Source organism: Tachyglossus aculeatus, chromosome 3 (assembly GCF_015852505.1).
Source record: "Tachyglossus aculeatus isolate mTacAcu1 chromosome 3, mTacAcu1.pri, whole genome shotgun sequence".
NCBI lineage: Eukaryota > Metazoa > Chordata > Mammalia > Monotremata > Tachyglossidae > Tachyglossus > Tachyglossus aculeatus.
In genome coordinates, this window is record NC_052068.1 from 71,161,425 (window position 1) to 71,305,603 (window position 144,179).

At 44.3% G+C, this 144,179-nt stretch overlaps 1 protein-coding gene across 2 annotated transcripts; it reads left to right on the top strand.

Moving 5' to 3' along the window:
- The first annotated feature begins 1,500 nt into the window (after window positions 1-1,500).
- On the top strand, window positions 1,501-78,630 carry SH2D4B (SH2 domain containing 4B). 2 transcript variants are annotated; one of them, XM_038744233.1, is made up of 8 exons: window positions 1,501-1,684; window positions 17,398-17,557; window positions 18,649-18,796; window positions 32,757-32,901; window positions 43,856-44,069; window positions 47,863-47,990; window positions 75,976-76,196; window positions 78,202-78,630. In XM_038744233.1, exons 1-8 carry the CDS (start codon window positions 1,501-1,503, stop codon window positions 78,292-78,294), a joined length of 1,293 nt encoding a protein of 430 aa, XP_038600161.1. In that variant the 3' UTR covers window positions 78,295-78,630. The 2 variants fall into 2 exon arrangements, with proteins under 2 accessions (XP_038600161.1, XP_038600162.1); XM_038744234.1 differs by having other exon boundaries at window positions 47,866-47,990.
- The last annotated feature ends 65,549 nt before the right edge of the window (window positions 78,631-144,179 follow it).

Sequence of the window (144,179 nt, forward strand, 5' to 3'; positions counted from 1 at the left end):
GTGGGAAGGTCTTAGATTCTCCCTGGGGCCTAGCAAGGCATCCTGGCTTCTTTGTCCCACCCACACATTCAGACACTTTAAGGCAGAGTCAGGAGCTTTGAAGCTCTCCTTTTTTATGGTATTTGTTCAGCCCTGACTATGTGCCAGACACACTAAGCACCGAGTTAGATGCGAGCTAATCAGATTGGACACAGTCCCTGTCCCACATGGGGCTCACAGTCTTCATCTCCACTTTACAGATTAGGTAGCTGAGCCCCTTCCGTCCTCTCCCCCTCGTCCCCCTCTCCATCTCCCCCATCTTACCTCCTTCCCTTCCCCACAGCACCTGTATATATGTGTATATGTTTGTACATATTTATTACTCTATTTATTTTACTTGTACATATCTATTCTACTTATTTTATTTTGTTAGTATGTTGGTTTTGTTCTCTGTCCCCCTTTTAGACTGTGAGCCCACCGTTGGGTAGGGACTGTCTCTATATGTTGCCAATTTGTACTTCCCAAGCGCTTAGTACAGTGCTCTGCACACAGTAAGCGCTCAATAAATACGATTGATTGATTGATTAGAGAGACTAAGCGACTCTCCTACGGTCATACCGCAGACAAATAGTAGAGCTGGGATTGGAACCCAGGTCTTTCTGACTCCCCAGGCCCGTTGTCTATCCACCGGGCCATGCTGCTTCTTGAGGCATTAAAATTCAACATTTCTTCCTGCTGAGCTGAGGGAAATACCACTGACCAGCAAACCATCACCACTGGCATTAGCAGAAAGCTCATCTGTTTCCAAGTCAGCGAGAGGAACTCGAACAAACCACACCAAGGCTATCACATCATGTCCGGGCGCCATAGAGAGCCAATTATCACCTGGCGATTGTCGCCTCCTTTCTGAACCTTCTCCTCGCTCTCCCTAGTTTCACGGGGAGGATGAGGCCAAGTGTCTTGTGCGGGTGGGGGGTAGGGGTGGCAGAGGGCCTTCTGTGTGAACCTGACTCCTGCTAACTAGAAAAAGCTGGCAGAGCTGCTGCCTCAGGCCGAGGAGAGATAGGCTCCCCTGAGCAGATGGAGTGACACGGATATTGCCAGGATGCCGTTACCTGGCTATTATCTGTTGGGGCCAGGGGGCCGGGGAGCTCCCGGCCACAAATGGGAATGGCTAAGAGAAGGTCACCAGCCAAGGGCCCTCTGCCCCCAGCTCACACAAGGAGTGGCCGGGGTTGAGGCGCGTGCTGTGCTCTCTGCTCGACGAGGGCCCTGCCTCCTCTTCTCCCCATATCGCCTGCCTGCTCTTCATCCTCCTCCTCTTCTCTACTTCTGGAAGACCTGGGGTATCGGGGAGCTGAGCGGACAAAGAGCGGATAAAGGAAGCTTTTGGAGCTGGCAGAGGGGTCCTGTTGCCCAGCAGCCTCTCCCTGACCCGGTCCCGGCTTGGCAGTGTGGAAGAGGGTGGGCCGGAGCCGAGGAGGCTGAGGCTGGTGCCAACTGCCTGAGGGCCCGGCCACCATGCTGCAGCAGATCCTCCGAGACATGTACATCGATCCGGACCTCCTGGCCGAGCTGAGCGACCAGCAGAAGCACATCCTCTTCTACAAGATGAGGGAGGAACAGCTGCGGCGGTGGAACAAGAGGGAGGAGGAAGCGCAAAGGGAGGAGGCTCAATTAGGCATGAGCCGGAAGCTCAAGCAAGGTAACTCACCCCTGTGGGCATGTGTGTGTGGGTGTGTGTGCACGCTAATGTGAGCATGTGCATCCTATGCAGGTGTGTTCATTTTGTTGTGGGCAGGGAACGCATCCATTTATTGTTGCATCGTACTCTCCCAAGCGTTTTGTGCAGTGCTTTGTACACTGTAAGCACTCAGGAAATATGAGATGAATACATGAATGTTGCACACAGTAAGTGCTCAATAAATACGATTGATTGATTTTATTTGTTGCCAATTTGTACTTCCCAAGCGCTTAGTACAGTGCTCTGCACATAGTAAGCGCTCAATAAATACGATTGATGATGATGAATGTCTGAATGTGTGTACAGGGGTGCCAGTTCCTAGGGGGAAGGCGCCCTTAGGATCGGGATCATGGGAACAAAGTCGTTAGCGAAACTGGAGCCGTGACTGGACTCCTTGCCAAGCCTCCGATCACCTGCCTCAGTGGGAAAGGAGCTCCATCGGAGACGCCGCTAACAATACGAGTTGGACCATGTCTGTGTGTGTCCATCTCCCTGACAATGTCTGTGTGTAAGAGAAAGTGCCCCATTCTGGGTCGCACCTGAGAGTTTCCAGTACTCATTCATTCACTCATTCATTCAATTGTATTTATTGAGCACTCTCTGTGTGCAGAGTACTGTACTAAGCACTTGGAAAGTACAGTTCAGCAACAAATAAAATCAATCAATCAATCGTATTTATTGAGCGCTTACTGTGTGCAGAGCACTGTACGAAGCGCTTGGGAAGTACAAGTCGGCAACATACAGAGACAGTCCCTACCCAACAGTGGGCTCACAGTCTAGAAGGGGGGAGACAAGCATCAAAACAAGTAAACAGGCATCAGTAGCATCAATAAAAATAAATAGAATTATAGATATATGTACATCATTAATATAAATGAATAGAATTATAAATATGTACATATATATACAAATATATTTATACACAAGTGCTGTGGGGGGAAGGGGGATAGAGGAAAGGGATCGAGTCCCGACGATGGGGAGGGGAGGAGGAGCAGAGGACAAGGGGGGCTTAGTGTGGGAAGTCCTCTTGGAGGAGGTGAGCCTTCAGCAGGACTTTGAAGTGGGGAAGTGTGATTGTTTGGCGGATTTGAGGAGGGAGGGTATTCTAGGCCAGAGGTCAGACGTTGGCCAGGTGTTAATGGCGGGACAGGTGAGAACGAGGCACAGTGAGAAGGTTAGCACCGGAGGAGTGGAGTGTGTGGGCTGGGATGGAGAAGGAGAGAAAGGAGGTGAGGTAAGAAGGGGCAAGGTAGTTTCACTATGGGAGGGAGAGTCAAGCAGAGGCATACCCGTTCCATTCCTAGCTTGGACAGTGGCTAGCGAGTGGAAAAACAGAGGAACAACACCCTCTTAACAAGGGCAGGGAAAGATGGATAATGAATATTGAACAGAGTCGATAGATCAATATGTGCATAAGTAGTACCAGTGGATGTAAATACTTAAGTGCTGAGGTGGTGGCTGGGGTAATGTGACCTGAGGAGGAGGAGGAAATTAAACAGGAAATACTTTGTGGAGGAGGTAGAATAGCAGGAGTGCTTGAGGCCAGGCAAGATGTGTTCTGGTGGGTTTGAAGAGGAAGGAGATTCCAGCCAGAGAAAACAGTACAAGCCGGGAGTCAGAGGCGGGAGAGGCAAGAACAATATCATAATTATTATTATGAACCAGGCCAATTCAGAAGCCGACCTTGGGAGGAAGGAAGAGTGTGAGCTGGGGAGAGACGGGCAAAGAGAGCTGATATACCAATCAATCAATCAATCGTATTTATTGAGCACTTACTGTGTGCAGAGCACTGTACTAAGCGCTTGGGAAGTACAAGTTGGCAACATATAGAGACAGTCCCTACCCAACAGTGGGCTCACAGTCTAGAAGGGGGAGACAGAGAACAAAACCAAACGTACTAACAAAATAAAATAAATAGAATAGATATGTACAAGTAAAATAAATAAACAAATAAATGGAGTAATAAATATGTACAAGCATATATACATATATACAGGTGCTATGGGGAAGGGAAGGAAGTATGATGGGGGAATGGAGAGGGGGACGAGGGGGAGAGGAAGGAAGGGGCTCAGTCTGGGAAGGCCTCCTGGAGGAGGTGAGCTCTCAGTAGGGCCTTGAAGGGAGGAAGAGAGCGAGCTTGGCGGATGGGCAGAGGGAGGGTATTCCAGGCCCAGGGGATGACGTGGGCCGGGGGTCGATGGCGGGACAGGCAAGAACGAGGTACGGTGAGGAGATTAGCGGCAGAGGAGCGGAGGGTGCGGGCTGGGCTGGAGAAGGAGAGAAGGGAGGTGAGGTAGGAGGGGGGCGAGATGATGGAGAGCCTTGAAGCCCAGGGTGAGGAGTTTCTGCCCGATGCACAGATTGATTGGTAGCCACAGGAGATTTTTGAGGAGGGGAGTAACGTGCCCAGAGTGCTTCTGGACAAAGAATCAATTCATGGCATTTATTAAGTGCTTACTGTGGGCAGAGCACGGTAATACTAATAATGATGGCATTTGTTAAGCGCTTACTATGTGCCAGGCACTGAACTAAGTGCTGGGGTGGATAAAAGCAAATCTAGTTGAACACAGTCCCTGTCCCATGTGGCTCACAATCTCATCCCCGATTTTACAGGTGAGAAGGTAACTGAGGCACAGAGAAGTGAAGTGACTTGCCCAAGGTCACACAGAAGACATGTGGTGGATCTTGGATTAGAACCTATGACCTTTTGACCCCCAGGCCCATGCGCTATCCACTACGCCATGCTGCTTCTCCACTGTACTGAGCTGCTCATGAGAGAGTACAGAGGAGCCTTGGAGCCGAAGCATATTATAAAATTCTGGTTTGTTCCTTAAATGCCAAAGAGCATTTTTGGCTGATCGGAATGCTTTGTCATTCCTGCCTTCTTCTTATGTTCCATGACCTTCACTGTAGAGGGCTGTGGGGAACCTAAAACGAACTGAAAGATAGTGTGGGCTCAGAAGTGACTTGGTTAAAGCACTAAAGGGGCTTTTCTTGGCAGAAGGAAGGATTGAAATTCTAGTCTAATTAAATTGATGCCCATTTCCCCCAGGACTGACCACTAAGGCCCCAGTACTCACCATGTGAAGTAGTGATAGAGTGTCCAGTTAGAGGAGAACTGAGCAAGGGCTTCCTCGACAGAAATGAAATAATCTCCTTTTTGCTTCTAAAGTATTTCATTGTCTCCTGCTGAGAAGAGGCAGCAGAGGAAGATAGTCCTTCATGTGGTGACGAACACTCTTTGTTCATTTTCCGTTGCCTGATGAGGGGATGTCCTAGGCAGAAGATGACCATTCCCCCTCCGAGAAAATGGCAAACAGTCAGGCTGGTCCAATAAAGACCAGGTTAGGCAGGAAAAATGGAGGTAACAAAAATACAGCAATTAGTCCCTGCACTCAATTTAGAAGGCTTCATGGGGGAGGTAGACCCTGAGCCGCTCCGATTGGTTTCTCCCTGCTTGTTAGAATTTTAAATAGTCTTCTGAATTTCCTCCAGGCTTAGTCTCTGGTTTAGAAATAGGCTCTTCACCAGAAAGGATCACATCTACCAACTCTAGTGCGTTGGACTCCCTCAAGTGCTTAGTACAGTGTTCTGCACACAGTAAGCAGTCAGTAAGAAGCAGCTTGGCTTAATGGATAGAGCACAGACTGAGGAGTCAGAAAATCCTGGGTTCTACTCCTGGTTCTGTCACTTGTCTGCTGTGTGACCTTGGGTAAGTCATTTAACTTCTCTGCATCTCAGGTACCTCATCTGAGAAATGGGGATTTAGACTGTGAGCCCGGCCAACGTCCTTCCCCTGGCCTGGAATAATAATAATAATAATAATAATAATAATAATAATGGCATTTGTTAAGCGCTTACTATGTGCAAAGTACTGTTCTAAGTGCTGGGAAGGTTACAAGGTAATCAGGTTGTCCCAAAGGGGGCTCACAGTCTTCATCCTCATTTTACAGATGAGGTAATTGAGGCACAGAGAAGTTAGGTGACTTGCCTAAAGTCACACAGCTGACAATTGGCAGAGCTGGGATTTGAACCCATGACCTCTGACTCCAAAGCCCAGGCTCTTTCCACTGAGCCACGCTGCTTCTCTGCACATCCCTCCCTCCGCACATCCACCAAGCCAGCTCTCTTCCTCCCTTCAAAGCCCTACTGAGAGCTCACCTCCTCCAGGAGGCCTTCCCAGCCTTAGCCCCCTTTTTCCTCTCCTTCTCCCCATCCCCCCCGCCCTACCTCCTTCCCCTCCCCACAGCACCTTTATATATGTCTGTACAGATTTATTACTCTATTTATTTTACTTGTCCATATTTACTATTCTATTTATTTTGTTAATGATGTGCATCCAGCTTTACTTCTATTTATTCTGATGACTTGACACCTGTCCACATGTTTTGTTTTGTTGTCTGTCTCCCCCTTCTAGACTGTGAGCCCGTTGTTGGGTAGGGACCATCTCTATATGTTGCCAACTTGTACTTCCCAAGCGCTTAGTACAGTGCTCTGCACACAGTAAGCGCTCAATAAATATGATTGAATGAATGAATGACAGGGACTGTGTCCAAACCGATTAGCTTCCATCTACCCCAGCACTTAGTACAGGGCCTAGCACGTAGTGAGTGCTTAACAAATGCCATAAAAAAAAGTACCACTGATGGATATTACAACCTCATGGCCCTCAACTACACCCACTACTAGAGAGAATAAGATGCAGAAAAATGTAGGTACAAAAATATTTGTGTGAGACTTAGTCACACTTTTGACATCTAAATTTCTATCTATAAATTATACATTATACTCATTCAGCTTTCCTGTATGGGAAAATGCCTTTCTGGGTAATTAATATTCTGATTTATAAAAAATGAGAAAAACGGGGAAGGAGCCAGCCCAGTGATCTAGGTGTCATTTGCACACATCTCAGATTCACTCATTCATTCAAACCAGACAACAAAACAAAACATGGGGTCAGGTGTCAAGTCATCAGAATAAATAGAAGTAAAGCTAGATGCACATCATTGACAAAATAAATAGAATAGTAAATATGTACAAGTAAAATAAATAGAGTAATAAATCTGTACCAACATATATACAGGTGCTGTGGGGAGGGGAAGGAGGTAGGGTGGGGGGGATGGGGAGGGGGAGAGGAAAAAGGGGGCTCAGTCTGGGAAGGCCTCCTGGAGGAGGTGAGCTCTCAGTAGGGCTTTGAAGGGAGGAAGAGAGCTAGCTTGGCGGATGGGCAGAGGGAGGGCATTCCAGTCCAGGGGGAGGATGTGGGCCGGGGGTCGACGGCGGGACAGGCGAGAACGAGGCACAGATGTTTCTCAAGACTTCTTTTTCTATAGAAATATCACAGCAGGAGCTTTCTTTACCCTGCTTTAAAGAAGGACCATACGGTAAAGAAGGTATTAAGATTTGTGGTTTTGACTTGCCCTTCTTACCCAGTGAAACATCCAAATTCTACAAGTATCCACGTCTCTGATTCGGATTTTAATTCTTCCCTTGCTTCAGAGCTGGCCTTGGCTTTTCAGCTTGATAATAATAATAATAATAATGATAATAATGACATAATTGAAAGAGCCCGGGCTTTGGAGTCAGAAGTCATGGTTTCAAATCCCAGCTCCGCCAATTGTCGGCTGTGTGACCTTGGGCAAGTCACTTGGCTTCTTGGTGACTCAGTTACCTCATCTGGTAACTGAGGGGGGGAGGGGGGAGATACAAGGTGATTAGGTTGTCCCACGTGGGGCTCACAGTCTTAATCCCCATTTTACAGATGAGGGAACTGGGGCTCAGAGAAATGAAGTGACTTGCCCAAAGTCACCCAGCAGACAAGTGGTGGAGCTGGGATTAGAACCCAGGTCCTTTTGATTCCCAAGTCTGTGCTCTCTTTCAAACCAGGTGAGATTTCTGCCGGAGAAGTGGCTGTGTTGAGTCGTGGGCGTGGAATTTCTTCAAGTCTCCAAAAGCCTTGAGGATTCTATTGAGAGAAAGGTGCTGTTGAAGGGTGATTAGGAGCATAATCCCCCATGATTATTATTTTGGTGATTATCATCATTAGTCCATTTGTTGCTTGCTAAGCAATTTAGAAATGAAAGCCTACAGCACCAAACAGGAACTCAAATATCTCAGGTTTAATATGGCTGATTCAAATACCAGGGAAAATGTAATTGCTATTTCTTTTTAAAAGAAACTAAACATGCTTAGCTTAGAAAAAGTAAGGGGTGAATTATAGGAGAGATCATTTTTAGGGAGAGAGAATGGGAAGCTCACTTTGGCCATTCAGTTCATCCACATGCCTCAGGTAGTCTATGTAAAGCCAAGCAACTGCCCAGAAAGGCAATTTAATTTGTTGGAAAAGCCCAATGTGGATGTCTTGGGGTGTTGGGGCCCAGGCAGCCTGAAACGTCTGGTCACTGTCTGGGTCAATGGAGAAGGGGCAGTGGGATTTCCTTTGATGAGTCTACAATCCTCCTTTCATTTTCCATTGATGATCTTGGGCCATTCAGCTGTTCAAGCAATCCCATTGCCAAGGTATTTTAGGGGACTTATATCAAAGAATAGAGAGGACCTTTTCCAGTCACAGACAATCGAGTCATTTAAGCCCTGTGGATGTAACAGTACGTGTTCTTATCTCTGACCTAGATACCAGATATGCAGGTAGTGTTTCTCTTTGCTTGAGATCAGTGGGGTAAAACCTGGGACTCAACTTCCTCACCGTCTGGGTTGCTTGGCCATTGCTAGATTTCTCTCCCAATAAGGAAGTCACTTTGTAGTTGAGGAGGAGGTGGGGAGAGAGGAAGGGTGATGACTGTGGATTTAGGCCTCAGCCATTTGTTTATGGATGTTGGAAATGAACACAAGCCTTCCTCAGGCTTATGTTTTGTTTGGTTCTGGCAACAGGTTGATTGTAGACTGTCAGCTCATTGTGGGCAGGGAATGTGTCTGTTTATTGTTGTACTCTCCCAAGGGTTTTGCACACAGTAAGTGCTCCAAAAATATGATTGAATGGATGAATGAAATTCTTCACTCCCAGGAGTTGGGCTTGGAGAGCTTAGGAAAGATCTTCGTATCCTTGCCTACCATGATGGGTGTACTTGTTCAAGTCATCTAACTCCCCTGTCCCCAGCTTTTCTGCTCAGAAAAAAGTCAGGTGACTCCCTTCTGGATCTTGGTGGAATGGGACACTTACTTTGTCAGAGACCCCGGGGTTTCAGTGTGGAGGAGAGCTGGACGTCCCCAGGGAGACTTCTCGAACTCACTGTGGTTGAGTACCCTGACTGTGTTCAACCCCACGGCAGCTGGTCAGAAGCTGCGCAGTGGGGAGATGGTGTCCAGTGGTTCGGGAAAGCCGCATCACGCCCTCCTCACTATTAAGAGCATTTTCTCAGCTATGTGGGAAAATCCGGTGCTTCGAGAGTCACCCATGAATTTCTGGTAAAGCAGGATTGGTACAATCTATAGCTTCGGGGATCTCACTCCAGGGGCTGTGTGGTTTTATGTATTAAGTCAATCAATCAATCAGTGGTATTTATTGAGCACTTACTATGTGCAGAGCACTGTACTAAGTGCTTGGGAGAGTATGATACAATAGAATTAGTGGACACGTTCCCTGCCCATAATAAGCTTAGAGTCTTGAGGGAGAGACAAACATTAGTATGAATAAATAATTTATTATGAATTATAAGTCGTAAGAGAGAGGGCAATCAGCCTCGCACCTTTATACACATACAAATGCACACCTTTCACACCTTGTTTACTCAGCCGTTGTGATCTCGGGTCTTATGGAGAGGAGCCTGGGAGCCATTGAGAAGAAGACAGTAGTTGGGAAAGGAAATGGCTTTAGGAGAGAAGCAGGCTCTGAAGGGAAGAGAGATGGTAACTGCTGGGGAGTCGGAGGAGACCTCTGGGAGAGAATCAATCAATCAATCAATCAATCATATTTATTGAGCGCTTACTGTGTGCAGAGCACTGTACTAAGCACTTGGGAAGTACAATTTGGCAACATATAGAGACAGTCTTACCCAACAGTGAGCTCACAGTCTAAAAGAGAACTAGCCCAGTAGATGTTGGGGTCTCTAAGGAGAGGGTGGGCAGGGAATGGGTCTACCATTTCTGGTTTATTGTACTCTCCCAAGTGTTTAGTATGGTGCTTTGCACACAGAAAGCACTCAGTAAATACCATTGATTGATTGGGGAGGCACTAGAAGTTAGACTGGTTGGAGGAAGGAACTTTGAGGAATATCTGCAAAGAAAGAAGAGAGAGAATATGTGTATAAAAATGAGAAGAAGGAGATTAGAAGCAGCATAGGCTAGTGGATAGAGCATGGACCTGGGGCTCAGAAGGACCTGAGTTCTAATCGCAGCTCCACCATTTGCTGTATGATTTTGGGCAAGTCACTTAACTTTTCTGTGCCTCAGTTGCCTTGTTTGGGGGACATGGACTATGTCCAGCCTGATTACCTTGTATCTACCCCAGGGCTTAGTACAGTGCCTGACACACAGTGAGCAGTTAATAAATACCATAAAAAAGGAGAGCTGAGGAATTGTAAAAGGAAAGGAGAAAGATACCAAGGGCAGGTAAAGAGATAGGTGAAGTGGGCCTAGGGAAGAGTGAGGAGATAAGGTAGGTAGATAAGGTATTCATTCATTCATTCATTCAATCATATTTATTGAGCGCTTACTGTGTGCAGAGTACTGTACTAAGCACTTGGGAAGTACAAGTTGGCAACATATAGAGACAGTCCCTACCCAACACCGGGCTCACAGTCTAGAAGGGGGAGACAGACAACAAAACAAAACATATAAACCAAATAAAATAAATAGAATAAATATGTACAAGTAAAATAAATAAATAAATAGAGTAATAAATATGTACAAACATATATACATATATACAGGTAGGTGGCAAGGGGAATGCAGTATAGGTACCAACTTACTAGCTCTTACCTGCTGGGGCTCTTTGGGTTCTTAGTATGAAAGGGGTCAAATAAATGATCTGGAAACTGGATGTCTGTAACACTTTCCCTTGGATTGGATTTGCTTTAGCAATTTGGGACTGGAATTCTGCAGCCCAGATCATTCAGTCATTTTTGATTCCTCCCATCGCTCATTCATTCCAAGACATCTATTTCACCTCCTGACAATCTGACCCACAACTTACCATGATCTGTGGGTGGAAAGAGCCACAAATAGGAGAATGCATCCTGGGGCATAGGTGGTAAAAGTTTCAGACCAAAGCACCAGCAAGGACATCTTGCTTGGTGGACTGACTCAATCAGTCCCTCATTGGTATTGATTGAGAGCAGACTGTGTGTTGAGTACTGTACTAAGGACTTGGGAGAATACGATGCAACAGAGTTGGTAGGCATGTTCCCTGCCCACAAGGAACTTACAGTCTATTGGGGGAGAGACAGACATTAAAATATATTACAAATATTATAGTAAGTGCTGAGGGACTGAAGGTGGGATGAATGTCAAGTGCTTCAAGGGTAGAGATCCAACGGCATAGGCTACACAGAGGGGAGAGGGAGCAGGAGAAAAGAGGGCTTAATCAGGGAAGGCCCTTTGGAGGAGAAGCAGCATGGCTTAGTGGAAAGAATCAGAGGGTTGGGAGTCAGAGGTCATGGGTTCTAATTCTACTCCATTTGTCAGCTGTGTGACTTTGGGCAAGTCACTTAATTCCTCTGTGCTTCAGTGACCTCATCTGTAAAATGGGGATTAAGACTGTGAGCCCCACATGGGACCACCTGATTACCTTGTATCTCGTGGCTCAGAGGAAAGAGCATGGATTTGGGAGTCAGACACACACACACACACACACACACACACACACACACACTCTCTCTCTCTCTCTCTCTCTCTCTCTCTCCACAGAATGAGCTTACAGTCTAGAGGATTGGACTCTGATGGATGGTGGCCAAAGGTCTACTGGTTTTCACCTGTTCAATCAGTCAGTCAATCAAAGATATTCATTGGGCATTTACTTAGTGCAAAACACTGTGGTAAGCACTTGGAAGAGTAATAATAACAATAATGATGACATTTATTAAGTACTTACTATGTGCAATGCACTGTTCTAAACATTGAAAGCACTGTTCTAAGCATTGAAAGCACATAGCAGAGTTGGTAGACATGTTCCCTGTCCACAAGGAACTTACAGACTAAACTACCTGTTACCTTACAGACTACCTATCCTTCTTATGGGGTTTCTCAAATATGAATTCCTCCTCAGCTAGAAGAGAATAGCTTTGAGGGAACGATCGATTTCAGATTTCATTTATTCGCTTCATGTGAAAACTTATTACCTATATATTTATTAAGTGCTTAATATGTCCTAAATATTGGGGTAGATATAATCAGATCCTTCAAGGATCTCACAGGCTCGGAGGTAGGGAAAGTAAGTATCTTATTCCCATTTTACAGTTGACAAAACAGGATCAGAACGGTTAAGTGACTTTCCCGAGGTCACATAGCAGGCCGGTGGTAGAACTGAGTCTCCTGACTCCCAGCCTGATTTGCCTTCCATTAGGTTATAATGTCCTCTTCATCAACCAATGATATTTACTGAGTGTTTACTAGGTGCAGAGCACTGTACTAACTGCTTGTGAGAGTACAACAGAGTTGGTAGACACATTCCCTTCCCACAAGGAGTTTACAGCCTATTGAGTGGGAACAAAAATTAAATAACCTACAGATTTGTAAATAAATGCTGTGGAGTTGAGGGTGTGCTGACTATCAAGGGCTTTAAAGGGTAGAGATCCAAGTGCTTAGGTGACACAGAAGGGAAAGGGGGCAGGGGAAAAGAGGGCTCAATCAGGTAAGACCACCTGGAGGAGGTGTGAATCAACTAAGGCCTTGGAGTTTGGGAGAGTGGTGATCTGCATTCTATGGATGGCAGGGAGTTCTAGGTCAGAGGGAGGACATGGGCAAGGGTTGGTGGCAAGATAGATGAGACTGAGGTAAGTTGGCATTAGAGGATCAAAGGGAGAGGGCAGGGTTGTATTAGGAAATCAATGAGGTAAGATAGGAGGGATGAGTGTCTTAAAACCTGTGGTAAGGAGTTTATCATCTTTCCTTTCTTGCATTGGGCTCCTCGGCAAACTATAAAGTCCACTATAAACTAACTTTACCGGGAAACCTTCCTCTGATCAGCCAGTGAATTGTAGAATAGCCTCATTCATGGCTGGTTCCAGCCCCATGCCAGTGTTGATCGGTTCTTGAGGGACACTGTCTGGGGCTTGCTGGAGGACCGTTTACGGCATTTGGCAGAGGTCGCAGAAGCGTTCATTCCAGTCAGCCAAGGATACCTTTGGCTTTCAGCCGTTTTGTACTGAACTCTGGCTTTAGGGAGGCTGTACCGCTGTTTTAAGATCATTTGCCCAGATCAATGCCGTGGGAAATTGCTCTCACAGATGTGGCTTCGGTAGAGGATTACATCTCATCTGCAAGGTGATCCTGCAGAGGTTCTGCAGGGCTCTCATTTTCACCTGAGCCCCCTTCTCTAGCTTTATGAAATTACAATGATTTGCTTCTACTGGATGATTGAGCCATTTTCTGAAAGCTGTGTTTTTCTGGTAGAGGAGGGCTGCTACTTCATCATTATTTTCATCAAATCAGTCTCTGTTCTTCTGCTTTTCAAAACCGAGGGTCTCTTCCGGTGCTGCGGAATAGCATCTGGCAACTGCCTCCAGCCTGCTTCTGTGTCCACATAAGTGACTGGCAGGTGTAATGCAGCTTTGTCAATGCTCGACATCAATCTGGTTATTACCATAAATCGTTTTGCTTTGCAACATCTGGTTTTCTTGTAGATTTTGGAACATCTTTTGACAATGCCTCATTTAAGGGTAAAGTTGAACAGGGTTGAACCCTTGCAGGATCATTTTTAGATCTCTCAGGTTACTTCCCCATCTGCAATTGCTGTCTACAAAGTGCCAGTACTTTAAGTCCAGCTGCACTGTCTTTTGAATTTGTTTTTGAGTAAAAAAAAAAATGGGCTTGTAATTGAATACTATTGAAGTCCATTACTGTTTGGAACGACTGACTTTCTGAGTTGTGTCATGCCGTGTTCTTTCTAAGGGCCCCTCCTGCTTAGTGAATGATGATTATGGTGACAGAACTGAATCTTATGGTTTCCTAAATGTCTTTAGCATCTGAGGATTAGGGGCTCTCCTTGTTTGAAGATTTCTTCAGTAATGCCATCAGAGTGCACACCTGGGAGTCAGAGGCCCTGGGTTTGAATCCTGCCTCTGCCACTTGCCTGCTGTGTGATCTTGGGAAATTCACTTAATTTCTCTGTGCCTGTTTCCTTGTCTGTAAAATGGGAATGAAATGGGTTCTCCCACGCCGTGCAGAAGAAGGACTGTATCACTCCTGATTATCTTCTATTACCACACTACTTCCCCTCTCGAGGTCACATCTTGAGAGTTTCCAGTACTCTACCAGTCTTGACTATGGGAGGGAGAGTCAAGCAGAAGCCTATCCATTCCTAGCTTGGGCAGTGGGTAGCGAGTGGAAGGCAATCTGCTACAAGTCAAAACTCCCCTGTGCTGGACAGCAGCAGCACGGGAGAGAGTCGAGGGCAGAGACTCCAGTTTACTGTGCCCAAGGAGGCAATGGTAAACCGCTTTCAGATTTTGACCAAGAAAACTACTCTATGGATACATTACCAGAATGATTGCAGATGGAGGTGGGGCATTCTGGGAGAGATGTGTCCATGAAGTTGCTAGGGGTTGGAGACAACGCGACGGCATAAGACAGGAGAAGACCCCACTACTTAAAAAAGTTTTTGAAACATCATCATCAATCGTATTTATTGAGCGCTTACTATGTGCAGAGCACTGTACTAAGCGCTTGGGAAGTACAAATTGGCAACATATAGAGACAGTCCCTACCCAACAGTCTAAAAGTGAGATTCAAACTCACGACCCCTGGTTTACAAGACCAGTGCTCTAACCCCTGAGCTACAGAGCCTCACCTGCCTAACAAATATTATCATTATTTTTATTATCTGGGTGCTTTTCCAATTTCATGGTTTGATGGTGGAGTTTGTCTCTTCAAAAGTTGAGGGTTAAGGTCATGTCTCTTCACTCTGGCTGTTTTTTCTATGCCTTGAAGGACTTTCTTCTTAGTGGTGGATGGCATGCTCAAGAGTTCACTGTAGCATTCTCATTGGCTGTGTAGTATTTAATAAGTGCTTACTGTGTGCAGAGCACTGATCTAAGAGCTTGGGAGAGTACAATATAAAAATGAAGACACATTCCCTGCCCACAACGAGCTTACAGTCTAGAGGGGGAACATTCCCTGTAGAATTTCCTCACCGTCTATAATGAGGGTGGTTCATCCATATCGTGCCATTGTGGTATGAGTGGTGCCAAAGACCTTCTTTAGTGATGAGCAAAAGACCTCAATTTTGTGGTCATCAACATATGCCTGCATCCCTTTAACTTTCACACTGCTCCATCGGTTACACATTGGGTAGGGACCGTCTCTATATGTTGCCAACTTGTACTTAGTACACTGCTCTGTACACAGTAAGTGCTCAATAAATATGATTGAATGAAAATGAATGAATATCTCTACTGAAAATGAAATGACTACATATAGGATGCACATCAATATATATATATATATATATATATATATATATATGCCAGGTGTGGTTGTTGGGAAGACACATGAGGGGTTGTAGAAATGAAGAGGGGAGAGATATGTTGGAGGCCAGCAGCATGATTCTCAAAGCAGTTGGCTGTCTTAGGAGACAGTGACCAGGAAAGCCAAGGTCGATTGCCTTCATCATAACTGATAATTTGAGCTACCTGTTTCAGGTTTCTCACTGGGCCTGTCGACCTCACAGAGGTCCCCAAAGTTTTTGCTCCTACAAAGTATCCCCGACAATCACTCTCCCCACCTTCAAAGCCGTATTGAAAGCACATCTCCAAGTCGCCTCTCCTGACTCAGCCTTCATTTCCTCTTCTCCCACTTCCTTCTGCGTCACGCTTGCACTTGGATTTGCTCCCTTTATCCACCCCTCCCTCGGCCCCACAGAACCTATGTACATATCCATAATTTATTTATTTATATTAATATCTGTCTCCACCTCTAGACTGAAAACTCGTTGTGGGCAGGAAACCTACCTACCAATTCTGTTATGTTGTACTCTCACAAGCACTAAGCACAGAACTCTGCACACAGTAAGTGCTCAGTAAATATGATTGAGAGATCAATTGAGAGTAGTGCCTTATTAAGCATTTCCCTGATTTACTCCCTCCCAACATGGGGTAGCCAGGGATAAACAGTTTAGAGATAGAGTGAAATACAGTATCGTATTATCTCCCAAGCGCTTAGTACACTGTTCTGCACACAGTAAGGACTCTGTCAATACCATTGACTGATTGCTATAATGCACAGGACAGTGGATTTATGGGAGATGAGTAGAGAGGAGCTATCTTGCTATGATACCCTGAATAAGTAGCATTAATAATAACCCTTCCCCATTTTTGCATTCAAAATGGATGAAAGAGACGGAATCTGGCCTGAATCCAAAAGGGAACTTGGCCTGAGTACTTTGAAGACCTATAAAACTCTGCTTACTCACCTCTGCTAATAAACAAAACGTTAATCAAAGATGCAATTGAAAAGAACTCAATAAAGTAACTTAAAATTCAAATAGAGATTGAAAACCGCAAACCAAGATTTACGCAGAAAAACCTTCTCTGGCCTCTCTTTCCATCATCCAGGGGGAAAAAGAGGAAGAAATCTTTCTCCACCTTTACCAAGAGAACTCAGGAGGGCTTAGCTCTGCCCAGAGCACTCCTTGCTGGGTTGTAAACCATCACAAATCAGCCCCTTCGCTTCCTGGGAAATGTAATTCCTCCTTTCCTTCTCCGTAGTTCCCTGGCCAACCTCTGACAGGATCTTTTGGGTGTTTTGAACACACACGGACCAAAATACAACTTAGTTGAACTGAGATCACTGCAGCAAACAGAACAGCTTGGCAGGAAGCTCTCAGGAGAGGGTTGCAATCGGGAGTAGAGGCTTCACAAATATCAGGATTCCAAGAGGCAGGATTGTAAACAGAGATCGGTCCTAGGTAATAAGAAAAAAAATGATAATAATGGTGGTATTTGTTAAGCCTTACTATCTGGCAAGAACTGTTTCAAGTGCTGGAGTATAATACAATAAATACAATCAGATGAGGCGGAGTTCCTGTCCTACATGGGGCTCGCACTCTAAGGGGAAGAGATGAAGGGTATTTAATCCCTATTTTACAGATGAGGAAACTAACACATGGAGAACTCAAGTGGCTAGTCCAAGGTCTCCCAGCAGGGACCATCCGTGCAGCAAAGATCTTTCTTTCCACGTACACCATGCAGGAGAAAATGTCAGTCAAACATCAGTCTTTTTAGCCACATTTATGTGCATGGATAGGATCTCTTTATCCACAGCTATGAAGTTATATCATTATTGAGTTTTTCCTTAAAAGTACTTCTAGGGTCAGAGTCTTGGGTCAATTTATGCTTTCCCTGAGCTGTTTCTCAGCACAGAAGTAGTTCATTGAGCATTCATTTTTTCTCTGAAAAATTTGTTGGATCCTTTGAGGTAAGTGCTAAGCTCCTTTCCACTATTTTCCAGGTACGTTTCCTGTTAGGTTCCTAATTTCTTTTCTTCGTTTATTTCTGTGTTTTCAGATCAGAATAAACATGTTCAGTGGCTTCATGGGACTGATGGAGAAGTCTGGGTCTGGATTATGGGAGAAGCTGCAGGAGACACGCCATACGAAGAGATTTCAGAGGCACTAATAGCAGAAAGGGCCAGGAAGCAAGCCCGGAAGGAGGCAGAGGAACTCTGGTGAGAGTCTCCCCCTCTACACTGTAAGCTCAATATGGGCAGGGAACCTGACTGCTTATTCTGTTGTATTGTACACTCCCAAGTGCTTAGAACAGTGCTCTGCATGTAGAAAGAGCTCAAAAATACCACTGATTGATTGATTGAGATAATGCCATTGCTCTTGGGAATAATGATAATAATAATAATAATAATAATAGTATTTGTTAAGTGCTTACTATGTGCCTAGCACTGTTCTAAGCACTGAGGTAGATACGGGGTAATCAAGTTGTCCCATGTGGGGCTCACAGTTTTCATCTCTATTTTACTGAAGCGGTAACTGAGGCACAGAGAAGTGAAGTGACTTGCCCAAGGCCACACAGCAGACAGTTGGCGGAGCCAGGATTAGAACCCACGTCCTCCGACTCCCAAGCCCATGCTCATTCAATTAAGCCATGTATTTGATATAGTAGCAGTAGTAATAGCATTGATTAAGCACTTCAATGTGCAGAGCATTGTACTAAGCACTGGAAGAGAATACACAGGTCAGAATTAGACATGGCCTCCGTCCCACTCAGGGCTCACAGTCCAAGGAAAAGCATCATTCCAAACAGGGAAGAATGCTAACAAGGCCTCGTTTCTGCTTTCAAAAGTCTGTATGTAACTCTATTGGCTTATTGGCAGGTGAAGTCATGCACATCATTGACTATTTGAATGGCAATTAAACTTAGACATTTGCTTCCAGAAAGAATTACCTGCTTTCCCTCCTGAAGAGTAATTTGGGATAACGGAACTGGGATAAAGTGTTTTCTCCATAGCTACTGGTTTCAGATTCTGATATCAATGCTTAGGTAAATTAGAGTTTCTCTCTTTCTTAGGTTCTCTTAGGGACAGGGACTGTGATTTATCTGGTCATCTTGAATCTACCCCTTCAGCTTAGCACAGTGCTTTAGCATATAGTAAGCACTTAATAAATTCCATTTTTACTGTTTTTGTACTCAGGTTGTACACAGGAAGCATGATTGAGGGCTTTCTCTTTATATTGAATAGCCAGGTGGTCATTGACTCTGCATTTAAAAATAAACGCAAATATATTCATTTCTTTTATTTTGAAGGAAGCAAAAGGAGGCTGAAATCACCAAGAAGTTCCGGGATGCTATGGCGAATGAGAGAGCCCGGATTCTGGCCGAAAAGTGGAAAGTTGAAATGGAAGACCGGAAGGCAGCCAAAGTGATAGAAGAGAAGATCCAAGAGGAACTAAAGGTTGGTTAACAACCTTTTTCTCCCCTGCAGCAGTGGAATCAGAGTTTGGAAAATGGCACTGTGCTTGGCTTGTCTCATTTTTGCCTGCAGTGTCTAGTGGTGGTTTCACCAGGAAGGATATTTTTTTATGCTACTTGTTAAGTGCTTACTGATCTAAGCATTGGCGTAGATCATCATCATCATCAATCGTATTTATTGAGCGCTTACTATGTGCAGAGCACTGTACTAAGCGCTTGGGAAGTACAAATTGGCAACATATAGAGACAGTCCCTACCCAACAGTGGGCTCACAGTAGATGCAAGTTAATCAGGCTTAATACAGTCCCTCCCCCACATGGGGCTCACAATCTAAGTAGGAGGGAGAGTATGAATTGAATCTCCCTTTTGCAGTTGATAAAACAGGCACAGAGAAGTTAAGTGACCTGTCCAAGGTCACACAGCAAGCAAGTGGTGGGGCTGGGATTAGAATCCACGTCTTCTGATTCCCAGGCCCATACTTTATCCACTGGACCACGAAGCTTTCGATCTTACAGTAGTTTACAGTGGCTGTCCCCCTTTTTTGGACTGACATGACTGAGCCAGAAGGAGGATTCTGAGCTTTCTAGATCCTTCCTTAACTCCTCTGAGCCCCCCAACCCCTCCATTACCAAATTGGGGTTCAGAGGAATGGGTATCCATTGAAGCAGTACTGAACGATCTTCTTCCAGCTGGTACCACCAAATGCCAGTCTGTGCTAGGATTCCTGTGCTGGGTTAAAGGATCTTAATACAGGTGCAAACTGGTACTTGTCTTCTAGCTGGAACAGCTGATGGAGAAGGAGGCCTCTGACCTGTGGCTCACATGTTTGTTGCTTGCTGCGACTGTTGAGCAGTTTTATTACAGAGTGCCTCTCAGTTCGATGATGATTGTATTTTAGGTCTCAACTCTTTAGTTCCTGGGCAGGCCGTGCCTCTTGGAATTAACACAGAAACTCAAGTCTGGCTCACGCTGCAGCAAAGACTTCTGGAATTGAATCCTTCAATTTTGGGGTCTCTCCTCAAGTGCAGAGAGACCCATTACTAAATTATATGGCTGCTCACATTTTCTAGCCTTTTTAGGAGTTCTTCTTTTAGGACTGTTGAAACTCCGGACAATTCCTTGCCAAGCTCAGATCAATCATTGGCTGAAATGCTTTTGGAGAGGCTGCAAATCAAGATTCTCTAAATGAATTTCATAGATATCTTATAATAATAATAATGGCATTTGTTAAGCACTTACTATGTGCAAAGCACTGTTCTAAGTGCTGGGGAGGATACAAGGTGATCAGGTTGTTCCACGTGGGGCTCACAGTCTTAATCCCCATTTTACAGATGAGGCAACTGAGGCACAGGGAAGTTAAGTGACTTGCCCAAAGTCACACAGCTGACAATTGGCGGAGCTGGAATTTGAACCCATGACCTCTGACTCCCAAGCCTGTGTTCTTTCCTCTGAGCCACGCTGAAATTGCTTTAGGGTTCTGAACCCAGTTGGTGTCCTGAATGTGGTGGACAAGGTTGAAAGTAATTTGATAACATAGCTGTAGACTGTTTTAAGTGGTCTGCCTCAGAAAACATTTTGTATATATTTTTTAGATTGATTGAGTTGAATTTCTGATGGGATGGCAGGTAACTGTTAGCAAAGTGATACGGCCTACCGTGGAAAGGGCACAGACTTGGTAGTCAGGGGGCCCGGGTTCCAATCCTAGCTTTGCCACTTTTCTGCTGTGCGACCTTGGGCAAGTCATTTCTCTGTGCTTCGGTTCCCTTATTTGTAAAGTTCGGATTAAATCTACTCCCTCTGATTTAGCCAGAACTGAGACTGTCAGACCTGATCGAATTTGTATCTACTCCAAGTCTTAGAACGGGGCTTGACACATAGTAAGTGCTAAACAAATGCTATTAGAAAAAAAGTGTAGGAGGCCAGTTTGTATGATGGACATTTTCCCCCTTGTTGCTTGTGTCCATTTATCCTGATGACCTGGAGGAGGAAGGCTAAGAGCGAGCCTCTCAATGATGATGAATGGTTTCTGTCTTGGAACCATTTAGTCTATCACTTTGCACTGCGAGAGGTCTCTGTTACTGAGCCATTGGGTCCTATTCAGAGTGCACTCCATTGCTGCGTTTCTTTGGAAATGGCCTGTTTGCTGCAGAAATCACTCCTTAAATGGTGCTTTACCCTCTGCCAGTTTGCTGCTAAAGGATGCTCAGAGGTATTTACCACTAGTCTAGCCTGGCTTTGTCGCCCCATCGCCCCCAACCCCAGTGACAACCTGGGTGGCCTCGGGACAGTTTCCAGAATCCACACAAAACTGCGGATAGTACAACCAGATGCCTCGTCTTCACAGGCCCAAGTGGATAATGTCAAGTGAACACACCCGAACGGGGAGGAAAATGACCAGTTACCAAAGCCTTCCTTATGAGATAGAGAATATGCCCGCAAGCACATGGGAGGAACTGCCTCAATTGGCAAGCCATTTACCATCTTAATGTCTGTATCCCTTTCTAGACTGTAAGCTCATTGTGGGCAGGGGATGTATCTGTATATTATATTGCACTCTCTCAAGCATTTAGTACAGTGCTGTGCGCACAGTAAGTGCTCAATAAATACAATTGATTTACTGACCTTGTGTAGAGAGCGTGGCTGTGTTCTGGCAAACATCTTAGTTGGGTTGTTGGATCCATTTTTCATTCCTGAGGCTATCCCTGTGTTCTCAGACACCAAATTCAATGCTACTCTTGAACTGGTCACAGTTCGGAGTGGCGAGGGAGGGAGTGTTGCTTTTGATCTTTCTGTCATTTGCTCTTCTTCCCTCAAACAGTTAGAAACCTCGGAGGGGGTTAATCCCTGACTATAGAGGCAGGGAGACAGGGTTAAAAATCCCTGCAGGTTCTTCTCTGTGATAATCATTGAAGTCTCCGTGAAATGGGGATTTCATGAATGATTCAGCAGTAGAATGAGATTCAGATCAGTTAACTTGCCCATTTTAACACATTTAAAATATTTAGCACATCATTAATCATCCTTCTGAGATACTGACTAGACCAAATTTAAAACAGCCTCAGAAAAGGGGAGAGTGAACTCCATTAAAGTTTTATCATCCTGAAGCATTTTGATTTGAAAAATTAAACAAATCTGTCCAATCTTATGATACCTTAATTTTTAACAAAAAGCTTCACACCCACCTAGGTAGCCTATGAACTTTTCTTACTTTTGATAGGCTCTGGGATTTTAAAGTTGACTAGACCAGACAAATTATAATCTGAAAGATAATGGCAGTTTTTCCTGTTGCCAATTCTAATAGCTTCATCCTTGGAGTTTCTTATAGTTGGCAATATTTAATCAATCAATAGAGCAGGTTATCTTGAGAGAAGGGAAGACTTTGAGCTGCAGTGTAGTAGGAGAAATATTAATCTGTGCTGAATTAGTCTTTGAGTGATGTGTTTATAAAACAGCCAATCACACATCTCATTAGAAGTTGGCAAGGGAATTGCAGAGGAGGAAGGGAAAAACTTCATTTCCTGGACTCAACCCCTCCCCTCTCCAGTCCATACCTTTTTTTCATAGTATTTGTTAAGTGCTTTCTATGTGCTAGGCACTGTACTAAGCACTGGGGTGGACACAAGACACAATCCATGTCCCACATGGGGCTCACAGTCTTCATCCCCATTTTACAGATGAGGTCACTGAGGCACAGAGAAGTGAAGTGACTTGCCCAGAGTCGCACAACCAACAGGTGACAGAGCCAGGATTAGAATCCAGGTCCTTCTGACTCTCAAGCCAATGCTCTGTCTTCTAGGTCACATTGCTTCTCACTTCACTCTGCTGCTTCCAAAATCTGATTCTCCCCACTTCCCAGGTGCCTCCAATGGCTGCCCATCCATCTCCACATTAAGCTGAAACTTCTCACTATGGGATTTAAGGTCTTCTTACCTCATCAATCAATCAATCAATCATATTTATTGAGCGCTTACTGTGTGCAGAGCACTGTACTAAGCGCTTGGGAAGTACAAGTTGGCAACATATAGAGACAGTCTCTACCCAACAGTGGGCTCACAGTCTAAAAGGGGGGATACAGAGAACAAAACCAAACATACTAACAAAATAAAATAAATAGAATAGATATGTACAAGTAAAATAAATAGAGTAATAAATATGTACAAGCATATATACATATATACAGGTGCTGTGGGGAAGGGAAGGAGGTAAGATGGGGGGGATGGAGAGGGGGACGAGGGGGAGAGGAGGGAAGGGGCTCAGTCTGGGAAGGCCTCCTGGAGGAGGTGAGCTCTCAGTAGGGCCTTGAAGGGAGGAAGGTCATGGGTTCAAATCCCAGTTCTGCCAATTGTCAGCTGTGTGACTTTGGGCAAGTCACTTAACTTCTCTGGGCCTCAGTTACCTCATCTGTAAAATGGGGATGAAGACTGTGAGCCCCCTGTGGGACAACCTGATCACCTTGTAACCGCCCCAGCCTTTAGCACAGTCCTTTGTACATAGAGTAAGAGCTTAATAAATGCCATCATTATTATTCCCTCTTATTAAAACATTTGCCCCATCTTCTTCTTTCCTTGACTGCCATCTTCAACCGTTCAGTCTCCAACAGCTCCTTCCCCACTTACAAACACAGCCATGTATCCCCTCTCCTGGTAAGAAGCAGTGTGGCTCAGTGGAAACAGCCCGGGCTTGGGAGTCAGAGGACGTAGGTTCCAATCCTGGCTCCATCACTCGCCTGCTGTGTGACCTCGGGCAAGCCACTTAACTTCTCTGTGCCTCAGTTACATCATCCTGTCATCTCCTAACACCTGTCCCACTACAACTGAGCCTGCACACATCACTCCTCTAATGCCAAGCTACTCAGTGTCCCTTGCTACTGCTTCATCTGTCATCAACCCCTTGCTCCTGTCCTCCCTCCTACCTCGAACTCCCTCCTGCGTTACATTTGACAAACCACCACTCTCCCTCCCAGCAAAGCCCTACTAAAATCACATCTTCTCCAGGAAGGTTTCCTTGACTAAGCTGTCCTCCCTCAACTTTATTTTCCCTCTCTCTTGCTTCAACTATGTACTTAGCCCCACTCCTTAAGCACCTTGTTTTTTTTGTAATGGCATTTATTAAGCCCTTACTATGTGCAAAGCACTGTTCTAAGCGCTGGGGAGGTTACAAGGTGATCAGATTGTCCCACAGGGGGCTCATAGTCTTAATCCCCATTTTACAGATGAGGTAACTGAGCCACAGAGAAGTTAAGTGACTTGCCCAAAGTCACACAGCTGACAACTGGTGGAGCCGGGGCTTGAACCCATGACCTCTGACTCCAAAGCCTGGGCTCTTTCCACTGAGCCACGCTGCTTCTCAGCGTGTTATTCACCCTACTTCCAACAGGACAAATGTACATATTTTTATACTCAGTTTCTTCCCTCAGAATTTATTTTCACGTGTCTCTTTCGTTTGACTCTAAGCTCCATTAAGGCAGGGCTTGTGGCTACCAACTGTATTATACTCTCTCCAAAGTGCTTACTACAGTGGTCTGCACAAAGTAAGCACTCGAATATCACCGATTGACGAAAGCGCTTACAAAATACTGTAGAGATCTCAGCAAGGTAGCCATTGTCTCACAAACTATTTAAGTCTAACAAGAAGAGAGCAGTTTAATAGGAGGGAGAGAACTGATTGAGTATCTTAGAACTAGTCATAAATTTCTGCTTGGTACAGAGAGGATTGGGTTAAAATGTGCAAAACAACATTTCAGGAAAATGATCGGGGCAGCAGAGTGAAACCTGGACTTCTCTAGGGTGGAGAGATTGGAAGAAGTGAGATTGGCGAGAAAGCTGATGCAGTAATAGTAGAGCTGGGATATGTGTCTGGACCAGCGTGGTGGCTGATTGGATGGAGAGCGAGGGGAAGATTCTAGAAATGTCATGAAGGAAAAGCGTTCATCTTCATGTTCTCTTTCACGTCCATGAATAAGAGGGAGAAGTTAAAGATGATTCCAAGGTTACAAACGTGAGAGATGGAGAGGTTGGGGGCATTGCCAACCGGGATGGGAAAGTTAGATTACGTATCTACACATCCCTGGTTAGAAATTGCCATTCATTTTATTATTTTATGCTTCTCTCTGTCAGCCTGAGATTAACAAGCGTTTTCCAATTTATGGACATTAAATATCTCTGAACCAACAGAGGCAGAATTTTTCTTCTGGGGGATATGGTAGTAGGGAAAGCAGACGATGTGGTAGAAGGGAAAGCAGCATGTGGTAGAAGGGAAAGCGGCATTGCTGAACCAAGGGAGAGCAAACAAGTGGTAAGGTACAGAACAGCTGGCTTTCCACCCCCACTGGGGTTTTGCCCACCTTCACTGGTCACATGTGCCTTCATCACCACTTTTTTTTTAATGGTATTTGTTAAGCATTTACTATGTGCCACATACTGTACTGAGTACTGGGGTAGATACAAAGTTGGACCCAATCCCTGTCCCACATGGGGCTCCCAGTCTTCACCCCATTTTACAAATGTGGAAACTGAGGCACAGAGAAGTTCTGACCCACCTAAGGTTACACAGCAGAGAAGTGGTGGAGCCGGGATTAGAACCCACATCCTCTGGCTCCCAGGCCTGTGCTCTATCCACTAAGCCACACTGCTTCTTGGCCACGGTCCCTGGCCCTAGGTCATAATAATAGTAATAATGATGGTATTTGTTAAGAGCTTACTATGTGCCAAGCACTGTTCTAAGCACTGGGGTAGATATAAGGTAATCAGGTTGCCCCACGTGGTGCTTACAGTCTTAATCTCCATTTTACAGATGAGGTAACTGAGACACAGAGAAGTGAAGTGACTTGCCCAAAGTCGCACAGCCAATAAGTGGCGGAGCCGGGATTAGAATCCACAACCTCTGACTCCCAAGCCTATGCTCTTTCCACTAAGCCACGTTGCTTCTCAACAGTGAAGATACTTGAGTATTGCTTTCCATTTCTGTCATAGGAATGGCATTTTGGCACTAGAGTGACCAATTGGGAAATTCTAGCTCTCAGACACTAAAATGCCTTTTGTTTTTGCTTTGGTATTATGGTGCTTGCCATGTGCCAAGCATTGTGCTAAGTGGTGGGGGAGATACAGGGTAATAAGACAGGATAAATCAATCAATCAATCAATCAATCGTATTTATTGAGCGCTTACTATGTGCAGAGCACTGTACTAAGCGCTTGGGAAGTACAAATTGGCATCACATAGAGACAGTCCCTACCCGATAGTGGGCTCACAGTCTAAAAGGGGGAGACAGAGAACAGAACCAAACATACCAACAAAATAAAATAAGTAGGATAGAAATGTACAAGTAAAATAAATAAATAAATAAATAAACAGAGTAATAAATATGTACAACCATATATACATATATACAGGTGCTGTGGGGAGGGGAAGGCGGTAAGGCGGGGGGATGGAGAGGGGGACGAGGGGGAGAGGAAAGAAGGGGCTCAATCTGGGAAGGCCTCCTGGAGGAGGTGAGCTCTCAGCAGGGCCTTGAAGGGAGGAAGAGAGCTAGCTTGGCGGATGGGCAGAGGGAGGGCATTCCAGGCCCGGGGGATGGCGTGGGCCGGGGGTCGATGGCGGGACAGGCGAGAGCGAGGTACAGTGAGGAGATTAGTGGTGGAGGAGCGGAGGGTGCGGGCTGGGCAGTAGAAGGAGAGAAGGGAGGTGAGGTAGGAGGGGGCGAGGTGATGGACAGCCTTGAAGCCCAGGGTGAGGAGTTTCTGCCTGATGCGCAGATTGATCGGTAGCCATTGGAGGTTTTTGAGGAGGGGAGTGATATGTCCAGAGCGTTTCTGGACAAAGATAATCCGGGCAGCAGCATGAAGTATGGATTGAAGTGGAGAGAGACACGAGGATGGGAGATCAGAGAGAAGGCTAGTGCAGTAGTCCAGACGGGATAGGATGAGAGCTTGAATTAGCAGGGTAGCGGTTTGGATGGAGAGGAAAGGGCGGATCTTGGCAATGTTGCGGAGCTGAGACCGGCAGGTTTTGGTGACGGCTTGGATGTGAGGGGTGAATGAGAGAGCGGAGTCGAGGATGACACCAAGGTTGCGGGCTTGTGAGACGGGAAGGATGGTAGTGCCGTCAACAGAGATGGGAAAGTCAGGGAGAGGACAAGGTTTGGGAGGGAAGACAAGGAGCTCAGTCTTCGACATGTTGAGCTTTAGGTGGCGGGCGGACATCCAGATGGAGATGTCCTGAAGGCAGGAGGAGATGCGAGCCTGGAGGGAGGGGGAGAGAGCAAGGGCAGAGATGTAGATCTGGGTGTCATCAGCGTAGAGGTGATAGTTGAAGCCGTGGGAGCAAATGAGGTCAGGATAAAGACCCTGTCCCAAGTGGGACTTACAATTCAAGAGGTAGGAAGTACAGTTATCTGATATCCACAAGATACCTCAAGGGAGAAAACTGAAGCTCAAACAGGTTGCCAAGTTTACACTGTGGCAGAGCTTGGATATAATAATAATAATAATGATGGCATTTATTAAGCACTTACTATGTGCAAAGCACTGTTCTAAGCGCTGGGGAGTTTACAAGGTGATCAGGTTGTCCCACGGGGGGTTCACAGTCTTCATCCCCATTTTACAGATGAGGGAACTGAGGCCCAGAGAAGTGAAGTGACTTGCCCAAAGTCACACAGCTGGCAAGTGGCGGAGCCGGGATTTGAACCCATGACCTCTGACTCCAAAGCCCGGGCTCTTTCCACTGAGCCACACTGCTTCAAAATAATCTACTAACGACGAAGATGGGACTCGAACCCACGCGTTCAGAGCACAGTGAATTGGCAGTCCAGCGCCTTAACCACTGGCCCACCTCGTCACAACATTTGAGAATTTGGTTCTCCTGACTCCCATTCACATGCTCTTCCCAGCAGTGTGGTCTAGTGGAATGAATGTGGGTCTAGAAGTCCAGAGACCTGAGTTCTAAACCTGACTCCCCCACTTGCCTGCTGTGTGCCATCGGGTAAGACATTTAACTTCTCTAGGCCTCAGTTTCCTCATCTTTGTTGACCCCAGCACTTTGTACAGTGTTTTGTACATAAGAAGCACTTAATAAATACCGCAATCACTAGGCCAAGGCTGTCTCTAGTGAGGATTAGTCACTTCACCAGGTGGCAGAACAATTTAAAGTCTTGGAGTTTTGCCACTTGGCAGAGCCTGTTAACAATAAGTTTTTGTGCACACAATGTTGTTCGAACTGGGGGTTCTGCATAGCTCTTTTCAGTCACACACAGACACGCACACAGAGTAATTGGTGAACTTCACTGTCCTTGGAGTCTTTTTGTTGAATAAGAAGCACAAACACAGGGTAGAGAGTCTGCAAACCTACCAAAGACCATGGTGGAGAATGGGCACAGCCTTTTCCCCCCCCAGTAACTTTTTAAAATCTGTCTTACTGAGAATTAGCTGGAGCAAAAGTACATCAACGAGGGCAGCTGGGAAATCACCGCTGTGTCTGCCATCGGCCGGCGTGGGATAGAAAGGAGCAGATGGACCAGTGAACCAATGACTGTCCATCATCAGGCCCAAAGGCTGAGATACACTCTGGACTGTAGAGTCCTCTAGACTTTAATCAATCAATCAATCGTATTTATTGAGCGCTTACTGTGTGCAGAGCACTGTACTAAGCGCTTGGGAAGTACAAGTTGGCAACATATAGAGACAGTCCCTACCCAACAGTGGGCTCACAGTCTAGAAGGGGGAGGCAGAGAACAAAACCAAACATATTAACAAAAGAAAATAAATAGAACAGATATGTACAAGTAAAATAAATAAATAGAGTAATAAATATGTACAAACCTATATACATATATACGGGTGCTGTGGGGAAGGGAAGGAGGTAAGATGTGGGGGATGGAGACGGGGACTTTAAGATCAATGTGGCCGGGAACCAATCTATCAGACAATCAGTGGTATTTATTGAGAGCTTACTCTGTGCAGAGCACTGTACTAAGCACTTGGGAGAGTACAATACAACAGAATGAGCCGATACTTTCCGTGCCCACAATGAGCTTACAGTCTAGATGGGGAAACAGACATTAATATGAATAAAAAAGTAATTTATAATATATGATTTGAAGATATCACCATAAATCGTATTTATTGAGCGCTTACTGTGTGCAGAGCACTGTACTAAGCGCTTGGGAAGTACAAGTTGGCAACATATAGAGACAGTCCCTACCCAACAGTGGTCTCACAGTCTAAAGATATGTAGATATGAAGATATGAAGATATGTACATAAGCATGGTGGGGTTGGGGGTAGGGAGAATATCAAGTGTCCCAAGGTCACAGAGTGAGAAGCACAGATGATTCAGAAGGGAGAGTGAACAGGGGAAAAAAGAGATTAATCAGAGAAGGCCTCTTGGAGGAGATCTGACCTTAGTAATGCTTTGAAAATGTGTCTACCAACTCTTATTATATTGTACTCTCCCAAGCACTGAGTACAGTGTTCTGCACACAGTAAGCACTCAATAAATATGATTTATTCATGTATTAAGTGTCCAACTATCCAGGAGGATTGGAGAAACCAGTCCTCGTGGGCAGTCAGAGACTAGCTGAGGTTTGGCTGTGCCATTCTGCTATCTATGCTGGAAAACACACAATCAGTAGTGTTTTCTTTCTTATTTTATGGTATTTGTTAAGCACTTACTATGCTCCAGGGACTGTACTGAGCACTAGGGAAGATATAAGTTAATCAAGTTAGACACAGTCTGTGTCTCACTTGGAGCTCACAGTCTTAACCCCCGTTTTACAGGTGAAGTAACTGAGGCACAGAGAAGTTCACTGAGCCCAAGATCACACAGCAGACAAGTCAGGTTTAGAGCCCAGGTCCTTCTGACTCCCAGGACCATGCTCTATCCACCTGGCCACCCTATTTCTTTATTCCAAGACAATTGATTATTCCCATCCTCCAGGAGGCCTTCCCAGACTGAGCCCCCTCCTTCCTCCTCCCCCTCCCCATCCCCCCCACCTTACCTCCTTCCCCTCCCCACAGCACCTGTATATATGTTTGTACGTATTTATTACTCTATTTATTTATTTTATTTGTACACATTTATTCTATTTATTTTATTTTGTTAATACGTTTTGTTTTGTTGTCTGTCTCCCCCTTCTAGACTGTGAGCCCGCTGTTGGGTAGGGACCGTCTCTATATGTTGCCAACTTATATTTCCTAAGCGCTTACACAGTAAGCGCTCAATAAATACGATTGAATGAATGAATGAATGAGTTTAGTAATGACCCCATAAGCGGAGAGCAACTGACCACCCGCTGGACCTTGCCTTGATCTAACATTGCTGGCCACAAGCCCTTTAATTCTTCCTTTGATTCAATGGACCCATTAGAGAAGCAGCATGGCTCAGTGGAAAGAGCCCGGGCTTTGGAGTCAGAGGTCATGGGTTCAAATCCCGGCTCCGCCAATTCTCAGCTGTGTGACTTTGGGCAAGTCATTTCACTTCTCTGGGCCTCAGTTATGTCATCTGTAAAATGGGGATTAAGACTGTGAGCCCCACCCACATGGGGCAACCTCATCACCTTGTAACCTCCCCAGTGCTTAGAACAGTGCTTGGCACATAGTAAGCACTTAATAGAGGCCATTATTATTATTATTATTATTAGGCTAATATACCTAGGGTTTTGGTTGTAGAACAACCACTTGTACATTCTAATTTTTTCTTCTGTAAGTTTCCAAATGAGAATGTCCGCAGCTGCGTGTCATGGTTTTGAAAATTCTGCCGTAAAATTTGGGATTGGGTCAAGGGGTCAAGGCAGGGGTCAAGACAGAGTCAATTGATCAGATGACCGGAGACTTCCTTAGTGCATCTCTCCTGTGACCTTCTGCCTTTCTGAACATTAAACCTTTGGCTGGTGCCTAGCCTTGACTTTTCCTGCACACACGATGCCTCTGGCAACTGCTGGGAGCAAGATATCCCCAGATTATCTCTCAAGTAGTAGTATGTCTCACCGACATTTTCCACGAGCATGGGGGCTGGCAGGTGACTTTGTGGAGTGAGGTTACCTGGACAGATTAGTTTCTCAGGACTTCAGACTCTGGCAATACAATTCATCTTTCAATTAGGCCAATTCTTCCCCCTTCTGTCTAATAGAGAGCTATATCCATACTCCCTAAATCATTCTTTTATTATTCTATCTATGTTTCACACCATATTCAGGATTCCTTCTCTGAGCATTACTTGGAGTGAACGAATGAAAAATCAAAGTTGATGGAATAATATTTTCAAAAAGATTCTTGTAGAACCTTCTGACGAGTCTAATGCTTCTCATACAGTTTTCATGATCATCCAGAAGCTTCTTTAATTACAATCTCTCATCCTATGGAAGGGTTTGCCCCTCTCTGGAGTACTGGGATCAGTGAGCCTATTCAAAGTTTGTTTCACAACTGCTTGCTATGGCTAAAGCCTCCTAATCATTGGCTTTAGCACACTCATTCACCTTGCCCCCAGCATCTTACCTGGCTGATTTCTTACTGCAACTCAGCCCGCACACTTCGCTCCTCTAATGCCAATCTATTTACTGTGCCTCAATCTCATTTTTCTCATCTGACTGTGTAGTCAGTCAGTTGTATTTACTGAGCACTTTGTGCAGAGCACTGTACTAAGCGCTTAGGAGAGTACAGTATAACAATAAACAGACACATTCCCTGCCCACAATGAATTTACGGTCTAGAGGGGGAGACTGACCTCTAAGACCTCTTGTCCACACATTCTCTATGGCCTGGAACTCCCTCTTCTGTCATATAATAATAATAAATACTAATAATGATGGCATTTGTTAAGCACTTACTATGTGCAAGGCATTGTTCTAAGCGCTGGGGGGGGGATACAAGGTGATCAGGTTGTTCCATGGGGGGGGGCTCACAGTCTTAATCCCCATTTTGCAGATGAGGTAACTGAGGCACAGAGAAGTTAAGTGACTTGCCCAAAGTCACACAGCTGACAAGTGGCAGAGCTGGGATTAGAACCCATGACCTCTGACTCCCAAGCCCAGGCTCTTTCCACTGAGTCACGCTCCTTCTGACAGACCATCACTCTCCCCACCTTCAAAGCCTTATTAATATCATATCTCCTCCAAGAAGCCGTCCCCAACTAAGTCCTCATTTCCCCTACTCCCTCACTCTTCTGCATCAACCCTGGACTTGGCTTTGTACCCTTTATTCTCCCCACCCTCCACCCCACAAAACTTCTGTACATATCTGAAATTTAGTTTAATGATTGCATCACCTAATAATAGTGATGATGGCGATAATAAGAACAATAATAACAACAGTTATAATAATGACGATGGTACGTGCCAAGCACTGTTCTAAATACCGGGATAGAGGCAATGTTATCTTTGGACACAGTCCCTGTCCTGCATGGTAGGAGAGGGTAGGACTTAATCCCCATTTTACAGTTGAGGAAAATGAGGCCTAGAGAAGTTGTGACTTACCCAAGGTCACACAGAAGACAAATGTCAGAGCGGGAATTAGAATCCAGGTCTTCTGAGTCCCAGGCCTGCGCTCTTTCCACTGGGCCATGCTGCTTCGCTAGACTGTAAGCATCTTGTGGGCAGGGAACATGTCCAGCCACTCTATTGTAATCTTCCAAGTGCTAAATACAGTGCTCTGCCCACAGTAAGCACTCAATAAATACAATTGATTGATTGATATGGTTAGGCTGAATCTCTTGTCTACTTGTTTTGTTTTGCTGTCTGTCTTCCCCTTCTAGACTGTGAGCCTGTTGTTGGGTAGGGACTGTCTCTATGTGTTGCCGAACTGTACTTTCCAAGGGCTTAGTACAGTCCTTTGCACACAGTAAGCACTCAATAAATAAGATCGAATGAATGAATCTTGCACCCATAGAGTTTGTTTTTTTCCATGAAAATACCATGTCCTTCTCACCCACTCTTTTTCCCTTTGGTTTTTCTTAGAGAATCGAAGAAGAAGAGAGACAGCGAGGAGAGGAACAGATTTGCCTTCAGGAAGAACAAAGAGCAAAGGAGTTATACTGGAGCCTGAAACAAGCTCAAGAGACCCAAGCCAGCGAAAAAGAGGAGCTGGAGTGGGAGGAACAGTGTGAGTAAACAACTGTCGAGGAGCTGAGAAACGGACAAAGATCGGAAGAATCTGAACATAGGCAACCCCCAGTAGGGCCTGAAGCTCCCCCAGGCAGAATGGGACTCTCATAACACCTCTGGAGCTGCTTAATTCATGATTAATGTGATTGCAGACAGAGGATACTTTAAAGCCCTTCAGTGTGACACAGGAGGGTTGTGACCTCTCTAAGGGGTCACAGTCACCCAAGCAAAACCCATCTCTCAACTGGATAGGATTTATCATGAGAAGGACATCTCAGCCCCTGTGAACATCCTGCCGGCATCTATGGCTCAGGCTATGTTAGCAGTGTTGCAGTATTCTGGACGTAGTGCCCATATTTTCTCAGTGGTATGGAATTACAGGATCTGAGAAAAAACTTCCTGGTATTACACCGTTACAGTTGTTGAGAAAATGTTGAGAAAAACTCCAAGGGACACTCAACTAGGGAATACTAGTGGGTTCAATGAGGGAAATTTTGAGTGGATTTTTGTAATGGTACTTGTTAAGTGCTTACTATGCACCAGATGCTGTACTAAGTGTTGTGATAAAAAAGTGTTGTGTCCTCAAAAATCTCCAGTGGCTACCAATCAATCTGCGCATCAGGCAGAAACTCCTCACCCTGGGCTTCCAGGCTGTCCATCCCCTCGCCCCCTCCTACCTCACCTCCCTTCTCTCCTTCTGCAGCCCACCCTGCACCCTCTGCTCCTCTGTCGCCGTTAACCTCCTCACTAGGCCTCGTTCTCGCCCATCCCGCCATCGACCCCCAGCCCACGTCCTCCGCCTGGCCTGGAATGCCCTCCTTCTGCATATCTGCCAAGCTAGCTCTCTTCCTCCCTTCAAGGCCCTGCTGAGAGCTCACCTCCTCCAGGAGGCCTTCCCAGACTGAGCCCCTTCCCTCCTCTCCCCCTCGTCCCCCTCTCCATCCCCCCGTCTTACCTCCTTCCCTTCCCCACAGCACCTGTATATATGTATATATGGTTGTACATATTTATTACTCTATTTATTTATTTATTTATTTATTTATTTATTTTACTTGTACATTTCTATCCTATTTATTTTATTTTGTTGGTATGTTTGGTTCTGTTCTCTGTCTTCCCCTTTTAGACTGTGAGCCCACTGTTGGGTAGGGACTGTCTCTATGTGTTGCCAATTTGTACTTCCCAAGCGCTTAGTACAGTGCTCTGCACATAGTAAGCACTCAATAAATACGATTGATTGATTGATTGATTGATTGATAAATACAAGCTAATCAGGTTGGACACAGTCCATGTCCCACATGGGGCTCAGAGTATTAATCCCCATTTTACAGGCGAGACACAGAGAAGTTAAGTGACTTCCCCAAGGTCACACAACAGACAAGTGATGGCACCAGGATTAGAACCAAGGGCCTTCTGGCTCCTAGGCCCCTGCTCTATTTTATTGTACAGAGACGCTTGGCCATGCTGCTTCTTAGTGTGAAATGTTAATGGGAATCAGTATGGTCTAGTGGAAAAAATGTCTACCAACTAGTATATTGTACCCTCCCAAGAGCTTAGTACGGTGCTCTGAACACAATAAGCACTCAATAAATACAGTTGATTGACCTGGGTTCTAATTCTGACTCTGCCACTTGTGTGCTGTGTGACCTTGGGCAAGTCATCTGATTTCTTTGTGCTTCAGCTACCTCAACTGTAAAATGGGGATTCAAAACCTGTTCTTCCTCCCTTTAGACTGTGAACCCCAGGTGCAACAGGGAGTACATCAGACCTGATTATCTTATATTCATTCGTTCATTCATTCAATCAATCATATTTATTGAGTGCTTACTGTGTGCAGAACACTGTACTAATCGCTTGGGAAGTGCAAGTTGGTAACATATAGAGACGGTCCCTACCCAACAGCGGGCTCACAGTCTAGAAGGGGGAGACAGACAACAAAACAAAACACATTAACAAAATAAAATAAATATAATAGTAAATATGTATAGGTAAAATAAATAGAGTAATAAATATGTACAAACATATACAGGTGCTGTGGGGAGGGGAAGGAGGTAAGGCGGGGGGGATGGGGAGGGGGAGAGGAAAAAAGGGGCTCAATCTGAGAAGGCCTCCTGGAGGAGGTGAACTCTCAGTCGGGCTTTGAAGGGAGGAAGAGAGCGAGATTGGCGGATGTGCGGAGGGAGGGCATTCCAGGCCAGGGGGAGGACGTGGGCAGGTGGTCGATGGCGGGACAGGTGAGAACGAGGCACAGTGAGGAGGTTAGCGGCGGCAGAGGAGTGGAGGGTGGGGGCTGGGCTGGAGAAGGAGAGAAGGGATGTGAGGTAGGAGGGGAGTGCTTAGTATAGTGGTTAGTGCTAAGCGCTCAGTACAGTGCTCTGCACACAGTAAGCTCTGCACACAATAAGGCTCAATAAATACTATCAAATGAATGGTTGGCACAAAGTAAGCACTTAATGAGTATTATTATTAGTATTAGTATCTTAAAGCCACTGACTAACCCTTGGTGGTTGCTTAAAAAATGATTGCTGGACTGAAATTCTTACACCTAGAATAGAAAAGTGGTTGTATCCATAGAGGTTTATTTCGGTGGTTAGCAAGTGCTAATTTTGTTCTTGGGAGAGCAAATCAAACTTGGAAACAAAATGTTTCAAATAGGAGCTCTTGGTAAACTACTAGGGCAACTCCTGATACGACATCATTCTAGGGCAGTATTATTCCTCCTCAAGGACTCTTTCTCCTGGAGAGATACTAGTTGCTAACAGAGGAAATGGGCCTTGAAGCCTGTGTTGGCAGCAGCCACAGAGTATTTTTTCTCCAGGGGTGGTCCTATAGGGGAAAAGACAGCAAGAGGAAAGAAGAGGCTCCCAGAACCACTCAGCCACCCTGAAGTCATGGGGGTGGAGACAAAGACCCTCCTCAATAGGAGTCAGCCTAGGGAAGGCAAGAAGAACAAATTTCACCTGGGTTAAATCTGACCTGGGCTAATACGACCCAGAAAACTTATCCTGGGCTAACACGACCTGGGTTAAGTCTAACCTGAGCTGATCTGACCTAGGCTTCATTGGACCCGGGACTATTACTCTACTCATTTATTTATTTATTTTATTTGTACATATCTATTCTATTTATTTTATTTTGTTAGTATGTTTGGTCTTGTTCTCTGTCTCCCCCTTTTAGACTGTGAGCCCACTGTTGGGTAGGGACTGTCTCTATATGTTGCCAATTTGTACTTCCCAAGCGCTTAGTACAGTGCTCTGCACATAGTAAGCGCTCAATAAATACGATTGATGATGATGATGATGATGATGACTAATTTGAGCCAGGTTTACTCTGACCCAAGGTAAATCTGATCTGGACTGATCTGATTGAGACTGATCTGACCCATGCTAAATTTGACCAGGGACTAATCTAACCCATGGTAAATCTAACCTGGGCAAAAATGTCTCAGGTTAAATCCAACCCGGGCTAGTATGCCCTAGGTAAACTATCCTGTGCTGCTATGTCCCAATTTAACCTGAGCTAATCTGGCAAGGACTTAATCTGATCTGGGTTGAATGTAACCAGATTAATCTGACGTGGGTTAAATCCAACATGGGTAAATCTAACTGAGACTAATTTGACCTGGGCTAATTAGACTGAGACTACTCCGAATCAGGCTAAATCTGACCTGGGCTAAATCTGTCCAGGTAGGGAAACATGGACTGAAAGATTTTGTAGAAAAATGATCTGGTCTGCAAAGTGACGTATGGACTCGAGTGGGGAGAGACAGGAGGCAGGGCGGTCAGCAAGGAGGCTGATATAGTAATCGAGGCAGGATAGGATTAATGCTTGGATTAATGTGGTAGCAGTTTGGATGGAGAGGAAAGGATGGATTTTAGAGATGTTGTGAAGGTTGAACTGACAGGAATTGGTGATAGATTGAAAGTGTGGGTTGAATGAGAGAGAGAGGAGAGAGGAATATCTTTGTTATACTGGGGTACCTCCAGTTGTGTTTTCCTCAGAGAGCTCATGAACCTCTTAATAATAATAACAACTGTGGTAAGGCGCTCACTATGTGCCAGACACTGTTCAAAGTGCCGAGGTAGATACAAGATAATCAGGTTGGACACAGTCCCTGCCCCACAATAGGGCTCACAGTCTTAATCCCCGTTTTACAGATGAATGAACGGAGGCACAGAGAAGTTAAGTGACTTGCCCAAGGTCACACAGCAGACAAGTGGCGGATCCAGAATTAGAACTCAGGTCTTATTCCCCTTAGCTGAGATACTTGAATAAACGGGGAAGAATGAACTATACAGACTCTTATCACAGTTGATTTGGTTACACAGAGATAAAGGGAAGAAAGGAAATAACTTTGAAAAGCCTTCCTCTCCCGAAGAAGTAGGTGCATAGCCATGAATTTTGTAAAGGTTATAGAAGTAACTGTTAAAATGGAATTTACATGCCCCGATAGAAAGATATGTGGTGATTTGGGGCCTTGTCAGGTATAAAGAAATGGAATTCATTCAACTTATGTGCTGCAGTATTGCTAATTAATGTACTGTGCAATAATAGAAGCGGAAGAAAAAAAAACCCAAACAGAAAAATACATGGTGATTCTAGTTTTACGATTTCCTTCATTCAATTTCATGTTTCTTGAAGATAGATTAACAAAACCCTGTAATCTAACATTCACCCCAAACTGAGCCATTCTGCACAAAATTAATTTAATACAAAAGATACAGTGGTACATTAATCCAATATGATGCCTACCTAGTATTTTTTGATAAGCCCTAAATTAAATTCTCTAAGAAGAATAAAGATTTGTGCCTATGGGATCATTTGACTCTGGGCTATCTATTCATTTGAAAAAAGAGGAATTTATTTCAGGTCTCCAAGGATCTGAGAAAGAGTCAAACACATAATATTGCATTATGTAGCTGCTGATTGAGAACTGTTTGGCAAGGCAGGACTCTGAGTTCAGGAACCCATCCAAGTAACAGGAGAAGAACCTGAAAATCAAACAATTCAGAAAGATCTCTCCAAAACCCCGAGGCTGGGGAGAGGAAATTCTCTCAAAGATCTGTGTTATCTGCTTTTTCATATTGAGAGATCCGTTTCTGAATTCATAGTCTTAAGTTGCTGCTCCGAATGGGGGTGCTGGAAATTTGTAAATGGGCATTTGAGGAAGGATTTGTGGCCAGGCAATGATGGACACAGAAGGAAAAGAAATGGGGAGAAATACCAGAGGCTTGGGGAATGGAAGACTAGAACGAAGGCAAATTATTGCTTCATGTCCAGTTTTTCCCAAGTCCTTGCTGTCAGGGCTGGCTGTGGATGGTAGGCATCTCGAGGCCTCTTTGGCCACACCCCTTCATTCATTCAATTGTATTTATTGAGTGCTTACTATGTGCAAAGCATTCTACTGAGCACTTGGGAGGGTACAATATAAAAATAAACAGACCAATTCCCTGCCCACAACGAGCTGCACATAAGTGCTATGGGGCTGAGGGTGGGGTGAATAGGGAATGCCCAAAGGGCATCCAAGTGCATTGATGACAATCAATCAATCGTATTTATTGAGCGCTTACTGTGTGCAAAGCACTGTACTAAGCGCTTGGGAAGTACAAGTTGGCAACATATAGAGACAGTCCCTACCCAACAGTGGGCTCACAGTCTACAAGACAGTGGGCTCACAGTCTAAAAGACACAGAAGGGAGAGCAGGGGAGAGGGAGAGGGGGAGAAGAGGGCTTATTCTGGCAGGTCCCTTGGAGATGTGGCTTCTCAACGACTCCCTTGAATTTGCATTTTCCTCTGAAAAAGACCCTATCATGTGAACTGATGACCTCATACAGAGTAGGCTGTGTGGCTTCAGCACATTGTGTTAACCACATGGAGGGCAGGGGAATGGCAATGCTGATCTGCTGGATCGAGGCTCTCAGCTCCCTGGCTCAGCCTGCAGGATGCCTATGAGTTGCCGAGCTGTGAGCTCGGGCCTGGCACTTACCGTGTGCGGAGCACAGTACTCAGCTCTTGGGAGCGAACAATATCACAATAAAATGGACACACTCCCTGCCTACAGTGAGCTTACAGTCTAGAAGAGGAGGTAGACATTAATATAAACTACCCTTTTTCCTCCCCATCCCCCCCGCCCCACCTCCTTCCCCTCCCCACAGCACCTGTATATATGTTTTTACAGATTTATTACTCTATTTATTGTACTTGTACACATTTGCTATTCCATTTATTTTGTTAATGTGGTGCATCTAGCTTCATTTCATTCCTTTTAGACTGTGAGCCCACTGTTGGGTAGGGACTGTCTCTATATGTTGCCAATTTGTACTTCCCAAGCGCTTAGTACAGTGCTCTGCACATAGTAAGCACTCAATAAATACGATTGATGATGATGATGATTTCTATTTGTTCTGATGACTTGACACCTGTCCACATGTTTTGTTTTATTGTCTGTCTCCCCCTTCTAGACTGTGAGCCCGCTGTTGGGTAGGGACCATCTCTATATGTTGCCAACTTGTACTTCCCAAAGCTCTTAGTACAGTGCTCTGCACACAGTAAGCGCTCAGTAAATACAATTGAATGAATGAATGAAGTGCTGTGGGGATGGGGGGATGAATAAAGGGAGCAGGTCAGAGGAACGCAGAAGGGAATTGGAGGAAAGGAAAAGAGGGCTTAGTCAGGGAAGGCCTCTTGCAGGAGGTGTGGGCACCAGATATCCCCTTTCCAGAAAACCCCAGTGGGCAGTAGGATCTAAGTGGAGCTTCTCCCAAACTGAGGGAAGGACAAGAATAAAGCAGAAAGTGGCACAAGTGCATCAGGCCAGAGGACTGAGAAAATAACTAATGAATGAATCAATCAATCATATTTATTGAGCACTTACTATGTGCAGAGCCCACTGTACTAAGTGCTTAGGAGAATACAATATAGCAATTAGTAGACACGTTGTCTACCCACAACAAGCTTACCATCTAGAGGGGAAGGCAGACTTTAAAATAAATAAATAAATTATGAATATGTGCATAAATGCTGCGGGGCTGAGGGAGGGGTGAATGAAAGGTACAAATCCACGTGCAAGGGCAATGTAATAACAATAATACTAATAATAATGATGGCATGTATTAAGCACTTACTATGTGCAAAGCACTGTTCTAAATGCTGGGGAGGTTACAAGGTGATCAGGTTGTCCCATGGGGGGCTCACAATCTTAATCCCCATTTTACAGATGAGGTAACTGAGGCACAGAGAAGTTAAGTGACTTGCCCACAGTCACACAGCTGACAATTTGCAGAGCTGGGATTTGAACCCATGACCTCTGACTCCAAAGCCCGTGCTCTTTCCACTGAGCAATGCTGCTTCTCCTAGAAGGGAGTGGGAGAAAAGGAAATGAGGACTTAGGGAAGGCCTCTTGGAGATGTGCTCTTAAAAAGCTTTTGAAGATGGAGAGAGTAATCTGTCTGAGAGTCTGTTGGATATGAAGGGGGAGGGTGTGCCGGGCCAGAGGCAGGAGATAGGCAAGAGTTCTGTGGAGAGATAGATGAGAGTGAGGTACAGTGAGTACGGTGGCATTAACTAAATGTACAGATAGCTAGATGAATAAAATTTATTTAAAAAAGTGCATAGGCCTTTGAGTGGTGAGGATAGGAATGCACAAGTGTTTTGCACATAGTAAGCACTTAATAAATGCCATCATTATTATTAAAAGTGGTTCTTGGGAATAATCAGTGAAGTCTCCCTGGAGGTAATGGAATTGTAGGAGAACTTCAAAAGTATGAAGAGCTTTGTCCAGCAGATTGGGGTGAGGCAGGAAATTTCAGGCTTAGGGAACAGCCTAGGCAAGGAGCCAAAGGCAGGAAAATCCAGACGAGCTGTGTTTCTGCGTTTAGAAAGTAACCTTGGGAGGAGTGAAGGTTATTTGTTGGGGATTATTAGGTGAAATGTAAGATGGAGAAAGCTGATCAAAAACCAGCGCTTAGGTCAGTGTTTGTCACATTGTCACATAGGATGTACATCACAAATACCGCTATTATTGTTATGGAGAAAGTACCCATGTGGTTACCTGATTAATAGGGGAGGCGGCACTTAGTTTGGGGCAATGATTCATCTCTCTGCTCCATGTCCTCTCATGACTGTTCACTCAGTCATATGACAGAGACATGGCAAAACAAGTTCTGATTTTCTTCTGTCCCATATTTCCTAGACCCTTTCAAGTGGTTCTGCTCAAGGCTCCACTGCCTGGGGCTCTGTGGAGCTAACTCACTTTGGGGCCGTTGGTGAAATCATCCTCAGTGGTATTTATGGAGTGTTTACTGTGTGCAGAGCACTGTACTAAGTGCTTAGGGGAGTACAATTCAAAGCAACAGAGTTGATAGACACATTCCCTGCCCATGATGAGCAAACAGTCTTAGAGGGGAAATACCTGAACAAAGGTATTTGCTAATGTTAATGTTAATGAACAAATTAACAAAGCTACTAGGCAGTGAAAGTGTAATTTCAAAGGAGAAAATAGTTAATTTTGAGAGATCATAGCCTAATTTTTGGATAGAAGGAGTTATTCTGTGATTGGCTCCCAGGGAAGGGGCATTTTCTTTTTAGGGTATTTGTTAAGCTCTTAGTATGTACCAGGCACGGTACTGAGCACTGGGGTAAATACAAAGTGTCAGGTTGGACAGGGTCCGTGCTCCACATGGGGCTCACAGCTTTCAACTCCATTTTACAGATGAGGTACCTGAGGCACAGAGAAGTTAAATGACATGACCCAGGTCACCCAGCAGACAAGTGGTAGAGCCAGGGTTAGAATCCAGATGCTCTTGAATCCCAGGCCCATGGTCTATCCACTAGACCATGCCACTTCTCAATTCAATTTATAGATCTGAGCTCTCTCTCTCTCTCTCTCTCTCTCTCTCTCTCTCTCTCTCTCACTCACTCTCCTCTCTCTCTCTTTCTCTCTCAGGATTTGAACCTGAATAATCCAGACAGGGGCTTTGGGTCATTCCTGCTTGTCCCCAAGCCTCTGGAGCTCCAAGGGATCAAACGGAAGTCCCCTAGAATCAGGCAGGATGTCAGGAGAATGGGTGTTTTTATTTTGCGGGGGTGGGCATTTGACCAAAAATACACTGAAGGTCTTGCATACAAAAACAAACATTTCCTCTGGGGACTCCAGAGACAAGCAGTGAGAAGCAAACCTTAGTCCTGTAATAATATTGGTTCTGACCAGCAATGGAAAATTACCTTACATTTGTTTGTTCATTCATTCATTCAATCATATTTATTGAGCGCTTACTGTATGCAGAGCACTATACTTTAGTAAGTACTTGGGAGAGTACATTACAGGAATAAACATCACATTTACTGACTACAACGACCTTACAGTCTAGAGGTGGGGAGGCAGACATCAGTACAATAAATAAAATAAAATTACAGATATGTACATAAGACCTGTGGGACTGGGAGAGGGGAAGAGTGAAGGGGGATGCAGAAGGTAGTGGAAGATTAGGAAAAGTGGGACTTAGTCTGTGAAGGCCTCTTGGAGGAGATGTGTCTTCATTGAGGCTTTGAAGCAGGCGAGAGTCATTATCTGTCGGATCTGAGGAGGGAGGACGTTCAGGGGCAGAGTCAGGACATTGGCCAGGGGTTAGTGGTGAGACAGGTGAGACTGAGGCACTGTGAGACAAAGCTATCAAGTTGCACCCAGTATGACTGCACCTCAAGTGCCTGTTTTCTTTCCACTCTTACCCTTTGTGTCTGAATAGTGCTTCTCTGAATGACAAGAGTCCAGAAAAGGGCATTATTGTGCTTTCATGGACAAGGTTTTGTCTTTTTTGTTTTGTTTTGTTTTCATGGACAAGTGCTTAGTACAGTGCTCTACACACAGTAAGCACTCAAAAAATGCGATTGAAGGTGCACATAGGTGCATAAGTTTCTCAGTGGGATCCTCTAACCCATGGAATAAACACTTGGTCTCTAGACTGTAAGCTCATTGTGGTTAGGGAACATGTCTACCAACCCTGTTGTATTGTACTTTCCTAAGCACTTAGTACAGAGCTCTGCACACAGCAAGCTTGCAGTAAATATGATTGATTGATTGATTGACCAACATCACCATCTTTGAAGAAAAAGACCACTCTAGTAGTAGTAGTAACATTATGAAGCACTTGGGCACGGAGCATTGTACTAAGTGCCGAGAGAGAATACAGAGGTGGAATTAGATATTGCCCCTGAAATTTAAGGGAATGCGTTGCTGAAAAGGATTTATAATAATAATAATAATGGCATTTATTAAGCACTTACTATGTGCAAAGCACTGTTCTAAGATCTGGGGAGCTTACAAGGTGATCAGGTTGTCCCACGGAAGGCTCACAGTCTTAATCCCCATTTTACAGATGAGATAACTGAGGCACAGAGAAGTGAAGTGCCTTGCCCAAAGTCACACAGCTGACAATTGGTGGAGCCAGGATTTGAACCCGTGACCTCTGACTTCAAAGCCCGTGCTCTTTCCACTGAGCCACGCTGCTTCTCCATGGATGGAAAGGAGACGGAGAGGCAGAGGTGGGGCAAGGTGGAAGTGGGAGGAAGGGGCTAAGTGTAGAGAAGGAAGGAGTTGGGGGAGAAGGAGGTGGAGGAAAGAGGCAGGGGGAGATGTGGAGGAGATGGGGAGGTAGAGGAAGGGGGTAGGGGTAGCTGGGAGGAGGAGATTAGGGAGAAAGAGGTGGTGGAATGTGGGGCGGGGCGGGGAGGGCTCTCCGTCTAAGAAGGAAGTTACAGGTATAGAATCCACATTTTACAGATGAGGAAATTGAAAAGTTAAGTGATTTGCCTGAAGTCAAATAAGCATCCATGAGCCACAGTTGGAATTAGAACCCCAGTGGAGGTGGGCCATTTTTAGGGAAAGCTTTCATAATTGGTCCCCATTCAGGCGAGAAGTGAATTCCTCCAGTAGCCCCTCTCTCTTTCTGTCTTTCAGTGCGCCGTTCCAAAGCTGCAGACGAAGAGAGGCGGCACCAAGCCTGGTGGGCCCGGGCTGAGCACCAGAGACATTCCTTCCGAGCCATTGAGAAGGGCAAAGTTGCCGGTCTGAGCAGTATGTTCCAGGGAATTGGCTTGGATAACGCACAGGGAGAAAATGTGCACCACCAGTCCTCCCCTGGCCTGTCAACATCTCTCCCTGGGCCATCCAGGTGTGTGCCCATTTGGTCCTTGTGGGAAGGGATCTCCTCTAATAGCTCTGTTAGGTAGCATTTAGTATGGTGTTCTGCACACAATAGGTACTCAGTAAATGCCACTGATTGTTTGACTGATTGATTTCTACAGAGGCCTATTAGAGCTCAAGATCTGGTTTTACAATCTAGAAAGGTGGCAACTATAGTGTTGGCAACGATTTCCTTGAATGTGTTGGGCACCCAGGTGTGAGTTTGGTTTGAGTGTCTTCTGCAAAGATTGATAAATCTAGTGATCTTCATCTGTCTCTTCAATCCATATGTAGTGCCTGAATGGAAACTAGTTTAGTCAACCCTCAGGGTAATTATTGTGTGTATAATTCTCAATAATTTTGCTTGAGACTAAAGAATATAAGCGCTTAGTGCAGTGCTCTGAACACAGTAAGCGCTCAATAAATACGATTGATTGATTGATTGAATATGATTTCGATGGTAAGATTGGATCAAGCACTCAAGGCGAGCGTTTTTTTTAAATGGTACTTATTAAGTGCTTACTCTACCAAGCACTGTACTAAGTGCTGGGGTTGGTCCAAGATAATAAGGTTGGACTCAGTCCCTGTCCGACAGTGGAGCTCACAGCCTAAGAAGGAGCGAGTGGGATTTAACTCCCATTTTACAGGTGAGGAAACTGAGTCAAAGAGAAGTGAAGTGACTTAAGGTCACACAAAGAACAAGTGGTGGAATTGAGATTAGAACCCAGGTCCTCTGCCTCTCAGATCTGTGTGCTCGTTCCGCTAGGCCATGCTGCTTCTAGGCCAGAGGAGGGATTGGAGATCGTGCTATTGGGCCTGCAGGGTTCCAGCTCCTCCATTACATTGTAAGCTCCTTGAGGATAGGGATTATGTCTGTTTTCCCTTAGGAGAAGAAGCTTAGCTAAACCAGAGTCGAGAGCTGTTGCCATTCATTCATTCATTCAATCGTATTTATTGAGCGCTTACTGTGTGCAGACCACTGTACTAAGCGCTTGGGAAGTACAAGTTAGCAACATATAGAGACGGTCCCTACCCAACAGCGGGCTCACAGCCTAGAATCTCCAACTGCTGGCAAGAAAAGGGAGCCCTGAGGTCCTTGCAAGCCACTGTGGCTGTCCTGAGTGCTAGTCTGTCTGAAACAACGAGATTCCTGTCTCTCCCAATCTATGAGGATTCTGACTGGACAAGCTCTCCTTTTTTATAGCAGTTGTTAAGAGCCTACTATGTGTCAAACGCTGTTCCAAGAGCTGGAGTAGATTTGTCTCTCTGGGCTGAGTGGCTCGAGCCCACCGCAGATAGCCACCCCAGATCTGCCAATCCTGAAGCTTCAGTTTAAGCCATCCTATTGATGGGGGAGACCTCTAAGCTCACCAGGCACTGGTCAGACAGAACCATCTTTCTCATTAGTTTTAACTCGGTGAGATGCTCACATGAAATGGCCTTCTTTAAGCAAAGCGATGAACGCACTAATAAAGGAGCAGTAAATTTGGAAGGGAAATGACTCTAAAACCGAGTGCTGATATTCCAGATTTTACTGAACGAGACATCTGGCTGTAGAACTCGGTTTTATTGAGCACTACTTCCCAGTGGTGGCACTAACCCTTGTGTCCCACAACAGGGCTTCAACAAGAGCCACATTTCTGGATTTGCAGCCGTTGCACAGACTTTTCGGATCCAGGAAGGGAGTAAACTCGTTGTGGGCAGGGAATGTGTCAGTTTATTGTTATGGTGTACCTGTCTGAGCGCTTAGTACAGTGCCCTGCACATAGTAACTGCCCAATAAATACCACTGAATGAGTGAATGGGAGTGTAAAGTGCCAGTGCAGGATGGCAGCAACAGTCAGCGTAGGCGCAGCACTCTTGGCTCTTGCAGCGAGCCCTGCGTGAGGCCTCTCGGCAGGGTGAAAGCGATCTGGTACCGAGCCGATGGCGAGATGCAGCTGAACTCAATCATGTTGGAGAGGTGCCAATCAATGGCATTTATTGAGCACTTACTGCATGTAGAGTAATATACTAAGCACTGGGGAGCATACAAAATTCATTTCATTCATTCATTCAATCGTATTTACTGAGCACTTACTGCATGCAGAGCACTGTACTAAGTGCTTAGGAAGTACAAGTTGGCAATATATAGAGATGGTCCCTGCCGAACAATGGGCTCACAGTCTAGAAGGGAGAGACAGGCAACAAAACAAAACATATGGACAGGTGTCAAGTTATCAGAATAAATAGAAATAAGGCTAGATGCACATCATTAACGAAATAAATAGAATAGTAAATATGTACAAGTACAATATAAGAAGCAGTGTGTCTTAGTGGCTGGGGCACAGACCTGGGAATCAGAAGGACCAGGGTTCTAATTCCAGCTCCACCACATGCCTGCTGTGTGGCCTTGGGCAAGTCACTTCACTTCTCTGTACCTCAGTTACCTCACCTGTGAAATGGGGTTAAGAGTGTGAGCCCCATGTGGGATGGGGACTGTGTCTGACCTGATTAACTTGTATCTACCCCAGTGCTTAGAACAGTACCTGGCTCATAGTAATTGCTTAGCAAGTATTATCATTATTATTATTATTATTATTATTATTACAAGAGGTTGAGGAGCAGCATGGCCTATTGGATAGCCCTTAGGCCCGGGAGTCAAAAGGACCTGGGTTTTAATCCCATTCTACCTGGTGTCTGCTGCGTGACTTTGGGCAATCCTCTTTACTTTTCTGTTCCTCAGTTACCTCATCTGCAAAATGAGGAGTAAAACTGTGCCCCATGCAGGTTATGGACTGTCTAATCTGATTATCTTGTATCTACCCTAGTGCTTAGTACAGTGCTTGGCACAAGGTGAGCACTGAACAAATACAATAAAAAAAATGCAATAGAGTTGATAGACACAGTCCCAGACCTCAAGGAGTTTAAAATGCAATGGAGGAGCTGGAACTCTGCAGGCCCAATAGTGAGCTCTCCAATCCCGTCACATGATGATACTGACTCCCTGCAAGTCCCCACCATCATCATCAATCGTATTTATTGAGCGCTTACTGTGTGCAGAGCACTGTACTAAGCGCTTGGGAAGTACAAGTTGGCAACATATAGAGACAGTCCCTACCCAAAAGTGGGCTCACAGTCTAAAAGACTCACCAGCACCCGTCCAGTTCAGCCAGCCCAGACCCTCAGCCCCCGCCTTGCCATCTGTCCAGGAACTTGTAGCCACTTTCTGACCCCTCCCTGAATCCAGTTCCTGAATCCCTAGCTCTGAGTCTGTCTAGTATAGAGCTAAGCACTTAGTACTGTGCTCTGCACACAGCAAGTGCTCAATAAACAGCACTGGTTAATAATAATGGCACTTGTTAAGTGCTTACTATGGGCCGAGCATTGTTCCAAGCACTGGGGTAGATACAAGCTAATTCATTCATTCCATTCAATCATATTTATTGAGCACTAACTTTGCAGAGCACTGTTCAAAGCACTTGGAAAGTACAATTCAGCAGTAAAGAGAGACAATACCTGCCCTCACCGGGCTTACAAGTGACTCAGGTTGGCCACAGTCCCTGTCCCACATTGGGCTCACGGTCTCAATCCCCGTTTTACAGATGAGGTAACTGAGGCAAAGAGAAGTGAAATGACTTGCCCAGCGTCACACAGCAGACAGGTGGCAGAGCCAGCATTAGAACCCATGAAGTTCTTACTCCCAGGCCTAAGCTCTATCCACTATGCCATTCTGCTAGCTTCTTGATTGAGTCTGTACTATCATGGGTTGTAAACACTGCCGTGTTCCTGTTTCTTCCCAGCAGGACCAAGGCCCGGCCCCCTCGGCCCGTCTCCAGGGACACTGTCACCCGCTGGTTCAGAGAAGAGCAGTTACCTCGCCGGGCCTGCTTTGAGAGGAACACCAAATCCATCGCCCCTTGGTTCCACGGTACGTGTGCCTCCTATGAAACCAGAGAATAAAAGTGACAGGCTGCCAGTTTACATAGTGGAGGGAGCGTATGGAATAACTTTCTCTTCCGTGCAAGGGTCGAAACTGTGATTCCCTGAATGCAAGAAGGCAGGCTGTTCTGGTCAGCTCTGGATTCGGAAATCAGAAGCATATTTTCTCATCTTTCCAGCTGAGCCTTAGTTGAACCTGTCAAGTCTTTCTCTAGGCATTTAATCAATCCATACAACCATCATTAACCTGAAACCTGAAGCTTAGGGATTGAGGCTTAGTAAATGCTGGCTATTTCCCCCTTTTAGACTGTGAGCCCACTGTTGGGTAGGGACTGTCTCTATATGTTGCCAACTTGTACTTCCCAAGCGCTTAGTACAGTGCTCTGCACACAGTAAGCGCTCAATAAATACGATTGATGATGATGATGATATTTCCAAGTGAAAGATCTCTGGCCTCAGTCAAATTCCCATTTAAAAGCTTCTGACCCAAATAAATGCTGAGGACTGAGGTTATTCCTGGAAGAGCAGGAACCTTCTAGGTTTTCTGGAGTTGGCTCAAACTGGTGTCTGTATATATGTATATATCCTGTATATATGTATATATGTTTGTACATATTTGTTACTCTGTTTATTTATTTATTTTACTTGTACATATCTATTCTATTTATTTTATTTTGTATGTTTGGTTTTGTTCTCTCTCTCCCCCTTTTAGACTGGGAGCCCACTGTTGGGTAGGGACCGTCTCTATATGTTGCCAACTTGTGCTTCCCAAGTGCTTAGTACAGTGCTCTGCACACAGTAAGCGCTCAATAAATACGATTGATGATGATGATGAGAGGGCAGCAGTGGAGTGCGCCAGGAGGTAGTAGGATGGGGAAAGCTGTCGGAAGAGAAGAGATGGTGCTAAACCTCACAGCCCTCACAGCCTTTCAGAGGAGATTTTGAGGCAGCCAAATCCTTCTTTCCCTTTTCCCTGTGGCCTAGTGGAAAGAGCACAGTAATTAGAGCCAGTGTATTCATTCGTTCAGTCATATTTATTGAATGCTTACTGGGTGCGGAATACTGTATATCTAGGTTCCAGCCCAAGGTCCACCACTTGTGGTATTTAAGTGGTTATTATGGGCCAAACATTGGCTTAAGCCCTGGTGTAGTTAAAAGATAATCACATCAGACGCAGTCCCTGTCCCACATGGGGCTCACGGTCTAAGTGAAAGTAAAAGCAAATGTTAAATCCCCATTTCACAGATGAGGGAATTGAGGCTCAGAGAAGTTAAGTGACTTGCCAAGGCCACACAGCAGACAAGTGGCGGAGTTGGAAATGGAACCCAGTTTCCTTGTCTTCTTGGCCCATGATCTTTCCACTAGGCCATGCTATTTCATTTACCTGCCGTGTGGTCTCAGGCAAGTTACTGAACCTCTCTGGGCCTCGTTTTCTTCATCTGCAAATTGAGGATGAAGCAGGTTGTGAACCCCACTGTGGCCCAGTGCCTGTATCTAAACTCATAACCTTGTATCTACCCCAACTTTAGCACAATAAGCACTTAATAAATGCTACAATAATTATTATTATTATCAAACGAGCTCCTCCCTCCTTAGATTGGGAGGCCCTTGAGAGCCAGAGACCATATCAAATTCCCATTTCTGTATAGTTTCCCAGGGCTAACTAAATTCAGTGGCCTGCACGCAGTTAATTTTTAATAGTATTATTGATACTAGATGTTTGTTTCTTGCAAGGGATTGGCTGTGGTTTTCAGTCTGAAGATGGTGCTTTGATATCTGTCAAAAGCAGAACTCTCTGCAACTATCACCAGATGTATTAAGGACCTGACCAAAACATTTTCCTCCTCTAGACTGTAAGCTCACTGTAATCAGGGAACGTGTCTACCAACTCTGTTGTATTCTCCCAAGCGCCTAGTATAGTTCTCTGGACAAAGTGAGGGCTCAACAAATACCATTTATTAATTGTGGGATACCTTAAGTCATTAAGGAATCATGACACTGGGATTTGAAAGGTTTAATTAGAGCCAGGATTAGAACCCAGGTCCTCCTCACCCTGGGCTTCAAGGCTGTCCATCACCTCTCCCCCTCCTACCTCACCTCCCTTCTCTCCTTCTACAGCCCAGCTGCACCCTCCGCTCCTCTGCCACTAATCTCCTCACCGTGCCTTGTTCTCGCCTGTCCCGCCATCGACCCCCGGCCCATGTCCTCCCCCTGGCCTGGAATGCCCTCCCTCTGCCCATCCGCCAAGCTAGCCCTCTTCCTCCCTTCAAGGCCCTACTGAGAGCTCACCTCCTCCAGGAGGCCTTCCCAGACTGAGCCCCTTCCTTCCTCTCCCCCTCGTCCCCCTCTCCATCCCCCCATCTTACCTCCTTCCCTTCCCCACAGCACCTGTATATATGTATATATGTTTGTACATATTTATTACTCTATTTATTTATTTTAGTTGTACATATCTATTCTATTTATTTTATTTTGTTAGTATGTTTGGTTTTGTTCTCTGTCTCCCCCTTTTAGACTGTGAGCCCACTGTTGGGTAGGGACTGTCTCTATATGTTGCCAATTTGTACTTCCCAAGCGCTTAGTACAGTGCTCTGCACACAGTAAGCACTCAATAAATACGATTGATGATGATGATGATGAATCCCAAGCCCATGCTCTTCCCAGTAGGTCACATTGCTTCTCAATCCAATTCCCTTTTATCCCCCTCCTCTCCTCACCCCACTCTCTCCCTGTTGTTCACCTAGGTTTCTAGCAGTTGTTTCTAATCCACCCCCTTCCCTGCCTCACCCAGCACTCCAGTATCACTCGGTATTTATTGAGCGCTTACTGTGTGTAAAGCACTGTACTAAGTGCTTGAGAGAGTACAATACAGCAGAGTCGGCTGATGCGTTCCCTGCCCATGACGAGATTAGAGTATCATTTTAAAAACTAAGTCTAATGATGCCAGCAGCTCCACCTGTAAGCTGCGGGTGGTCCTCCACTCCTCGCTCCCCGCCATGCTCTGACAGTCCCCCATCCCTTTCCCAGTGGGGCCACAAGCCCCAGGTGAGCCAACGGGGACAGGAACAAATTGGGTGGAAAGTGGGCAGCAGGGAAGATAAAATGGCAAAGGGAAGAAGGAGGTGACGAAAGCAGATTCCTGCTTCGAATCTCTCCCTGCCTCAGTGTGGTAGCCTTGCCTTTCCACACCCCCTGCTGCTCCTGAGCCCCAGGTGAGCCAACAGGGACAGGAACAAATTAGGTAGAATGTGGGCAGCATGGAGGATAAAATGGCAAAGGGAAGAGGGAGGTGACGAAAGCAGATTCCTGCTTCGAATCCCTTCCTGCCTCAGTGTGGTAGCCTTGCCCTCACCCACTCTGCAGAGGGAGACGCTGTGGCTGAGTGGACTGGATGGCAGGCAATGGCCTCCCCCCAACCCCCTCATTGCTGAGCAGCCGGGGGCAAATGTCCAGGAAGCAACTTGTATTGACAGAGTGAGCCTGAAAGTCAGAGGACCTGGGTTCTAATCCCAGTTCCACCAGTTACCTGCTGTGTGACCTTGAGCAAGTCGCTTCACTTCTCTGTGCCTCAGTTCCCTCATTTGCAACTTGGGGAATCAATACCCATGCTCCTTCCTTCTTAGGAGCAGCATGGCTCAGCAGAAAGAACACGGGCTTTGGAGTCAGAGGTCAGGGGTTCAAATCCCGGCTCCACCAATTGTCAGCTGTGTGACTTTGGGCAAGTCATTTAAATTCTCTGTGCCTCAGTTACCTCATCTGTAAAATGGGGATTAAGACTGTGAGCCTCCTGTGGGGCAATCTGATCACCTTGTAACCTCCCCAGGGCACATAGTAAGTGCTTAATAAATGCCATCATTATTTAGAACGTGAGCCTGATGATCTTATATCTACCCCAGTGCTTAGTATGGTGTTTGGCACACAGTAAGTGCTTAAAAGTACCACTATTATTATTAATAAAATGGATGAAAGCTGCAGCCTTCCCCTCCTTCGAGGACTCCGCCTTCTCCTGGGCAGGAGAGAATGGTGGACACAGCGTAGGGGACCAGGTGCCAGAAAGGCCGGTTTTCCCATTTCCATCCTTGATCATCTAGACTGCAAGCTCGTTATGGGCAGGGAACGTGTCTGCTAATTCTATTGTATTGTACCCTCCAAAGGCATAGTACAGTGCTCTGCACATAGTCAGTGCTCAGTATATACCATTGATTGATTAATTGATTGATTCTCTCTACCCAGTCAGAGAAATAGTGTAGCCGTGTAGAAGGAGCCCAGATCTGGGAATCAGAGGACTTAGGTTCTAATCAATCAATCAATCAATCAATCAATCGTATTTATTGAGCGCTTACTATGTGCAGAGCACTGTACTAAGCGCTTGGGAAGTACAAATTGGCATCACATAGAGACAGTCCCTACCCAACAGTGGGCTCACAGTCTAAAAGGGGGAGACAGAGAACAGAACCAAACATACCAACAAAATAAAATAAGTAGGATAGAAATGTACAAGTAAAATAAATAAATAAATAGAGTAATAAATATGTACAACCATATATACATATATACAGGTGCTGTGGGGAAGGGAAGGAGGTAAGACGGGGGGATGGAGAGGGGGACGAGGGGGAGAGGAAAGAAGGGGCTCAGTCTGGGAAGGCCTCCTGGAGGAGGTGAGCTCTCAGCAGGGCCTTGAAGGGAGGAAGAGAGCTAGCTTGGCGGAGGGGCAGAGGGAGGGCATTCCAGGCCCGGGGGATGACGTGGGCCGGGGGTCGATGGCGGGACAGGCGAGAGCAAGGTACAGTGAGGAGATTAGTGGTGGAGGAGCGGAGGGTGCGGGCTGGGCAGTAGAAGGAGAGAAGGGAGGTGAGGTAGGAGGGGGCGAGGTGATGGACAGCCTTGAAGCCCAGGGTGAGGAGTTTCTGCCTGATGCGCAGATTGATCAGTAGCCATTGGAGGTTTTTGAGGAGGGGAGTAATATGTCCAGAGCGTTTCTGGACAAAGATAATCCGGGCAGCAGCATGAAGTATGGATTGAAGTGGAGAGAGACACGAGGATGGGAGATCAGAGAGAAGGCTAGTGCAGTAGTCCAGACGGGATAGGATGAGAGCTTGAATTAGCAAGGTAGCGGTTTGGATGGAGAGGAAAGGGCAGATCTTGGCAATGTTGCGGAGCTGAGACCGGCAGGTTTTGGTGACGGCTTGGATGTGAGGGGTGAATGAGAGAGCGGAGTCGAGGATGACACCAAGGTTGCGGGCTTGTGAGACGGGAAGGATGGTAGTGCCGTCAACAGAGATGGGAAAGTCAGGGAGAGGACAAGGTTTGGGAGGGAAGACAAGGAGCACAGTATTCGACATGTTGAGCTTTAGGTGGCGGGCGGACATCCAGATGGAGATGTCCTGAAGGCAGGAGGAGATGCGAGCCTGGAGGGAGGGGGAGAGAGCAGGGGCAGAGATGTAGATCTGGGTGTCATCAGCGTAGAGATGATAGTTGAAGCCGTGGGAGCGAATGAGGTCACCAAGGGAGTGAGTGTAGATTGAGAACAGAAGGGGACCAAGCACTGAACCTTGGGGAACCCCCACAGTAAGAGGATGGGAGGGGGAGGAGGAGCCTGCAAAAGAGACTGAGAAAGAACGACCGGAGAGATAAGAGGAGAACCAGGAGAGGACGGAGTCTGTGAAGCCAAGGTCAGATAACGTGTTGAGGAGAAGGGGGTGGTCCACAGTGTGCAGCAGAAGTATCTCCGCACACCGGTTCAGAAGACGAGGTTGTGCAGAGGTGATTCCGCAGGTTTCCCGGGGATGCGGGGGGCGGCGGCTCGGTCCCCTCGGTCAGGCGGTCGGTTTCCTCACCTTCTGCAGCATCTCTATGGGCTGCCACTGCTGGTTAATCGAGAGCAACTTTTGAGGTTGCGTAGGATCCATGCTCTCCCGTGGCCCTGGATTTTGGGACCTGCTGATCCTAGCTCTGCCTCTTGCCTGATGTGTGACCTTGGGCAAGTCACATAACTTCTCTGTGCTTCAGTTTCCCCATCTGTAAAATGGGGATTAATTATCTGTTCCCCTTCCCCATTAGAATATAAGCCCCGCATGAGACAGAGACTGTGTCGGACCTGATTATCTCGTATTTACCCCAGGGTTTATTACTGTGCTCAGCACAGAGTAAATGCTTAACAAATACCATTATTATTGTTATCAAACAATGGTGCCTATTGAGAGCTTACTGTGTGCAGAGCCCTGTATTAGTATTATCATTATTATTATTAACAACAGATGCATGGTCATTTTTCCAGGAGAAAGCTTGCTCCTGGGAGCTGGGTCTCCAGCAATCTCTTGGGGTGTTCGTTAGCCTGTCACCTCCAGGATGGGGGTCTCTCTGATTGTCAGGCACCCAACTGGAGGCACAGAAAAGTCGGCAGTGACTGTAGTTGGTGTCCCTGTGCTTGTCTCCCCACGGAAAGTCTGAACCAAGTAACGTGAGCCATTCTGCCTAGCAGAGTCCAGTGGGGGTCCGTGGGGGCCATGGGGAGGGAGGGCAGACCGAGGTTCATGAGGAACTGCAGCACTGTGCATTGGCAATGGGAGACGAGTGCACTGAATTATTAACATGCAGTTACTAATTACTTAGGCAGAAGTAGGCTTCTTTGAGCTTGAACAAGGGGCCGCAGTTCTTGGCTTTTGTTTAACTGGAAGGCAAGGTCTGTAGAAACGTCAGCAACGTTTCAAAGACAACAGCTGTGGAGGCCAGGCATTGTAGATGGGGAAATCTAAGAAGCAGGGAAGAGATTTCAGAATCCATATCCCCCAGGTGAGGAGGGAACAGGAGATAAATGAACATCCAGCTCAGGCAACTGTTTCTCTTGGTAGGGTCCCCGATGGCTCTGGTTCATCAGGCCCATTCGGAAATGGGTCCCTCACTGCATCTCCTTCTTTACCACATCAGCAGTGTGGCCTAGTAAATAGAGTATGGGCCTGGGAATCAGAAAGTCCTGGGTTCTAATCCCAGCCCTGCCGCTTGTCTTGGGCAAGTCACTTCACTTCTGTGTGCCTCAGTTACCTCAACTGTGAAATGGGGAATAAGATTGTGAGAGACCCCATGTGGGACAGGGACTGTGTCCAACCCAATTTGCTTGTATCCAGCCCAGAGCTTAGTACGGTGCCTGGCACATAGTAAGCACTAAACAAATACCACTCTTATTATTACCAACTCAAAGGGTTCCTTTAACAGTTACTTTGAAAACCCCCCACAGAAACTCAGCTTGGGTGACTCAGTGGTCACAGGCCATAGGGCATGCAGGTGGATGGGATTGAAGAAGGATTTATGTTCATGGGTGGGGGTGAATCGACTGTCCCACCATCTGCCTCCTGATAAGCAATCAATAATATTTATTGAGCACATTCATTCATTCATTGTTGTATTTATTGAGCGCTTATTGTGTACAGAGCACTGTACTAAGCGCTTGGGAAGTACAAGTTGGCAACATATAGAGACGGTCCCTACCCAACAACGGGCTAGTGTGCAGAGAGCCACAAGAAGCGCTTAGGAGAATACAGTAGAATTAGTAGACATGATACCTGCCTGCAAGGGTAGTATTAATCAAGTATTTCAAGGGGTTGGGGTGCTAGGCAGTTGGTTTTCTCTAAGTCAGAGAATCCCACTCCTTTCAATTTTCTGGTCCTGCAAAGCTCACCTCCACACACCCACCCTCCCCTCAAACATTATTGGCGATATCAGTGAAGGCTGCCTGACTTTGTCATGTGGACAGAGACTTCAGGGGGTGCCACACTGCCTCCAGGGATGCAGGAGATAATGGGTCAATCTTAGGGATCTTACCTGGACCTTTTAGTGCCCCTCCTGGCACCATGTTGTGCGTTGGAGAGAGTGGTGTTCTTCTCTCAGCCCTCAGTTCATCTACCGGCATTTGGGTGCAGTGTCATCAGCTGCCTATCTCCTGACAGTGTTTGAGACTCTTCTGCTAATTAATTAATTAATTCATTCAATCGTATTTATTGAGAGCTTACTGTGTGCAGAGCACTGTACTAAGCGCTTGGGAAATACAAATTGGCAACATATAGGGACAGTCCCTACCCAACAACGGGCTCACAGAAAGGGGAGACAGACAACAAAACAAAACAAGTAGACAGGTGTCAGTACCGTCAGAGTAAATAGAATTATAGCTATACATACATCATTAATAAAATAAATAGTGTAATAAATATGTACAAATAAAATAGACTAGTAAATATTCAATTGTATTTATTGAGTGCTTACTGTGTGCAGAGCGTTGTACTAAGCGCTTGGGAAGTACAAGTTGGCAACATATATATACATATATACAAAGAGATTTGTATTTGAGATTTGAGATTTGTATATACAAATATATACAAGTGCTGTGGGGAAGGGAAGGGGATAGGGTGGGAGGGGCGATGGGGGGAGAGGAGGAGGAGGAGAGGAAAAAAGGGTGCTCAGTCTAGGAAGGCCTCCAATTGTCAGTCAGTCAGTCAATCAATCATATTTATAGAGTGCTTACTGTGTACAGAGCACTGTACTGAGCGCTAGGGAGAGTACAATAGAACAGTATAGCAGATTCAGTCCCTGCCCACAATGAGCTTCCAGTCTAGAGAGAGAGACAGACATTAATATAAATAAATAAATGACAGATTAGGTACGTAAGTGCTGTTGGGCTGGGAGGGGGGATGAGTAAAGGGAGCAAGTCAAGTTGATGCAGAAGGGTATTGAAGAAAAGGAAAAGAGGGCTTAGTCAGGGAAGGCATCTTGGAGGAGATGTGCCTTCAATAAGACTTTGAAGGAGAAGAGAGTCACTGTCGACTATGAGGAGGGAGGGCACTCCAGGCCAGAGGCAGGACGTGGGTGAGAGGTCAGTAGCCAGATAGATGAGATTGAGATATAGTAAGAAGGTTAGTATTAGAGGAGTGAACTGTATGGGCTGGATTGTATTAGGAGAATAGCAAGGTGAGGTAAGAGGGGGCAAGGTGATTGAGTGTTTTAAAGCCAATGGTGAGGAGTTTTGGAGTAGTTGTTAAGCTCTTACTATGTGCAGAGCACCATACTGAATGCTGGGGTAGATACAAGTTAACTAAGTTGAACACAGTTTCTGTCTCATGAGGGACTCACAATCTGAATGGGAAGGAGAACAGGTATTTAATCCCATTTTTAAAATGAGGAAACTGAGGCATGGAGATGTTGACTGGCTTCCTGAAGGTCACCGAGCAGGCAGATGGTGGAGGCAGGATTAGAACCCAGGTCCTCTGATTCCCGGGCCCATGCTCTTTCCACTAGGCCATGCTGCTTCTCAAAGTTCTTAAGCTCTTTGAAAAAAAGGAAGATGTGCGCCAAAGTATAGATGTGTGAAATGTTTGGAATCAACATGATACATCCTATTAGATTCCAAGCTCCTCAAGGGCAGGGCCTGGGTATTCCCAAACACCTAATGTATTGCTGTACAGCCAGTAAGTGACAAGTAGAGTGCTCTTCCCACAGTAGGTGTTCAGTACAGTCTTCTGCACCCGGTAGGCACCCAAAGCTGGGTTCTTACACAGTAAGCCTTCAGCATAGCAACTTGCACAAGTAGGTGCCCAGTATAGAATTCTACAGGCACTCAGTATATACTGATTAATAATGATGATACTATTCTAGTGATGTTGATGATAATAATAATGGTAATAATATTACTTGTGATATTTAACTTCTTACTGTGTGCCAAACATCATACTAACACTGGGGTAGATACAGTATACAATATACAGTATAACCACATGGGGCTTTCAGTCTAAGTAGGATGGAGCATAGGTATTGAATCCCTAATTACAGATTAGGAAATGGAGGCCCAGAGACATTAAGTGGCTTTCCCAAGATCAGAAATCAAGCTGGAGGCTGAGCTGGGATTAGAACCCAGGTCATCTGACTCCCAGGGTCTTGCTCTTTCCACTAGAACTGTGCACTTTCCCAAGCACTTAATGCAGTGCTTTCCACCCAGTAGGCACGCAAAAATACCAGTGATGAATGACACCAGCCTTTGGAACCTGCAAATGGAGAAGCTTAAATAGGAAAGGGTTGGAGGAATTTCCAAATGCTTCTTTACTCTGGAATAGCTTTTCTTTTTGCTGTACTTTTCAGATTCTTCAATCCATTTGTAATCTACTGTTGTTCATTTCAAAAACCAAAGCCAATTTTCTTTTTAACTGATTCTGCTTCCTTCTCTGCCAAGCACCCAAAATTGTGCTGTATTGATCTGGCTTCTGGACAAAAACTGGAGACTTATGGAATGTCAGTTTTCTGAAGTTGCAATATTTGAGCCTATGGACCAAGCCCCATTCTGGCCTGTGGCTATTCTGCAGAGGTCAGACAATATCTTTGAAGCTGTGTGGCATAGACGAAAGAGCACAGGTCTGGGAATTACGGGACCTGGATTCTAAACCCAACTCCTCCACTTGTCTACCTTGTGACCTTGGGCAATCACTTAACTTCTCTGGGCCTCAGTTACCTCATCTGTAAAATGGGGATTAAGATTGTGAGTCCTATGTGGTACATGGACTGTGTCCAACCCGATTAGCTTGTATCTACCCCAGTGCTTAGTACAGAGACTGACACATAGTAAGTGTTTAACAATTACCATTGCAATATATATATATCTATATATCTATATATCTATATCTATATCTATATATATATATAGATATAGATATATAGATATATAGATATATATATCACATGGAAATCCTAGGGCCTGTGAGCTGGATGTCACCTGTAGGAAAATCACCAGGTTGGTTGCCACTCCATTAAATACACAGTTGAGGAAGTCAGAAACCGTTTCGCCTGTTTCTCTCATTTTGACTCTAGCTTGCTTTGCCATGTGTTTTCATTGTTATTCACCTCCTCCACTATCAGCAGGGCAATCTGTGTCCACACCTAAATAGTGCATTCCCCTTCCCTGGCAAAAATCCCAGGATCGGACAGGTCCTCTCTGCCGGGAGGTCCTTTGCGGCTTTGTCCCCAAAGCATGAGAGATGGAAGGAGAAAGCCGAATTGGAAGGCAAGGAAAGACCAACCCCTTTATTCAAATCCAGCTGCCTGGGCTATTTCCTCATGGCACGTAGAGTGTTTATGTGTGTGTTGGTGTGGGAAGGAAGGAGAGGAAACTGGGGTCCACAGATCCTCTCACTTGCACTCACTTGCTCTCCCCCTCTCCCCCTCTCTCCCCCTCGTCCCCCTCTCCATCCCCCCATCTTACCTCCTTCCCTTCCCCACAGCACCTGCATATATGTATATATGGTTGTACATATTTATTACTCTATTTATTTATTTATTTATTTATTTATTTTACTTGTACATTTCTATCCTATTTATTTTATTCTGTTGGTATGTTTGGTTCTGTTCTCTGTCTCCCCCTTTTAGACTGTGAGCCCACTGTTGGGTAGGGACTGTCTCTATGTGTTGCCAGTTTGTACTTCCCAAGCGCTTAGTACAGTGCTCTGCACATAGTAAGTGCTCAATAAATACGATTGATTGATTGATTGATTGATTGCACAGAGCTGTGATCTCAGAGTCTTCTCAGCCCAAATCTCCTAGAGGTGCAAGACCCTGGCCTCCTGCCCTCCGGGCTCAGTAGTTTTCAGAGAGAAGCGTCTAACTGCTCATCTGGCAGAACTGGGATTAGAACCCAGGTCCTCTGACTCACAGACCCCTGGTCTTCACACTAGGACACACATTTACAATAACTTGAAGCTCCAGTCTCTCTGTCTTAACTATGGTACGTCTGCCATAGAATTTGGAGCTGAAATGGTCCAGACAGAACTCAGGCAGGGAGCAGCCAATAAAGATCAATATATCAGGGTGGTAAAGACTAGGTGGGGTTTTGTGTAACACTCATCAGTGAACTAGTTGGTTACAGGAAAATGTACAGATTTGCAGATGACACAAAGCTTCTTGAGGTAATGAAATGCCAGTCAATTAGGAACACACTACAGGAATGTCTCTTAAAGCTAGAATGAGTGGGCCAGAAAATGTCAGGTGAGTTTTGGTGTGAGCAAGTGCAGATTAATGTCTCCAGGGTAAAAATAATCTACTTTAGAGCCACACGAGTATGGGTTCGGAGCTATCAGTCTTGATTCAGAAAAAGATTTTGGCACCATTTGTTGGCTGATCCTTCAGATCATAGGTGTAATATGTGGTGGCCTGGTGGAGATAATAATAGTGATGGCATTTGTTAAGCGCTTACTATGTGCAAAGCACTGTTCTAAGCGCTGGGGAGGATACAAGATGATCAGGTTGCCCCACATGGGGCTCACATTCTTAATCCCCATTTTACAGATGAGGGAACGGAGGCACAGAGAAGTTAAGTGACTTGCCCAAAGTCACACAGCTGACAAGTGGTGGAGCCGGAATTAGAACCCATGACCTCTGACTCCCAAGCCCATGCTCTTTCCACTGAGCCACGCTGCTTCAAAAAATCAAATGGAATAGGATTTGCAATGGATTTAAAGCACAGGGCATCTGAACCTAGAATACAGCATGCGGTTCTACTCTTCGCATCTTAGGAAAGACATAGTGGAGCTTGAAAAGAGACAGGGAATAATCAGGACTCTCAGTGGAGTGGAAAAGCACCTGTAGTAGTGGGGCCTTTGGAAAGACAAAGAGTGATACAGGACAGGGTAGCACCTTATGGGCAGATAATGTGTCTATCAATTCTGTTCTTTTGTACTCTCCCAAGCGCTTAATACAGTGCTTTGCACACAGTAAGCACTCATTATACATGATTCACTGATTGATGAAGGCTGTGGACAGGGCAACCTTGGAATCTTCATAATGATAATTATAACAATAAAATTATTCTTATAATTGTGTTTTTTATGGTATTTGTTGAACGCTTACTATGTGTCAAACACTGTACTAAACACTGGGGTAGATACAAGTTCATTAGGTTGGACACAGTCCCTTCCCACATGGGGCTCACCGTCTAAGTTAGGAGGGGTAGCTGCCTATAGTTCCTTTTCAGAAATAGCACTGGTTGCTCACATAATCTACTCAAGCACCATTCATTTACAGTATGTAGCCTGCTACCAGCAGCTTGGGAATCAACTAAGTTATTTTTAATGCCACAGGACTGGAGCTGGATTTCTATGGCGGGTTAAAATAGCTTAGTGTCTGAATTTGTCTCCTGTCTACCATAGAGTGAGCCTAAAGGGGAACCACCATTGATGTGCCCTCTATCCTCTCCCAAACCTAATCACATCTCCAGGTGGCTCCATGATTATTCTCCAGCTCCTATTGGAAAGAGGAAATCAATCAGTTGTATTTATTGAGCACTTACTGTGTGTAGGGCACTGTACCAAGCACTTGGGAGAGTTGGTAGACACATTCCTTGCCCACAAGGAGCTTACAATCTAGAAGAAAGGCTGCAGCTTTATCCAACACCTGGCTGAACCTTTAGGGTTGGGATTTCATTGTACGGGTTGTGCTCTGGAATTCTACCTTTCTGCCTTTCTCTGGTCTAACCCTAACGGGAACACATCTGCTAGATTTAATTTTTCCCTTTGCCTGGATCATCTCTGCTTTTGGCTAGAATGTCTCACTGGCTCCCGAAATCCTCCAAGACAGAAGAATTACATGAGAAATAATGTGAAAAATAGAAATGAGGGGCATTATAAGTGAAATACTTGGGAAAAAGTGGTTTCTGAAAATGGGAAGGAAATAAAGGGAAAAACCTATTGAAAAAGTTCTAAGGAAATATGTAGCCTTTGGAGATGGGAGCTATTAGAATAGAATGGGATATTAGCATCTCATTGGTTGTTGCAAAGGTTGATTGCATTTCTGAAAAGAGCACTCTGTCCCCCATTCTTATAAAAATGGAAGAGGTATACAAACACACATATCGATCGATATTCTTGAAGGTGAGATTATTATCAGCGTGCTAGAGAGTAACTCTTAGGATCAATGTGTGCCCAACTATTCCTTAAGCATTGTGTGCATGTTGAACTCATCCCTAGCTGTGCTGTTGCCCTGCTTGCCCACAGTGTTTCCATGTCTCCCACTTGGTGTCCAGGACAAGAAAGAGTAGCCCAGGTCGAGTACTGGGGGACAATTATTTTATAGACAGACTCCTTGGTGAACTGAGATGCTACAGAAACATTCTTGGATTCTTGCTCACACAGCCCGCTATGGAGGAGGCCTCTTTGGGCATTATGAATATTTCATTGCCGAGAGAGGATGCACTATTGATTTCAAATCAAAATTTGTCAGCCCTCTAGCAGGCCATTTAAGATATGCGAACATCGCCTCTCTTGCATGAATAGATGGGGAACAAAGAATTGCTTATCTCTATGAAGACTGCATATCTTGGAAGAGTTAGCTTCGGTAAAGTTTCATCTTTGATTTTAATAAATGACGGAGCTGAGATCATAAATCCCTGTGACAATAGAAGGCTCTGAAAACCATTGAAAATGGGGAATTTAATAATTTCATCCTCCTTAATGAGATCGTTTGGGGGAAGCTTTGTGATAAAGAGGAAAGAGACACACAAATTAATGAGAACTAGCTGAAATATAATGGGGAAATTACTCGGCCAGCCTCATTTGTGTGAAAGGTTTGAGAAATATGTAGGTTGGAAAAATTGAGACACATAAAAGCAAGAGATCTTGTCTGGCCCTCCTATATCTTTTTTTTGCAGGCAATGAGCAGTAATCTAGAAATAAAAAACCAGTTTGAGAACTCAGCTTCAATCTGGGGTTTATGCTCTCTGAACAGAGTTAGAAAAAGGAATCAGCAGGATGCTTTAAGGAGACATTAGTAGACAAATTTATAGGCCCATTATACAGGCACGGAGCTTGAAGAAATAGAAAAATGTCTGCATCTTAAAGGCTGCTCTGCTTGTTAGAGAGGACAGGGTAAATATTTTGACAGAGAATATAAGGAGGTTTATAGTATTTAAGAGCACAAATATAGAATGAGCATAAAGGAGACAATTAAAAGGTAAATTACAAGCAGAATGCCCTGGGAATTATATTCAAGGCACATGAACAGTAATGGGCGGTCCCTCCCTATTTCCCTGAATACTTAGTTGACTATATATGTATTAATGTGTGAAAATTAGAATGAAGCAATCTCTGTTTCAGCAGTTTTCCTTTTCCCATTACCCTTTTCCTCCACTGGCCATCTGATTAAACCCTCATTTAAGTGTCAGACTGGGGCATCAAATTTACTTTGATTCTCCAAATCTAGCTCCATAGCAAATTCCTACTGAGGTTGGAGGAGTTGGGACTGAAATCCTCTAGACTGAAAGCTCATTGTGGGCAGGGAATGTGTCACATATTGTTTTATTGTACTCTCCTAAGTGCTTAGTACACTAAGCGCGCACAGTAAGTGCTCAATAAATACGATTGAATGACTGACTGACTGAAATCTTCCCCACCTGATCCCCAGTAAGCCCAAACATGTTTGTAAATGTACAGGAGAACTGAACAATGTCTAATAAGAATAATAATTGTGGCATTTATTACTCTATTTATTTTACTTGTACATATCTATTCTATTTATTTTATTTTGTTAATATGTTTTGTTTTGTTCTCTGTCTCCCCCTTCTAGATTGTGAGCCCACTGTTGGGTAGGGACCGTCTCTATATGTTGCCAACTTGTACTTCCCAAGCGCTTAGTACAGTGCTCTGCACACAGTAAGCACTCAATAAATACGATTGATTGATTGATTGATTTAAGCATTTACTATTTGCCAAGCACTGTACTAAGCACTGGGGTTACAAGCTAATCAGGTCAGGCGCTGTCCCTGCCCCACATGGGATTCATGATCGATGCAGGAGGGAGACCAGGTATTTTATCTGCATTTTACAGATGAGGAAATGAAAGTATTGAGAAATTAAGACTCCTAGCCAAGGTCAAACAGCAGACAAGTGGAGGTGGTGGGTTTAGAAACCAGATTTCCTGACTCCTAGTCTCATGCTCATTCCATGAGGCCATGTTTCTTTTCACTTTTGGAAACTAGTTCTCCTTGTGGTGTGAATAAGCCCCAGAGGGCACGTGATTTTAATTCCTGAGCCAATTTAAGGGGCAGCCTTGTACCCGGGCATAGTCCCACCCCAGGCCACTGACCTATGTAGTTCAGGCAAGGCTGAACTGAAACAGTGTTTCCTAGTGGATAGAACACAGATTTGGGAGTCAGAAGGACCCAGGTTCTAATATGGCTCTGCCTCTTTGCTTTGTGCCCTTGGGAAACTCACTTCACTTCTCATTGCCCCAGTTACCTCATCTGTAAAATGGGGGTTAAGACCGTGAGTCCCATGTGGGACAGGAACTGTGTTCAACCTGATATTCAAAAATCAACCCCAGTGATTAGTACAGTGCCTGGCACATAGCAAACACTAACTAATGCCATAAAAAAATAAAAAAGCCTACCCTGCTTGGGCCCTGTCTTCAGCAGTTACATTGGAGACTCTTACCCCTCCCAAGACAGAGGAGAATGTATGACTGAATAGTGATAATAATAATAATGATGATGATGATGATAATAGTAATTGTGGTATTTATTAGGCACTTAGTGCACTGTATTAAACTCTGAAGTACATACAAGATAATCAGTTCAGATACAGTACCTGTCCCATAAAGGGTGTATATTTAAATGGGCGGGAGAATGGGTACTGAATCCCCATTTTATAGATGAGAAATCCGAGACACAGAGAAGTTAAGTGATTTGCCCAAGATCACACTGCAGTCATGTGGCAGAGCTGGGATTAAGGTCCCAGTCTTTTGACTCCCAGTCCCATCATCTTTCCACTAGGCCATTCTAAAAGCACACAGAATATATAGGGCTACACACCAGGGGTTGTGTCTTCTGATGTGTGGCAGTTTGGATCGACTTCCCTACACTGCATTTAGAAGTGAACTCACAGTGAAAAGGGAAACCAGGCAGGAGGCTGCATTGACCCAAATCAAACTCTGCATGAATGTTTCTGAACCCACAAATATCTGCACTTTACACCTGCCAATGCATGCACGGATTCTCTCTGAGCTCCAGACATCAGCTATTTGAGTTTCCAACAGAGTTGGAATCAGTAATTACAGTAACACACACCTCCTTCCTGAAGGTGTTCATGAGGTAATTTAAGAAGGAAAAACAAATCAGAGAGAGACGTATTTTGGACATAGCCTGAGTTTTCTCTAGCGGAGCGTAAAATAGCAGCAATCTTTAGAGGTGGATATGGGAATTAAAAGCAGACAGTTTTCTTCCGAGACCTCATCTTCCTAGTTTTCACCTAAATCTGGGCTGATGCCTCGACAACTCCAATCAAGCCCTCATCGACCACCAGAGATGGGGAGAAATGACCATGTTCGCCAGCTGGAAGGGTGAGGCGTCCCCGTGGCCTCAATGCCGAGGATGTTTGCTGGCTGCCAGCCTTTTGGGTTCAGGAAGCCGGGCTGTCCATCTTCTGAGAGGGTGAAGGATTAATTAAGGTGACATCCTAGTAGAGTGCTAGATCTGGTCAAGAGTCCAGAGTGTGGACTTCACTGGGAAGGAGACATCGTCCTTAGGCCAGCTGAGAAAGCACCAACCATCCTGTGCATCCCCTAGATAGTGCCTTCCGTTGCCGAAGAGTGCGGGTTACCAAAGAGAGGGCTGAGAATGAGGTCGACAGGAAACCCGAGCACCTGGAGAGGGAAGGGAGACCACTGAATATGAAGCAGTGTGGCCTAGAGGAAAGATCACGGGCTTGGGAGTCAGAGGTCATGGGTTCTAATCCTGGCTCCGCCACTTTTCAGCAGTGTGTTTGGGCAAGTCACTTAACTTCTCTGTGCTTCAGCTACCTCATCTGTAAAATGGGGATTAAGACTTTCAGCCTCATGTGGGACAACCTGATTACCTTGTATCTACCCCAGTGCTTAGAACAGTGTTTGGCACATAGTAAGCACTTAACAAATACCATCATCATCATTATTATTATTAATAAACTCCCGTTACTCCCCAGAGCCAAGTTGACAAAAAGATAAAATTTAGGGTTTCCCCTTATGCCATGATTGCTTTGAATGATATCCTGAGCTTGTCTGTTCTTTCCCGTTTCTTTCTCCCCACTCCTTTCCTTCCATTTTTCAGAAGCTGGAGTGTCTCCCTAGGCCTGATGTTTACCAGGGGTTTTATGAGTTTAAACTGTGCTTCTAGCAGATGGACTACTTCAGCAGTTTGGTCTTCCTTTCCAGATGTCTCTAATTTCCTCTTGCATTCCATGAAACCTTTATTGACTATGCTATTTGAGAGAAGAAACCCAGCCAGAATGAAGCTCGGAACCCTAATTTTAATTTATTTTATATTTTATTACTTAATCCCAGTACATGCATGGCCTTCTGGCAGTGGACTAAGTCCTTCCATCCCGCTACACAGGTCCGGTGTCCGTAGTTGACTTATGGTGTTGTTCAATTGACTGCTGACCAGGTAGTGAATTGCCCTGCTCACCCTGAATGAGGAAGGGGCTAGAAAAGCTGCCCTTCACCTAGTCTGCTTCACCCATCTCTAAATTGGCTCACCGGAAAACTCTGCCTCTTGTCTATCAAATCTGCTGTACTGTTCCCTCTGAAGTACCTAGTGCAGTGCTGGGCCCACAGTAAGCTCTCAGTACAAACCAGTGATTGATTGATCAATTTATTTATTGATTTGATACATAGAGTACTATTTGTAAGCTCGTCGTGGGCAGGGAATGTGGGTCTACCAACTCGGTCGTATTGTACTTTCCAAAGCATTTAGTACAGTGCTCTGCTATCAAGTCAGCATTCATTCATTCTATCATATTAATTGAGCACTTACTGGGTGCAAAGCACTGTACTAAGCACTTGGGAGAGAACACTACAACAAAAACAGACACACTCCCTGCCCACAAGGCGCTCACAGTTCAATAAATATCATGTGGTATGTACTGGGGGAGCATGTATATAGAAATGAAGCAGCATGGCCAAACGGAAAGAGCACAGGCCTGGAGGTCAGAGGCCCTGGGTTCTGATTCCATCTCTGCCACTTGCCTTCTGGGTGACCTCGGGCAAGTCAGTTTAGCTTCTCTGAGCCTCAGTTCCTGCATCTGTAAAATGGGGATTAAATACCTGTTCTTCCTTCTTAAGTACAATGTGAGCCCCGTGTGAAACTTGATTATCCTGTATCTACTCCAGCACTTAGCGCAATGCTTGGCATTTAATAAGCACTTAACAAAAACCACCACAAATTATATATATTGTTGTCCTTCATATTTGAAGCCTGTAGACTGTAAGCTCATTATGGGCAGGGAATGTGTCCCCCAACTCTGTTATATTGTTATAGTGTTCTCTCCAAAGTGCAAAGTACAGTGCTCCACACACACACAGTAAGACTCAATATATATGATTGATTGATTGACTGAAAAAGTCTCTGACAGTGACAGACACGGACAGTGAAATTAACCAGAGAGAGAGAGAGAGAAAGAGAGAGAGAGAGAGTGTGTGTGTGTGTCTGACAAGGCCAATTGCGGGATCCACAGTCTTGGCCACTGCACACATAAAAAGATTGTCCCTTGTTTTTGAACTGTGCTTAATGTTTGTGGCTCCTTTTGCAGCTTATCTTTCCCCTCTCTGTCTTAAATCTTACAAAGTTTTGGTTCAAAGAGTGGCACACCTTTCTTAATGGGAGGGGGCCCTGCTGGTCTTTCCTTAGCAGTCCACTCCCAGTTTTCAGCTGAGAGGAAATCTTAGACTTTGCTTTCTGTTTTTCAGTTTCAGTGGTGCAGTGACAGAGAGGCGCATCAATGAACAGACTGAGACAATCATCAGGGCACAGGATATCTGGAATCTAGCAGATGAGAGCAGCAGTCTTCCTCAAGGAAAGATGACACTTGCTTGCCAACTGGCTAGATATGGGGCTCACATTTTTTGTTTTTAATGGTACTTGTTAAGCACTTATTGTATGCCAGGCAAGAAACATGGCTTAGGAGATAGAGCATGGGCTTGGGAGTCAGAAGGTCATAGGTTCTAATCCTGACTCTGCCACGTGTCTGCTGTGTGACTTTGGGCAAGATACTTCACTTCTCTGGGCCTCAGTTACCTCATATGTAAAATGGGGATTAAGAGTGTGAGCTCAATGTGGGACAGGGACTGTGATTAAATAGTATCTACCCCAGCACTTAGATCACGTAGTAAGTGCTTAACAAGTACCATAATAATAATAATAATAATAATAATAATTATTATTCATTCATTCATTCAATCATATTTATTGAGCATTTACTGTGTGCAGAGCACTGTACTAAGTGCTTGGGAAGTACAAGTCAGCAACATATAGCAACATAGCCCGCCTCAACAACGGGCTCAAATTAGACACATTCCCTGTCTCACTTGTACATATCTATTCTATTTATTTGATTTTGTTAGTATGTTTGGTTTTGTTCTCTGTCTCCCCCTTCTAGACTGTGAGCCCGCTGTTGGGTAGGGACTGTCTCTATGTGTTGCCGACTTGTACTTTCCAAGCTCTTAGTACAGTGCTCTGCACACAGTAAGTGCTCAATAAATGCGATTGATTGATTTATTGAAATGGGGCTCACAGCCTTAATTCCCATTTACAGATGAGGAACAGAGGCACAGAGTAGTGAAGTGGCTTGCCTAAGGTCACACAGCAGACACGTAGCAGAGCCGGCATTAGAGCCCAGTCCTCCGACTTCTGGGCTCATGCACTATCCACTGGCCCACCCTGCTTCCCAACCCTGCATTGAGGCATCGAGGCTATTTGATGAAGGTAGACCTTTCTTCTCCACCTAAACTGCTTCCACAATGATCCAAGCACTTATCCTATCCCACCTTGATTACTGCATCTGTCCCCTTGCTGACCTCCTGGCCTCTTGTCTCTCCCCACCCTAGTTCATATTTCATGGGTCATTTTTCTAAAAATATGTTCAGTCCATGTCTCCCCACTCCTGAAAAACCTCTAATAATTGCCCATCCACTTGCACATCAAACAGAAACTCCTTACCATTGGATTTAAGGCAGTCAATCAGCTCACCCCATCCTCCTTCACCTCACTAATCTCCTACTACAGCCCAGCCCACACACTCCACTTCTCAAGCGCCAACTTATTCACTGTGTCCCCATGTCATCTACCTTACCTCCAACACCATTTCCAAGTCCTCCTCCCTGCCTGGAACTCCCACCCCCCAGTATATGATAGACCACCACCCTCCCTACTTTCAAACCATTATTAAGCTCACATTGCCTCCAAAAGGCCTTCCACGATTAAGCTCTCTTTTCCCTACTTTGATCTCCCTTCTGCATCATCTATGCACTTGAATCTGCGACATTTGGGCATTCAATATTCAGCCCACCCTCAACCACACAGCACTTATATACATATCTTTAAATTGTTTATTATAAATTAGTAATGTATCTTAACTTCTGTCTCCCCCTCTAGATTGTAAGCTTGTTATGGGCAGGGAACATGTCTCCTTATTCTGTTGTATTGTAATAATAATAATAATAATAATAATGGCATTTATTAAGTGCTTACTATATGCAAAGCACTGTTCTAAGCACTGAAGAGGTTACAAAGTAATCAGGGTGTCCCATGGGGGGCTCACAGTCTTCATCCCCATTTTACAGATGAGGTAACTGAGGCACAGAGAAGTTAAGTGACTTGCCCAAGGTCACAGCTGACAATTGGTGGAGGCAGGATTTGAACCCATGACTTCTGCCTCCAAAGCCCGTGCTCTTTCCACTGAGCCATGCTGCTTCTCTGTACTCACCCAAGTGTTAGTACAGTGTTCTGTACATAGTAAGCATTCAGTAAATATCATTGATTGGTTGATTGATTGATGGAAGGAGAAACGGGCTGGGTACACCACCTCTTCCCCTCTTCAGAGCACACACTTTGGAAGATGGATTTGCAGTCAGACAGGGATTTGTCTTTTGCATCTCAAATCTGAAGCATGGCTTAATCAACTTGTACTTCCCAAGCGCTTAGTACAGTGCTCTGCACACAGTAAGCGCTCAATAATACGATTGATTGATTGATTGATTAGTGGAAAGAGCACGGGCTTGGGAGTCAGAGGATGTGGGTTCTAATCTCGACTCTGCCACTTGTCTGCTGTGGGACCTTGGACAAGCCACTTAACTTCTCTGTGCCTCAGTTACCTCATCTGTAAAATGGAGATTAAGATTGTAAGCCCCATGGGGGACAACCTGATTACCTTGTATTTACCCCAGTGCTTAGAGCAGTGCTTGGCACATAGTAAGTGCTTAACAAATACCATAATTATTATTATTATTATCTGTCCAGATGTTAAAAGAACCAAGGGACAGCATGCACCTACCTCTAAAGAAAAGCATAGGCCCAACCCTGACAAATAGCAACAGAGAGAAGGAAGGAAAAATGTATGAGAATCTCGATGGGTTCATTATATCAAGCCCAAAACCTAGCAAGCGAATCAACTTGGGTATTGGTGGTGCCAAAAAATTGGAGCATCATCTTTGGTTTTCATGGGCCTGGAAAGCTAAATTGAAATGGCATACATCCACTCAGTCCATGTGCTAACCTTCAGCTTAGTTAGAGAGATCGTATGGATCTTTCTAAATTTATGGACTGTTGTCACATGGAGTGTGTCAGCACAGGTGAGTGGAATGGGAAGAGAGAGAGAAGCAGTGTGCCTAGTGGCTAGAGCCCGAGTCTGGGAGTCTAAAGGACTGGATTCCAATCCTGTCTCTGCCATTTGTCTGCTGTGTGACCTTGGGTAAGTCACTTAATTTCTCTGTGCCTCAGATCCCTCATCTATAAAATGGGGATTAAGACTGTGAGCCCCACTTGGGACCTGATTATCTTGTATTTACCCCAGTGCTTAGAACAGTGCCTGGCACATAATAAGTGTTTAGCACATGCCATTAAGAGAGAGAGAAAAGAGAGAGAGCACGAGAGACATACAGATCACTGTAATCAGACGAGGATATAGTGCTGCACCTATCATCAGCAACTACTCTCCATGTCTGAACTTTTGTAAAACCAGTGCATCAAGATCAATCCTCTACTTAGACTGTGAACCCCATTAGGGACAGGGATTGTGTCAATCTCACTATCATGTCTCTACCCAAGCACTAGTTCAGCGCTTGGCACATAGTAATTGCTTAACAAATAAGATTATTATCATTACCATTATTATAATCACCATTATTATTACTATCGTTTTCTGAGCTTTTAATGACTACACAGCATTTTCTTCTGTTGGGTCAGTTCTCAAAATTGGCTGTGATTCTTCCAAGTGAACACCTCAGTGATGGAATGTTTACCCATTCTGGTAAAGGGTCGGAGGGTTGGTTGTTACCCCAAGAGGTCATCAATCAATCAGTCAATCAATGTTGAGAGCCTTATTTAGAGCTCCCCTTCACCTTCGTGTTTCATCACTCATTATTACACAGAGAGCAAGTTTTTTGTCACACACCCGCCGGTGCTGCTGCTGAGGCGACCTCACTTCAGGGCCACTTGCCCATCCAAGGTCTCCCCAATGCTTCGGTTGCTGACTGGTAGGCTACGCTATCAGTTGTAGGGTGCAATCAGTTCAACATTGGCAGGGGTTTTGAATTCTTTAAATAAAAGAGCTTAGGTTTTGTTTTTCCTAAAAATTTCCTGACGTCTTTCCCGCCACCTTCCCTACTTCACGGCCACTCCCCAAATCCACTGGTCTCACCTAGGGCCTGTAGGACCACGGGAAAACCTGCCACTAAGGCACATCTGCCCCCAAGGAGGCCTGTGGACTGCTCAGACTAAATGATCTTGCAGGGTGCTCTGATCACCCTGGCTGCTAAGCCTTGGACTTTGCATGCTAGAGAATGAGATGTCTGCAGCAAGCAACTTTCTACCCAATCTGAGAGACAATCTTTGATTGGAAAGGGCCTCTCTCTACTTGTTGCGACCGAGCTCATTTGAAAGGCTGAATGGGGCTGGACCCTGTCATCCTTCTGCCAATCTTTTCAAGGAACTACCTCTGAGGGATTCGTGGGAATTGTCAGGCTTTGAAAGTTCCAGAGCTTTCTTTCACAAATAATAATTCCAACGAATATCCCAACCATCCCAACTAAAAGCCCCAGTGGTTCTGAAACCTCCTACCAGAAACGAGGGATAACAAAGTTTCTTGACTTCAGTTCAAACAGTTTTAAATGTCCATGCAGAATTTTCACAGATGTTGTTTATTTCTCATCAGCAGTCTCAGGAGTAAGCGTTGTCTCTTTCCCTCCGCAGCCGGGAGAATTACATGGTGTTTTGAAGGTTTTTTGTTTTTTTAAATTATTGTTTTAATTAGCAATCACTGAAGATTTGGGATTTAGAATGAAAAGAACGAAATGGGGAGAATGAAAAGGAGGTTGATGTTAAGCATGGTGAACAGTTTCAGGAGAACAAGCGCGAAGAAACTAGTTGGTTAGTGATTTTTATCACAGCATATTTTGGAGAAAAGGAAGTGATGGATGGATGGATGGTGATCGCAAAACACGGCACTGTTCTAAGCGCTGTAGTAGATACATGTTAATCAGGTCAGTGTGGAGCTTACAGGAGAGAGAACAGGCAACAAGTCCTCATTTGACAGATAAGAAAACAGAGGCATGGATGATTTAAGTGACTGTTCAAGTTTGAACAGCAGGCAGCTGGGAGAGCGAGATTAGAACCCAGGTCTTCTGACTCCGAGGCCTGTGTTCTTCCCATTAGGCCAACTGGAGAAGAGAAAGCTCAGCTCCTCTTTTTTCTCTTTAGGGATGGGAGTAGCAGCTACCTCACCACCACCAAACCTGAATCTGCCATCTTAAGCCTGTGTAGTGGCATTTCTGGTGTGTTCAAACCACAGGGATGACTGTGGGGGTGGCAGCAATGATGGCTGAAGGAAGACAAGGAGGCTCTTCTCCACTTGTTCTCTTTTCTGCTGCTGTGGTGCCGCTGCCCCACCTTCCGTGCCACCTGAAGGTGCCACCCTAATGGATCTCACTCTCGACTTTTTGAATAGAGGCATGCAACTCCAAAATCCAAAACTTTCCCTCTGAAAATTTGTATGCATTAGATGTGTATGAATTGGATTGCCTAATAATTGTGGTATTTATTATGTACCAAGCCCTCTACTAAGTGTTGGGGTAGATATAAAATAATCAAGTTGGGCACAGTTCCTGACTCATTTGGGGCTCACAGTCTAAGGGGGAAGGAAAGCAGGTATTGAATCCCCATTTTACAGATGAGGGAACTGAGGTTCAGAGAGGGCACAGGGAAGCAGCATGGCCTAGTTGCAGGAGCTTAGGTTTGGGAGTAAGAAGATGTGGGTTCTAATCCCGACTCCATCCTTGTCCGCAGTGTGACCTTGGGCAAGTCACTTCACTTCTCCACCTCAGCTACCTCATTTGTAAAATGGAGACTTAAACTGTGAGCCCCGGCCTGTGTCCAATCTGATTACCTTGTATCTATCCCAGTGCTTAGTACAGTGCTTGGTACATAGTAAGCGCTTTAGAAATACCATAATTACTGTTTTTATTATTAGTTATATCACTTGCCCAAATCACACAGAAGGCAGTGCAGGGACTAGAACCCAGGTCACCTGATTCCCAGACTTGTGTTCTTTCCACCAGTCCAACCTGTTTCTCCATACTTACATGGAAGCCTGGCTTTGATAGTGAGGATGGTCAGCAGTTCCACTAGACTGTAAAATCCTCGAGGTCAAGGATTGTGTTGATGAATTCTCCTGTACTCTTTCAAATCTTCATATAATGCTCTGCACATTGTAGGTGCTTAAATTCAACCAATTGATTGATTAGAGGTGGGTAATCTAGGAATGAGGTAAATTAAGGCAGGCACCCTGAGCCCTGGATTCTGGAGACGATGCCTCCTCCTGGATTTAATGGCAGACAGACCAAGACTATTCCCAGAACCAACGGCTCATGGACTTAGGGAAACAGTATGGTTCCCCCCTTCTAGACTGTGAGCCCACTTTTGGGTAGGGACCGTCTCTCTGTGTTGCCAACTTGTACTTCCCAAGTGCTTAGTACAGTGCTCTGCACACAGTAAGCGCTCAATAAATACGATTGATTGATTGTTTGTTACAGGACAGACCTGAGAGTCAGAAGGACCTGCATTCAAATCCCACCTCTGCCACTTGTCTGCTGTGTGATGTTAGGCAAGTCACTTCACTTCTCTGGGCCTCAGTTACCTCATCTGTAAAATAGATTGTGAGCCCCGCGTGGGACAGGGACTGTGTCCAACCCTGACTGCCTTGTATCTATCCCAGTGCTTAGTACAGTGTCTGGCACAAAGAATGTGCTTAACAAACACCACAATTATTATTATTGTTGTTATTAGTCTGGATGGGGAGGGGAAGGAAAAGTGATTTGGGGAGTAGAACTACTGCACCAGAAAAGAGGTCCACTCTTAAAATCCTCCTCTTCCACCTTCCTGCCCGTGGCTCCACCACCAGCAGGAGCTGGATCAATCAATCAATCAATCGTATTTATTGAGCACTTACTGTGTGCAGAGCACTGTACTAAGTGCTTGGGAAGTACAAGTTGGCAACATATAGAGACAGTCCCTACCCAACAGTGGGCTCATGGGGGTGGCATTTCATTATTCAATCTGTCCTTGATTCTGAGCCACTCTGACCCAAGCTCAGAATCCATCAAACCTTGCCTAAAAGTTGGCAGAGGGGTTGTCTACTTCAAAGGAGTGAACCGACCACCCACTACCTGAAGATAGCAAGAAGCAACCTCCACCTGCTTTGTTCAGCAGGCATTGCCCAGCTGGACTCCGCTAGGGCTGATACCAGCTCTTGAGTTTCCAAGAAACCTCTGGACTGCCAGGGTACAACCCAAAGACAATTATTTGATTGTGGAAAAGAAATGGTACCTGCTGCTCTGGAACCTGAGAGCTGGCTTTAGCAGTTTAAGAAAAACAAGTCTGCAAACAGTGCTAATCCTATTGTGTGCGTGGGAGCTCAAACCCTTAAGGAAAATGGAAAGCCAATTGACGCCTCCTCAAACAGTTTGTATTCCAACCCGATTTCTTCAAAATCTGTGACTGAGGGTCCTGTGCTAGGATATAGTGCTGCAGTTTTACAGCTCTCCCAGAAGTCTTAACCAGGACACACTGACCAACCCTGCTAGTATAGACAAGGAGCATGAGCATCATCATTATCATCATCATCAATCGTATTTATTGAGTGCTTACTATGTGCAGAGCACTGTACTAAGCGCTTGGGAAGTACAAATTGGCAACATATAGAGACAGTCCCTACCCAACAGTGGGCTCACAGTCTAAAATCAATAGATGGTATTTCTTGAGCACTTACTGTGTACAGAGCACTGTATTAAGTGCTTGGGAGAGTACAATGCATCAGAGTTGGTAGATACATCAAATTGAGAAGGCCAGTAGAGAAGGACCTGGGTTCTAATCCTTACACTGACACTTGTCTGCTGTATGGCCCTGGGCAAGTCGCTTCTTGGTGACTCAGTTACCTCATCTGTAAAACGGAGATTAAGACGGTGAACCCCATGTGGGACCTGGATGTGTCCAACCTGATTATCTTTTATCTACCAGAGTGCTTAGAACAGTGGCTGGCACATAATAAGTGCTTAAGAAATACCATTAAAAAAAAAAAAACCTCTGGGAGACAGCCAGACAACATTATATTAGGCTGAAGATTAAGGAGCTTTAGAGCTAAAGATTTAGAGCTAAAATTTTAAAGACCTGTAGTGCCGTCCAACCCTTTCTGCAGCAGTGAGACCTAGACTGCCCTGAGGCCAAGGAAAACACTTCAGGTGGAATCACTCTCTCGGAAAGCCTTAAGCCAGTCATACCCTAAACTTGGACAACCACGTGTCCGTTTGGTACGGAGTCCAACAATGAGTGGGGAAAATACAGCCAAACAACAATGCATCCGGAGTAGTTTCTGAGTTCCTTGATTGGTGTCCCTGTGACATTGGAGTCGCTGATCATAGTTTTGTGTTCTTGACAGGGATTATCAGTCGGAAAGAGGCAGAAGATTTACTGGTGACTATGACAGAGGGGGCATTCCTGGTGCGGGTCAGTGACAAAATCTGGGGCTACGCCCTCTCCTATCGCCAGCAGAATGGGTTCAAGCATTTCCTGGTGGATGCCTCAAGCGATTTCTACAGTTTCTTGGGGGTGGATCCCAGCCGACATGCTACTCTCACAGACTTGATTGATTTCCACAAGGTAACCCTTAAGATGGCAAGATGAGCGGTACAACCAAGGTTTGAGTATTTTAGGAGCCAGATCAGACACAGAAACATTTTGAGTATTTTGCCCCCATAGCAAGATTAGTGGGTCCCAGATGCTAGTAATACCGATTAGCTGTTAAGCACTTACTATGTGCCAAGCACTGCAATAAGCTCAGGGATAGATACAAGATACATGCGGGTTGAACATAGTCCCAGTCCCACATGAGGTTCACAGCCTTAGGGGGAGGGAGAACATTTTAGAGATGCGGAAACTGAAGCACTTAGGTGTTAAATAACTTGCCCAAAGTGACAGACAGTCAAATGGTGTGCTGGCATTAGAATCCATGTCTGTGCCCTTTCCGTTAGGCAACCCAGCTTCTTGTGGTAGAAACCACTGGAAACCAAGGAGAAGAAACAACAGTCAGTGAGCAGATTGTGAATTTTCTGTAGAATTGCCCTGAAGGTTAGGCGGATCCAGTGAACTCAACATCAGATTGCTAAGGGGCCATGGGGAAAGGAGCCCCTACAGCAGTTATGCACATATTTATAATTCATTCATTATATTAATGCCCACCTCCCCCTCTAGACTGTAAGTTCATTGTGGGCAGGGGATGTGTCTGTTATATTGCTTAGTACAGTGCTTTGCACACAGTAAGCGCTCAATAAATAAAATTGATTGACTGATTGACATTCAGTCCAAAAGTTTTACCTGAAAATACAGAGTAGTTGTAGCAGGAGTCAGTGAATTGAAACAGCACAAAATAATTGGAAGGCAATATCCCTATAATAATAATGATGGTATTTGTTAAGCGCCTACTATGTGCAAAGCACTGTTCTAAGCGCTGGGGAGGTTACAAGGTGATCAGGTTGTCCCACGGGGGGCTCACAGTTTTAATCCCCATTTTACAGATGAGGTAACTGAGGCACAGAGAAGTTAAATGACTTGCCCAAAGTCACACAGCTGACAATTGGAGGATCAGGATTTGAACCCATGACCTCTGGCTCCAAAGCCTGGGCTGTTTTCCACTGAGCCAAGCTGCTTCTCCAATAGAGTGCATATCACTCTGCATATCAACAGAGTGACTTCTGTTCTCTGTGTTTCTCAAGATCAGGGGGACACAAACTCTTATTCCATATGGAGCACATTCTAGGTGCTCCTGGGATTCCCTTAGAATCTAGGAGGTAACGATCATATCCCTCAAGGAGCTTACATTTCTAAACTCCATTCGAATGTAAATTCCTTGTGGGCAGGGAACATGTCACTTTGTTATTCTGTACTTCCCAAGTGCCTAGCATAGTGTACTGCACCTAGAGGATGATTGCTAAATGCTACTGCTACTGCTTAGTAGTTCCTCACATCTTAAAAATTAGAGCAGCCCCCTCTAATATGGGATGGAGGGGGTCCTTTCAGATCTCATTGGTTTACGCGACCAGTTAAATGTTGATGGAAGAGCAAAGAAAATCAAGTTCAGGTTCTTTTCAAGAATGAGGCCAGAGTTCCTGCTTCAATCACTCTCAGTTTGCAGTTAACTGCCCAGGTCCCTTCTGTCTCCACTTTTTCTAGTTCTTGGGCCTTTTGGTATTCGTCTGGCAAAGGACAGTTTCTTTTATGCCACTGGGCACAGAACAATGCATCCAACAATTTATTTGGTTCCCACTCACACCTAGATTACTTCAGTGCTCCCTGGTTTTCTATATAAATGCACAGGGTGGAATGTTCAAGGATACAGTCTGTATCTTTGCTCTTCCTCCTACTCCCACAACTCACAAAAAACTTCCATCTGCCTGTCTCCCCCATAACTAGTTTCCTTCTCATCAGTAATGGTGAGAAGAGAGGGAGTGGGGAGACCTTCCATCCCTCAGGCACATTCCACAGACACCAGAATCTCACTGTTGGTAGCGGAGGTTGGTTGACATGGTATCCTTTAATTACATCTGGCAGCAACTATATCTCCATTTTCAAAGTGAAAGTATTTACCTCTTTCTTCCATTCTTTACAGGAAGAAATCATCACTGCCTCAGGTGGAGAACTACTGCTGTATCCCTGTGGACAGAGGGAAGATCCTCCAGACTATCACCTATTATTTGAATGACTCTCTTCTCTTCTGGAGGACTGCACTGAGCCCCTCATGCATCCTGCTCCCTCTCCCAATTCTCACTGCTCTATCTTCTTATTGAAGGGAAGTCAATATTATATGATTGATTAAGATCATTCCAAACTTTGCTAAAGCCTCTGACAAATAACGATTGCCATAGCCAATTATTAATGAATCATTAATTATGAGCCTAGCAAGAGCATGTCCAGACAAGAAAAGTCTACGGTTCAGCTCCGCATAATGATCATTGCTATTGCGTTCCAATTTGCATCTATTGCATTAAAAGCAGTGTGGCTAGTAGAAGCGGCCTGGCCTAGTAGTAGAGCAGGGATCTGGGAGTTCATTCATTCATTCATTCAATCGTATTTATTGAGCACTTACTGTGTGCAGAGCACTGCACTAAATGCTTGGAAAGTACAATTCGGCAACAGATAGAGACAATCCCTACCCAACAACAGGCTCACAGTCTAGAAGCAGGGAGAGAGACAACAAAACAAAAAAAGTAGACAGGCAAGGGAGGGGAGTTCTAATCCCAGCTCCTCCACTTGTCTGCTGTGTAATCTTGAGCAAGTCATTAAGTTGCAGTTTCCTCAGTACAGTGCCTGGCACATAGTAAGCGCTTAACAAATACCATAATTATTATTCTCTGTAAAATGGTGATTAATTCTTACTCCCTCCTACTTAGAATGTGAACCACCTGTGGGATAGGGACTATGTCCAAACTGATTATCATGTTTCTATTCCAGTTCTTAGAACAGTGCATGAGTTAACAAATATTATTATTATTATTGCCATTATTATTATTACTACTACCAATAATAACAAGCCATTAATTTCTTGGCCCTGAACTAGATCAGGGATTAGCTCCATTTCTCATGTCTTAACAAGTCAGATTTGTATCAATTTGGCTAATTGTTGTTGTAAAGCTTCGAAACAAGTGCTCCATAGTTGTATGTGATAATGCAGATCTGCCTACTCGGATGAAACATGGGAGTTTTGTGTGGAAGTTTACGAAGACCTCCTTATCATTTGAGACATCTTCATTCAGGTAGGCTAACAGACATCACATCAATCCTTCTAACATCTTCTATTTGCTCATCTACAGGACATATATTCTTAACTCCATGGAAAAGAAAGACACCTAGGGCTCTTATAGCAAGTCAGAAGCAGAATCAAGAATAACCCAGAGGGCAGCGCAAGCCCCTCTCCTAGTCTCACTCCACCTTTCTAGTCCCCCAGTGCAAGCACCCAGACCTTATAGATGTTAGATACCCGCCTGCCTCATTTCATGACTACCATCCCTCTGAGGGGAACAGAGGGATAAGAGGGATATAAAAAAATTCAGGAACTCTTCCCTGGACTTTGTGGATCTTAACAAATATCCCCTGAAAATCTGCATTCTTGGTCTACTGAGAGTGTCATCCCTATCTAACCCTTGAGTGACCTTAGCAAAGATTGTTATTTCCGGTGTCCTTTTTATTCTTTTGTTTTTTGGAGGGGGAATCACATTTTAGATCTCATCCAGAATTTATTTTAAAGCCAGATAAGTTGCCCCAACAAATGAAATTATAGTCTGGAAAGCTTCAATTTTGACTTCACCTTGAGAGTCGTAGTGTACTAATAAACGTCAAGATTCTCAAATAAAAGAATGGCTGTGTTTCCTGTAGTCATTCCACAAGGATGAAAAGCCAAACTGCAGTTTATCATCCTTGGTTAATACTGTTCCTCAGTAGCCAGGAGGGTACTGGTGAGCAGCTTGCAAGGATGGTCAGCAGTGAACATCTCTGATTAGTGGCTACATTCAGCTCTCTCCCTGGCTTTCTTCATGAAGATGGAGCATCTGTCAAATCTGATGAGCATTATTCTTGTGTCTCATATGTTGAGGAGGAGCCTCTGTGCACATCTGAACAGTCTGCGCCTCCCCCCGCCACCAACCATGTCTAAATCCCACCCGTGTTTCGCTCAATGGACTGCAAACAGTAATTGCTTAATACTATTACTACCACTACTACTACTATTACTAGAGAAAAGCTTTGTGGCCTACAGAGAGAAGCAGTGTTTCCTAGTGGATACAGCACAGGCCTGGGATTCAGAAGGATCGGGGTTCTAATCCTGGCCCCACCATGTGTCTTCTGTGTGACCTTGGGCAAATCACTTCAATTCTCTGTGCCTCAGTTATCTCATCTGTAAAATGGGGATTAAGATTGTGAACCCTAAGTGGGACAGGAACTTTGTCCAACGCAATTTGCTTGTATCCACCCCAGCACTTAGAACAGTGCCTGGTATATAGTAAGTGCTTAACCAATACTACAGTTATTATTATTATAGAACAGTGCTTTGCACATAAGAGCTTAATAAATGCCATCATTATCATTACTACTACTACTACTAATAATAATAATGACATTTATTAAGTGCTTTCTATGTGCAAAGCAATGTTCTAAGCACTGGGGAAGTTACAAGGTGATCAGGTTGTCCCACAGGGGGCTGACAGTCTTAATCCCCATTTTACAGATGAGGTAACTGAGGCACAGAGAAATGACTTGCCCAAAGTCACACAGCTGACAATTGGCAGAGCCAGGATTTGAACCCATGAACTCTGACTCCAAAGCCCAGGCTCTTTCCACTGAGCCACGTACTACTACTACTACTGCTAAATCTCAGCTGGTATTCTCTTACATCCAAAAACTTTTTTTTTTTATTTGAGATGAACATATAACCGTCTCTAGATTGTAAACTCCCTGAGGGTTCTATTGTACCAACCACTTAGTACAATGCTCTTCAACTGTAAGCACACAGGAAATACCATTGATTGATTGACCGACTGTTTGATTTCTGGTCATCAGTGACGCTGAGAAGGGTATACAAGGCTACAGCAGAGCTGTGTTGCTATGTGCATTGCTTCAATTCTGGTGTAGGATCTCATTGTTGATCAATCAATCAATCAATCAATCGTATTTATTGAGCGCTTACTGTGTGCAGAGCACTGTACTAAGCACTTGGGAAGTACAAGCTGGCAACATCATGATAATTTTATCCTATGGTCCTTAGATGATGCTGATGAAATGGCTCCAGGAGCTGGCTCTAATCCCTTTATTAAGAAGGAGCATGGCCTAGAGGAAAACACACAAGTTTAGGAATCAGAAGACCTGGGTTATAACCCCAGCTCTGCCACATGTCTGATGTGTGACCTTGGAGAAGTAGCCTAGCTTTCCTGTGCCTCAGTTCCCTCATCTGCAAAATGGGGATTTTTTTTGTAGTATTTGTTAAGTGTTTATTCTGTGTCAAGCAATGTACTAAGCACAGGGGTAGATACAAGATAATCAGATTGGACACGGTCCTGTCCTACAAGGGGCTCACAGTCTTAATCCCCATTTAGCAGATGAGGTATCGGAGGAACAGAGAAGTTAAGTAACTTGCCCAAGGTCCCACAGCAGAAAAATGGCAGAGCTGGGATTATAACCCTGGTCCTCTGATTTCCAGGCCCCCATGCTCTACCCACTAGGCCGTACTGCTGGTTGTGGAAATGCTCAGACCCTTTTTGGAGTCAGAATTGAGTTCAAAGGGGACTACAGTGGAAGTAAGAAATATATTCCTGCACTGTCTGCTGCCTAGGAACTCCATTTTCCAGGGATCAAAGGCCAACCTTTCCCAGACGCCTCTGGGAACGAGACCCAATCAATTAACTGGGAAGAGCTTAAGCACTTAGTACAGTGCTCTGCAACACAGTAAGTGCTCAATAAATATGATTGAATGAATGAATGAATTCAAGAGAAGGTTTCAGTTCTCCTCTTTTCCCTCTTCCTCATTCTGTTTGATGAATTATGCTGAATAGCCACCTCCAAATGTGGAATTGTAGAAACATGTACTCAGCCCTTAGAGAGCTGATCTCCAAAGAACTGTCTACTTATAGAAGTCTGCTTGTGAATTCATGGATGTTTATATGTGTATTTACTGAAATCCAGTTAGAGCAATTGGTTAAGTGAAACTTACCTTTTATCTCTCTGAGTATTAAACAAAATTTCTGCATCTTAGTTCTGGGTTTTTAAAGCTACCTGGAGGGAAATGTGATTTTTTTTTTTTGGTATCTGTGTGTTTTTCCACCACCAATTATAGCCCAGCAGTTTGGAACCTTGATCCAATAGTTACTTAAGATCTTTTAGTCCAGTAGTTCTGCATTCCATGATGAAGGTTCTAATAAAAATTCCTCTAGTCAAAGTTGTGAGGATCTACAATGTGTGGTTAATATTTTTCTTGTTTCAATGCTAGTAGCCAACTGATTTCAGATTTGTATTCCTCAAACCAGTCCTGGTTGGTATGTACTGTCTCCTAGACTGTGAGCCCACTGTTGGGTAGGGACTGTCTCTATATGTTGCCAACTTGTACTTCCCAAGCGCTTAGTACAGTGCTCTGCACACAGTAAGCGCTCAATAAATACGATTGATTGATTAATGTACTGGCACCTACTCTTAAAGACTTACTGATGGAGACTATCAACCAATCAGTGGTATTTATTGAGTGCTTACTGTGCAAAGAGCACTGTATTAAGCACTTGGGAGAATACAACAGATTTAGCAGATACGTTCCCTTTCCATACTGAGCTTACAGTCTAGAATATCCAAGAGGGACACCAAATTTTGGCTTACATTGATAGAGGCAAATGAGGCTTCTTGCCCTAGTAGGGCTACCTTAATGTTTGGTCAAAATTTCTGTACGAGTCTTCATTCTCCAAGAGTTTAACATTCAGTTTTGATGGTTGAAACACCATTTTTGTGATGCACTGTATTATTACTGAATATTTGGATCATAGCAGATGTTAATCAGTCCAACACATGGTGCCACAAATAGCAGCAATATCATGAACAACCTTCAAATTTTGCCATTAGATGATGATGTAATCCAAGAGTTGCCACTTCTCAGCTTTCTGGTGCATCCAATATGCCTTTTTCTTATCCAGGGAAAAGCTGTATTTATTACCTACCTGCCACTGCTGTACCATAATTGTACTCATAACTGCAGAGAAGCAGCATCTAAGAGAAGCACCATGGCCAAGTAGATAGAGCATGATCCTTGGAGTCAGAAAGTTGTGGGTTCTAATCCCAACTCTGCCCCTTGTTTGCTGTGTGATCTTGGGCAAGTCTCTTCACTTCTCTGGGCCTCGGTTATCCTCCTCTGTAAAACGGGGATTGAGACTGTGAGCCCCTTTGAGACAGGGACAGAGCCCAACCTGATTTGTTTGTATCCTCCCCAGTGCTTAGTACTGTACTTGGCACATAGTAAGCACTTAAAAAATACCACAATTATTATTATTATTTATAACTGCAAGCTGATTCTCATGGGAGATATTTCACAAGTGGTAAGTGATTCTGAAATTAGGAGAAAAATCATTGGCATTGGTAGTAGTAGCTTCACATCACAGTTCCCCCATCAGGAATTGGGATGCTAGTAAATCTGCCTGCTTGAGAGACTGCAATTGTAAACTAGAATTGCCCTATGGAATGGTCAGAAGTGTTCAGAAGCTCCTTGGACCACCATTAAACTGTTGGCTAACAGTTCCCCAGTCAGGGTTGGCCCTGACAGGAGTGATATGAAACCCAAGGCCAGTTACTTAATAATGATAACTGTGGTATTTGTTAAGCACATACTATGTGCCAGGCACTGTACTAAGTGCTGGGACAGATACAAGCAAGTCAGGTTAGATACAGCCCCCGTCCCAAATGGGGCTTACAGTCTTAATCCCCTTTTATAGATGAGGGGACTGAGGCCCAAAGAAATTAGGTAATTTGCCCAAGGTCACACAGCAGACAAGTGGCAGATCAGGAATTCGAACCCATGTTCTTTCTGATTCCCAGGCCCATGTTCTATCCACTAGGCCATGCTGATTCTGGAAGCCGCCTGTGGGAAAAGGACTGTGTCTGACCTGATTAACTTATATCTACCCAAGAGCTTAAAGCAGTGCTTGACACATAGTAAGCGCTTAACAAATACCTCAATTATTATTTTATTCCATCCAGCAGGGATCGATGCTGCTCTCCTGGTAGTTAATATTACTGAATTGTTGATTTTTACTGAATGGCTCTGGCTACCTTTCCCAGTGTGTCTGTCTTCTCCTTCAGACTGCGAGCCTCATGTGGGGTCTTGTCTAATTCAATGTCCATTTGGAAAACACTTTTAGGACATTTGGAAACCCTATTCATCCACCCTAGCAACATTATAAACACTGTAGTATGTGGTAGATCGGAAACCCATCTTTCTTTTACTTTGTACACTGCTACATGACCATGAACTGAAACTTGAATATCTCTAAATTAATCCTGGTGAGTGTTTGGATCAAATAGCTGGCTTGTCTTGAATTACCTCATTCATTCATGAGTATTCCTTAAAAGATATTCATCTTGGATGAATCAATAACAACAGATCTCTACTTTAGAATTACCAAGGCAGTAATTCTAAACCTTGCACAGGTAGCATGACAAAGACAATAACCCACAGGAGATAATAGAGTCAGTAAATGGAATCTCAACAGAACCCACACACAGGGTTAAGAAAAAAATAGTCAGGATCTATTTACTCCTTTCATTTGTGTTGAGATTCAAGGCTAGAATGTTTCTGGCCAAGGGCCAAAACTTGATTTATCCATTCAGGAGGAGATGCAAAGGCCGCAGGCAAAGAACGTTTGTCACATGTCCTGAGAATTTCCTTGGGAGAAATCCTTGCAAGGAATAAATGGGCCGCTATAAGACTTCAGACCATGAGCCTACCTTCTGAGTCCATCTCAGAGGAAATGGGGTGGGGCTGGTAATTATAATGGCAAGATGATTTCTAAAAATTCCTCAAATGTAACTGACCCTTGATTATCTGTGAGATGGATTTAGGATCCGGGACCTATATGTGACCGTTTTCCCTGGTTGATTTCCTGAGCCATCCAGACTCCTAAGTGATTGTGTTTGACTTCACTGGAGACTGTTTGGAAGTATCAACCCTTAGCTAGGATTGATGGTGGAAGTTAAACTAATAGTCTCTTTGGCTTTCATTCTTTCCTATGACATAACATGGTTTATGGGGGCTATTTGCTAAACCTTTCGATGCTTTGTTGACTGTGCAAGAAGGGAGAACAAACCTATAATTTTTGTTTCCATGAAATACAGTTGGTCATGCCCAGCTTTAAAGAGGGAAGACTCTATAAGATGAATATTTCAGAATGAAATGGAAGCTGGGCAGATCTAGCCTGTGAGTAGGGACAAATAAAATCATTCTGCCTCGCCCCTCTGGACTGTAAATTTCTTGTGGGCAGGGATTGTTTCTACCAACTCTATTGAATTCCCTGAAATAAGCCCTCTTTTCCTCTTCTCCAACTCCTTTCTGCCTCACCCTGATTTGCTCCCTTTATTCATCCCCTGTCCCAGCCTCACAGCACTTATGCACATATCAGTAATTAATTAATTTATTAATGTCTGCCTTCCCCTCTAGACTGTAAACTCATTGTTGGCAAGGAATGTGTCAGTTGGTAGTTATGCTGTACTCTCCCAAGCACTTAGTACAGTGCTCTGCACACAGTAAGTGCTCAATGAATGCAACTGACTATTACACCCTCCCAAGTGCTTAGTACAGCACTCTACGCACAGTAAGCTCTCGATAAATACAATTAAATGATTGTTTATATTGTACAGTATATGGGTCCCAAAACTACAGGTCTTCCTCAAACTGGGTGAGGAAATAAGCTTCTGAATTGCTTTTTGTGCCTCTAAAAGTCTGGTTGCATTAAAAGAAAATTAGCATTTTTGGGGAGGAAATGATGGTGAGGAGAATGCCCAATCTGTCTTTTGAATGTTGGCCAAGGAAGCTCCCGTCTTTCTCACAGCTTCTGAAAAGATATCCTAAGCTCTGAAAAACTCAAACTAACTTGGGTCAGGTTTGTGAGGGTCCATCTGCCCCTCCTCCATCTTTGCCCCTTGACTTGAGAATGGAAAAAAACCACAGAGGTTGATTCTGTCAATTCATGCTTTTACTGGCACCTGGGTTGAGTCTTGCTTCCAGAAAGAGTGAAATGAAGAGACAATGGGGAATGAAGAGTGCTACAATGAGGGGGAGATGTAACTCTTGAAAAGAGAACTTGTTGGAAAACAGAAACACGTGACATCCATTTTCTTTAGGGGCTGGGTTTCCGTTCACCTTCAATCTTCGGGTTGAGCAGGAGCTAGAGTTCACAGAAATGTCTTTGGCCCAGATATGGAAATTTCCACTTTGTAGGATTCAAGAGATTTTGTCAAGGGTTGAAGCTTCTGTAAACTCCAAGATCTTGGAGCTGCAAGAGTAGTCCTGAGATGGACTCCAAGAGAGTCCAACGTGGGAGATATCCACTGTAGTCTCTCTGGGGTCAATCATTCAGTGGTATTTATTGAGTGCTTACCTTTGTTTTTGTTAGAGAAGCAGCATGGCTCAGTGGAAAGAACCCGGGCTTGGGAGTCAGAGGTCATGGGTTCTAATCCCTGCTCTACCACTTGTCTGCTGTGTGAACTTGGGCAAGTCACTTAACTTCTCTGAGCCTCAGTTACCTTATCTGTAAAATGGGGATGAAGACTGTGAGCCCCACATGGGAGAACCTGATTACCTTGTATCTACCCCAGCGCTTAGAACAGTGCTTGGCACAAATTAAGCACTTAACAAACGCCAACATTATTATTATTATTAAAGCGCTTACTTCGTGTCAAGCATTGATCTAAGTGGTGGGGTAGATACAAATTAACCAGGTTGGATCCGTTTCTGTCCCACATGGGGCTCGTAGTCTAAGAGGAGGATTCAATCTTCATTTCACAGATGAGGAAACCGTGGCCCAGAGAAGTTAGTGACTTGCCCTAGGCCACTCAGCAGATGAGGAGCAGCGCTAAGATTAAACCCAGGACCTCCAACTCCCAGGCCTGTGCTATTTCCATTAGTCCAGACTGCTTCCCCATTATTTGTCAGTTCTCTGTGCCCCAGTTTCCTCATCTGTAAAACATGGATAAAATACCTGTTCTCCCTCCTACTTAGACTGTAAGTCCCATGCTCGTTCTGGGCAGGGAGCATGTATACGAACTCTGTTGTATTGAACTCTCCCAAGCCCTTAATATAGTGCTCTAAACAAAGTAAGCTCTCAATAAATACTACTTATTGATGTGGGGAAGGGCCCGTGTCTGACTGGAAAATATTGTGTCTACCCCAGTCCTTACCCCAAAGTCCTTAACAAACCTGGCTATCATCATTACCATTATTGTTTCCTCATATTAAAGGAAACACTGGATTCAATTTTTTTAAAAAATGCAAGACCCTGAGATTCTCTGCTATTCTTACTTTAGCTGCTTAAGCAAGCAGGAAGTGTATCAGGTTTGATAAGAGGGTTTCCATGGAAGTCTATCCAACCTGACAGAGGGGTGTAGCATGCATTGGGAAATAGAAAGTCCGTTCTTAAAGAACCATCAGCCTGTTTGCAGTGAACACTGAACTATAACATTTTGTGGGGGAAACCTGCTACAGTAAATAAGTCAAGATTATTATCTTTCCCTTGTGCTTTTACTGTTAGTAGTAGGCTTTTCTGCTGCTTTTTGCTATAGTCCCCTAAATTTGTAGGTTTTTAAATAATAATAATAATGATTGTGGTATTTGTTAAGTGCTTACAGTGTGCTTGGGAAGATCAGACAAAATCATATCAGACAAAATCCCTGTCTTTTATGGTCCTTGTGGTCTAAGAGGGAGAGCGAACAGGTACTTAATCTCCATTTTACAGTTGAGGAAACTGAAATTTAAGAGAAGTTAAGTGACTTTTTCAAGGTCACACAGTCAACAAGTGGTGGAGACAGGATTAGAATCTCGGTCTTCTGACAACCAGTCTTGTGGACTTTCCATTATGCCATGCTGCTTCTCTTGAACCTGTCTTTTAAATATAGCTCTTTGGAAGAGCATACTAGCCTCCTATGGCACAATAAAGCCCTTTGCTTCACATCCACCTTGGGAAGGTTGTCCTAGGCTGTGAGGACACTTAAGAAGCAGCATGACATAGTGGAAAGAGCACAGGCCTGGGAAAGGTCATGGGTTCTAATCCCGGCTCCGCCACTTGTCTGCTGTGTGACCTTGGGCAAGTCACTTCACTTCTCTGGGCCTCAGTTCCCTCATCTGTAAAATGGGGATTGAGATTGTGAGCCTCAACTGGGGCAGGGACTGTGTCCAATTCAAATGCTTGTATCCACCCCAGTGCTTAGTACAGTGCCTGGCACATAGTTGAGCACTTAACAAATACCATAATTATTATTATTATTGTCATTTACAGCCCTGTCTACACTCATTCTCATGTTGTCCTCCTGGGCTTGGGGGGGAATTCCCTCCCTTCCCATATCAGACAGATCACAGAGCTCCCCACATTCAAGACCCTCTCAAAATCCCATCTTCTCCAGCAAGCTTTCCCAATTAGTACTCAGCCTTATAAAGCCATCAGCCACCTCTAACACTTAAGGAACTTATTTAATCCCCATCTTTTCACTTTTGTATATATGTTGATTCAGATCTGCATTCAATTATTCTCTTCACTCCATTTCTAATTATTTTTACGTCCATTTCCCTGTTAAAGTGAAAGTTCCTAGTGGGCAGGGCCCATGTAACTTTTTTGTTCTAGATTCCCCAACTGCTTCGTAGACTGCATTTCTCCCAGTGGGCTCTCAATCAATCCTATTTAAGTGTTCACTATGGGCCAAGCGTTATGCTAAATACTGGCCTAGATACAAAACATCCAGCTCAGATGTGGGGAACAGGTCTTTAATCCCCATGAGGAAATTGAGGTCCGGAAAAGTCAAGTGACTTGGATAAGACCATGTAGCTGGCAACTTGAAGAGTGGGGATTCAGAATGCGGGTTTTCCGATACCCAATTCTTTCCACGAAGCTGTTCTGCTCCTCCAATTAATTAAAAACATTTCTACATAAGGACACAAATCCAAGGCTACTGGCCACTTCCTGCAGCTCGTGAGCAAACTGGCCTCAACCAGCAGCCCCCAATGGCTGAACTTTAAGCAATGAGTTTTCCTTGGAAATACTACCGGCCACTCAGCTGTCTGGTTCCGGGCTCTCCCTGACCCTGCCTACAACCTGTTCTGGCCACAAGCCCCCTCCCCTCTCCTGGACTTGTGAAGCCTGTTTTCCTCTTTCTCTAATATGCCAGAAAGATCATCACACTTAGATTAAGGTGAAGGAAGTTTGCCAGAGACCGGTTGCTGAGGCAGGACAAGTCAGGGAACAGATGGGAGGCTTGGCTGATGCATGGCAACAACAAAAAGTAAAGCGCTTATGTTGTGGCAGGAGCTTTATTATGTGTTGGGGTAGATACACTACCAGAATGATTGCAGATTGAGGTGGGGCATTCCGGGAGAGACGTGTCCATGGAGTCGTTATCGGTTGGAAATGACTCGACAGCATGAGACAAGGCAAAATACAAGATAATTCATGCAATCGTATTTATTGAGCACTTACTGTATGCACAGCACTGTACTAATTGCTTGGGAAAGTACAATACAACAATAAACAGAGACATTCCCTGCCCCCAGCAAGCTTATTGGACATAGTCCCTGTCCCACATAGGGTTCACGGTCTTTATCCTTGTTACAGATGAGGTCACTGAGGCACAGAGAAGTTATGTGACTTGACCAAGGTCACGCAGCAAGCAAGTGGCAGAGCCAGGATTAGAACCCCAGTCCTTTGATTCCCAAGGCCTGTGATTTTTCCTCTAGGCCATGCTGATTCTTGTTTCCAAACCCACTTTGACTACTTCTGTTTTTGTGGCTCTGTTCAGCAGCCAGTTCTCTGGTTTGTGAGGAATTGTGCTGACATACGTTAAGAGAACCAGGAGTCCCTAATTTGTCTCAGCTAACATTTATCAAACGTAAAGGCCAAACTGTCAGAAGATGGTGTCCAGTTTCAAAGGGACTTAGATGTCAGATACACACCTAATTGTACTATCTCTTTTGGTCTTCGGTTGCTTTGTTCATCTGAATCACATGAACAGTTAGCCCACCTCAGTCCCTGACACAAACATGGGGCATTGTGATATGTGCAGGAGCAGGGAGGCAAGGAAGAGCAAAAGTGTTGGGCTGGAGAGAGAATGGGACCCATCCAAAAAAGCCAGGGAAAGGACAAGGCAGAGCTACGATTCTGCATCTCCCTTCCAGAGGCAGAGCTGAGAGCAAGAGTTTTTCACTTTTTAAAAATGGCAATTGTTAAGCACTTACTATGTGCCGGGCGCTGTACTAAGTGCCGGGGTAGATGGTAGATAATCAAGTTGGACACAATCTATGTCTCAAATGGAGCTCACAGTCTTAATCCCCATTTTGCAGATAAGGTAATTGAGGCAGAGAGAAGTGAAGTGACTTGCTGACGATCACACAACAGAAAAAAGGCAGATCTGGGATTAGAAGCCAGGTCCTCTGAGTCCCAGGCCCTTGTTCTTTCCACTAGACTGTGCTGCTTCATAGAGAATTGGGGTAAATAGAGGTATCTGGGGAGAAGATGACAGTGATATGTGCCATACTGGAACTTGTTTACAGTTGAGACACCAAAGCAACAATCCTAATGGATAAATCCTGGGCCTAGGAATCAAAAGGACATAATAATAATAATGATGGCATTTGTTAAGCACTTACTATGTGCGAAGCACTGTTCTAAGCATTGGGGAGTATACAAGGTGATCAGGTTGTCCCATGTGGGGTCTTAATCCCCATTTTACAGATGAGGTAACTGAGGCACAGAGAAGTCAAGTGACTTGCCCAAAGTCACACAGCTGACAAGTGGCGGAGCAGGGATTTGAACCCATGACCTCTGACTCCCAAGCCCGTGGTCTTTCCACTGAGCCACGTTGCTTCTCCGGGACTAGACATGGGTTCTAGTCCCAGCTCTGCCACTTGTCTGCTGTGTGACTTTGGACAAGTCATTTCACTTCTCTCTGTCTCATTTACCTCGTCTGTCAAAAGGGGATTAAGACTGTGAGTCCCATGTATCTACCCCAGTGCTCAGAACTGGGCCTGGCACACAGTAAGCGTTTAACACAAACCATAAAAACAACAACAATCTAGCCTTTTTCTGAAAGATGCAATCCAGCCTTCCAGGGTGCCCATCACCAATGAGACCCTAGCAAGTTTTGCCTTCTGTAAGTGGTTTCTTGGTAGCAACAGTTAAGTTTATAGGACTCTTCTCCAGGGTTAAAAACTGGCAGAGCCATTGGAAAGAATATCCTTTCGTGAGAAGGAGTAAGAAAAAGTTTCTCTCCCAAGTGGCAGAGTTTTCTGTGGTTTTTCTAATCCCCTGAGGGCAGACAATCATATTTATTAATAATAATAATGGTAATAATAAATAATCATGGTATTTGTTAAGCGCATACCATGTGCCAAGCACTGTTCTAAGCACTGGGATAGATGCAAGGTAAGTGGGTTAGACAGAGTCCCTGTCCCACAAGAGGCTCACAGTCTTAATCCCCATTTTACAGATCCTCAGCCACAAAGACGTTAAGTGGCTTGTCCAGAGTCACACAACAGAGGAGTGACAGAGCTGGGATTAGAACCCATGTCCTCTGACTCCCAAGCCAATGTGGTTCAGTGGAAAGAGCCCCGGCTTGGGAGTCAGAGGTTATGGGTTCAAATTCCACTCCACCACTTGTCACCTGTGTGATCTTGGGCAAGCCACTTAACTTCTCTGTGCCTCAGTTACCTCATCCGTAAACTGGGGATGAAGGCCGTGAGCCCCACGTGGGACAACCTGATCACTTTGTATCCCCCCCAGCGCTTAGAACAGTGTTTCGCACATAGTAAGCCCTTAACTAATACCATCAAAAAAAGCCCGTGCTCTTGCCACTAGGCCCTGCTGCTTCTAGTGCTTACTGTGCATACAGTGCTGTACTAAGCACATGAAAGAGTACACTACAATAATCAACAGACACGTTCCCTGCCCACAACGAGCTTACAATCTAGAGGACTGTCCAGGCATTTGAGTGGGCAAAGTCCGGCCCGAGCCATTCTCCTATCCTTCTCTCCAATCCTCCCTGGAGGAGATGTTTTTACTAAGTTATTTCAGCTCCAACAAGCTGTGTCTTTCAAGTTGACCCTCACAAGGATCTCTGAGGGTGGAGGTGGCCGGGGCAGTTTAACTATTGACCTTTGGGCCTTTGAAAATGTGTTACAGCTCCCTTGCCCTGAGTTTGTTAGGTGGTCATTGCTTCCTCTGAAGCCCAGCAAGGATATGGTGGCTAGAGGGTTCAAGCCATATGTTTTCTTGCAGTTCATTCTCTCATGAGAGTAAATTTGTTGCTGCAGAGGGTCTGCTCTCCTGACTGCTGGTCTTCATAGAGGGCTCAGAGCAGTGGCTGTAAGGGTGGAGAAGTAATGAATATAGAAAATGCTGTAGAGGATGAACCAGTGGGATTTAGAGACAAATCAAATGTGGTAGGTGAAAGACAAAGTGGTGCCAAAGATCTCAGCAAGCTTGGGAGCTTCATCAAGATTTTCCGGATGAATCGCCTAGTACTCTGAGCCATATGTTTCCAACAGCCAACTCTAATTCTTGCATATCTCAGCAATCATCCCCAGCACTCATACTGATATGTATATGCAATTATTTCTGTTGACCACTCTGGTTTTAAGTATTTTTATGATTGTCTATCTCAATAGAGTGTAAGCTCCCTGTGGGCAGGAATACATCACTTCATTAGTATATACTTCCAAAATACGGTGCACTGCACCAAGTGCTCTATAAATGCTGCTACTACTACCGCTAATAATAATCGTTGTATTTGTTAAGCAAATACAGTGACAGGCACTGTACTAAGCACTGGGATGGATACGAGCAAATTGGGTTGGACACAGTCCCTGTCCCACGTGGGGCTCACAGTCTTAATCCCCATTTTTACAGATGAGGGAACTGAGGCCCTGAGAAGTGAAGTGACTTGCCCATGGTCACGCAGCAGACAAGTAATAGATCCAGGATTAAAACGCAGGTCCTTCTGACCCCTAGACCCGTGCTCTATCCACTAGACCACACTGCTTCTCTATTACACGAAAGATGGTGGTGATGGCAAAATGATGGTAAGGTTCAGGGGGTGACCGAGTTGAGCAGGAAGATGAGAAGCTACACTTCTGATAGATGAGTTTATATAGAGTTGGACTGAGGCAGATAGAGGTGTGAGATTGTGAAGCAGGTGAGGGGTCTGGGCTGGTCAGGTCAGTTTGGGAATGATCTGTCTTGAGGTGGTAATCGAAGCCATGTGAGCGGATAACCTCCCTGAGAGAGGGAGTATAGAGTAGGGGACCCAGAAAAGAGCTTTCTACCCCACTGATTACAATAAGGTGAGGAAAGGATGAAGAACCAGCAAAGTAGACTGAGGAGGGGTGATTAGAAAGGTAGACAGAGATTTGGAAAAATATAACTTCAGTAAAACCAGGGCCAGAGCTGGATGGAGTAGCAAACCGTGTCCAGGACAGACGAATAATGGTGAAGGATTAGGACAGAATGGGAATAGAGCTCAGTATCAATCAACCAACAGTATTTATTGAGCATTTGCTACATGCAAAGCTCTGTATTATGGGCTTGGGATAGTACAATACAACAGAGTTAGTAGGCATATTCTCTAGCTTACATTCATTCATTCATTCATTCAATCATATTTATTGAGCACTTACTGTGTGCAGAGCACTGTACTAAGCGCTTGGAAAGTACAAGTTGGCAACATAAAGAGATCATCATCATCATCAATCGTATTTATTGAGTGCTTACTATGTGCAGAGCACTGTACTAAGTGCTTGGGAAGTACAAATTGGCAACATATAGAGACAGTCCCTACCCAACAGTGGGCTCACAGTCTAGAGGGGGAGACAGACATTAATATAAAATATATAGATTACAGGTATATACATTGTGGCTCAGTGGAAAGAGCACCGGCTTGGGAGTCAGAGGTTGTGGGTTCTAATACCAGCTCTGCCACTTGTCGGCTGTGTAACTTTGGGCAAGCCTTTTAATTTCTCTGTGCCTCAGTTACCTCAACTGTAAAATGGGGATTAAGAGTGTGAACCCCATGTGGGAGAACCTGATTACCTTGTATCCCCACAGTGCTTTGAACAGTGCTTGGCACATAGTAAGCGCTTAACAAATGCCATAATTAATTATTTAATTAATTACATAATAATAATGGCATTTGTTAAGCGCTTATGATGTGCAAAGCACTGTTTCAAGCGCTGGTGGGGGGGAATGCAAGGTGACCAGATTGTCCCACATGGGGCTCACAGTCTTCTTCCCCATTTTATGGATGAGGTAATTGAGGCACAGAGAAGTGAAGTGACTTGCCCAAAGAGACACAGCAGACAAGTGGTGGAGCTGGGATTAGAACCCATGACCTCTGACTCCCAAGCCTGGGCTCTTTCCACTGGGCCATGCTGCTTCTCGTAAGTGGTATAGGGGCCGAGAGGGGGTTGAATAACAAGTCTCCAAAGTCTACAGATCCTAGTGCATTGACGACCTGGAAAGGAAAGGGAGTCAGAGAAAATAATGATGATAATAATGATGACGATACTTGTTAAGAGCTTACTATGTGCCAAGCACTGTTCTAAGCTCTGGGGCTTAATTAGGTTGGGCACAGTCCCTGTTCCACATGAGGCTCACACTCTTATTCCCCATTTTACAGATGAGGTAACCGAGACCCGAAGAACTTGAGTGACTTGCCCAAGGTAAACAACCCATTCAAGGAGTTTGGAAAGTAGTGGAATCAATCCATCAGTCAATCAGTGATATTTATTGAGCGCTTACTGTATGCAGAGCAAGACACTTGGGAGAGTACAATATTACAGAGTTGGTAAACACGTTCCCTGCCCACAATGAGCTTACAATCTAGAAGGAGCAGGGAGATGGGACCACGGTTGCAGTGGGATGAGGGGGAGGCTTCTTTAGCATGGGGGAGGCTTTAGCTCATCTGAAGGTAGAAAAGAAAAAGGAAGTTGAGAGAGAAAGTTTCCAGTTAGAAATAAAAGAGAGTGGGGAAGGGGAGCTCTCAAGTGTTTAGTACAGTGCTCTGAACACAGCTAAAGCTCAAACAGTACAATTCATCAATTGAGTAGCAAGTGATTTTACAGGGAGAGTGGATAGCATTCAAGATACAAGACGGGAAATAGATTTTAAGAGGTGGAAGTGGCATTTCTGGAAGACAGTTGGGAAGGAGAGGAAAGTGGACGTGATGTCAGGAGAGCATTGAGGGGGGGAGGAATGATTGTCTGATGGCTTTTATCTATCCAACAAAGAAGCTATTGAGGTTGTAAGGGTTTAGAGAAGGAGGAGGTAGGGGCACTGTGGAATTCAGTAATTAGTGGAGGTTGTGGGCCTGGGTGTCAATGAGGGTTGAAAAGCAGTGCTATTGAGCTGATGAAAGGGCAGAATTGTAGCAGTCATTCATTCATTCATTCATTCATTCAATCATATTTATTGAGTGCTTACTGTGTGCAGAGCACTGTACTAAGTGCTTGGGAGAGTGCGGTATAACAATAAACGGACACATTCTCTGCCCACTACAAAAATAGGTGGGGGTAAAGGTAAAGTGACAGAGGTTGACTTGGTATCTGGATTTTCTCTGTCAACACTGAGCCCATTGTTGGGTAGGGATCGTCTCTATCTGTTACCAGATTGTACTTTCCAAGTGCTTAGTACAGTGCTCTGCACACAGTAAGCACTCAGTAAATATAGAGAAGCAGCATGGCTCAGTGGAAAGAGTACGGGCTTTGGAGTCAGAGGTCATGGGTTCAAATCCTAGCTCCTCCACTTGTCAGCTGTGTGACTTTGGGCAAGTCACTTAACTTCTCTGGGCCCCAAGTTACCTCATCTGTAAAATGGGGATTAAGACTGTGAGCCCCACGTGGGACAACCTGATCACCTTGTATCACCCCAGTGCTTAGAACAGTGCTTTGCACATAGTAAGTGCTTAATAAATGCCATTATTATTATTACTATATATGAATGAATGAATGAACGAACACTGAGCCGCAGGAGTGGCAGCGGCCGAGAAAGCCGACTGCGGACTCGGTCTACTGATGGGAAAGAGGGGAAATCAGTGGGGCAAGAACAGGCCCAAGATGAAGGGAAGGTTGTCCCCGGTGATGGAGTGTTTGCCCATGATGGAGCAGGCATTCCAGAGGCCATGGCAAAATGGTGTTGTCGACTGGGGATGGCAGAAAGAGAGGGCAGAGGGTGGGCATATAATGCAATGCTTGAGCTGAGATTTCTGGAGGCAGTGACACGGGGACTGATTTAGGGGCAACGGTGGTGAGAGAGAAGAACAAGGATGAGGTGAGTGAAAGGCAGAAGGGGACTTGGTAGGTTGTGGGGAGTATAATGGATCATGACAGGTAGCAAGTGGGACAGACCGTATTCCCCATCTTGGCCCCTGTGGCTGAGCTGGACTGGAAGGGACGATAGCCCAGGTGTCTCAAAAATTCAGCAATTCTGAAGGGGCCCAACAGAAGGGCTTTGGGTACCTTGCAGCAGCAGGAGCAGGAACAGCAGCAGCGGCCTAGATGCTGCAGTGCCAAGCTCAAGAGAATGCAGACGCTGCAGTTTGAAAAGGAGGTCTGTCAGCAAGGCCTTGCCAAGGTGATCTGTGGCTTTATTTCTCTTTATTTCCCTGCACTGTCAGTCATGCAGACATTTGCCCCAGCAAGTCCGCAGAAACAGGACTCGGCAATTGAGTCCGAGAGCTACGTCAAGCAAAAGACTTTGGCCTGAAGGAGCCCGCATCTGGACACTGGTGCAGTTGCCATCAGAGAGGACCTGGGTGCTTCAGCAGTATTAGCTTGGGTCAGTGGGGAAGAGAGTCCTAGGGCCTGCTTTTAGGTGGAAAAAACTGGAAAAAAAGGGGACACGGGTTCGGGGCGATGAGGGTGCGTTCGGTGAAGGGGAGCTGTCTCCATCTCTCTGTGCCTGTCAAACCCAGCATAATTTGGGGATCATTTTTTCAGAGATTGAGGTTGTCAAGGCTAATTTACTGGCACAGTGGTTGGAATGCCACCGTCTAATTAATCACTCTTGCTAATTATGAAAATTGCTTTGCTTTTATTTTAGCCATTTGAGTGAGATTATATAGCACTGACATTTTTATGAAAATGAAACTGTTGCGGTGGTAATTAGCTAGGAAAGGACATGTCAACTTTGGATACAGAGGCTTCGGGGACCCCATGTTAATTGGCATTGTACTCGGGATAGTTCTACATCAATTAATTCTCAGGAGCTGCGATGATAGAGTTTTCTGTTTTTTTTTAAAAAAAAACCTTCCCTCACCTGGGAGTTCTGCATCATTTTTTAAACTGCTCATGTAAATTTGAAAATGAGAGTCAACCTATTCAATAAATGCTAAAAAATCCTGCTTTGTGGAGGCTGAAAAGTTTATGCCATATGGACTCTGGAATCAGACTATTTCTTAGGTTTGGGGTAACCACAGGAATCATAATTATGGAAAATGCCAGGGCTTCATTGATCATGTGTAATGCTTACATTATGCACTTATATTAAATTCAAAAGGAGTATGTTCTATATGTCTCCTCTTTTCTAATCTTTTGCCTATGTTCAAACCACTATGTTTACATGGTTTTCTTAAAATTTATGAGGCTTCCCTGGCAATTTCTTAGTGAATCTCATTTAATTCATTTTATGTGATTTTCCACAATCCTTTCTTCACACTCTCTAGGAGATGGACTGGGGGAACACAGCTGCAAGGATAGCCTTCCTTTAGCAAAGCCATTTCCACTAGGCTTAGAAGGAAAGTAGAAGGGAGCCAGTGGACATACATTGCCTAAATATTAGAAAGCCAATTTCCCATCCTTTCAGCAAAGTAGAGGGGAGCCAGTGTACATACATTGCCTAAATACTAGAAAGACAATTTCCCATTCTTTCAGCACATGCTTCCCTTTGAGGCATTTTGGATGACTGGTAGAATCAAGCACTAAGTTACCCCACCCCAGCCCCACACAACACTTATAGGCATACTGGTAACATTTATATTAAGATCTGTCTCCGCCTTTAGACTGTTATGTCATTGTGGGCAGGGAATGTACTACCTCCTCTGTTGTATTGTACTCTCCCAAGCACTTAGTACAGCGCTCTGCACACAGTAAATGTTCACTAAATACCACTGATGGATTGATTGATTGAGAAAAGAAGAATAACAGGCCATGAAAACTGCCATTGCTGTCGGGCCCATGGTTCAAACATCCCGAGTCTCTGTCTCCATCAGTGGTGCCTAGATCTATCAATCAGTGGTATTTATTTAGTGCTTACTATGTGCAGAGCACTGCACTAAGGGAGAGTAAAATCCAATTGAGTTGGTAGACATGATCACTGTCTTCCCAGAGCTTACAGTCTTAGTGAGTGGATGGAGGAGCCATGTGATGGTTGCCCTCCTGGATGCCTGTCGTCATGGTTATTCAACATTGACTATGCTGCATGTTTCTTTTTTTTAAATGGTAGTTATGGGTTTACTCTGTGCCGGGAACTGTACTAAGCACTGGGGTAGATACGAGCTAATCAAGATGGACACAGTCCATGTCCCACATGAGGCTCAATCCACATTTTACAGATGAGACAAATGGGATACAAAGAAATTAAGTGACTTGCCCAAGGTCACACAGAAGACAAATGTCAGTACTGGGATTAGAACTCTGGTCCTCTGACCCCTCAGGCCTGAGCTTCATCCATTAGGTCATGCTGCTTCTCCTATTGCTTTCTCGGGGTGGAGGGTTGGGGGTGGGAGGTAGTGTGAGTTTCCAGAACGTGGTACGGAGATGTTTGGCAGAAGTCGACTTACTCTACTTCTACTTCCTCTACTTCCTTTGCTGACTTTTGTACTTCTTCTCAATCTTGAACCTCTCCTGGGTGCTTCTGTTCTGTGAGGTACAAGGAAAATGAAAGAGCAGCACCAAGGAGATTTGAAATGGCAGAATGCCTCAAACCCTTTTCTTCCCCTCAAAGACCTAGTGCAAGCCTGTACACTTGTAAAAATCAGCTTCCTTCTCCTGGATCACAAGGCCAATTAAACAAGGGGAACTTGGAACCCTGAGGGTCCGGCATAGAAGGGGCCAAGGACAGCTAGCCTGAGAGGAATATGAAGCCTGGGAGAGGAGACAAATTCCTTAGAGTTATCAACCAAACAGTGGTATTTATTAAGTGTCTACAGAGCAGAGCTCTGGACTAAAACCTCAGGAAAGTATAACAGAGGCAAACACACATTTCCTGCCCTCGAGGATCTTATTGAGAAGCAGCTTGGCTCAGTGGAAGGAGCACAGGCTTGGGAGTCAGAGGTCGTGGGTTCTAATCCCAGCTCCGCCACTTATCAGCTGTGTGACTTTGGGCAAGTCACTTAACTTCTCTGTGCCTCAGTTACCTCATCTGGAAAATGGGGATTAAGACTGTGAGCCCCATGTGGGACAATATGATTACCTTGTATCTACCCAGCACTTAGAACAGTGCTTGGCACATAGTAAGCGCTTAACAAATACCAAATTGTTATAATTTAATGGGGATAGGATGAGGGGTAGATCCCAATCCCAGGCCTGGGGTGAGGATACAAAATGGCTGTCAGGATACAAGGCAGCCATGGGTACTCTCAAGTCATGAGAAAGAAGCCGTCTTGACAACAGGGTTTGCAGCAATTCATGATGATAATAATGATGATGTCAGTGGAATTATTAAGTCTATGTACTGAGCACTTTGCTAAGCACTGGAGAAGATACAAAACAGTTCAGACATGGTCCTGTCCCACAAGAGCTCCCAATAGAAATAGGGGAGCAGAGATAATAATAATAATAATAATAATAATAATGATGGCATTTGTTTAGCTCCTACTATGTGAGAAGCACTGTTCTAAGTACTGGGGGGGGATACAAGGTGATCAGGTTGTCCCACGTGGGGCTCACAGTCTTAATCCCTATTTGACAGATGAGGTAACTGAGGCACAGAGAACTTAAGTGACTTGCCCAAAGCCACACAGCTGACAGCGGAGTTGGGACTAGAACCCATGACCTCTGACTCCCAAGCCCATGCTCTTTCCACTGAGCCAAGTCATAAATCATAGATAATGGGACCAATTCAAAACACATGATTCAGAAGTTGAGAGCATCCCTCCAAAGCCTTATTCCAGGCACATGAATTTCTCCACCCTACTTGGACTCTGAAACCCATGTGGGACAGGGACTGCATCCAACCTGATTACCTTGCATCTATCTCAGTGCAAGAAACAGTGCTTGATGCAAAGGACGCACTTAACAGGTATAATAATAACAGAATACTGACAATAATGATAATACAGAGGGTGCAGGTGACTATTTTAAAATAACCAATTGTTTTGGGCAAGGGAAAAGACCAAGGCTAATTCTTTCCAACACAATGTTCTTGGCTGGTGCAGAGGGCAAGCTTTGCTGGGACCAAATTCTTTTTTATTTAGCATTGACAGAAATCACCTCCATCCTCTAAAACATGCACTGTCGATTTCTCTGGTATGATCCTGAGCGGCCAGCTTTAGCAGAACTGGGCCAATTATAAACTGGGGTAGCTTCTCTAGGCTTTGCTGGGTTGATGCTCAAATGGGGAGCCTTCAATCACCTGAATTTTGGGATGACCCCTGGAAGAAGAGCACTGGCCTGGGGATCAGAGGGCCAGGTTTCTAATCCCTGCTTTGTCATTTGTCTGCTACTGTGACCTTGGGCAAGTCACTTGGCAAGTCAGAGGAGCAGCATGGCTCAGTGGAAAGAGCCCGGGCTTGGGGGTCAGAGGTCATGGGTTCTAATCCTGGCTCTGCTACTTGTCAGCTGTGTGACTTGGGCAAGTCACTTAATTTCTCTGTGCCTCGGTTACCTCATCTATAAAATGGGGATTAAGACTGTGAGCCCCACGTGGGACAACCTGATCACCTTGTATCCCCCCAGCTCTTAGAACAGTGCTTTGCACATAGTAAGTGCTTAACAAATACCATTATTATTATTAATTTCTCTGGGCCTCAGCTACCTCATCTATAAAATGGGGATGAAGACTGTGAGTCATATGTGGGACAGAGGCAGGATCTAATCTGATTAGATTACCCCAGCACTTAGTACAGTACCTGACACATAGTAAGTGCTTAACAAACACCAACTAATTTTTTTAAAAAAAACTTGTTTGCTTATGACACTATGGCACAGTTTGACATCACACTTGGGTCATTTTCACTCTAAATTGGCTCTGCATTCATTCGACTGCATTTATTGAGTACTTACTGCATGCAAAGCACTGTACTAAGCACTCTATAATAATCATAATAACCATATTAGTAATAATGGTGGTATTTGTTAAGCTCTTACTATGTTTCAAGGACTTTATTAAGAGTTGGGGTAGTAGATAAAAGATAATCAGATTAGACACAGTCCCTTTCCCACATGGGGCTTGAAGTCTAAGTGCAAGAGAGAACATGTAGTTAGTCTCCATTTTACAGATAAGGAAACTGACGCACAGAGAGGTCAAGTGACTTACCCAAGGTCACAACAGCTGATCAACCAATCAATGGTATGTACTGAGTACTTGCTGTGTTACAAAGCACTTTATTAAGCACTTGACAAGTGGTGGATTTGGGATTAGAATTTTGGTAACCTGGCTTCCAGGCCTGTGCTCTTTCCATTAGGCCTTACCGCCTCTCTAAAATCACTTAAAAAGCTAAAAAAAAACTTTGCAATATGTTGCATCCCTGTTCATTTATTGTTTATTGTTGAGAAGCAGCGTGGCTCACTGGAAAGAGCACGGGCTTTGGAGTCAGAGTTCATGGGTTCAAATCCCGGCTCTGCCAGTTGTCAGCTGCGTGACTTTGGGCAAGTCACTTCACTTCTCTGTGCCTCAGTTACCTCATCTGTAAAATGGGGATTAAGACTGTGAGCCCCCTGTGGGACAATCTGATCACCTTGTAACCTCCCCAGCGCTTAGAACAGTGCTTTGCACATAGTAAGTGCTTAATAAATGCCATCGTTATTATTATTATTCACGGGAGTGAACCTGGCAAGAAAGAGAAGATTCATGTGACACTGCTAATCACAATTACGCTAATCCAATCTTCCATGTGCCTTCTCAATCCCAAAGTTTCAGGAGCGAAGCTCATCCTTTGTTCTTGACATGTGGGAGACTCCACTGTGAAGATGGGGGTTTTCCACATTCCAAGAGAGTACCACAACTTGGAATTACGTGCAACCGGGACCGTGTCTCTCCTGGATAATGCCTGCCTTTGTGGTTTTCCAGGAGCTCCTAAGGGACCCACTCAGAGACACCCGATTGGCTGCAGAAAACCAAACTGATGAGCCAGCTGCATGGAATGATGATGGAGGGCCATTTTGAGTAGGGAGCAAAATCTCATCATTTTAGGACCGATAAGGACTAGCTAGACTTTACGTCTGCCAGTTCTCCAGAGACGTGGGAAATGACGAGGGATGACTTCCCAGATGAGGCTGCAAAGGAGGAGACCACTCTGGCCTAGCATGTAGCAGATTGGGGTGCAGTGAGGGAAGAGGAAGGTGGCCCAAGACTGAGTCTAGTTAACAAAGAGTCCTCATGAGTAGAAGCAGGTGAGGTGGCTGTCTGAAGAAGGGGAATTAATTTTGACTTAATGTAATTCTGATCCCACTTCAAAACTTGAAGTGGAAAGGGACCGGATGTAAGTACCCCTGTGGAAAGAAGATGCAATTAATAATAATAGCGATAATAGTAATTTTGGTATTTGTTAAGCGCTTACTGTTTGCTAAACCCTGGGGTGGATACAAGTGAATCTGGTTGGACCCAGCCCCTGTCCTATGTGGTGCTCATGGTCTCAATCCCCATTTTGCAGATGAGGCAACTGAGGCACAGAGAAGTTAAGTGAATTGCCCAAGGTCACACAGCAGACAAGTGGCAGAGTTGGGAATAGACCTTCTAATTCCCAGGCCCGTACTCTATCCACTAGGCCATGCTGCTTCTCTAATCTTAATCTTGTAGTTGCTAGGTTCCTTGAACCCAGTGAACTAATGTACCAAAATACTACCAAACTAGTGTAACAAAATAGAAGCAGTGTGGCCTAGTGGATAGAGCATGGGAGTCAAAAGGAACTGGGTTCTAATTCCAGCTCCACCACTTGTCTGCTGGTGACCTCGGGCAAATAACTTGACTTCTCTGGGCTTCAGTTACTTCATCTGTAAAATAGGCATGAAGACTCTGAGCCTCATTTGGGACATGGACTATGGTCAATCTGATTAGCATATATCTACATCAGTGCTTAGTACAGTGCCAGCCACATAGTAAGTGCTCAAAAAATACGATTGAATGAATGAATGAAAAAGTGTTAAGCAAATACCATAAAAAATGTGGGTCACCCTCTAAGATGGCAACTTTTCACATCAAGATGGAACATTCATTCATTCATTTGGTTGTATTTATTGAGTGCTTACTGTGTGCAGAGCACTGTACTAAGTGCTTGGGAAGTATAAGATGGCAACATATAGAGACAGTCCCTCCCCAACAACGGGCTCACAGTCTAGAAGGGGGAGACAGACAACAATACAAAACATGTGGACAGGTGTCAAGTCATCAGAATAAATAGAAGTAAAGCTAGGTGCACATCATTAACAAAATAAATAGAATAATAAATATGTACAAGTAAAATAAATAGAGTGATAAATCTATACAAACATATATACAGGTGCTGTGGGGAGGGGAAGGAGGTAGGGCGGTGGGGATGGGGAGAAGGAGAGGAAAAAGGGGGCTTAGTCTGGAAGGGGTCATGTGGATGGATAATGGCCAGGGAATGTGTCTACTACTTCTGTTGTAGTTTGCTCTCCCAAGCACTTAGTACAGTCCTCTGCACCCAGTAAGTGATCAATAAATACCATTGATTTATTAATAATAATAATAATGATGGCATTTATTAAGCACTTCCTATGTGCAAAGCACTGTTCTAAGTGCTGGGGAGGTTACAAGGTGATCAGGTTGTCCCACGGGGCGCTCACAGTCTTAATCCCCATTTTCCAGATGAGGTAACTGAGGCCCAGAGAAGTTAAGTGATTTGCCCAAAGTCACACAGCTAAGTGGCAGAGCCGGGATTTGAACCCATGACCTCTGACTCCAGAGCCCGTGCTCTTTCCACTGAGCCACGCTGCTTCTCATTTATTGACAGTGTTCACTTCTTCCCTTCCTCACCCCACCACACCAGGTTTAAAGACCCCCTGAATTTCAAGGGGGCTTTATTCCTGAAGTGGGTGACAGACAGCCCACCCTATAAATCCTACATGGACTTCTAAATATGACACTTTTTGATAACGAGGACCAGGGGTGCTGCATTATTTTCTTATCAATCAATCCATCAGTGGTATTTACTGTGCACTTTCTATGTGCGGAGCACTCATTCATTCATTCAGTTGTATTTATTGAGCACTTGCTGTGTGCAAAGCCCTGTACTAAGCGCTTGGGAGAGTAGAATATAATAAACAGACACATATCCTGCCCACAGTGAGCTTACAGTCTAGAGAAGCAGCTGTGGCTTAGTGGAAAGATCATGGGCTTTGGATTCAGAGGTCATGGGTTCGAATCCCAGCTCTGCCATTTGTCACCTGTGTGACTTTGGGCAAGTCACTTAACTTCTTTGGGCCTCAGTTCCCTCATCTGTAAAATGGGGACTAAGACTGTGAGCCCCATGTGGGACAACCTGATAACCTTGTATTTTCCCCAGCGCTTAGAACAGTGCTTTGCACATAGTAAGCACTTAACAAATACCATTATTATTATTATTATTATTATTATTATTATTATTATTAGAGCACTGTACTAAGCACTTCAGAGAGTACAATACAACAGAATTAGCAGACATGTTCCCTGCCCATAATGCGCTTACAGGGTTTGGACCTTGTTCTATGACAAGTTAAGGGTAAGGATTTGTGACTGTGGCTCATTTTTAGAGTGACTGAAGCCAGAAGAATGTCAGATTGCTTTTCATTTAGATATGTAGAGAAAGTATTTACCATTCAGCCCAGACATCTGATTAGTCTGTGAATTATCTTTACTGCTTCAGTTGTTGGAAGACATCCATTATGATTTCCATTTTAAAATGAGGACTCCTTCAAGAATGGGGAGATAGGAGGGGTAAGCTAGCAGGAAGCAGACATGGGGTTTGTCCTCTGGCCTGCACTTTTCCCTGACTGTCAGAGGCAGGGAAAATACCGACTTTGGTCCCCTAGGTACATGAAGAATCAGCTTGGCCAGGTCACCTAATCAATCAATCAATTATATTTATTAAGCACTCACTTTGTGCAGAACACTGTACTAAGTGCTTAAGAGAGTACAATACAACAGAGTTGGTAGGCATGTTCCCTGCCCACAGTGAGCTTACAGTTGAGATGGGGAGAAAGACATTGATATAAATTAATAAACTACGGCTATGTACATAAGTGCCATGGAGCTGAAGATGGGATGAATAAAAGCCAAAAATCCAAATGCAAAGGTGACACAGAAGAACGTGAGAGAAGAGGAAACAGAGTTAGTCGGAGAAGGCCTCTTGGAGGAGATGTGCTCTTAATAAGACTTTGAAGGTGAAGAGAGTGACCACCTGTTGGGGAGGAACCAAGTTCAACACGATTATCTTGTATTTACCCCTGTGCTTAGTACAGTGCCTGGCACATAGTAAGTGCTTAAGAACTACCATTAAAACTATGCCTTAGAGACGCTTAAAATAAAGATAACATGGAAATAGAGGCTGCAGAACAATTGACATACAACCAAATGACAAATAAAGGTCAATGAGAGATTAGATATTTTAAAAAATGAAGAATGGAAAGACAACTGTTAGTATTGATTGGTTCAGTGTACTGTACTGGGCACTTAAGAAATACAGAATAAAGAAGTGGCACACATTCCCAGCCCACAAGAAGCTTACACACTCAAATGAGGGAGACAAACTTAAAAATATTTTACAACTTTCTTCAGCTTGACTCAGAATCCACACTCTTGCCAGATCAATTAGCTCGAGTTAACTATTCTATTTATTTTATTTTGTCAGTATGTTTGGTTTTGTTCTCTGTCTCCCCCTTTTAGACTGTGAGCCTACTGTTGGGTAGGGACTGTCTCTCTCTGTTGCCAACTTGTACTTCCCAAGCGCTTAGTACAGTGCTCTGCACACAGTAGGCTCTCAATAAATACGATTGATTGATTGATGCTTGAGAATTCTGGCACAGTGCTCCCATTTCCCAAAGAAAGCCAGCTCTCAATCACTTTGAAAGGCAGCAGTGCAATCACAGCACTCATCCATTCTTTCCTTCATTTTATAGTATTTAGTAGGTCCCTGAGTGTGCAGAGCCAAAAATAAGAGACCAACTCCCTGTCATCATGGAGCTTACTGGGGATGGCTATATCAATAACAAGAAAAGGGCACACAGAACAGAGCCTTGAAGACCACCCAAAGTTAAGGAGAAGGAAGCAGAGGAAGAACTGGTGAAAAGACTAAGAAGGAAGAGTCAAAGACAAGATGTAAACCAGGAGAAACAGTGTTGGCTTAGTGGAAAGATCATGATCCTGGGAGTCAGAGGACCTAGGTTCTAAGCCCCATTCTGCTACTAGTCTGCTGTTTGACCTTGGGTGAGTCACTTCACTTCTCCATCCCTCAGCTTCCCCATCTGCAAAATGGGGATTCGAGACCTGTTCTCACTCATATTTGGACTGTGAGTCCCAAGTGGTACCTGATGATACTATAATAATAATAATAGTGGTATTTGTTTCCTTCCCTTCCCCACAGCACCTGTATATATGTTTGTACATATTTATTACTCTATTTATTTATTTTACTTGTACATATCTATTCTATTTATTTTATTTTGTTAGTATGTTTGGTTTTGTTCTCTGTCTCCCCCTTTTAGACTGTGAGCCCACTGTTGGGTAGGGACTGTCTCTATATGTTGCCAACTTGTACTTCCCAAGCGCTTAGAACAGTGCTCTGCACACAGTAAGTGCTCAATAAATACGATTGATTGATTTATTTGTTAAGCGCTTGCTATGTGCAAAGCATTGTTCTAAGCACTGGGGGATACAAGGTGATCAGGTTGTCCCACATCGGGCTCACAGTCTTAACCCCCATTTTACAGATAAGGTAACTGAGGCACAGAGAAGTGAAGTGATTTGCCCAAAGTCACACAGCTGTCAAATGGTAGAGCTTGGGATTAGAACCCATGATCTCTGACTCCCAAGCCCGTGCTCTTTCCACTGAGCCATGCTGCTTCTCTACCTTCCCCAGTGTTTGGCACATAGTAAGTGCTTAACAAATACTATAATTATTTTCATTCATTCATTCATTAAATCGTATTTATTGAGTGCTTACTGTGTGCAGAGTACTGTACTAAGCGCTGTTGCAGAAAAATCAAGCTCCTTGAAGGCAGAGATTGTGCTATTTACCTCTTTCGTTTGTCTATCCGGGACACTGCTCTGCCCAACATAGGCCTCAATACAATGCTCAGCACTACGTGACCACTTTGGCATACGCAGTGATGATAGAGTCTCCTGTTGAAAATGAAGAGCAAGAATTGCTGATGACGGAAAGAGAAATGAGCCAAACTGCTGGGAAATCACTGATCCCCATCCCAATCGCTGAGACACAAATGGCAGCTCTTAAAGGATGGCACATATGGCATTTTAATTGGATGGAGAACCTGGCCAAAGATCTGAGTGGCTTATTAAAGAAGCAGAAGGAAAAGATTAGTCAGTCTGTTGATGAGTTGGAAAAGAAAGAGAGTAAACTTCCTCTTTCTGCTGTTTTCTTCCTTCCCGTGTGACCTAAACTTGATCTGCTAATCCCAGTGGCCGGCAAGGTGCCAAAGCTGACGGAAATCTAGGTTTGGTGGTCATCTGTGCCACCCGCCAGTCGGATTTCCCAAATGAATACTTCTAGGAGACGGTCTTCCGGCAGCTTCCCGAGAAGCTTGAACCTTTGACCTCAGTGTCTATCTGTGGTACATAACCATTGTGCATTGAGCTGGTGCGGTTATGTTACCATGGCTCATTGGAAAGACCCCGGGCTTGGGAGCCAGAGGTCATGGGTTCTAATCCCTGCTCCACCGCTTGTCAGCTGTGTGACTTTGGGCAAGTCACTTAACTTCTCTGAGCCTCAGTTACCTCATCTGTAAAATAGGGATTAAGACTGTGAGCCCCATGTGGGACAACCTGATCACCTTGTATCCCCCCCAGTGCTTAGAACAGTGCTTCGCACATAGTAAGCGCTTAACAAATGCCATTATTTTTATTATCTTCCCTCTTGAATCATCCTTGGACCTTATCTCTGGTATTTCCATCTATGCCTAGTTTAGTTACACTTTGGGATCAAAATATGATTGAGGAAAAATCAAAACATTGCTTCCTCTATGCCTGGCCTGCTAATGATAATACTAATAATGGCATTTGTTAAGTGCTTACTATGTGCCAGGCACTGTTCTAAGTGCTGGGGGAGATACAAAATAATTGGGTTGGTCACAGTCTCTGTCCCAAACAGGGCTCACCGTCGTAAAACCCATTTTACACATGAGGGAACTGAGGCATAGAGAAGTAAAGTGACTTGCCCAAGGCACATAGCAGACAAGTGGCAGAATGGGATTAGAACCCAGGGCCTTCTAACTCCCAGGCCCAAGCTCTATCCATTAGGTCACGTGGCTTCCCTGTTAACTTTTCCTTCTCATCTTTCCCTTTGCTCAGTTCCCACCTCGGATTGGCTGAGTTCCACCTGATGCCATCAGATGTGTGACTCCTCTGAGCTACTGATAGGAGATTGACTAGCCAGTTATTCTATCAATCAATAAATGTTATTTATTATGTGCTTTTGATTGCAGAGCAATCAATCAATCAATGGTATTGATTGAGTGCTTACTGTGTGCAGAGCATCTTCAGCGTGGCTCAGTGGAAAGAGCACGGGTTTGGGAGTCAGAGGTCATGGGTTCTACTACCAGCTTTGCCACTTGTCAACTGTGTAACTTGGGCAAGTCACTTCACTTCTCTATGCCTCAGTTACCTCATTTGTCAAAGAGGATTATGATTGTGAGCCTCACGTGGGACAACTTGATTACCTTGTATCTCCCCTAGCGCTTAGAACAGTGCTTGGCAAATTGTAAGTGTTTAACAAATACCATCATTATTATTATTACTAAGTGCTTGGGAGAGTACAGTACAATAGAGTTGGAAGACACTTTCCCTGCCCATACAAGCTTACAGTCTAGAGTGGGAGACAGGCATGAAAATAAATTACAGATATGTATATGTGTTGTGGGGTGAAGGGGGTGTGTGAATGTCAAATAAGGAGCACAGAGCCAAATGCCTAGATGACCCGGAAGGGAAAGGGAGTAGGGAAAATGAGGGCTTAGCTGGAGAAGGCTTCTTGGAGGAGATAGGATTTTCTTAAGACTCTGGAGATAGGGCTTCTTTAAAAAGCCACAGAGACTTCTGGCCAAGTTCTCCATCTTCAATGAAAACACCATATGTGCCATCGTTTAAAAGCTGCCGTTTGTGTCTCAGTGATTGTGATTGTGATCAATGATTTCCCAACAACTTGGCATATTTTTCTTTTCAACATCATCATCATCAATTCTTGCTCTTCATTTTCAACAGGAGACTCTACGTTGGGGCGGAGAGAGTTTCGGGTCAGTGTGAGGACATGGTCACCCCTTTCTTCTACCAGAGGGATGACACCTCTACTTTTGACAAATAATCCTTGCCATGGGAAGTTTCCAGTTCTGACCCAAAAGCAGAGATACAGGGAGCAACTTGAATGACAACAGGAAAGCAAATTGGAAGGGTTTGTTCTTCCCTCAAGGTGCTTTTGCCAAACCCGATTTGGGTGAAACTGGTTTAGACTCAGACCATGTAGCCTTAGACATGGACTGCAGTACATACACTCCGTGTGTGTGTGTGTGTGTGTGTCCGCGCGCACTCTCTTTTGTGTGCATCTTTATCCGTCCTTTCCCAACTTTCCATGGAGGATAAGCAATCTGCCACTTCCTGCTGCTTCTTTCCATTGGGTGTGTGAAGTTGAACAACTGCTCCTGCGGAGCCTGTTGCTGTGAAAGCATCCTGTGCTGAGATTCAGGGAAATCCTGTTTGTCTGGTCATTGTTGGGCCCCACTAACCAGATGGGATATCCCAAACAATCTCTTCCCTGAAAGTTTGAACCTTTGACCCAAGCATCTATTTGTGTTGCAAAAACTACCATGCACAAAGTTGATTAGCTGCATCCTTTCCCCTACTGGAAACAGGCTTAGGGAACAACCCCCCCGCCCCCACACACACACACACACAAACACACACACACACACACTCTCTCCCCGCCCCCCCCCCCCCCCAACCCCTTTTCTCTTCCTCTCGATGAAAAGCTGGAGCTGGAAAGATTTTGTCTTGACAGTCAGGAGAGTGCACATGAAGCAGTGGGTGAAACATTGAATTCATGGAAGTTTTGCCCTAAGTGAGGGAGTCCCTTCTCTCTTCCTTTGGGCAGGATGGAGAACTGAAGGAATCTTCAAGCAATCAGCATGTACCTCATCAGCTGTATTCAGCCCAATCATCAATCAATCAATAATAGTTATTGAGCCCTTACTGTGTTCAGAGCACCCAATTAAGCACTTGGCAGAGTACAGTGCAGCAGAGTTGGTAGACACATTTCTTGCCCATGATGACATTACAGACTAGAGATGAGTTTACAGTTTGGAGACTTGTATTTGAACCTTTCCTCCAGTCCCACACCTTTTTTACATAGAGAGAATATACTTCCCTTCTGCTCAGCCAGCATTAGCTATAGATGTAGAGGCTTTCTTGGAGAGAGAGGGGAGTGGTTGGGTTAGTTATGATATTTACTAAGCACTGACTATATGCTAAGCACTCTGTTGGGCACTGGTGTAGATTCAAGATAATCGGATTGGACACAACTCCTGAACCATATGGGGCTCATGGTCTAAGAGGTAGGGAGAGCAGGTATTGTAGAGAAGTAGACAGAGTACAGAAGCAGTGTGGCTCAGGGGAAAGAGCACGGGCTTGGGAGTCAGAGGTCATGAGCTCTAATCCTGGCTCTGCCACTTGTCAGCTGTGTGACTTTGGGCAGGCCACTTAACTTCTCTGTGCCTCAGTTACCTCATCTGTAAAATGGGGATTAAGACTGTGAGCCCCATGTGAAACAACCTGATTACCTTGTAACACCCCCAGTGCTTTGAACAGTGCTTGGCATATAGTAAGCACTTAACAAATACCATTATTATTATTATTATTATTGTATTCTCACTTTACAAATGAAGAAGTTGAGTCATAATAATGTAAAGTGACAGCCCAAGGCCACAACACAGGCCAATGGCAGGGCTGGGATTTGGATGTGGGTTTTCTGACTCTTGGTCTCATGTCTTTTCCACTACTTCAAGATGAGGATGAAGTGTTTAGACTAGGTCATGAATTTTTTCTGTCTTCCTGAAATCTCTCTCACTTTGTTCAAACCTCAGGGATGTGGAAAACAACAGGCCTGTGCCTTCATCTATGACTGTTATACCCTTCTTCAGCCATCTCTTCTTCAAGCTAAACTAACAGGGAATGGCTCTACCAACTTCGTTGTATTGTACTCTCCCAAGAGTTTAGTACCGTGCTATGCACACAGTAAATGGTCAATGAGTATGATCAATGGACTGATTGATTAATTAATTGAACTCCTTATGCTTACCTAGGAGGATCCATTTTGTATCACTTTCCTCTAGGCTTTTTAAAAATCTGATGATTAAAACTGGACTCAGTGGTCGAATCAGGGACTCACTAACATTGAGCAGAAGGCTGTAATAGTAATAATAATAATAAAAATAGGTGTTAAGTGCTTACTTTGTGCCAAGCAGTGTACTAAAGCACTGGGGTAGTTTATAAGGCCCTACATGGGGCTTAGAGTCTAAATAGGAGGGAGAACAGTCATTGAATCCCCATTTTACAAAAGAGGGAAGGAAGCCTAGAGAAGTTAAGTGACTTAACCAAGGTCACACAGCAGACAAGTGGCAGAGCTGGGATTAGAACCCAGGTCCTCTGACTCCCAAGTCGAGGCTCTTTCCGCTACATCACGCTGCTTCTCACATGCCGCTTGCCATTTCTCACATCTCGCATGTTCCACATCTGCTGACACAGATGCTGACCCAGCTGATTTTGTTAATAATGCCATTTAACACTGTGCTGATTCTTCTACCTCTTCCTGACGACTGGCTCCCAAGTGATTTCAGCTATAATTGCATCTCCCTGATCTTGTTCCATCCTGTCTTGTGGTTTTGGTTTTCATGTCACAAACACACAAACACTGCCTTATAGTTGTCTCTGTTGAAGGGTGTCCCGTTGTTGTCAGGTCACTTTTCCAAATTCTCTAGATCACTCTGTATATGTTGTTAAATTGGGAAGAGTTTCCAACTTCCTAAAACGTAGGAATGAAATTCAAAGTGGGTGGGCATATGCTCATTCTTTTGTTTAGATCCATCAACTTATTGGTTAGACCTGTCCAATCCTGACCACTCTATAAAATCGATGCCACTTGATATGTCACCCCACCACAGAGCCTTTGGTAATGGCACTTGGGGTGCCATCTTGAGCCAACTGGGCTCCCTTCTGATGACTAGCACTATCCTGCCCTTTCTCAGCTTTGCTGTACAGGACCTCCTTATTTACTTCAATAGTATCAAGGCTGCCTTTTCTATTATGAGTTATCAGGGATTACAGTATGCATTACCTCCTGGAAAGAGCATAGACATGGGACTCAAAGAACTGGGTTCTAATCCAGGCTCTGCCACATGTCTACTATGTGATCTTGGGTAAGTCACTTAACTTCTCTGTGCCTCAGTACCCTCATCTGTAAAATGGGGATTAAGACTGTGAGCCCAAGCGGGACAGGGAAGCATCGTGGCCTAATGGATAAAGCACAGGGCTGGGAGTCAGAAGGACAAGGATTCTAATTTTGGCTCCACCACTCATATGCTGTGTGACCTTGGGCAAGTGACTTCACTTCTCTATGCCTCAGTTACCTCATCTGGAAAATGGGAATTAAGATTCTGAGCCCAGTGTGGGACAGGGACTGTGTCCAACCCAATTACCTCATATCTACCCCAGTGCCTGACACACAGTAGGTGCTTAACAAATACCACAGCTATTATTGTTACTATTATTATTAGTCTCCCAGCCACTTACTACAGTGCTCTGCACACAGTCACTGTTCAATAAATACCATTGACTGATTGACTGGGGGCCGAGGTCTGGAGCATTTTGGGGGAAATGGAGTTCCAGGCCCTGGGGACAATGTGAGAAAGCATAGAAAGCACCAAGTGGCAAGGATTGGGAAAGGAATACCTGAGTGTAAAAATAGTGCCTGTGTGAGCTTGGCACGGACTACTTTCCTTGGTCCTGCTCATTTGATTCCCCTGCAGATTGCAAAAAGAGGCTGAATCCCATTTGTTTGTCAGGATTTAGGCTTCCAGGATTTAGGTCAAATAGACACCTGCCTAGGGTTTTTCTTTGGCATTTGGGTCTTGGAATCAAACCCTGGAAGACTGATTCAATCGCCCAGGATCTGAATGCTCTAGAACTCCAGAGGAGTGAGGTGCCTATAATTGGGAAGCAGAGTGGAGTACTAGAAGGAACCCCAGCCTAGAAGTCAGAGGACCTGGGTTCCAATCCCAGGTCCGCCACATTCATTCATTGAATCGTATTTATTGAGCACGTACTGCATGCAGAGCACTGTACTAAGTGCTTGGAAAGTAGCTCCCGGGTGACCTTGGGCAAGTCACTTAACTTCTCTGTTCCTTAGTTCCCTCATCAGCAAATTGGAGATTCAATAGCTGCTCCCCTCCTTACTTATTGTGTGAGCTCCAGGTGGGACCTGATTATTCTGCATTTATTCCAGTACTTAGTACAGTGCTTGGTATACAGAAAGCATTTAACAAATGCCACAGTTCTTCATATTCAAAGACAAGACTGACCTATTTATATCCTATACATGTGGCTAGGTGAAAGACCAAAATGGAACCAGCCTCCTACTCTACACTGAGTTTTGTGAATGGGGAGATTATCCTTTGTTGCTTTATGCAACTTTCAGTGCTTGTTACAGTTTTCAGTTCCACCTCTCAGTCCCTCAATCTTCCCCAAAATCTCCGCCAGGACCGACTTCAGACATTAGCTGCCCCCTCACCTTCCATATGGCATCATTCTATTCTGCAACTTGTGCAGGCATTCAGCAATGACATCATGCATGTGCCCCCAAACCCAGAGCATTTCTCTAAGAAAACCCCTGAATCAGTGATCCTTGCTCTGGATGGTTGGTCTCCCAAGGCCTTTTTAAAACAGACACCGTTGCCGGTAGAGAAAGGGAGACAGCTGTTCTGTGTCCAATGGGAGCTGCCCCATGGCTGCCCTTTCTAATGGTACACCCTGTTACTGCTGGGTGGGGGCCTATATATTTAAAAATTATGGAGTCTCCTGCTGAAAATGATGGACTGGCCTTGGTCCTGTGTTTCGCAGGGTTCACATAATAATCACAGTATCTATTAAGCATTTTCTATGTGCCGAGCACTGTTCTAAGTAATGGGGTAGATACGAAATATTCAGATTGAATACAGTCACTGTCCCCCATGAGGCTCACAGTCTAAGTAGAAGGAAGAAGATAATAATAAGCTCTTGCTATGTGCCAAGCACCACTTTACAGATGAGGAAACAGAAGCACAGAGAAGTTAGGTGACTTGCCCAAGATCACACAGCAGATGAGTAGCAGAGCTGGGATTAGAACCCAGGTCCTCTGTCCCCCAGACCCATGGTCTACCCACTAGGCCATCCTGCTTCTCCTAAGTGTAAGTGTTCCCAAGGGGGACAGAGTGTAAGGAACATGATCAATGGCAAACTGTACATGTGAAATATATGCAAAGAGAATGACTGCGTCTATCCCGTAAAAACTAACCAAGCGGCAAATGGGGAAGAAAAGAAGGAGATTGAGAAATTTTCTCCATTGATCAAGTTAACACTTCACTGAGTTGCGCAGTGAGGCTTGGGGTATAGGTAAAACCTGCGGATTAAGAGGTGGTCAAGCAGGGGACTGCATTTTTTCAGAAACATGAAAACCCTTGTGTCATCATAATAATGGAGAAATGTACCAAGCGGCAAGCAAGACTTAATGGTAGCAATTAGTTTTCCAAAAGCCTCATCCAAGTACTTAATGGATGGAGACATTATGGACTGATGGAGCCAGTATATGTATATACTCTGTGTAGCTATAAATATGCATATAACTTTTCACAAGGAAAATAAATGGCTCACTACTTCTGAATGCTCTGGTCATAAAAGTATCTTAAAAATAGACACTATCCATCAGTCAATCAATTAATCAATCAATCATATTTATTGAGTGCTTACTATTTGCAGAGCACTGAACTAAGTGCTTGAGAGAGTAGAATACGACAGAATTAGCAGACATGTTCCCTGCCCATATCGAGGTTACAGTCTATAGGGGGAGGCAGATAGTAATATGAATAAACAAGTAATTTATAATATATAATTTAAAGATAGGTACATAAACGCTGTGAGGTTGGGGTGGTGCTAATATCTGATGTCCAAAGATCACAGGTTGAAGTGCATAGATGTCGTAGAAGGGAGAGTGAGCTGGGGGAAAAGAGGGTTTAGTCGGGTAAGGCTTCTTGGAGGAGATGCGACCTTAGTGATGCTTTGAAGGTGGAGAGAGATGGTCTGGTGTATATGGAGGGGGATGGAGTTCCCGGTGAGGAGGAGGACATGGGAAAGGGATAGGCGGGAAGATAATAATAATAATAATAATAATAATAATAATTATTATTATTATGGCATTTATTAAGCACTTACTACATGCAAAGCACTGTTCTAAGCACTGGGGAGATTACAAGGTGATCAGGTTGTCCCATGGAGGGCTCACAGTCTTAATCCCCATTTTACAGATGAAGTAACTGAGGCCCAGAGAAGTTAAGTGACTTGCCCAAAGTCACCCAGCTGATAATTGGCAGAGCCGGAATTTGAACCCATGACCTCTGACTAAGATGGAGGAGATTGACGAGATCGGGGCACAATGAGGAAGCTTGTGCTAGAGGAATGGAGTATGTGGTCTGGGCTGGAGTAGGAGATTAGTGAGGTGAGATAGGAGGGGGCAAGGTGATGGACTCCTTTGAAGCCAATAGTAAAGAGTTTCTGTTTGATGTGGAGGTGGTTGGGCAGCCACTGGAGGTTCTTGAGGAATGGAGAGACACGAACTGAACGTGTTTATTGAATGCTTACTTTGTGCAGAGCACTGCACTAAGCGCTTGGGAGAGTACAGTATAACAGAGTTGGTAGATATGTTCCAAAATAGCATACAGATCATCAGGAAGGCTAACTATCAAAATGAAGAAAATTTCAAGGTGCTTGGTGACAGCATCCCAGTTCCTCTAGACTCTAAGCTCATTGTGGAAGTGCTCAGTACAGTGCTCTGCATCCAGAAATGATAATGATGGCATTTGTTAAGTGCTTATTATATGCCAAGCACTGTTCTAAGCACTGGGGTAGACACAAGGTTATCAGATTGGATGCAATTCCTGTCCCATATGGGGTTCACAGTCTTAATCCCCATTTTACGGATAAGGTAACTGAGACCCAGAGAAGTGAAGAGACTTGCCCAAATTCACCCAGCAGACAAGTGGTGGAGCTGGGATTAGAACCCAGGTCCTTCTGATTCCCAAGTCTGTGCTCTGTCCACTAGCCCACACTGCTTCCAAACTCCTTGAGTAACTGCTCAATAAATAATAATAATAATAATAATAATTCTGGTATTTGTTAGGAATTTACTGTGTTCCAGGCTCTGTACTAAGTGCTGAAATAGATAAAACAAATCGGGTTGGTTACAGACCATGTCCCACACGGGACTCACAGTCTTAATCACGATTGATTGATTGGATGAACAAGAAACTCCTGCTACAATTATTGAAATAACCAGTTGTCAGGTGCTTCTCAGATCCACTATCAGATAGCTATCACTGTGGGTGATGGGACAGTCATCAAAGAGACATTACCAAGACTTAACTGTTGCCAATCACATTAAAAACTACTTGCAACAATTCCATAAATGCGTCAACAACCTGTATAGTTGTCATTTGTATTTGGAAAGAATATTGCTGATGGTGTGTTACTGAATGGACCAACGTGGGACCACTGTCTTGGCCACTGTGTGAACCCCAAAATGCTGTCCCTCATTGGGTGGTATTGCCATGTTGTCTTGAGTCACCACACTCCTGGCTCTCCAACGTCACCTACATCAATAACATTTTATGGCAAGTCGTGATCCTAGAAAGCAGGAGAAGCTGGGTGGCCTAGTAGATAGAGCACGGGCCTGAGAGTAAGCAGGAACTGGGTTTTAGTCCCTGCTCTGCCACCTGTCTGCTCGGTGACCTTGGGCAAGTCACTTCACTTCTCTGGGCCTCAGTTACCTCATTTGTTAAATGAGGATTAAAACCATGAGCTCTAAGTGGGACAAGTACTGCATCCAACATAATAATAATAATATTGGCATGTGTTAAGCACTTACTATGTGCCAAGCACTGTTCTAAGCACTGGGGGGGTACAAGGTAATCATGCTGTCCCATGTGAGGCTTATAGTCTTAATTCCCATTTTACAGATGAGGTAACTGAGGCCCAGAGAAGTTAAGTGACTTGCCCAAAGTCACACAGCAGACAGGTGGCGGAGATGGGATTAGAACCCACATCCTCTGACTCCCAAGTCTATGCTCTCTCCACTGAGCCACACTGCTTCTCTAACATAATAATAATAATAATAATAATGATAGCATTTATTAAGCGCTTACTATGTGCCCAGCACTGTTCTAAGTGCTGGGGAGGTTACAAGGTGATCAGGTTGTCCCACGGGGGGGCTCATCATTAACAAAGTAAATAGAATAGTAAATATGTACAGGTAAAATAAATAGAGTAATAAATCTGTACAAACATATATACAGGTGCTGTGGGGAGGGGAAGGAGTAGGGCAGGGGGGATGGGGAGGAATGCTTGTAGCCACCTGGCACTTAGAACAGTGCCTGGCACCTAATTAGCACTTAACAAGTACCACAGTCATTATTATCATCATTGCAATTATTATTATCAAGCAGGATATGCAGAGTAAGCTAAGAAACATACATGACCAGTGGTGGGAGGTCAATGCTCAGGAGAGAGATTGTTCTCCTCTGGGAAGCATCTCACCAACAATCAATCAATCAATCAATTGTATTTATTGAGCGCTTACTGTGTGCAGAGCACTGTACTAAGCACTTGGGAAGTACAAGTTGGCAACATACGGAGACAGTCCCTACCCAACAGTGGGCTCATAGTCTAAAAGGGGGAGACAGAGAACAAAACATTGGGATACCAGGAGTCAGGCTTTAGAGCCAGAGGCAGGTCCTGGATAGGGCAATACATTCGGGATGAAAGGATCTAAAATTCCATGCCAACAAGGTAACAGAGAGTGTTGATCACATATTAGTCTGTCCAGCCATACGTGCACGCATGGGTAGGACTCACCATTGGTACCACAATCCTGGACCATGCAGCACAACTTAATAGATACAAAATCACCACAAACTTTAACTTCAAAAAGTTTGTTTTCTCTTTAGACTGCGAGCCCCATGTGGAAAAGGACAGTCCTGACTATCCAGTCCTGACTATTTTGTTTCTACTCTAGTGCTTAGTGCAGTGCTTGATAGATAATAAGCATTGAACAAGTATTATTATTGTCGTAATTATTATTTGACTTTGAGGGTATTCTGTAGGGTAATGTGTCTGTTAAATCTGTGTATTGTATTCTTCCAAATAATTTTAGTAAGTGCTCAGTTAATGACATTGATTCATTTATTGATTGATGGAGTAAGACTCCAGGAAGCATTGATTTTATTAGGCCCCTTGATAAGGTTACAGTGTCATATCAGTAGCTGAGTCAAGATCCCTTTGTGACAAACCTCCCACGTTCCTACTCTCTCTCCCTTCTGCATCATCCTTGCACTTGTACTCATTATTCACTCCACCCTCAGCACTTTTGTACACATCTGTAATTTATTTTCATGGCTGTTTCCCCCCCTAGACTGTAAGCTTGCTGTGGGAAGGGAATAATAATATAAATAATGATGGTATTTGTTAAGCACTTACTATGTGCAAAGCACTGTTCTAGGTGCCGGGGGGATAAAAGGTGATCAGGTTGTCCCACGTGGGGCTCACGGTCTTATCCCCATTTTACAGATGAGGTAACTGAGGCACAGAGAAGTTAAGTGACTTGCCCAAAGTCACACAGCTGACAAGTGGTGGAGCCGCGATTTGAACCCATGACCTCTGACTCCCAAGCCCGTGCTCTTTCCACTGAGCCATGCTGCCTCTCAATGTGTGTCTCAATGTGCTTCTCAATGGAATGTGTCTACCATCTCTGTTGTATTATAATCTCCCCAGAGCTTAGTAATAATAATAATAATAATAATAATGGCATTTATTAAGTGCTTACTATGTGCAAAGCACTGTTCTAAGCGCTGGGGAGGTTACAAGGTGATCAGGTTGTCCCATGGGGGGGCTCACAATCTTAATCCCCATTTTACAGATGAGGTAACTGAGGCCCAGAGAAGTTAAGTGACTTGCCCAAAGTCCCACAGCAGTGCTCTGCACCCAATAAGCACTTAATAAATACCATTGATTGATTGATTTGAATCCTGAGGTCATCCAGCAGGAGCTACCAGTTATAGAACAAACTCAGATCCCAGATCCACTGAAATCCTTTCCCAGTTCAACTCAGGATACACCTGAAGGCATTATTAAAGGTAAACCTCAAAGGCCTGAGGTTTTGGGTGCTCTCAGTCAACCCATATTACCTTGGTCTCCAGGTGAGCTTAATAATTGGAAGGGAGAATTTAGGCCAGGTGTGTAGAAGCTTGGGCTTTCTAGGGCAGAAAATCCTTCTCTAAGAGGAAGTGACTGGTTCAACTCACAGTGCAGATACCTCCTTTGTTGTGGTGGTGTAGAGAGCAACTCTTTGTTTGGTAAGCCACTTTACATTTTTCTTCTCCTGTGCAGGTTGTAGTTCTGTCTCTCTGGGAATGACAGGTGGACAGGGAGAAAGTGGGGAAAGGAGAAGGAGTGGGAGAGGAAGGGAATGGGAAAGAAGAGGCTTGTTTTGGGAGGAAGCAATCTCAGATTTTCCGTCACTATTCTGCCTGAGTGATCTGGACATAGGGCAGAATTATAAAAACACTCTTTTTGCCCTGTCTCCTCACAATGGGAAAGTACCAGTTTCAACCTTAGTCTCAACAAGATAGCCAAATTGTATCGTTTGCCCTTCTTTGCCAAACTCCAGGCCTCATTTTCACCTGTGTGTAGAATAATTCTTGGGCCACCCAAGACCACCTTCAGATGCAGTGTGTGTTTTGCTTCCCTTCCAAGGAGAGGATTTTCCTGGCCATAGAAACTTCTTTCCAGAGGTACTAGGGAGTTTTTGGGCAGGGGGTGCGGGAAAGGATTTCTGTTATTGACACTAGTTTGGCATAATTGAAAGCTTTCGATTCGCCAGCAGGTGGCGCTATTGAATTTATCACTAGGAAAATTTGGGTTTTTGGGGAGGGAACACTCTGAATGATGCATTTATATTCCCCAAACGACGGATCATTATTAGATGCCCCTATGCCACTTTCAGAACCGAGGGCACAAGAGGCATCGAAAAAAAATAGCTTTATTGTTTACCTCAGGCAGAAAATTTAATTCTTCAACCAGGGGAAAAAAAAAAAACCCAAACAAACACAACCTTTCCTTGCTGTTTCTAGAAAACTGCTCTTCTCTTAATGTAATTATGTCTAGGTCTACAATTTATAAGCAACGTTTGCTTGGGGCGAGTGAAATCTTTGAAGGTAATTTGCACAGGAAAACTTATTTTGGGGGGGGCAAATCCATTAGTGAGTCTTTATTAATGCTAGATATGGATAATAATAAGGACATTTAAGTGTTTACTATGTATCAAGCACTGTTCTAAGTACTAGGGGAGATAAAAGGTAATCAGGTTGTCCCACGTGGGGCTCACATTCTTAATCACCATTTTACAGATGAGGTAACTGAGGCAAGAGACTCAGTTACCCAAAGTCACACAGCTGACAAGTGCCAGAGCTGTAATTAGAACTCACAGTTTCTGACTCCCAAGCTTGTGCTCTTTCCACTGAGCCATGCTGCTTCTCTATTGTCCACAGAGGCAAAAGGTTTGACTTTAATAATAATAATAATAGTGGTGTTTTTTAAGTGCTTAACAAATGTGTCCAGCCCTGTTCTAAACTCTGGGGTAGATACAAGATGTTCAGGACCTACATCGGGCTCACAGTCTAAATAGGAGGGAAAACAAGGATTGAGTCCCCAATTTGCAGGTGAGGAAACAGGGAAGTGAAGTCACTTGCCCAAGATGTCACAGCAGATAAGTGGCAGAGCTGGGATTAGAAGCCTGGTCTTCTTAATTCCCAGGCTTATGCTTTGTCCACTAAGCCCCACTGTTTCTCCAAATATGGATCACCAACTTTTCTCTTGAACCACCCAGCCACTAGCTCTGGGCTCTGGCTGTCCAGGATGATTTCAAATTGCTTCTTTTCACCCCACTCCAATATTCTGTTTGGCAATGTCAGTAATCCAACTTTGAAGATGTCAGAGTGTTGGTAATTTTATGCTTTTCAGATCCTAACTTTTGATGTGTGTTAATTCTTTGGTACTTTCCCAAAGGCTTAGTAGAATGCTTGGAACAAAAAGGTGCTCCAAAAACATTCTTGGTTGTAGTGGGTATGCTTCAAAGTTCTACCATCATAATGATATTTGTTAAGCACTATGTGTCAGACATTGTACCAGGCACTAGGGTGGACACAAGCAAATAGGGATGGAAACAGTCCCTCTCCCACATGGAGCTCTTAGTCTTAATCCCCATTTTACAGATGAGGGAACTGAAGCCCAGAGAAGTGAAGCGATTTGCCCAAGGTCATGCAGCAGACAAATGGCAGAACGAGGGTTGGAATTCAGGTTCTTCTGACTCCTAGGCTCATGCTCTAACTACTGGGCCATGTTACTTTTTGGAATGGTCACTGATATCATCCAGCCCCCATTATCTGCTGGGCTAAAGGCAGAATATGCCCCCAGTACAACCTCTTTCTTCTGGGAGTTTCCATAACAGATCTTTATTTGATGATTTTCCTCTACTCCACCCAACAACTTCTGCTAATGGAAAACACAACGATTTCTCCTAGTAAGTAACAAGGCCCCTCCAACCCAATGTTGGGTTAGGCCAATGCAAATAGCCAAGGACACAGATTCATTAGCTTTCCCCATCTGTTGTCAGAGAAGCTTCTCCCCTCTTTCCTTGGGTCCTTTTCAATAGGATTCTGAGCCCCCTGGAGCCTCTGCAAAGATTGAGAGTTTCAGCAAGCAGTGTCTCTGATTTGAAAGGTTTTAATTTGTCTGAATGAAATTAGAACTCTTTGTACTCCTATGCGTTGGCATATAAAATGACCAGAGTGATTGGTGTTTGACCCAATCAATTGTGTTCAGCGCTTACTGTGTGCAGGACACTGTATTAAGTGCTTGGGAGAGTGCATCACAACAGTACAGACACATTTCCTGCCCACAGTGAGTATTATTTAGCCTCTTGACGGATGCCCTGGAAGCAACTATATATGTTGATACCACTTGGGAGGTAGAGAGCAGTGGTGGAAATGGAAAAAGAACACAGAACCAAGGGGAAGAAAATGTGGCCTTGTTTGGTTTGGGTCATATTTAGAGGGAGAGCTTAATAATAGCAGGGACCTTATCAGCAGCCATTTTCCACGTTTACTGAACTAAGAAAAACTCTGTGATCATAGTGGTCATTGTTAAGCACATACTATGGGCTAAGCACTATAGTAGACACAAGATAATAAAGCCAGTCAATCATATTTGAGTGTTTACTATGTGCAGAGCAGTGTACTAAATGCTCCGGAGTACAATGTAGCAGATATAGTCCTCTAGACTGTAAGCTTGTGGGAAGGGAATGTCAATAGTACGGAGTCCCTGTTACACACAGGACTTTAGGAAGGAGAATGGGCATAGAATCCCCATTTTTACAGATACTGAAGCACAGAAAAGTTAAGTGACTTGCCCAAGGTCCCAGCTGGAGAGTAAAAGAGCTGGATTTAGAACCCAAGTCTTTACTCAATCGATTAGATCACATGCTGCCCTCTCCACCACCCCCAACCCTAGGCACATTCTCTGCTTGACTATTTTTCACTCCACAGTTCCGAGGTCCTGCCAAGATATCAGTTCCAGTAAACTGGAATATTGATTCCCAACCTGCCTCCTTAGCTTCTTTTCCTGCATCCCATCCCTGCGGTTCTGTTGCAACCTCCTCCTCCCCTCAGGGGGTGGGGGGAGGGGATGAAAGGTGGGGATGAGAGATGAAGAAATTTCTGGAGAGGTACCAGTCTGCTGGCAGACTTGTCTACCTCCAGGCCAGGCTTTGGGCAGGAATGGGTAGGCTGATGTTTGTCTTAAATAATTGTGACACATCAGAGAACATCATCCAGAACCAACCTATTTAGTGGCTGGGAGTAATGGGGAAAGAAATACAGTAATAGGCTAGTCTACATAGCTAAAGAAGATTGACTGTCAGCGTTGCCCAATTTCACTGGTAATTAGTCAAACCTCCGTGGCTACTTAGACCTGGCTAATGCAGCAATTACACTGCAAAAGAGAATCACAAATCTATCTGCTATGGAAATGTCAAAAACCCCACTCCTGTAGTGTAATTAAAACATGATTTGGGGAGGGGGTGTATACCTTGGCTTTTATTCAGATTTTCCCCCGTTATTCAAAATCAGTTAATTTCCCTCCCTTTTATGGGGAAGATTTTTGATGAGGGCTTCAAAGAACTCATTCTTTTGTCCAGTCATTGTTCTCAGGAACTGAAGGGCAAGTGTCATGACCTTCTGAGGTAATCAACACCTCTGTTCTTCTCCATTCCCATCAGACAAGCTGCAAAACCCAGCCTATCTGTGACCTTTTTTGAGTTCCCTGGATCTTACTGGGAAGTTGGGTTTCCTGGGAGCCAGAGGTCTTGGGTTCTAATTCCATCTCTGCCACTTGTCTGCTGTGTGACCTTGGGCAAGTCACTTAACTTCTCTATGCCTGTTACCTCATCTGTAAAATGAGGATTAAGACTGTGAGCCCCATGTGGGGCAAGGACCATGTCCACTCCGATGAGGTTGTCTCTACTCAGCAGAGTGCCTGGCACATAGTAAACACTAAACAAATACCATAAAAAATGTCCCATTACTGTTAATGGAATTGTTCATTGTCATCCACAGTGAGAGCTTAATGTGTGAAAATCACAGTACAAAGTGCTTGGGAGAGATCATTATAACCATAACAGAGTTGGTAGACACATTCCCTGCTCAAAACTAGCTTACAATCTAGAGGGGTGACAAACATTAATACAAATAAATTATGGATATGTATGGAAGCAATTTGTTGCAGAGAAAGGGCTTTTTGAAGATCAGCTATTCATTTCTACATGCTCCTTAACTAGCACCCAGCCAGTTCAAGTGTCTGGTATGTTTACAGTCTGAGATCTTGAGACACAAATACAAGGAGAGCAAAGTCTCCTCCAACCTATAAAAGGCAAAGCCGCCAACTCTAGTCCCTTAACCGATAAGAGGGAGCCTTGAGACATGTTTAATGGACTGACACAGATCTAATTTTCTGACCACTGAGTGAACACCAACAACTCAGCCAGTTTTAAGACCCTAAAGTATAATCCCCTTCAGTGAGGGAAGGATTCACCCTATCATCCTTGCATAAAGGAGTAATTAGCTCATGGTCCAGGTGTACTGGTCTCTGTCTCTGTTTTTGGAAGGTCAAATAGAAAAACAGCAGGAAATCCGAAGAGCTGGAGCAGGATCCTTCAAAGAGTAATAATAGCATTTGTTAAGTAAGCATTTACTCCATTTCAAGTATTGCTCTAAGTGTTTGTTGGGGGCTGACAATTTTTTTGAAATGGTATCTGTTAGGCACTATGTTTCAATCATTGTATTAAGTGCTAGGGTAGAGATACAAGCTAATCAAGTTGAACTTAGTCCATGTCCCATGTGGTGTTCACAGCCTTAATCCCCATTTTACAGATGAGGTAACCGAGGTACAGAGAAGTTAAGTGATTTACCCAAGGTCACATAGCAAAGAAGTGGCAGAAGCAGGATTGGAATCCAGGTCCTTTGACTCCCAGGCCTGTGGTCTTTCTGCTAGGTTGTATTATTTCCCCATTTAGTGTGTGCAGAGTTCTGTACTAAGTTCTTGGGAGAGTCCAACAGAAGCAAGACACAATTTTTCTGCTTACAATCTTGTGGGCAAGATGACTGCAATATTTGCAGAAACATTTGAGAATTAGAGTAGCCTAGTAGAAAGGGCACAGATTTGAGAGTCAAGGGGCCTGGGTTCTAATTCTGGCTCTGACACCTGCTCATGGGGTGATCTTTGGTAAGTGTTCTAACCTTTCTGCTCATTTTTCTCACTTGTAAAATGGAGATTAAATACATATTCTCCCTCCATTTTTATACTGTGAGCTGTAGGAAATGTGTCCTACCTGATTATCTTGTATCTACCTCAGTGCTTAGTACAGTTCTTGGCACAAAGTAAGCACTTATACCACTACAATTATAAATATAAAGGAGGCAGAAGTGCTTAGAGTATGTAATTTATATGTTCAAAAATGAAACAAGTGGTTGTGAGTTTGTAGTTGAGAGGGTGTGACTAGGAGAAAAGAAAATGTGACTAAGGGAAAGCTCCTGTAGAAGCAGCATGGCTTAGTGGAAGAACACAAGCTTGGGAGTCACAAAGACCTGGGTTTTAATCCTGACTCTGCTACATGTACCTTGCTTTGCACACAGTAAGTGCTCAATACTTTCCACTGATTAGCTTGGGAGAGTATGGACCAGCAGCAGCCCTGTACAAGCATTGAGAAGGTTTTGTGCAGCCTGAGAGAACGAAAAGGAGTCTTCAAGTTGCTCCTTGAGCCTGAATTAGACTTTACTGTCTATTGTTTTTGTTGACATTATCATTCTGTTCTTGGAATCTTTGTATGTCCATTACCAGTTCCCTCTCATCTCATTTTTAGATTGGGAGGCCCTGAGGGCCAGGGATCATATCTAGTAGTGGGAGGATGTGAAGCAGTATTGAAGTGTTTACTGTATGCAAAGCCCAGTACTAAAGTTGGGAAAGAAGGACAAGGGTTAGAGCCAGAGACTGTCTTTGGTCCCCTTGGGGTACACAATATGAGGATAACTCAGGGAGGGGGTTGGAGAACGATCTATAAGGAAAGAGGAAAAAACAAGGACAATAATCAAGACAACTGAAGCAGCTGTATATCCTGTTCCTCCTGGCCAAAACTCACCCTGCCTTCTATTTTTTTTTTTTTCTCCAGTGTTTGGTACAGGGCTCTTAACATTAGCCCTTAAAAGAGATTGGATATTTCCCCCACCACCCAACAAAGTAGGTGGTCAAATCAATCAATACTATTGAAAACATGGATATATATATATCCATATATCCATACAGGTTTCTCTCCTCAGACTCCTGGAATGAAAGCATATATGTACTTGTGTGTATATATATATACATATATATATACATATGTATATATACATATATATACACACGTACATATATATATATATATATATATATATATATACACACATACACACACACACGCACAAAGCTTCGGTTCCAAAGAGCACTTTATGCCCTGGAAGGACAGCTTTAGCTTGCCATTTAAATTAACCACTCAGATTTTAACCTTTATTTACTTCTCTGGAGAGATGCCCAAATGTCAGCTCACAAGAGGGCTCCTCCACTTCTTTTGATCTAAACAAGCAAGGCACCATTCACAGCTTAACAATCTTGCTTCACAACCAGTGTGAGAAGAAACTCAGATTCTCTCTGGTAAGACTTATTTATCCCACCTGTTGCCTCAAAAGCTGAAATGATAAAAAATCTGATAGGCATAGGGTGCAGATGGCACTACTGATATTTATTTTTTTCCCCCTCACAGGGGAAACACCCACCCTTTTCCCAAGAAACCAAATTATAGAGTCATGGGGCAGTGGAATGAATTTCTGAGAATCGCCTCCTCACATTTGTGCGTGGAAACAACTGCCACTCATTCCAGCAGTCTCCGAGGAATACTCTGGTTGTCATGCAGTGACAGTCACTCTGCTCAGCAGTAAGTTTGTGATTCTCATTCTTTTTATTTTTCGAACCAGTGCTGTTATAAAAGAAAATAAATGAAAACAAATTTCAAGGTGCTATTGATCTCCAGTCACTTCTGGATGTTGCCACAGCAACAGAAAACTGCTGTAGTTGGGATACAATTCCTCCTTTTTTTTTCTTCTGCTTCTTCACTGGTTACTAAGGACTTTTGGACATTTTGGTCTGAGGCCACGGCTCAGATGGTCGGGTCTCTGAGAGGCGAACTGGGGGCAAAGCAAAACAGCGAATGGCCAATTCCAGTTGGAATGATCTGTTGAAGGGCAGATCAGAAGAACTAGGACAGTCTAAGAATTTCGGTGATCCTTTTTTGGCAGATAAGACTGAGAAAAGACCTTGCTACTCTTCTAAATGTAGACACCAAAAGAGTGGTGAAAGGAAAGTGGGGGTTTGCTGGGGGAAGGAAGAGTGTAAGCCCCATGTGGGACAGGGACTGTGTCCTACCTAATCAAATCGTATCTACCCCAGCGCTTAGAACAGTGCTCAACACATAGTAAGTGCTTAACAAGTACTGTTATTATGTGCTTGGTCCCCCTCTCTGAAGCAGTCTGTGATGGGTGTAAGCTAAGAAACAAAGTGCAGCTTTTCATGTAGGGAAAAGTGACTGCCTCCCTGTCCTTTAAACTCCCCCAAATGAACTTCTCTGTGAGTTGCTTTTCTACCACCACTCCCCCAGGAAATCAAAAGTAGCTCATTAGACCTTGGTGTTCACTACTTATGCCTACCCAGACAAAGGATAGGGAAGATGTGAGGGAATTATCCAAATAATTCAAGCATAAGATGTACTGTTGATGGAAAAAGGAGGTCTTTGTTCTGGCTTGAATGATACTAATGGATTCTCTCATTCTTGGGTCACCTGTGATAGTTTGCTCTTATAGGAGGTGTGGAAAATGGTGTTCGTAGTTTTTTTTTTTTTTTTTAATTTGTATTAATTTTTTGAGCTGAAGTTTGGCACATTCTCTGAACAGAAATAGGCCATTGTCATTTATCTTTCCAAACTCATGTGAATCAATGACTTATTCCTCAAACTGCAGCTTCACTGCCCACTTATGCATTGGCATCTAATGTGGTAGATGCTAAATGTGGTATTTGGTAAACAATGGGGTAGAAATGCCCCAGGATAATTGACTTGCCAGAATTTAAAACCAATATAATGAGTCTATCCAGATCCTGATAAACTATTTCTTCACTGTTGTCTGTCATTGTTGGGGCATGCACGGTAACGATGGGAGCAAAGCATTTCTGTTGTGGAGGCTGGGGGTGGGCCATCAATATGTCTCGTGTCTCTGGGAAGATTTGGGTGTCCTGAGACTAGGACCTATTTGAATGCAAATACCAAATCTGAGTGGTGTCTCACTAAAGAGGGCAGTCATCTTCAGAAGAGTCAATAGGGCAACCATCTGAGCTGCCCTTCATGGACTAGACTGACTCCACTCAATGCAATATAATCAACTCTATCGAGTCCATAAGCAAAGTGTGTGGTTCAATGGAAAAACCCCGGGCTTGGGAGTTGGAGGTCATGGGTTCAAATCCCAGCTCTGCCAATTGTCAGCTGTTTGAGTTTGGGCAGGTCACTTGACTTCTCTGTGCCTCAGTTACCTCATCTGTAAAATGGGGATGAAGACTGTGAGCACCACATAAGGCAATCTGATCACCTTGTATTCTCCCCAGCACTTAGAACAGTGCTTTGCACATAGTAAGTGCTTTACAAATGCCATTATTATTATTATTTGACCTCTTACTGTGTGCAGAGTACTGAACTAAGCATTTGGGGAAAGTGACTGTAAGCTCATTGTGGGCTGAGAATTTGTCCATTTTTATGATCTTGGAGAGAGTACAATGCAACAAAGTTGGTAAATTTCCCACAAGGAGCTTATAGTATAGAGGAGAAGAAACACATTAATATGAATAATTTATGGCTATGTACATAACTGCTGTGGGGCTAAAGGATACAGATATAAATGCATGGGCAACACAGAAGTCCTCTAGACAGTAAATTCACTGTGGGCAGGAAATGTTTGTTTCAAGTGCTTAGTACAGTGCTTTGCACATAGTAAGTGCTCAGTAAATACAATCAACTAAACTGACTCACAGAAGGGAGAGGGAGCAGAGGAAAAGAAGGCTTAATCAGGGAAAGTATCCACGCTAAGGATAGAGGATATTCCTATGGGATGTGAAATGAGTGTCCAGGTATTCCATGACGAGATGGCTATTGTCTGTGTTTTTTGGATTTCTGCGTCTGTTATTGCACTACATGTGGGCAGGGAACATATCTACCAATTCTGTTATATTGTACTCTCCCAAGCACTTCAGAGTAAGTGTTCAATGAATACAGTGGATTGATTGATTCAGATTAAAGGCTTAAAGGAGGTCTGCTGGGGAGCCAGTTGTGGGGAGGTGGGCAAGTTGACTCCCTCCCCGTCTGAGATGAGCCATACAAAGGCCTGCTGAGGGCATTGCCTAATACACTCTGCCCCACAAGTGATCAAACAGCCAATATCCTGGCCACCATCTTGCAGAGGATTTTTACGGTGACAAAGGGGAGATTGCCACTGTTGGCAAGGCCCACACTTGAGATTTTTTTTTTTTTCAGTAATGGAAAATTGAGTTTTCTCCAGATATATCTCCCACCCTCAAGCAAGGCGGAAGCTTTCATTCCAGGAGTCTGAGGAGAGAAACCTGTCCTCTTGACATTTGAAATCCCACTGCTGATGACTTCCTCTGATTCTCATCTTATTCAAACAGTAAATTGATTATCTAATTACAAGTTGCCATGTCAGTCTAAACAGTGTAAGGCAGGGCTTCAAGAAATGCACTAAGCAATCAAATGAAACTGACGGGAGGATGAATTTTTGTGTTGGCAATTTCCATTCAAAAATGAGCTGTGATCTATTTAAATTAGGGGCCAGGGCTTCTAGGGGAAGGGCAAAGCCAGAACAGGTGACCACTAGTATGAACCACATGTCTGACATGATTGATCAGAAATGGATCGCTACATTTATGAGGTCTCAGGAGGCTGATGTCAAAGTAGTGTCGGCATCTTCTGAGGGCTCACTGTGGGTCCAGGACTGTACTGAGCACAGCGGTAGGGTATATATTTGAGAAGCAGCATGGCCTAGTGGATAGAGCCTGGGGCTAGGACCCAAAAGGACCTGGGTTCTACTACCGGCTCCACCACTTGTCCGCTGTGTGACCTTTGGGCAAGTCACTTCACTTCTCTGTGCCTGTTACCTCAGCTGTGAAGTGGTGATTAAGACTGAGCTCCATGTGGGACATGGACTTTTTTGAATCTATTATTATTATTAATCGTATTTACTGAGCACTTACTGTGTGCAAAGCACTATACTAAGTAAGTACTTGGGAGAATACAATATAACATCAAACATATTCCTTAGCACAGTGAGTTCACAATCTAATTAGTTTATCTACCCCAGTGATTTTTATAGTGCCTGGCACATAATAAGGACTTGACAAATGGCTTTTAAAAAAAAAAGTGAAAGACATGAAACACTACCTTAGCCTGATTTTTTTTTTTTTTTTCCCTGCCTACTCCTCCATGGCAGGTCTTGCCTCCTGGATAGATAGCTTTTCATTAAATGGTGGTTTGCCCTAAGAAGAGCCCCCAGGAGTTCCTATTTTTTCCTCTAACATTTCCTGGATCTGTCCCATCCTCGCCATCTCCATGGCCACCACCACCTGTATCTGCCTCCAGCCTCTTCCCTGTCCAGTTTATACTTCACTTCGCTGTCCAAATCATTTTTCTAAACATCATGCTGCACACATCTTCTCACTCCTAGAAAGCTTCAGTAGTTACTCAATATCTGTTCTCTCTCCTACTTTAAACTGTGAGCCCTAAGTGGGACAGAAACTATGTCCCATCTGATCTCTACCCATATGCACTCACAACCACTAGTAACGTTTCTGTGTGCATCAACTTTTGCACACAGTTTTGCACACAGTGCATCCACTTTTGCACAACTTTCCTTAGGGGAAAGAGGCCGGGCCTGGGAGTCAGAGGACCTGGGTGCTAATCCTGCCTCTGCCAGATATCTGCTGTGTGACCTTGGGCAAGTCATTAATTTCTCTGCGCCTCAGTTTCCTTAATTGTAAAATGGGGATTTCATGCCTAAGTCTATTTCCTACTTAGATTGTCATCCTTGTATGGGGCAGGACCTTTTTGACCTGCTGAATTTGTATCTACTCCAGTGCTTTGCACAGTGCTTGACACATAGCACGTAACAAATATAATAATAATAGTACACAACTATTTAGGCTCTTACTCTTCTTTCCATTTTGTTTTTAACTCCTTTATCATTTTCTCACTTTCAATTGTATTAAATGCATACTGTGTGCAGAGCACTGTACTCTCTCCTCTTGCTAGACTGCAAGCTCCTTGAGGGCATAGATCATGCCTTCTAACCTTATTCAACTCTCCCAAGTGCTTAGTCCAATGCTCTACACATATTAGGATTCTTCTTAGGCTATTCCCCAGAGAAGAAGATGATGATAATGATGATGGTATTTGTTAAGCGTTATGTGCCGAGCACTGTTCTAAGCACTGTGGGGGAAACAAGGTCATCAAGTTGTCTCATGTGGGGCTCACAGTCTTCATCCCCATTTTACAGATGAGGGAACTGGGGTCCAGAGAAGTGAAGTGACTTTACCAAAGTCCCATGACCTCTGACTCCCAAGCCCAGGCTCTTTCCACTGAGCCAAAATGTGCTTGCATGGAAAAAGCCCAATAAATTGTTTTTTTAATAATGTATTTAAGCACTTACTGTGTGCCAAGCACTGTTCTAAGCACTGGGGAAGATACAAAGTAATCAAGTTGTCCCATTTGGGGCTCACAGTCTTAATCCCCCTTTGACAGATGAGGTAACTGAGGCACAGAGAAGTGACTTGCCTAAAGTCATACAGCTGACAAGTAGCGGAGTCGGAATTAGAATCCATGACCTCTGACTCCCAAGCCTGGGCTTTTTCCACTGAACCATGCTGTGTTGAGTTCATTGTAATGGAAATCCTTGAACTGTGTATATCCCACCCAGGAAAGACTAGGCTGAAACCAACTGAGCTACTGTGTGCCGTCTGGTTACAAGGCTGGGCTTGGGAACACCAGGCTAAGCAGGTTGGCACCCGAGGGCTGCTAGGGAACGGAGGACATATGGTGACCCCTTCATCTCTAACCCTCTCCATTCCTCTGATCAAGGGTATTAGAAGCATCATGGCTTGGTGGATAGAACATGGGCCTGAGAGAAGGTTCTAGGTTCAAATTCTGCCTTTGCCACTTGTCTGCTGTGTGACTTGGGCAAGTCATTTCACTTCTCTGTGCTTCAGTTTCCTCATCTGTAAAATGTGAGCCCTACATGGGACAGGGACTGTGTCCAACTCAACTTGCTTGCATCCACCCCGTCGCTTAGTACAATACCTGGCATACTTAACAAATAGCAGAATCATCATTTTTATTGTTAATAATTAGGCCCCTATCGTGTGCACAGCACTGTAGTAAACACTTGGGAAAGTGCATTATAGTTAGTGGACCTTTCACTGACCTATGATCTGTGGGAGAAGACAGATCCTAAAATAAATTAGAGAGAATGAATAGAGTATTATTCAAGCAATAGTATTTTTTGAACACTTACCATGTGAAGAACACCGTTCTAAGCACTTGAGAGAGTGCACTACAACCCAACTGGTAGACACATTCCCTGCCCACAATGAGCTTGCAATTTAAAGCTGTGCTCTACTGAGTGGAGGAGGGGTGAGTACCCATGTGCTTAGGTGGTGAAGGTCTGAAAGGGGAGTTGGGAAGGTGAAAGATTAATCTGAGAAGACCTCCTAGAGATGTGAATTCAGAAGGACTTTGAGGAGGGGAGGTTGGTGGCTGGTGGATATGAAGGGAGAGGGATTCCAGGATGGAGGAGTGGGCAGCTGGAAAGATGAAAATGAGGCATGGAATATGTTAGTTTAGGAAGAATGAAGAGGGTGAGGTGGGGAGCAGTGCAGTGGGGAAAAGGGTGAGTACAAGTGGAAGGGATTGAGCTGCTTGAGTACCTTAAAGCTGATGGTCGGGGTTTCGGCTTGAAGGAAGGAATTGGCAGCCACTACAGGAATTAAAGGAGTAAGGAGATAAATGTAATCAATCAATGATATTTGAGTGCTTACTGTGTGCAGAGAACTGTACTAAGCACGTGGGAGCATGCAGTAGAGTTGGTGGACACCATCTCTGCTCCCAAGGAGCTTACAACCTTGTGTCTTAGAGCAAACTACAAACTCTCCACACAGTATGAAGCTCAATGAATCACTTTCCTTTCCTAATAGTCCTTGAGGAAAAATTCCCACCCCTCATCCCCTCAATTGGCAGAGGAGTCAGCCTCCTTCCAGAATGTCCCAGTGGCCTCTGGGTAGTATAGACAAACCCCTTGCACCGTGGGTTTCCTTGAAATTCTCCAAGAGAGACTGCTTTAAAGAATTTTAAGGCACTCTGCTCTGGCTATGGTCTCAAGATTGATTTGCCCAAGGAGTGTCAGAGTTATTTGCTGATTAACACAAATATCTTTCCCCAGCCCGTCCAAAGTGGTTCTTAAGCGTTATTGTTTCAAATGGCTGCATTGTTATAGTCTTTTAAAGACACCTGGGTATTATTCGCTCAATTGTCCATGGTGGCTTCTGTGAAGGTACAGACCAACTGAACTGGGACAATTTTTTGTTTATGGATCATTGACCCTGTAGTCTAAATGGTTTTTTTTTTTTTAAAATCCTCCTCTGACTTTGCTCTGGAAATCAAAAGCGATGTAACATAGGATGGGTCTCTCTGGGAAAGAGAGGCTGGAGCAAAAGAAAATATAAGCATCTGAAGGGCTTGCATTGGTAATTACAGTATTTATTATGAATTTACTATGTGCTAACTTCTACTTCCTAGCCCCTTGGGAATAAAAACATACCATGACTTTGGTATTATTAAAGGTGCTCTTGTGGTGAATACTGAGAGAAAAGGAAATAAAAAAAGTTAGATGGTGTCAATTGTGTAAATTGGATTAAGGTTCAGGAACGAGTTTTGAAAATTGTGTATTTAGAAGGCTTCCAATCTTTGTTTAACTTGAACAAAGAAATAGGAGTCTCACTGAGCCATTAAGTGATAAATTATTGGGAAAAGTTTGCTAATGCGATCCTCATTGTTCTAGAGATTATGCATCAATAATGGGAATAATAGACTTGTATTTATATAAAACCACAAGGAACATGAACAGTAACTTTGTGGAACTGAAACAAAATCTGACTTTAAGCTCGCATATTAAGTGTTGGCTTACTCCCAGATCCTTAAAATAGTATGCCAATATTGAGATCTGGAGGGCTATAAATGCTCAGTATTTGCAAGAGAACCCATTGATAGCTTCCAGAACTTTCCCCCAATCTTTGAGGGTGCTAACTCAATGATGGTCAGGTCATAATCTTTCCAATTGACAGTTTGGGATTTTTCTAATCATGGCAGGGGCAGTGGAAGCAGCTTGGCCTAGTGGATAGAGCACGGGCCTGAGAGTATGAAGGACCTTAGTTCTAGTCCTGGCTCTGCCACTTGTCTGCTGTGTGGCCTCAGGCAAATCACTTCACTTCTCTCTGCCTCATTTGCCTCATCTGTAAAATGAGGATCAAGACTATGAGCCCCCATGTGGGACAGGGACTCTAACCCAATTACCTTGTATCTACCCCAGTGTTTAATATAGTGCCTGGCACATAGTAAATGCATAACAAATATCATTATTTTTATTATGGATTCATTCATTCAATCATATTTATTGGGCCTTACTGTGCGCAAAGCGCTCTACTAAGTGCTGGGAAGAGCACAATACAACAGAAACTTTCCCTGCCCACAGTGAGCTCCCAGTCTAGAGGACTCCCAAAGTGAAGAGCTCTGCACCTGCCATTCGGATTCAACAGTGACTTGCTTTTACTTGTTTGAATTTTCACTTCTTTGAGATTTTTGTATTTTGTAGTAATTGCGGTATTTAAGCACTTTCTCTATGTGCCATCCACTGTACTAAGTTCTGGGGTAGATACAAGATAACCAGGTCCCACGTTTCCAAGTAGGAGGGAGAACAGATATTGAATCTCCTTTTTTTGCAATCAGTCAATCGTATTGAGCGCTTACTATGTGCAGAGCACTGTACTAAGCACTTGCAGTAGACAAGGTAACAGGCAAAGAGAGGTTAAATGACTTACAGAAGGTTGCACAGCATACAAATGGTGGAACTGGGATTAGAACCCAGGTCCTCTGAGTCCTAGGCCCATGCTCTTTCCAGTAGGCCATGATGCTTCCCTGCTTGTAACATTCCATATCCTTACAGCTTGCAGAACATTTTGATAATGTTTACTTTCCAGAGGGCTTTAGGGGAAATGTGAGATGATTGGTCATGAAAGAAAGATTTGGAAGACATTTTTGTGGTTATGTGTAAGAATCCACGTTTAAAACACCTTCTCTTCTCAGCAGGATCATATTGGCATTCTGGCATATTAAATGCTTCCTTCTTTACAGAGAAAGAATCTGGCAAAAAAGAGCCTTTGCCCCCAGACGTGTGGGGAAAGCTCAAATATCAAATCTCTTATTTAATTTACCTTGGCTCCAGTTTGTAAAGCCTACAGTGGTCCAGTGGAGTAAAGCGTAGGGAAAATTATGTGGATTTTTCTCCCACACTGAAATGAGGGATATTGTTCAAGAAGCAGGGTGGTCTAGTGAAAAGAACACAGGCCTGGGAATCAGGAGACCTGAATTCTAGTACTAGCCCTGCCACTTGCCTGTTAGTTGACCTTGGACAAATCACTTAATGTATTTGTGCCTCAGTTTCCACACCCTGTAAAATGGGGATCCCAGACACGTTCTCCCTCCCTCCTACACTGTGAGCCCTATGTGGGACAGGGACTGTGGCTAATCTGATTGTTTTATCTACCTAAGTCCTTAGTGCAGTGCTTGGCACATAGTAAGCACTTAACAAATACTGTAATAATAATAATTAATAATGGTAAGGGTTGGTCCTTTCAGGAGCTGTTGCCTCATGCAGACCTTGGGAAGATGCTGAAAAGGGTAGCTCTAGAAACAGGTGATTTTTTTTTTTTTTTAAAAGACAAAAAAAAAACAACAGGTGACCAAAGAGAAACCCCACATGGCTAATAAGATGTGTTAGAGAGTTCAGAGAGAAAGTTTTTTGTTTTTTTTTTTTTTTTAAATTTTTCAACCCATGAAACTTCTACAAGAGAGGAGAACAGGAACTTCTATAGACATGAAAGGCCGGGTGCAAACAGGATATTTGGCAGCTTTTAAAGGAACTTTTGAACACCTTCCATGGATCGCTAGGGCTAAGAACAAATCAATCAATCAATCATATTTATTGAGTGCTTACTGTGTGCAGAGCACTGTACTAAGCACTTGGGAAGTACAAATTGGCAGCATATAGAGACGGTCCCTACCCAACAGTGGGCTCACAGTCTAAAAGGGGGAGACAGAGAACAAAACCAAACATACTAACAAAATAAAATAAATAGAATAGATATGTACAAGTAAAATAAATAAATAAATAGAGTAATAAATATGTACAAACATATATACATATATACAGGTGCTGTGGGGAAGGGAAGGAGGTAAGATGGGGGGATGGAGAGGGGGACGAGGGGGAGAGGAAGGAAGGGGATCAGTCTGGAAGGGCCTCCTGGAGGAGGTGAGCTCTCAGTAGGGCCTTGAAGGGAGGAAGAGAGCTAGCTTGGCGGATGGGCAGAGGGAGGGCATTCCGGGCCCGGGGGATGACGTGGGCCGGGGGTCGACGGTGGGACAGGCGAGAATGAGGCCCGGTGAGGAGATTAGCGGCAGAGGAGCGGAGGGTGTGGGCTGGGCTGTAGAAGGAGAGAAGGGAGGTGAGGTAGGAGGGGGCGAGGTGATGGACAGCCTTGAAGCCCAGGGTGAGGAGTTTCTGCCAGATGCTCAGATTGACTGGTAGCCACTGGAGATTTTTGAGGAGGGGAGTAACATGCCCAGAGCATTTCTGGACAAAGACAGTCTGGGCAGCAGCATGAAGTATGGATTGAAGTAGGGAGAAACACGAGGATGGGAGATCAGAGAGTAGGCTGATGCAGTAGTCCAGACGGGATAGGATGAGAACAAATGACTGTAAGCTCTTTGTGGACAGAGAACATGCCTACCAACTCTGTGCTGTACTCTCCCAAGTGCTGAGTACAGTGCTCTGCACACAGTAAGCACTTAATAAATATCACTAAGTGATGATTCTTTCCATCTGTCAAAAGCAGGTCAACTAGGAATTAGTGATGTACTTGAAGGCCATGGGGTGAAAGGTTTACTTTTCAATCTCTCACTCCCCTCTGCCTTTAACATGTTCAGAAGTGTACTTGGGCAGGGAATGTGTCTACCAACTATTATTGTCCTCATCCAAGTGCTCAGTAAAATGCTCTGCACATTGTAAGTGTTCAGTAAGTATAATTGATACTCTACTAAAATATGTCTTGTTTGGTTCCTGCTGCAATGTCACATTTCCTCTTGCCTCCAGGTCATCTCTATATGAATATCCTGCTGGAACCTCAGACTTAAGTCTGACAGAACTCTTCATCATTCCTCCTTCTAACTTTCCCATCTCAGATCTTCCTATCGTCTCAGAAACCCATAACACTGCTGGGATCCTCAAATGCCTTGTCTGCACTGCCTGTCACTGCTCTTCATCCTGGGACCGTCTCTCCCAACTCCTTAGTCCAGACAGTACTGCCCCTTATTCTTCTCCTCCTCTCTCACTTCCCAGACCTCCTTTCTCACCTTGAAGGCTGTCAGTAGAAAAATACTTCCACCTAGTCCTCCTGCCTATCTACCAGAATACCCCTCCTTCCACCTCTTCTCTGTAGTCTTTTCCTCATCCCCCCCCTCTGCTAAAGTGTTCTGCCTTTTCCCTGTTCTCTTCACAGTGTGGTCCAGGATTGAGAGTTGTGGTAAAGGAAGCTGAAATTATATGGCCAAATGTGGAAATGATAAACACATTTTCACTGGAATTAAACACAGAATAAATAGAATTAGTGACTTTTTTTCTTTTTCTGTTCTGAGCCAAGCTAGAGAAAACAGGGCTTTGTTATATGATAGTATAGTAAACAAAGGATATTATTTTAATCCCCAGAATCCTTTCCTCACTATAGTTGCCTCCACTTTGTTGCATCTGCATCGGGGAACATTCCCCTTATAGCTCTTTAAAATTCTACTCATAATCTTCCAGGCAAAGGCATAAATATGAAAAATTATTTCAGAAAATATTTTCTTTCTCTCTCCCCTTCATTTTCTCTGGAGGCCATCTCTCCCCCTCTTCCCCCAGCCTTCCCCAGGCACTTATAAATCTTGCTAGCATTGAGTGTATGCTCCCCCACTCCCCCCACCAACTCCCAGTTCAGTTATCAGGACAGCTTTTGTTTTTTCTAGCTATTAGTTCTTCACTTCCAGTGCTTATCAGCAGTGTGTTTGCAGCCCCAGAAGTCACACTGAAAGGCTTACTTATGCAAAACCATTTTACTTGAGGTTTAGCATTGCAACCAGGTGCTAAATTCATTTCTTTAGAGTGTGTGTGTGTGTGTGTGTGTGTGTGCGTGTGTGTGTGTGAGTGGGGAATGGGTGTTCTAAGCAGCATCTTTTTCAAGTTCAGAGCAAAACTAGCTCTCTTCCTCCCTTCAAAGCCCTACTGAGAGCTCACCTCCTCCAGGAGGCCTTCCCAGACTGAGCCCCCACTTTTTTCCTCTCCTCCTCCTCCCCTCCCCACAGCACTTGTATATATTTGTACATATTTATTACTCTATCAGTGATGTGCATATAGCTATTATTCTATTTATACTGATGGCATTGACACCTGTCTACTTGTTTTTTGTTGTCCCTTCTAGACTGTGAGCCCACTGTTGGGTAGGGAACGTCTCTATATGTTGCTGTTTTGTACTTCCCATGCGCTTAGTACAATGCTCTGCACACAGTAAGTGCTCAGTAAATATGATTGATTGAATGAATGAATGAAAACTGACCTTGATTTTGGTGGTGGTGCTGGAGGGGAGTTCATTTTTGAATGAATAAAACCTCAGCTTTAGTCTTCAATTATAATTGATGCCAAAGAAAAATGCTGAAAATCCCTTTGATCCTTCCACACAAGGAAATTTGTGTGAGGGCATATTATCTGCCTCAACTCTTCCCGATCTGTCTAAGGGCAATAATAAACAGTTCAGAATGTGATGTAGAGGAAAGAGTATGATCTAATGGTCAGCAGATTCTAGTTCAGTTCTGCCAATTGCCTGCTTTCTGCATTTGGAAACTCTCAACTTCTTCATGCCTCAGTCTTCCCCATCTGCACAATGGGGATAATACCTTCCTTTCCCTCCCATATTGGGGGACAGGACAGGGAGGGGAGGAATGCTCTAAGTGCGGACATCCATCACAAAGTGGAGCTCTTGAAAATACAGCTGTCCCATGACTAGGTGTATGGGAACACTTTCCTAAAGATGTGAATGTTGTAAATTGAGATCCATTTTGGGGAAAAAATATGAAATTCCTTTGTGTTCCTTCTTGTAATGTTAATCTTGCTCTGCTGACTCTGGTAGTGGTCTGTCACCTTTAGTGAAGAATTTGCTTACCCTAGATTGAGCAATAAATTTCTTAACTTCTTTTAGTATCCTATAGCAGGTCAAATTCTTCTGAACATTTCTACATTCCTTTAAATTTTTTTCCATCAAGATCATCTTCTATCGCTGTTATAAATCTATCTGCTTCCTTTAAAATAGATGTGAGACTTCTTAATCCAGAATTTTAGCTGGTGATAGACTAAGATATATTCAATTATTTTGGCACCTGGCAATTCTGCCTTCGGGAGCTGAGGTGCCAAAGTTTAGCAGCTGTATCTCTAGTTTTCATGTATGATGGGTAGCTGCAATGTGGAAACACTTTAGAAATAAAACCACTGTATAAAGTCACCCTATTTATCCCTGAAATTGTTCAGGGTCCACACAGTGACTGACAGCAATAAGAAGATTTCTTTAAGCATTTGAACAGACTAATTATTTTCCATGCCTACTATGGAGATTCTCCTGAGAGATTCAGTACCTATGTGAAAGGAGAAGGAAAATCATCATCCTCCATTTCTACTAAGCCGTGCCGACTATCAGATTGGACACAAACCACAGAATGTCCAAACAGAGATGTATAAACCCTGAGGCATATATTCTTGTCATAGGGTCTTTGGACACTCGTAACAGTGGAGAGGTTTGGGAAGGTTTTTTTTTTTTTTCCTGATGTCAGTCATTCACATTGATTCATCCAGTTGTATTTGAGTGCTTACTGTGTGCAGAGTGCTGCACTAACCACTTGGAAGTACAATTCAGCAACAGAGACAATCCCTGCCCACACCGGGTTTACAGTCCCTTTTAGACTGTGAGCCCACAGTTGGGTAGGGACTGTCTCTATATGTTGCCAACTTGTACTTCCCAAGCGCTTAGTACAGTGCTCTGCACACAGTAAGTGCTCAATAAATACGATTGATTGATTTACAGTCTAGAAGGGAGGAGCATTGATACTTACTGTGTGCAGAGCATTAAGTGCTTGGGAGAATACAATATAATTACTTATTATGTGTTAGGTACTGTTCTAAGTGCTGGGGTAGATACCAGCTAATCAAGTTGGACACAGTACCTGTCCCACATGGGGCTAAGTCTCAATCCCTGTTTTTACAGATGAGGAAACTGAGGCACAGAGAAGTTGTGACTTGCTCAAGGTGACACAGACCAGTATTAATAATATTGATGGTATTTAAGTGCTTACTATGTGCCAGGCACTGTGCTAAGCGCTGGGATGGATACAAGCAAATAGGGTTGGACACAGTCTCTGTCCCATGTGGGGCTCATAGTCTCAATCCCCGTTTTACAAACTTGCCCAATGTCACATAGCAGACAAGTGGCTGAGCCAGAATTAGAACCCAGATCCTCTGTCTCCTAGGCCCAGGCTCTTTCCTCTAGACCATGGTGCGTTCCCAGTCTTAGATTATGATTCCCCCTGTGGACCAGCATCTGTCTAATCATCCACATATCTTTCCCCAGAGTTCGCAGTACAGTACGTTTTACATAGTAGACACCCATTTCAGTGGTCTGCTCACCAGTGCCTCTCATATTGTGGATTGATTGCAGCATGCTGTTACAGACAGTGACAACTTTGCCGGGCTTTATTCTGCCCCTTTTTGTTATGTCTCACAGAAGAAACAGTCAGTTCAAGCTCCATCAATAAACAGCATCGATTGAACACCTACTTAGAGATGTGTGTGGCTTAGTGGAAAGAGCACAAGCCTGGGAGTCAGAGGTCGTGGGTTCTAATCCCGGCTCCACCGCTTGTCAGCTATATGACCGTGGGCAAGTCACTTAACTTCTCTGTGCCTCAGTTACCTCCTCTGTAAAATGGGGATTAAGACTGTGGACCCCATATGGGACAACCTTACTACCTTGTATCTACCCCAGAGCTTAGAACAGTGCTTGGCACGTAGTAAGCGCTTAACAAATACCAACATTATTATTATCACCACACTTAGAAGACTGTATTGTCTTCCCAGCCTAATCTTTCATTCATTCAATCAAATTTATTGAGCACTAACTGTGTACAAAGCAATGTACCAAGTGCTTGGGAGGGTAAAATACAACAGATACACTTCCTGCCCACATTGAGCTCACAGTCTAGAGGGGGAGACAGGCATTAATAAACATAAGTAACTTTCACCTCTCTAGCCTATTTTTACCCCCAAACTGTCACCCATGCATTTGAGTCCTCTTCCTCCAAGCACTAGGGTACTCTCCCTCTTACATCTGCCTACAGCCCTCAACAGTAAATTGTTAGTATTTAGTGAGCACTTAAATGCAGAACACAGTCCCAAGTGCTTAGGACTGTACAGTACAATGGAGTTGGCAGTCACAATACCTGCCCAAAAAGAACTTGCTCTCTAGACTAAGTACATATCTTTAAACTCTGTTGCTTCTCTTACCTGTAATTTTTTTTTGTCTATCCCCTGCTAGATTGTAAGCTCCTTGAGGGCAAATTCAACAGAGTTAGTAGACTCCTGACCAGAAGGAGATGAAAATCTACAGGTGAGTCAGACATTCAGATTAGAGTTAGGGAAAATAGTATTCTTTCAATCATATTTATTGAGTGCTTGCTGTGTGCAGTTTAAGTATATTTAAGTAGAGCATACGAATCTGTACTGAAGTATTGTGGGGCTGGGGTGAGTATCAAAGTGTTTAAGGGAGACACAACCAAGTGCATAGTTTGATAAAGAGGAGTGGGTAAATAGGGGAAGTAAGGGGCGTAATCTGGGAAGGCCCCTTAAAAGAGATGTTTTGAAGGTGGGGAGAGTGGTGGTCTATCAGATATCAAAGGGTGGGGCGGTGGAGTTCCACGAGAGAGAGAGAGAGATAAGGGACCCTTGCGGGATAGATGAGATTGAGCTTCAGAAGTTTTGGTGGGCATTAGCTGTGTGAAGTGGTTGGGGTTGGATTTTGGTAGAGGATCATCAAAGGTAAGATAAGAGGGGGAGAGCTGAATAGCACAGTGCACTATACAAAGTGCTCAGTAAATACCATTAAAGATTGTCAGTCGATTGTATTTGAGTGCTTACTGCTTGTAGAGCATTGTACTAAACGCTAGAGAGAGTATGAGACACTTCCCCTGCCCACAGTGAGCTTGCAGTCTACAGGAGGAGACAGACATAAAAAAACTACAGATATGTACATAAGGGCTGTGGGGCTGGGAGGGGAGATGAATAAAGGGAGCAAGTGAAGGTGATGCAGAAGGGAACCCCAGAAGAAGTAGGGAAGGCTTCTTGCGGAGATGTGCCTTCATAAAGGCTTTGAAGGCAGGGAGAGTAATTGTCCACCTGCTATGCGGAAGGAGGGTGTTTTGGGCCAGAGGTGGGATGTGGGTGAGAGATTGGCACGGTGAGATAGATGAGATCGAGGTGCAGTGTGAAGGTTAGGATTAGAGGAGAGGAGTTTGTGGGCTGGGTTGTAGGAGGATAGTAGTGAAGTGAGGTAGGAGTGGGCAAGGTGATTGAGTGCTTTAAAGTTACTGGTAATAATAATTATGGTACTTATTACCCAATTACTATGTGCCAAGCACTGTCCTAAATGCTGGGGTAGATATTAATCAGGTTGGAAACCGTGCCCGTCCCACTTGGGGCTCACCTTCTTAATCCCTACAGATGAGGTAACTGAGGCCCAGAGAAATTAAGTGACATGCCCAAGGTCACACAGCAGATCTGTGGCACAGCTGGGATTAGAACTCAGGTGCTTCTGACTACCAGACTAATGATCTTTCCATTAAGCCACACTGCTCCTCAGTTTTTGTCTGATGTGGAGGTGGATGGACAACCACTGGAGATTAATGAGGAATGGCGAAGCATGGACTGGATGTTTTTATAGAAAAATGATCTGGGCAGTAGAGTGAAGTGTGAATTAGAGTGGGGAGAGACAGGAGGCTGGGAGG

What these genes read in the sequence shown, in the direction of transcription:
- SH2D4B (XM_038744233.1), top strand. Translation starts at nt 1,501, where the DNA reads ATGCTGCAGCAGATCCTCCGAGACATGTACATCGATCCGGACCTCCTG. An exon ending in CATCGCCCCTTGGTTCCACG is followed by an intron (nt 47,991 to 75,975) that starts GTACGTGTGCCT and finishes TGTTCTTGACAG; the next exon opens with GGATTATCAGTCGGAAAGAG. An exon ending in ACTTGATTGATTTCCACAAG is followed by an intron (nt 76,197 to 78,201) that starts GTAACCCTTAAG and finishes CATTCTTTACAG; the next exon opens with GAAGAAATCATCACTGCCTC.